This window comes from Gobius niger (assembly GCF_951799975.1).
Source record: "Gobius niger genome assembly, chromosome: 7".
Classification (NCBI taxonomy): Eukaryota; Metazoa; Chordata; class Actinopteri; order Gobiiformes; family Gobiidae; genus Gobius; species Gobius niger.
The window spans coordinates 10,687,915-10,832,093 of record NC_136858.1 but is presented as its reverse complement, the minus strand read 5'-3'; the positions used below and the strand labels follow the sequence as shown (position 1 = coordinate 10,832,093).

Here is a 144,179-nt window from a genome sequence, read left to right as displayed (position 1 = left end):
TGGGGTCCATGTGAAGGTGATCCATGGAGCTGGGGTCCATATGTAGCCAAACCATGGAGCTGGGGTCCGTGTCAAGCTGGCTGGTTTGACTGTGACTGTATGTGCACAGGGAATGTCCATTGAAGGGGTAGGTTTTCGCCATTGTAATTTAGTTGCTTTTCATCCAAGAGTTAGCTTCATTTTCACCTCCTTCCATTTTGTTTGTTTGGAAAGTTTGTTGGCCCATCGCCGCACTGCCAAACCTCTAATATGATGGACTGGATGATTTTTCTGGATTGAACAGAATTTTAAGGCAAATTACCATCATGAATACATACGCCACATTAACCCAGTTCAGTTGAAGATATTTGAACATTTCTAGCAAAAACGTATGTGCAAGTTTACCAAACATATCCGCAGACCCTGATTTTTTTGTCTATGCTGTTCAACTGCAGTACTAGTATTTTTGTGAGGAGATTCTGTAGCAGTGGTGGCTCCCTGGTAAAGTAGTTCCTGTATTTGTGAATGAGAAGGTGAATGCCATCTTCTCCATCAGTGTGCAGGTGTCAGGGTGACCTTTGCAGCGGCGTGTGCTGTGTGAGCTGACCTTTAGTCTGAGCCGTATGTCTGTGTCGGAGCAACTAATAAAATGTGCACCTGACGACGCAATCTCTCCTGACACGGATGGCACCTAATCTTAGTTCATACTTTGTCTTTTATTCTGTCTTTTTATACGGTATTTGTTATATTCCACTTTTCATACGAGCAATCGCTGTAATGACTTCCGCAATTTTTGGCAGATGTTTTGGTGAATGGTCGGCAGCAGCTGATGCATCCAGGCCTCTAGCTCGGTTTTATAAAATGATACGTCTGTTACAGCTCAAGAGAAGCAATGCCCTGTTTATGGACATTGTTTTTGCCGATCATAGTTTTGGTTTTTATCAAATTTTTATCAAATATGAAGATGTAAAATGCCTACCACGGCCAACGGATGTGACGACATCGCGATCGCTCGTATTGGCTTCCACTCAAAATACTGCATTGATTTTAAAATTCTTGTCCTTGCTTTTCATGCCCCCCAGTATTTGCTGACTTGTGTCCTTTGCCGCCTTTGCCCCCAGAGTCTGGAATGATCTTTCCCCCGGTGCGGCCGACTCTATGCTGTTACTTTACGTTATTTCAGTGAAAAGTGCTGTATAAATAAAGCTTGCTCACTTACTTACTTAACAGATGAAGACATTTGGCAAACAATGATTTGGTCATTATTGATGCTTTGATGAGATCTATGTAAAATAGATGGATAAAAGTACCTATGGAATGATATTATGTATGTAGGGCTGAAAGAATAGGGCTGAAACACATTCTTTCGGATGCCTGTGCACTGATGTTTTGTAATTTGAAATAATGTGCAAGGTCATTGTGTAAGGTCATTATTGATTCTAAACTCACATTCAAATCCTAAGCCAAAAAACTAACAAATAAAATAAAATTTACTTTGGGAACTTTTAGACAAATATGGAATAATTTAACTAACTTGAGTCAAACAAGTAAAACAACACTACAGTCAGTGGAGAGAGTTTATAAGCAGTCACTGAACTCTTACCATCATTGCGACATGGGGCGACAGTGGCGCAGATGGTAGAGCGGGTCGTCTCATGATTGGAAGGTCGGGAGTTCGAATCCCACCTCCTGAAAGTGCACACTGTCGTTCTGTCCTTGGGCAAGACACTTCACTCACATTGCCCCCAGTGTCTGCGTACATTGGTGTATGAATGGGTGAGTGGATCCTTGCTGTAAAGCGCTTTGAGGGCCTAATGTAGGTGGAAAAGCGCTATATAAGTTGAGACCATTTACCATTGCCATGTTCTCTCAAAATATAATTTTTTTAGTTGGGAGAATACGATACGGTTTCACGACATTGTACTGGTTTATAGAATACTGCATGGTCTGGCCCCGCCCCCTCTGCAGGAATTCATCCACCTAACAGACAGTGTAGGCACACCATTTCATATCTGTTGTCTTTTGTTCATGTCAACAGCAACCTGCCCTGGGACTACAGACCAGAAAAATTATCCATTGTGGCTAACTCTGGCATATTTACATGTGGACTTTGAGGACTCATGTTAATTAATGTGCACTGTCCCATCTTAAATAAATAAATAAATAAAATAAGAAGCCAGTGGCCCTAAGACAAAGGGGCCAGGGCTGGTGAGGAGTTTGCCTGGAGCTCCACCCGCAGGCTGCAGTGGGAATGACTTTGTCAAAGTTTTTAAAAAGATGGATTTTTTTAGTTTTGTGTGTATAACACAGAATAACCCAGGAAGTGCACATCGGAGGATAGAACCATAGGGCAAGAAATGACCAAAGTTTCACAAGTCTTTTGGCGACGATGTTACAATATGGTTTAATGTTCAAAAAAGTACATTTCATGCACAATATGCCTCTCGTAACATGCGCTGCAGGAAAATGAAAATCACTGGGCCTCACACTCTGGATCACGATAAACTGACTCCAACTGAACGCTATAAAGTGATGAAGAGATTTTACCCAGCTACCTTCCACTGTTTCCACTGTCATGGTTTAAAAACTAAAAGTGGGTCACCAACTGCCCCACAGTCACCGAGAACCACGTTTTTCCCCTTGTCCTGACCTTAACCCCCCGCCTCTCTGTAACTCTCTGTGCCTCTCGGCGCCTCCTGCCCCTGCGATGTGTCATATCGTACAGACCTGCATCAGACTGATGTTAATAGGCCTCATTACGAACACGCTCTAATCAGCAGACACCGTGTTTAGTCTGCCCGCACAGGGATGGAGTTCGGCCCCAGCCACACCGCCCATGTTTCTCATAATCGTTCGGTTCCAGGGCACGGGCGTGGGGGGGTAATTACCGCGCCTATACGGTCGTACAGGGGCCCTCTTTACTCACACACACGCGGGAGTATGAGGTCATCCCAGCGGAGTGGCAGGTCCAGGAAATGAAGCACACCTCGGATTACGGCGAAACAACATTAAGCGGCCTTTAAAAACATAAAACATGTGCCGTGAAAGGGCTCGGCAAAGGGGCTTGATTGAAACCGCCCTGTGCAGTTCGCGCTTGATTGAAATGCGGGCAAAAAAGTGTGAAAGTGGTTATGAAAACACGGTACAATCACAACACGGGGAAGAGTCAACACAGGCTGATTACTTGTTTGATTACTGAACCATAGAGGCTGGAGTTTGCTTCTTTAGCCCACGGGACAACGGCGCTGGTCTGAAACAGCACAAGATCGGAATAGAATAGATTTTTGAAGGATGGAATTTGTGACAGGATTCAGAGACAAGAAGGCATTCCTCGCATAAGTGATGTGTGATTTCTAAAGGTGTTTATCCATTCCATTGCACAGAGGAATGGTGAGATTGTTGGACACAATAGGACACTAATAAACCAAAATATGTGCAGAAGGAAGTACAAAAGATCTGCATAATTCTTTAGCAAAACTTGCTACTCAATGTGTTTGGGCTCATACTGAATTATTTTTGAATTTTCAATCATGCCATATTGATCTTAAACAGCTGAAAGGAAATATCCTGTCCCGCCTCTGGCTCCCGGTTTCAAGAAAGAGATACATACACACATGTAGGACCTTGGGAGGAGCATTTTGGGAGAACATTCAGATCTGTTTTTGATGAGTGAACAACATTGTAACATGGTATACAGTGTCTAAAAAGTCGATTATGGATAAGACCTCCCCTTCAATGACATCTAAGGCCACAGTTTTAAAATACTGAGATATGTTCTTACTTAAGCTTAGACGAGTTGATGCGTAGCTGTCTGGTCTTCACGCGTGCCCTCAGTCACATAAACAGAGCACAGACGGCGTTCGCATTTAGCCTCTCCTCCTCTCCTCTATGGCCCCAAACGGGAGTGAAGTTAGAAGCAACAAAGCTCTTCCACATTTTCCCTATTTAAATATGGTTACATGAGCCTTTATGTGACAGGGTGGTGCAGCTTGGTAGTGGTATTGGCTAAATAAAATAAAAGCCAGACAACGCCACCGGGTGAGCCGCCCGGAAATTGACCATAAACAAAAAAACTACCAGTAAGGTCACACAGGTTGGTTTTGTATTGACACAGACACTTGTTCCATTGTAAATATAAAAGTCTCGGTGTCTTGTTCACGAGTGAGGGGCGGATGGAGCGTGAGATCGACAGACGGATCGGTGCGGCATCAGCAGTGATGCGGTCGCTGTATCGGTCTGTCGTGGTGAAGAGAGCTGAGTCGGGGCAAAGCTCTCGATTTACCGATCGATCTACGTTCCCACTCTCACCTATGGTCATGACCGAAAGGACGAGATCGCGAATACAAGCGGCCAAAATGAGTTTCCTTCGCAGGGTGGCTGGGCGCACCCTTCGAGATCGGGTGAGGAGCTCAGTTACCCGGGAGGAGCTCGGAGTAGAGTCACTGCTCCTCCACGTCGAAAGGAGCCAGCTGAGGTGGCTCGGGCATCTGTTCCAGATGCCTCCTGGTCGCCTCCTGCGGGAGGTGTTCCAGGCATGTCCTAGTGGGACAAGGCCTCGTGGAAGACCCAGGACACGCTGGTGGGACTATGTCTCCGAGCTGGCCTGGTGTCGCCTCGGGATCCCCCCACAACAGCTGGAGGAGGTGTGTGTGGATCGGGAAGTCTGGGCATCTCTGCTGAGGCTGCTGTCCCCACGACCCGGCCCCGGATAAAGCGGAAGAAAATGGATGGATGGATTTGTTCCATTGTAAATATAAAAGTGAATTCATTTTTGCATTTGTTTGGTCTTCGTTGTTGCTTTAGGATACAGCCGCCTTTGTTATAAGATAAGATAGCCTTTATCGATCTCACAATGGAGAAATTTATTATATATGCTGCATACTTTCAGTTTGTTTAGTTCAGTTCAATACAGCATGGCTTTGTACATCAACAAAGATTAGTTCAGAGAATCGTTCAGAGAATCAATAATTCAGAGCAACAGTTGGTACACAGTGTCCCTGGGCTCCGTGTCACGAGTACCTATATGAATGAGAGTAAGTTACTGTTAGTGGCCAAAACATGCTGTTTCTGACTCAGCAGGCCAGAGTGGAGCGCTTTTAGGTTGGCCAGAGGCCTTGACGCCGAGTCCGACCGAGAGAAACTGGACGACAAGCTACAGCAGCCAACCACTCAGGCTTCACATACGGCCGTGAGGGCATGCGAATAGAGGGGAGCCAGCATTAACAGGGGCGCTCTACAGGGGCACTGAGTGTGGAGGAGCGATACGAACAACCAGGAAGTGTTTGAGGTCAGGGGAACAGGAAGTAGGAACTGGCCATATATACACAGGGCACTGCCAGTAGTCAGGAGTGGGACTACTATACTTCCCCTTTTGATCTGCATAGAAAATCAACATGTTCAATTTTGTGTGACTATACTTGGATTGTGTACAGGCTCATGTAACCATAGGGAAAATGTGGAAGAGCTTGCTTCTAACTTCACTCCCATTTGGGGCCATAGAGGACAGGAGGAGAGACTACATGCTAATGCCGTCTGTGCTCTGTTTACGTGACTGAGAGCACGCGTAAAGACCAGACAGGTACGCATCAACTCGTCTAAGCTATGGTAAGAACATATCTCAGTATATAAAAACGGTGGCCTATTCCTACATGAGCACAATTCTGTCAATGATTTCAATGCTTTTCAATGTCCTGCGGAGACTCTTTGAGTGCCTCAGCATGGATTTTTACATTAGACTTTTACTTGAGGGTGATTAACCCTTATTGGACAGGACAGTCCAGGGTGAAAGGGGTGAGCTCGGATAAACATTCATCTAATTGTCACAGCCTCAGGTGTGGATCTAGAGGGGTGGCAGTAGAGGTCTTGCCACCCCAGCTGCCACCCCATTGATGTCATGTAATGTCTCACATCTGCTCTAAAAGCTACTAGGGTGCTTCATAGGCTCACTCTCAGTTAGTACTGTTTTGACAGGACAAAGAATTATTACAACTTTATTGCTAAGTAAGGAGCCAGGTGCCAACTCCTGTGGCTCCCAAGATTATGATTTACTTATTTATTTTTACAAAAGTATATTATGAACAATGCTACTATTTTTATATAATTTTAGGAGGCTCAGGCGGCATCTTAACGGAAAAATTGCCTTGTGATCAAGGAAAATTGCGTACCCCTGCTATTAACACTTAACATTGTAAAATGTGTTGCCACCTCAGAAATTATTTCTGATCCTGCTTGCCACCCCGTGATTTTTTTTCTAGATCCGCCCCTGCACAGCCTTGATGCTGAAGTTGGAATAGCGTTCCATATAAATAGCTTCAGAACTAACCGATCGACCTCTGGCTGCACCAAACTTTACAAATCGAGATCATGTCCAAGAAAAGACAGTAACAAGAGATATTTTATTGAAACTCCCAATAATATCCGGGACACTTGAATGCATGTAAACACACTCAATGCTAGCATGGCGTCAGCTGAAAGTGAAGGCTTGTTTTCGCTGTTTTGCAACATGCCATTTCCACTACTTTCTGCAGAGGCCTGATTCCTGTTGAGCCCAGTTCCTCACTCACTTACATAGAACGTAAAGCAATGCTGAACTAACCCAATCCTCCTGCTCATATACGTAGATCAAAATTCAGCAAAGCAGGGAGGACGACGATGTTTGAATGTCTTTGCCGTGTGATTTGATCCAGCGAAAACAAAATTGACATTTCAGAAAATCCGTAAAACATCTTCATCCTCCTCTTACCCGCACACAGCCGGCACCATCTCCGCGCTGAGTGCCTTTAAGTCGCTCGGCGTTCGTACACACTCTCTTTTTTTCCCCCTCCCCTCACTTTCTTATTGCTCGTACTCAGACGGAGCACGTATCAAGGATGTTTCTGCCTCTCTTCTGTACAAACCATCTGCTGCCGCTCTTGAATCATAAAACCATATTTGCGGCGCCGTAATCCGCTGGCGTAAACACGGGAGTTTTTGGCTGAGTGTGTTTTGTGTCAACACGCGCATCAAGTTTCTGCCTGCGCCCTGTCAATCAGTGGCGCATCACAACGGGAGCTCTGTGCTGCAGCGTACGCGCACATGTTCGGTACACAGAGAGGACTTGTACTTGTACTTTCTCCAGGAGGGAGATGAAAGGTGAGTCGACTCAGAGCGCCGTCTGTGTAGTCTGCGCACCGCTGAGATAACAGAGCGCTATAGGCCTTCAACTGGCAAATACGATGGGAATGTATACGTTTGATATGGAAGTTGCCCAAATGCGAAACAGAGATTGGTACTAGAGGAAAGTGGTTTGAATCTCAATGGACGAAATGGACAGAGTGGAGGCATATCAATGAGGAATTTGCACACACTCACGCAAACAATATAAATATTTGAGGCCAATGCAGCGGACAGTGAGTTGCTCATTGACAGTCAATGGTATCGAGATAAAACTTTAGGTTACTTTAGGTCAGGGGTCCTCAAACTACGGCCCGCGGGTTAATTTAATCCGGCCCCGATTTGTAGAGCACAAATCCCTGAGTATGTCAAAAAAAAAAGTAAGTCTCTAGCCCATTCCTGTGCGGAGTTAGGATGTTTTATAACTAAATAACCAGTTTACTCATTCCAGCCACTAGGGGGCTATTTGAATAAATAAAAAATTATTCCACAGGTGTCCAGCAGAGGGCACTTACATAAGAGATCAGAATATAAACACATTATAACCACGTGGTAAATGAAGCTTACCTCCACAGAGTGTGGAGAGAATGAATAATGACTACAGTACTTTGAGAAACTTGTGACACAGGATTGTAAAGCGCAATACAAGTGTAAGAAGTTATTGCTTTGGTCACATTACATAATGATGTTTTATTTGAAAATAAGAATACATGGAAATTAAAACAAGGTGTGAAGACTTGATTACTATTTTTGCAAACCACTACAGTGAAACAAATATGTGCCTGAATCAAGTGTTGATCTTGTGGATATAGTCGTGGGGACGACTGTGCAGGCGAGTAATCTCTACTTCACTATGAGGCATTTTGGTCTGGGTCATACAATTCTATGTAATAGCCAACCCGGTCCGGCCCCCCATCACAGTCAGGAACAATAATGTGAAGTCTGAGGACCCCTGCTTTAGGTGAGCACTTACCCACAGGAAATGTGTTGGTTGCATAGACTGTGGAAAACAAAACGTGGACCTAGCATATTATTATTAGCCGCCGAGGCCTAGTAGGAAATGGGGGCTGGCTCTGGAAGCTCTAATAGACTTTCCATTGAAATTGGTGACCCATCACGAGAACGGGGACACAACTCGGTTTTGGGGCATTTTGAGCGGGACAGAGCTTGTGAAAGTGTTGACTCCAAAGTTTCCAACAATGTGTAACACATGGAAATCTGATGATATTTGGAGAAGATGTGGCAAGTTGAATTTAGGAACTGGAAATATGTCAAAGAGAGGAATCGGCCTCTAAACCTTTGGGCTGTTCTCACCTCTCTCGGAGTGACAATAGGGCTTATTTACATCTCATTTAGAAAAGCCATCCCGCTGTAAAGCTCCCCCTGTGGTGTCGTGTGTGGGGTTTCAGATTCACTCACTCAAACACAGAAACTGATCCACATTAGGCATATGTATAAAACTGACTTATTTGCGTGGCACTTGTTCACTAAAGGATGTGTCAACAACACAAACCAAAGCAGCGGTGCCTCCTCCCCAAACAAAAGGAAACAGGAGACGAGCGTATTCTAACGTGGAAACAGAGCGAGACATCAGAGATCAACTCAAACAAAGCAAAATCCACCAGAATAAAAAGATACTAAACTTACTGTTTGGTGCTTTTGCGGGAAGTTTTTTCTAACGCTGAAGCTGCTGTGGCCAAAGTGTGGTCCTGTCTGTCCCGCTGTGGCTGCTTTGCTCTCAAGGCTCTTCATGAGGAAGCAGCGCCACATAATCCGTGATGAATAAATCCACTTCCAAACATGTTCGTTGTAACGTCCACGGTTCAGCTCGTCTGATACAATCTTTGTCCATCCAACACAACCGGTGTTTACCCAGGATGTAAATGCAGACAGACAAAGTCACGCCCCGACTGCACGCTCCCAAATAAACACACTGGTTTGATCCTAAAAGTTTACACTGATTTAAGATGTAGAGGCTTCTTCGTGGCTTCAACTGAACGATTCTGCAAAAAAGTGAAAATCACCAGTTTAGTCATTGTTGTGTTTGTGCTAAAATCATCCTATTTTATTTCCCATGGACGGTGCTAAATAAAATACAATATGTGGCGCCATTTTTACTTTTCATATTTGATTTAACTTTAAGACAATAAAACCCACTGTTATGAATATAGGCGTTTCATCCAGTGGTCGTTACATCTGACGTACGCATACAGCCCAAACTTAATGTAAAGCAAGATGTATATCCCAGTCCATGGTTGTGCCGTTCACAGATCTCACTGACAATATGATTTATCAAAAGACTTGCAAAAAAACAATAAGTGCCATTGAAAAAACGCAACGCATGCTTGTTAACTTCTCTTTGCATAGCAGTGTTTTGCATCACCAGACCTGTTTCAGTTCTGTTTTTAATTAAATTCACACATCGGCAGAGTACAGTGACAAATATTGAAAATGATGTGGAAGCAAATTCAAAACGGAGATAAATGCTTTTGCAAATTAACTCAATCCAAATACACAACTTTCTATATCTAGTGGATTGTCATTCAATCTCTAAACCAGGCATGCACTACAAGAAGTGTGATAATGAAAACCTTGCAAAGTAATGTAGTCGTTGCATCTAGGACATAGTTTCATGTTGAATTTGAAAAAGTGCAGGTTGACAGAAAAAGTGTCTACAAACTTACTGATCCCGCACAGCACTGTGGCCTAAGGGCTCAGTCACTTTCGCACACATGGCATATTGTTTGCCTTAGCGTCCTGTGATCGATTCACGGCTAAAAGTCTTTCCCTTTTTTTCCAACCCATTTCACGCTGTACTGTCCAGTCAAATAAAGGCTGTGGGCAAAAAAACAACAATGTCTTGACAAAACTTTCTCAGGCTTAGTCTCTGGTTTGCGAGAGTGAATCATTGTCCTGTGACTAAAGACAAAACCCAGGGTGCACCTATGACCCGCGGCTTCAACGAAAATCCCTATAAATCAAAACCCGCGACCTTAATGCTGAAATACTTTGAAAACTCTAAACGCGCACATATGGGAACCCCCCCTCCCTTCCTCTGCGTGTCAGCCGCTCGCTCTATTTTTCAACTTTTGCCAAAACTTAGCGAGGTCTCGGTTTGCATGTAGGCGTCGGCGAGTTGACTGATTGCTGCGTAAACCCGGGCTCGGATATATACACACATACTGTAAATCGGGTCATGCTGACTCCAGACGCCGCGGCCGCTAAACGCTCGCCGCCTGACCACAGAAACCCGAGATAAATCAGAGCGACTGGAGTGCGTTCCAAACACACACACACACACACACACTCGCTCTGGCGGAGACGTAAATGGATGTGCGGTGGAAAAAGGCCCGAGGCTGTCAAGAAAGGCTGAACATTTGTCTTTTTATCGGGAGTTTGACACACGTTTAGACAGAGGGAGGAGGAAGCTGGCACTCAATTAATTACTGTGGATATCTTGTGTACATATAGGCCAAATGGTTAGTTTCTTTTTTGTGTGTTTTTGCCAATTTCTCTGCAGTTAATTGGCCACAAAACTATAATCTAACTTTTATTTCAGCTCATTAAAATGGATTAGCATCTTGTTTCTGTGTTAGGCACTCTGCACGTTCAGTTTGTCTCTTCAAGAGCCTAAAACACTGTTCAACCTGCTGATGTCATGAGGTGGCGCCTTAATCCAGGAAGTGCTCATGCAAATCGTCTAGTTTTGGGCATCCTAATGTGTCAGCACAGTTAGGAGGGAGTTAAAGGAGCTGTATGGTTCCTTTAACCTCTTAACTCCCGTCTGAACTGAGAGCATTTTCTCCAGTTCAGCTTTACTCAAATCCTGTAGGCCAGTGTAACACCTCATTTGAAAGCTAAGATCTACAAAACTCATCTAAATTGATCTTTTTCCTCATGTCATCAGATATTTTTTCCATCATTTTTTGGGGGGGGTGTTCAACTCATTTTTGTAACTTTTTTGTAATTTTTTTTCTTCATTTTTTTTTCACTTTTTGTCACATTTTTGTCATTTTTTCGTAATTTTTTTGTGACATTTTTGTGACATTTTTGGCACTTTTTCATAATTTTTTGTCATTTGTTGTCATTTTTTCCTCAAATTTTTGTGCATTTTTTGTGACATTTTTGTGACATTTGTCATTTTTTGGTCATATTTTTGTCATTTTTATCTTTTTTGTCACATTTTTGTAATTTTTCGTAAATTTTTTGTCTCTTTTTTGTCAAAGTTTTCTCACTTTTTTGTCACATTTTTATCATTGTTTTCGTCTCAGTTCTGTCGCTATTTTCACACCTTTTTTCCAGAAGCTTTTGGACTGGGGTAAAGCCAAATTGGAGAAAATGTGCTAGGTTCAGGTGGGAGTTAAGGGGTTAAAGGAACAGGCCACAGTTCTTCCATACTGTGATATGTTCTTACCTGAGTTTAGACAAGTTGATACGTACCTGTCTGGTCTTTGTGCCCGTGGAAGAGCGTGGTATCTTCCAAATTCACCCCCCGTTTGGAGCTGTAGGAATACATTGGGAGCGGCCAAATGCTAACAACATCTTTGATCGTTTTGCGTGACTGAGGGCACGCACAAAGACTAGACAGGTACGTATCAACTTGTCTGAGCTCCTTTAATACCATCTATAGCATAGGAGCCTCGGTTTGTTCCTCATCATCCCATAAGGAGCTAAGAGCTGCCTCCTGAAGGTTTCCGAACTCGGCCGATCTCCAAACGAGTGTGAAATGATTGTCGATTTTGCTGGGTGACGTTTCGTGTAATAAAAACATGAGCTTTGTCCTATAGGAGAGTATAAAGCAGGTCATGCAGCGTTAGAGATACTGCAGTATCTGAAAGTTTTAAATCTATGAACTTATGGCAACACTACGCACTTTTGTTTACATTTTGTTAGAACGAAGCTTAACCCCAAATGGCTCATTTGCATAAGAACATACCTCTGTGCCGCTAGCGTAGCAGCTGTCTGAGGTGAACTAAGGGACAGGATGTGGTGGAATATTTGGCCAGAGCATTTTATTTCTGTGACAGAGCTGTAGCATCCGAGTTGAGGATGAAACAGTATTTTCATCATCATCAGTAGTTTCATATCACAGTGGTTCATGTTTGAAACTTCCAGGCAGTGATAAACAGTTATTAAACAATGCTATTTGTAAAGAGTTGTTTATTTAAGGATATGGAGCGTATATTGCAGGCTCCATATCCTCCCCTTTGTGTGGGCTTTGTAGTTTTTATGAATAAGCTGTTGGCGACGTAACTTCCTGGTTGGAGCAGCTGAAGCTCCTGTTCCTAACTACAAAAGGTTCCTCAAGGTCGACCTCAACAGGAGGAAGGAGAAGAGAGACTGAGCCCTCTCATCAGTCAGTCTCTCGCGACTTTACTCAGCAGCCAACATGTTCCAGGTACAGTATTGTCAACCTACCGTGTGGATGCATGGTGCAGGAAGCCCTTCCACTCACAAAGCACGTAACCACAGCCATGCGAGACACTAAACCCAAATGGACTGAATGTACGTGAACATCACAGAGGACTAGCTACTGACAAAGTGTCTTCAAAAATATCAAGGTAACATATTTAAGCGACAAAAAACAAGAGACAAAGCCTGACTCGAAACAACAAATTAAAACACCAGTGTCTGTGAAAAACACTGTGATTAAAGACATCAAAGCGACACAACAAAACTGCAGAACACAAAGACAAGGGGCGGCGTCACCTCACGATCGGCGGGATTGAGTGACAGGACTCTCCGGGCATGCCTGTGTACCGGGAAGGAAGCCCAGGAACGTCCGCTGGGTTTCCACACCGGCCAGACCCCCTGCCTGGAGAAGAACGCTGACAGGACGCACCACAGAGGGACAGGACACGGACTGGAAGCACCTCAACCCACTGTAGTGTTTTTAGCCATAGCTACATTTTTAACTTTTATGATGTTCAATGACCAAATTAAATTGTATTTTAACCTTATTTATCTGTCACTCCACATACACGCGTCACCCTCACACAGTTATTTCTCATTCAGCCTCGCTACATACAAAGTTTTTAAGAATCAAACCTGTGACATACGGAGGCCAGCATAAAGCGATAGCTTTTCAGTGTTACCTCAAAGTGTTCTTGGTAACTCTATATAATAACTACACTTTATTTAGACTTAATCGATTATGTACGAATGCTTAATTAATCATTAACTATTCATTCATTAAATGTGACTTATATTTAATTAATACTTAACTACTCTAGTAATTAATGCTAAACTTATGAACTTTGAAGTTAAGCAAGTCAGTGTTTTTAATTATTAATAAACTATGAAGGAACTATTTATTATTGGTGCTAAAATGCACCATGTTTTAATCATACATTAATTATTAGTTCAGTATATTAGTATAAATGATCATGAATTAATACTACAACGCATTATTAATTCAGGCAGTTATTAACTGTTAAGTCTTTTTGTGAGCTTTTCTTAAAGGGACAATACAGAGTTTAAAAATGTTATAACTAAGTATTTTCCTCCCCCTACATGTTCCAGCCATGTCCTAATGTGTAGAATGAGCTCAGACCTGTTCACCACAACTGCCTCTAAAATCCTGCACTGTCACTCAAAAAGGTGTTACTTTGGGTCTGAAGTGCCGTCATGCACGAGCTTAATATAGAAGCTGCAGGTACGCGTAAGACCAGAGGTGACAGTAGTGAGTATAAAACTTGCATCTAGTATCCTTAAGTGTGGACTAATCATGCTTTGTTACATATTTGTTAATGTATAATAAGGCACAAAACTGATTAAAATCAATGATTAACCTGAGAATCTGAAGAGCGTTTCATTGGAAGGTAAGATTTAATAACTGGAGTAGTTAAGTAGTACTTAAGTATGTGTCACAATGAATGAAGTTCATGATTTATTAAGTGTTAGCACATGATTCATTAAGGCTAAATAAGGTGTAGTTATTATAAAGTGTTACCGAGTTAACCCTAGCATTCATCATGAGGCTGACTATCAAAAACGATTAACCCCGTGACCCTGGGAAAATGGACCTGAAATCCTTTGTGTCCAGTTGAGAACCACTGATTGAAAACGTGCTTCTGTCTTACTAGACGGGCCTGCTACATCAGCTTCTTGTGGCGAACTGGTTCAACCCTGGCCTTTAGCCTTAGCATATCATTAGCAATCACCACAGCGCTAACGTTGCCACCTCTAAAGCGCAAACCTCGCAGCCCCTTCAAGAATTAACCTCTATCTTGCCTCTCGTGCATTTCACCGGGTTTCTCTCTGTTTCTGGCACTGGGTGTGACTTGTCGGCTTGTTCTCCCGTACGTTCTCCACATGGCTCTAATTAAAGGTCAGAGCGGTCATTTCCTGGTCTGCTGCAGCTGTTGCTAAACGTGACGCAGCACACTCACAGCAAGCTAACATGAGCTAACGCAGGCGGCTAATGGATAGGCTAATCAGTGCTAATGACGTGCTACAGGCTGTGGAGATAACGGCGGCGCGGATTATTGCTAATCTACGATAAAGGAACAAGAAGCATATTGATTCAGACTGAGTGGTGATTAGGTGTAGAAAAATAATGGACCGATAGATTGATTTTTGGTCAACAACTTATAAACAACTAGTTGTAGTTTTGTTTTTTGTAAACTAAAATACACAATACTATAGTGCCATATATAATCTTAAAATATAATATATTTTCTACATACAGATGTTTGCATAGACTACGCGAAAAGACATATACATTATTGTTTTCTCACTGTCTGACATTAAACCAGAATTAACTTAACCTGTGTGGCTCATACGTGGGTGTAATTTGAAGATGCCTGAAGGTGCCATGTGCATTGGTTAAAACAATGAAAGAAATGTCCAGTCATCACACAGATCAGAAAGAAGTTCTGTGTACCAGAGATGAACGTGCTGTGTCTGAAATGTGAAGATCAACCCAAGAACAAATGTAAAAGACTTGGTGAAGATGCTGAACTTGGTAAGAGATTGTCATTATCCAGAGTGAAAAATGAAAAATACAATTTTCATACACCATTCACAGCCAAACAATTCATCGATTCATCGTAATAATAATTGGTAGATTAATCGATTACCAAAATAATTGTGAGTTGCTGCCTTAGCTGTAGCCAATGAGAGGTCGACATGGCCTTGGGCTTTGGATCGTTGTCATGTTGGAACGTCCAAGTGCGTCCCATGCGCACCTTCCAGGATGATGAATGACACTCCCTCCAGTGTTCTTTGATAACATGCTACATTCATCCTGAAATATATAAACCAAGTTCCCTGAAGCTCCGTGTTTCACTGGAGGCATGGTGCACCGTTCATCACGGGCCTTGTTGACTCTTCCAAATGTAACGTTTATGGTTAATTTTGGTTTCATCAAATAAATGATGTTGTTTCAGAAATGTTGAGGCTTGTCTCTGTGCTGTTTGGAATATTGTAAGCAGATACTTGGTGGCATTTGTGAAGAAATGGCTTTCTTCTGGCGACTTGGCCATGCAGCCCCATTTTTCATCAAGTGCCTCCTTATTGTGCATCTTGATACTGAAGTTACTGTATTTGTGGGTGTTACTTTGCCAGTTGTTGCTGAAAGTTTTGTTGATTGACTGATTGATACTTTGATACCTTGGATATCTTTTTTCAGTCAGTTTAGTTTGCTTTAAAAATGCATTACTCTCAAAACATTCAGGGCAAAAAAAAAAACTACTGTGATGGAATGCCTTCTGCACAAATTAGCTTTCAGAAACAATATTGAAAATGTATTTTGGGTGAGGCAAAAGGACCGCCTCCCAGTCAGTCGGAATCAATTCACCATCATTTACATCAGCGGCATATATCAAAACAAAACCCTTTCCGCTATGGGAGTATTCCTGATTGGTATCAAAATGGAAAGCGGCTTATTTTGACAGGCACTATCTCTGCACGCATCACAAGACAATTAGAGCCTACATGGGATCATCAAAGAGGTTCTACAGTAATGTGTCGGGGGGGAGAGGATTATCCACACAACGTAATCTCTTTAGTCCAATCCAATCTGCAGCACAAACACTGACACACTTTAAAGATAGAGGTTTTATTCCCCAACTACAGTAAACAGCTATATTTAGAGTTTTCTTTGCTTAATTGAGGCCTAAAACCATTCTTTAGGGCACCTCAGCAAAATGCAACAGTCCGAATGACACGTTATGCAAACTGAAAACAAGCTTTCACTGTCAGCTAGCGGCATGCAAACAGATCTACAGCGTTGTGATGAATGTATTGTGAGAACTAAGCTGGTGAGAACGGGTCCAGGGATGGATTATAGCAGGGTTGTCAAACTCATTTTGGGTCGCGGGCCGAAATTCAGCTCCCACGGTGGGTCGCGGGCCACATATAATACAGTAGCTTCATTAACAACAACGGCTTACACTTGTATTGCACTTTACAAGCCTGTGTCACAAGTTCCTCAAAGTACTACATAGTAGTCATTATTCATTCACTCCACACTCAGTGGTGGTCAGCTGTTATTGAAGACACAGCCGCCCTGGGGCAGACTGTCCATTTACCACGTGGCTATATAACGTGTTGTTCATATCCTGAGCTCTTATTATGTCAGTGCCCTCTGCTGCTCCGTTTTTTTTTATTTAATGCCCCTAGTGGCTAGAATGAGCATTCTGAATATTCTTTAAAAATGCATAACATTTTGTGCTTTTTTCCTGCCCCTGCGAGTGTCTTCTCGAACCGTTAAACTATGGAATTGATTAACTGGTTTGATTAACACGTTTTTCAAGAAGCTTTTATACTTGGGTAAAGCCAAACTAGAGAAAATGGGCTGGGTTCAGGTGGGGGTTAAAGGAACAACTCGTCTAAGCTCAGGTAAGAACATGTCACAGTATTTAAAAACGGTGGCCTGTTCGTTTAAGAAGTTAAGTGACCACTTTCCTCCACTTACAGTCGTCACAATAATCCAGACTGTTTTGTCTATTGGATCCATAAAACATGTGTGATTATTACACAAATAGTCAATTGTCATGAATTCAGTCTGCCTTTGCTGCCTAAATGCAGTTTTACTGGAGTTCATCTAACTTTACCCAGAACATTCTTTGAGTTGAGCTGCCGGGCTGCCATCACAGTTACTTCATACATCGCTGCATACTGTGCGGGTCCACATCACCCCCATATTCCCCCTGGACTCTGTCGCTCTTGCCTCCTATTGTTCCTGCTTATTACATTGAACGGCTTCCCTGACCAATATTGATTGCACATTGTTTGCCTCATTTGTTGTGGTTTGCCTCTTTTATATTCTTTGGCATATTTTTTCTATTTACTTATTCTTTGATCACATTTTGGACAAACTCGCTCCGTCCAGAAGATTGAAAACATGAGCCACAAAGTTGCCAGACAAAATTTCATCTCTCCTCTCTGACGTCAAGCTAAATCCACAAATGTCAGCCGAATCAGGTCATTTGTTTTGACTTAATAAGATTCTACATTTGGAAACAATTGACTGTGATGTTGCTCTGCTCGGTTGTATAAAAAATGTTGCCAGAACATCGGAGTGGGAGCCATAAGTGTGCAGCAGGGCGGGGATTTGAGCATTTAGTGCCAAATAACGACAAGTAAAAACAGAATTAGCTGTGAGTCGTTATATTGCCGTGTAAAAGCGGGTGGCGTAATGTTGTTTAAACACATATGTAGCGTGAGGCTGTCAGCCAAGTGGACACATGACTAAGCGACCTTTGAACTCTGGGAAACATGTTAAGTTGAGAAACACATCTGGTCGGGTATAGTCTCGAGAGATTGGAGGAGCTTGTTATTCCAAAAGATTTGGTTTTGACCTTGAATTAACAGTGTCAGTTTTTAACTATTTGCTGTGACTGTTGTGTGAAGAGACATTTTATTATGACATCAATCATTGAGCTAATGAAAGAACATTTTAAAAACATGGAATGAAATTTGTTTGTTTGTCATGCATTGAGATCTATAAATGATCTTCAATGGGACTAGCGATACCAAAGTGCACACAGGGCATATCATGCATATGGGGTTTTAAAATAGACGTCTAGTGCCCATGACAGCTTTTAATACTTTTGTAAATATGACTTATTTCATGGTTTATGTTATAGGGACAGTGCATGTAAATGAACATTTCTAGCCTTGGGCTTTGCCTCCGTTGTCCCCACTCGACTCTCAAACACACTCTCATTCATCCTGGCCTATTCTATATGTTTTAGTGGTAGGGGGAAACCAGAAGGTAATGGGGATAACATGCAAATTGTACATTTGTCAATGTATTTATTTGTTGGAAAAAGGCCCTTGAGATGCAGCTTCTCGTTTACAAGGGGGTCCTAAACATAAAAATAACAGCAATAAACAACAAATCACAGTTCATTCGTACCGACACTCACACCACAGTTCTCCCTTTGAATCCAACCATCAAACTCTATGTTAAGTAGACTATACACAAATTTAAAGGAATAGGCCACAGTTTTTACACACCGTACCTTAGCTTAGACGAGTTCATTTGTACCTGTCTGGTCTTCACGCGTGCCCTCAGCACAGACGGCGTTAGCATTTAGCCTCTCCTCCTCTCCACTATAGCTCCAAACAAGGTGAAGATAGAAGCTACCAAGCTCTTCCACGTTTTCCCGATTTAAAGAGACTAGATGCAAGTTGGCCATTTTATACTCACTACTGCCACCTCAGGTCATACGTGTATGGTTACTTAAAGTGTTACATGAAGTATAATTACACAAAATGAAATAATGTGGATTTTCTAAGCGGATAAAAAGGGGAACTAGATTGTAAGGCGTAATAATACCAGGAGTAGTTCGACATCCGCACAGTAATATCTTCACTTTACTGTTATTATTTATATGTTGTTATATGTCATCTAAGCTAAGGTAAGAACATATCTCAGAATGGAAAAACCTTTAAAAAGAAAAAATATTAAATGTATAGGTGAGTAACAACAATTTTACAACAATTATATAAAACAGGAACAAGTTGATTTCAGGTGAGTGAAAAAAGAAGCCTTAAAAACGGGGAGGTCGAGACAGAACGGACTGAGCCATGGGTCCATCCAAACATTTTTGTCCGGCACCGTGGTGCTGTGGTTTGCACTTGTGCCTCACAGCAAGAAGGTCTCGGGTTCGATTCCCACCTGGACGGGACCTGTCTGTGTGGAGTTTTCCCAATGGGACTTTCCTGGTGCACTCCGTTAAAGTGGGGGTTAAGAGGTTAAAGGTCCTATATCATGCAAAATCGACTTTTTGGAGATTTTAGCCATGTTGTTATGCTATATCCTTATCAAAAATACCCCCACACCTGTTCTTTATTCTTACCTAACAATAATGTTACGGAGAAAAGCACGTTTGGCTACGAGAGGTGCTGGACTTTTTCAACCTTCCTAAAGAAGAGGACACTCGCCAGAAGTTGGAATTTCTTTCCGGGATTCAGCAACTATCACCAAAATAGTGTTTTTCTGTGACTGTGTCTGATGGATGTTTGGTGAATCATCTCAAAGTGGATTAACTTTTATAACCAACGCGAGTCCCCAATGTGATGAAGAGGCCAGGACAGAGCAGTGGTGAGTCAAAACGCGTGTTAGCTTGTGTGTTAGCCATTTATGAAGCTGTGTTGCAGATGTCAACTCCTTGTAACTGTATTGTGAAGTAACTTCACTTATTGCTGTTATATTTATATTTATTTTACTGATAATAATGCATGGGCAGATCCGCTCGGAGAGAGGGGGCGGAGTTAACTGAATCGAAGCGTCTTGTCTTCCGGGTTTGCAAAATACCCCCAGAAAACACTTGTATTTCTCACAAAAAATAGTACTCCATAGTGGTAGAGGTACAATAAGTCATATAAATGCTTATGCTTTACTTTGGGATGGCTGAAATAGCAGGATACAGATCCTTTAATGTTCTAAATGCCAAAAACACAGACTTACAGGAAAGTTGGAGTTTGGCAAATAAATATAAGTCTGCTTGTTTACACTGCTTCATATCTTATTTACCACTGACACCTACTGTCAAACAAAATTGTTTTTAAAAAAATCTCTCAGCGGAATCATGAAACCTTTTCTTTTTTTTTTATCTCAAGTAAGAGTGACTCCACTATAATAATGTTTGCACTGAAATAAAAGGTACTGTATGATAAAACTACTCCGAGAAGTACAGTTAAAATGAAACGTGAATGTAAAAGTACTACCCGCTTTTTGTACATACCTATACCGTACTTTGAAATAAACTTTTCAATTTCCAGATGACTGAATTTTGTCGTCTGACCTTGATGAGGTACACAAGTTTATTGAAAATGTTCTACTCACACAAACATCTACACCACAGAGAAAACATGTGGTGTATGTACTTTATTGATCAAACAGACTGTAAGTCTATGAAACATTTAGAGGAGCTAATGATGAAGTTCAATCAAAAACATTCACGAACAACAGTCAAATTTTATAATGAGACGCCTAAAGTCATTAGTGAGCAGATGGAAAGATGCGGTGAAGTAGAAGTATGTGTGTTATGTATTTTCGATTTTGCACTTCCATCGATAAAGCGTTTATGTTTAGGAAAGGTGGTGTAGCGGTGTTAGTAAGAGCACAGTTTGTTAGTCGTAGAGGAAGTCATATTAAGGAACATTGTAAAAGACGCTCCATTTATAAGCTGGATAACTACTCCATCTAGTGGTCGAAGGTTATATTACATGCAAAACAGACTAGCAGACTATACAACATGGAAGGCACAGATCACTTACTTTTGGAGGTTTTTACTGTGTGAAATTAACCTGAACTGAGCACCTTTTTTCCAGTTTGGCTTTACCCAAATCTAAAAGCTTATTGGAAAAAAAAGTGTCAAAAACAGCAACAACAAAGACGAGAACGAGGATGAAAATGCGATGAAAAGGTGAGAAAAACGCAACAAAATAGTGATAAAAAAAGTGCAGAAAATGCAACAAAAAAAGCGCAATGAAAAAGAGAAAAAAATGCCACAAAGTCAAAAATGTGTGACGAAAACGCAACAATAAAGCAATGTCAAGAAAGTGACGGCAACAGCGCAAGGAAAGGGATCTGTTTAGATGTGTTTTGTAGGTCTTAGCTTTCAAGTGAGGCGTTACACTGGCCTATAGGCTGTAAGCTCCAGTCCAAAAGCTTTTAGATTTGGGTAAAGCTGAACCGGAGGTAATACTCTTTGTTAAGGCAGGGGTTAAGAGGTTAAAATTGCAATAAAAAGTAACATTTATAGCAATGTGTGCCAATAAAACTAGAAGCCTGAGGGTCTGAGGGTCTGAGGGCCGCACTTGGGCACTCCTGGTATACAGTCTTTACTGATACAGGTCCCTGATACATTCAAGTATTCCATAAGTCCTTCGTGAATAGGAATGTAGAGTTTAAAGTGCATATGACATCCTTTTAATTATGGTTTATGATAGAGGTGAAGTTCCGTAGAATTCAGAGTCCGTCATTTGTCATTGACATAACGTGATTGCAACAGTTTAAAATTGTTTGCCTCCATCTATGTCACTTCCTGTCCAATAGGGCTGTGTCTGGTGTCTGACTTCACTGATTTCCTCTGTGCTAGCATTCCTGTGTCAATTTCAGCTGAATATCCGCCCAAATCACAGATTAATGGTAACAAAGCACTTATGGTTTGTGTCGGAGACATTCAAGATACTTTGATAAATTCCATCACATTTGTGAAACCAAAGCCAGACATCGAGAAATAAGCGGTGGGCTCGTGCTCGTGTTCAGCCCAATTTCTCCCATGAAAATGTGTCGGTGAAGCTGGACCAAGTGTTGAGCATCCGGACCTGCCATCCACGTTTACCCCTGAGCATTGTCTGATTTAGTCCATCCATGTCATTTGTGCAGCTCCACTGACAACAAAATCCAACTCCAACAAACACCAACTCAAACCAACGAGACTCGAATCATCAAAGTCTCTGAAATGATCGGTGCAAATGGGGAAAATGAGGCAGGATTGTTCAGGATTATTCAGGTGTTGATTCGGCTGCAGAAGTAAACGAGTTTGTCACTCACTGTCAGAGGTAGGAGAGTCGAGTCAGACTCCAGTCGCAATTTTCGAGACTTGGCACCAAAGCTCTAAAAAGACTTGACTTGACTTGGGACTTGTTGTTTGTGACTTGAGACTTAACTTGGACTTGAGGCCAATGACTCTCAATGACTTGCTGTGTCTTTATAGTCTTTATTTATTTGAGTGAAAGATCAGGATTCATTGCGTAAAAGCGGCGCATCTATGTTTACATATGGTGATTAGCCTCATGCGTTTTCGGCTTCCTGACGGAGCGTCTAATCAACACAGCGAGAGGAGGAAATGCGTGTGTCCTTCGATGCATTAAAAGTTTTCTACAGTGAGTGAAGAGGTGAAGATTCATAGACATGTACCTGTTGGCTTTTAAAGACAGGAAAATGTTCAAAACAATCACTGAAGCGCAGACAGGAGCCTCCAGAACGACGATGCGCAAGAGCTGGATTAATGACAGAAATCTATGGGGCTTTTCGGTGTTTTAAGGCGTTCTCTCGAAAGTTACAGAATTTAGTGGCTATTTTCCGCAGCCACACAGAGCCCAGTGACAGCGGGACTGAAGGCTACGCTGAATCTACTTTGAGCAGGAGCGAATCCAAGTATACAGGGGCTGGGGCATTACAGGGGAACCACTGACAGAACAACTGCCAGAAACGAACTAAAATAAAAATATTGTTTTATAATTATCTTTCAGACTGCAGGAAAAAAAACAGGTAATGTTAAAAAGACTCTGTTTCCATGTTTTTAAGTGCTTCCTTAAAATGCTGTCCCAGTAATGTTGGACAGAGACTGGAGCATCTAAAATATATACATTTCAAATTTAGTGGTGATTTTAATATTAATTAGACTTGAAATCCAAATCCATTAGATTTTAAAAAGTTTGATTTTAGCCTAAATTATCAAAATCTTGAGAAAGCACTTTATATTTTCAAGTAGATAAAACACATTTTGAAAAGAAGAATTAGGCCTAACTCTGACGTTTGACTTGAGCGCTAAAGAAAGACTTGACTTGACTTGAGAAAAGCTATGACTCAACTTGACTTGACTTGACCCCATGACCAATTGACATGGACTTGACTCGAGACTTGCATTGAGTGACTTACTCCCACCTCTAAACATCACGAAAATGGTCAAACTGATGAAAACTGGGTCATTTAAAAAAAAAAAACAATGGTGTCTTATGCGTCATATGCACTTGAAAGCCACATTCCAGATCACACGCTGTTAAGTGAGTCATCAAACTGGGAATAAAAACAAAAACAATTACACCGAACATGCTCCTAATGCTCCGATAAACACCGACAATGCTATTTTTTGCAGTGGGTTTTCAAAATAAAAGTTTTGGAAAGGGAGTTGATGTTTTCAATCTCAGTTTGTCCATCATGTAGTGACACAGAAAACAGTGACATAGGAAGAGAAAGTCATTGGAAAATGTTTGTTGCGGCTCCAACTCATTTCTAGCTCAAATGTGGTAGAGAGATTCCCTGAGAGATCCCAAGATGTGCCACGTGTTAAGATGTTTTCTTTCCTGCAAGTCCTCTCTGGTGGAAGACTAAAACGAGGCGAGTCGGTCCGCGGCGCAGGAAGCAGACAGCCGGGCGTCTGCGTCTGCGTCCCAGCAACAGCTCAGGAGATCTGCCACTGCTGCGCCCTGGAAGCACACGGAGAAAACAACACATTGTCAAGTGCTCCAGCAACTAAACATACATTATTCAGTGTTTAGTAGAGTGTTATGTTCAAAATGATCTTTTACTAAAAAACATCTTTCAAACAAACTTCTCTTTTAAAGTAATATTTTTTTTAACTTTTTTTAATCTGAGGTCATTCTAAGTGCCACCTGCTCAAGTACCTTTAGGAACACTGATATAAAAAGCAGATGGTTAGGGTTAGGGTCACGATTTTGACCAAAAAAAACAAAACAGATTTTTATTGTGATAATATTGTGATTTAATTTGCGATCTATTTATTTTTACATTTAAAAGCATAAAGTGCCAAAATAATGAGTGAAGGAAGTCATGTTCCTCTTAGAAATTCAAACAGCTTATTCTTGCTCAAACTGCCCCACATTAGAACAATACACAATAATCTACTTTAGGAAATATTTGGTTTCATGTGGACAGCGCCCTCTCCTGGAGGAATTTCCCTGACATTCAGAGTACCTCTGTGGGACAGCCACGTGATTAAAATAAGTCTGGGATGGAATCACAGAGTGTCTATGTAAACACTTTAGAAGCTGCTTTATGGAAACTCAGACACATTTCTGATGCTGAACATACTGTATCACTCAAATGCCAGAGACAGAAGAAAAAAAAACCTCAGCCTCTGGATGCTGTTGTAGGTCTTTTCTGTTTACTTCAAATAGTCCATAATGGTCCTGAAGAAAAGCAGCGTTTTAAAAGTAAACAAACAGCTAGTTTAAGAGCTAAAATCATCTGAGACCTACAGATTTCTTCACCCGAAACACAGAGGCACCAAGAGCCCCCGAACCTGCAGCACAGTGGAGGCGTCACAAGAGGAGCTACAGGAAACAAAATAGGGGCAAACAAGGAGGTATTCGGGCAAGACTCACAGCTAAACCACACATGCCTTGTATGGTTCCGGCTAATGGATGTTCACTGGAGAATAAATCAAATGAACTGCTAAGCTCTTCCCAGAAGATGGTGAAAGACTGTTGTGGAGTGGAGGGAGCTGCGCAGGAGGAAGAGGAAGGAGGAGGTGGAGCTGACCAGTGCAGGACACCATGCTCTGAAACAGGGACAAACCCAGGAGGCGCTGCACCATTTCAGAGGAGACTGAAGGCAGCCAGCAAATGAAGCTCTTACTTTCAGCAGTCAAAACCTCGGTTGCGATTCGATATTGATAAACCTTGCAGCCCTACATCCTATAATAACAAATAAAATGGATTTAACGGATCAGAAACTCACTTTAGTTGCACAGAAGTTGTGGAAAATCCTGGAGGGACTGCTTATTTTAGAATGAAACATTACGTAACCTCTGAAGAGCTGCAACCAATGTTTAATCCAGGTTTAGTCTGGATTTAGCCCGAGTGTTTCGGGAAACTGACCCCAGATAAGACCATGAATTAACCAGGACTACATCAGATATGTTTTTTTTTTTTTTCCATTGATCCAGCTGTTTCATCTCAAAAATTCAAGCGTGGGTGAATGTGAGCTACCTGTGGGTGCTGTTGCCAGACTTCGGGGATGGCTGGTCGCTGTTCTGAGAATAGCACAAGCTGGAGGAGGCCCTCTAAAGTGACACTGGGCCGCAGCTCCTGTTCATAGGGAAGGAGGTGCGGTGGCACGCTCTCGCCTGCAGAGGGAGACATTGTTTACAGAGGCTTGTTGTCAAAGAAGCTTGACCTGATTAATCCACATAGAGCTGTTGTGAAATGATATTCTGTTTTTCTATTGGCTCGTTTTGACTTCAGCCATCCATTATTTTTCCTCACATATTATTCAGGATGGAAGCATCTCCCTCCCCTAATTGCCCTTAAAGAAAAACTCATACCAAACAAATCAAAGCAGCGCATCCAGACCTCCCAGAGGACCAGGCCTAGAGAGTAGACGTCCGCCTGAAGATGCCAGGAATCGTTGAACATCACGGAGCCCTCCAAGATCTCCGGAGACATGTAGAGCAGTGTCCCCTTCCCTCGTGCAGCCTGCAGGTCAGACACTCGGATTCATCTTCACGACTTACTCCATTAAAACTCTTATGTCGTCTGGCCTATAGTGCACACAAGCTTTACCTGTGTTCCTGTGAAGTGCCCGGGCCGCAGGATGGTGGAGCACCCAAAGTCACACAGAGCACAAGTTCCATCCGCCTTCACAAGAACATTGGAGCTGCTCAGGTCTCCGTGGGCAACAGGAGGCTTATGGATGTCTGCGGGAAAACACTTTGGGTCTGATAATGTCCAGGACAAATGTATCACACTCAGGAGCTTCATGCAGGAATGTAAGATTGAAATTAATGGAGGTTAAGAGGTTAAAAAGTCATGTTAGCAATATAGCTTAGCCCTTTATAATATTTTTCACCTATAATTAGCCCTGAGCATGCTGTTATTTCAGTATGCAAACATGATATCCTGAATATTTCATTCTACTCTGATTTGAAATGTTCGACCAAAAAATAATGGATTGGAGCTGATCCAATGACACTGACTGCTGTACCTTGCTTGTGGAGGTGGGAAAGTCCCTGGGACAGAGACTGGCACAGTGTGAGGCAGGACGTCCAGCTGGAGACGTGCTCTGATAAATATGAGTGAAGAGAGCCCTGGAATCAGAGGCAAAGCATGGAAACATTCATAGGTTTCAGCCACATGATGCCATTTTGTGGACCTTGACCATTCAAAGGATAAAACAGTGGTGTTTAGACACTACATTTGGGCCTTTTTTGCGTTGCTACAGTATTTCTTTCACATTTTATAACTTGAAGAGACTATACAGAGTTTAAAAATGTGTGTGTAGAATGAGCTCAGACCTGTTCACCACAACTGCCTCTAAAATCCTGCACTGTCACTCAAAAAGATGTTACTTCGGGTCCAAAGGGCCGTCATGCACGAGCTTTAGTATAGAGACTGCAGTTACACATAAGACCTGGGGTGGCAGTAGTGAGTATAAACAAAAGTTAAAGCTTTGTAAAACTTGAAAAATGATTTGCCAGCAATACCATACAGCGGTAATTTAAACTTTTCACAGCAAGTACCACCGCATAAAATATTTGACCATCAAAGTGGCAGCACACGGCGGCACAGTGGTTAGCACCTGAGTGTCACAGTACAAAGGTTCTGGGTTCAATCCCAGATTGGGTTGGGCCTTTCTGTGTGTGAGTGCATTGGTTTCCCCTTCTATTAAAAATCTGTACAATAGGTTCCCTCTGGGGCCAGAATTCTACTGAAAAAGACATTCTGGAATCTCAGTGGGACTAAATAATACAAATAATATCTAAATAAAAAATAAAAAAAAGCCACCTCATGAAATATTATACCACCAGACTAAAGTGGGTTTTAAAGGGTCTAAAATTGGTGCAGCCAGTAGACTAGAGCAGTGTTTCCCAACCAAAGGCAAGAGGACACCAGGGGGTACTCGAGGACGTAGCAGGAGGGACTTGGAACTACAGTGCCTCTCGAAAGTATTCATACACCTTGAACTTTTGCACATTTTGTCATGTTTACAACCCTAAACATAAAGATTTTATTTGGATTTTTTTTACTGAATGTTCTCACACAAGTAACAGACAATTGTGAAGTGAAAGCAAAATGATACATGATTCTGTTATTTTTCAAAAAATAGAAAAGTGGGACGTGCATAAATATTCATACAGCATTTTTCTGAGTGCATTAAATTGCCTTTATAACATTCCTAATGACTCCAGAATGTTCACACCTTGGCCTAACGGTTAAATAGAGGCCACCTGTGTGTGATCTACTCTCAGTATGATTTCAGCTGTTCGGTGAGGGCCTCAGAGCTATGGTCTGAAAACTTTGTCGTTTTGGGAGAATTATAGGCAAGGCAACTTTATGTATACTGCACATTTCGTACACAAGGCAAAGCAATATAGTTTTATTTTGAAGGCAACATCGTCTTTTTACTTAAATGTTGCTTTTAAGTGATTGCTTTCTAAACAAAATGCAACCCCCAGGAGGTGGGGTTAAACTGGTTGGAAACCAGCGGTCTAGTGGATAATGTAGAGTGCTGTTCGATAGTGTTGTCACTCCCCGCTCTTAAAGGAACAGGCCACAGTTTTTCCATACTGAGATATGTTCTTACCTCAGCTTAGACGAGTTGATGCATACCTGTCTGGTCTTTGTGCGTGCCCTCAGTCACGCAAAATGACCAAAGATGTTGTTAGCATTTAGCCTCTCCTCCTCTCCTCTATGGGGTGAGTGATACGGTTATGTGAGTGTTTACATGATGCAAGTATAGTTACACAAAATTAAACATGTCGATGGAAGAGCTTGGTCGCTTCTAACTTCACCCCGTTTGAGGAGGAGAGGCCAAATTCCAACAACACCTTTGTACATGTGCTCAATCACGCAAAAACCAGACCAAGACCACACAGGTACGCATCAACTCGTCTAAGCTCAGGTAAGAACATAAATAAAAAATAACTACTCCAGGAATGTTTTTGACGAGGAATAAACGTTAATAAAAGCTCCAATAAAGTAGACAGTGCAGGACTGAACTCACATGTGCGGCGTACTCGAGGACGATGGCGAAAGGCCCCGATGACCAACAGGCCCCGATGGAGCCAGCGACCAAGTACTGCACCATATTGGGGTGTGGGTGTCCAGTCTCTAGAAGCTGGTGCACCTCTCTCTCCGCGAGGAACTTGTGTCTCCAGGCTTTAGGGAAGACTTTGACTGCCACCGGTGCCCCTTTGAACCGGCCCTGCCAGACGGCGGCAAAAGTCCCTCTGCGTAACTCCTGCAAAGAGAGGCGGGTTATGGCCCAAGGAGATGTGAGCAGTGGAACCTTCCTCAGTCTGTTTACCTTCAGGAGCTCTACGTCCGTGATGTCCGCGGCTTTGGGTTCACACAGTGGATCGACAGGGGAGCGAAGTTTGGCTTCAACAGATTAAATGAAAAGATTATTGTCAACGACAACGACTGCTAGTGCTGCTACGACAGGTCCTATTTGAAATACAGCATGTTTGTTTCAGGGGGGAAACATTTCAGAAATAAATCATGAACCTTGAAATATATTTGATTGTCATTTCTCTTCGGAACATTGACTATTTTTTTTATATTTTGCTATATTTTCTATCATTGTCTATCATTGGCCCACAGCATTTTCAGCAGTGTTGGGGGTAATGTGGTACTTATTGACGTGTTTGCAGGGAATTAAGTAAAGTATTAGTTTCTTTTTCAAATCAGTACTGCGTTAGTTTGATCCTGATCTCTCCCTCATTCCTTACACGGCTGCTCAAACCGTCTGTGCTCCAAACCTTAACTTCAAGTCAGCAGCATGCCAGAGTTTTCAGCGAGTGTGTTCACATTGTGGAAGTACTTACATTATTTTGAACTTGCTGGAGAAAAAGACAATACAGATGAAGCTGGAGGCGAAGCTAAAGAGAAAAACCACGATGAAGCCCTCGCCTCCCAAACAACAACACTTAGCTTCTGGCAGCATCGGTCCTTTCAATGTTACCAACAAACTCACAGCTGGTTATGCGGTTGAGGAAAGATACACGATTAAGTTGAGTTTGTTAAAAGTTTACTATCACCAATTCAATGCACTTTGTAAAGCGTAAGAGCTCCTTCACAGACGTTCTTTTGGTTGAAAAACTGGCAGTTTCTGACAAAGCCAAACCGTTAACCATAAAGCAAAGAAAGCTAAGCTTTTATAAGTTGAATACAGTTCATACTCTTTATTCTTGCCTTTAGCTGCAACTTGTCCACATACACAATAAAGTAGGTAGGTTTTTGGCGACTCAGTTTGTGGAATGGAGCATTCCTCATCGGAAAAAAAGATCGACAAATGAAGGCTATTACAGATGTTTATTATTGTTACTTTCATTATAAAGGAGCGCAGTAACGCAACAAATTACTTTTCCAGAGGAGAAACAAGCTAACTTAAGCAGTTACTTTAAAAAGTAACGTTACTCAACACTGGTTATCACCTTGAGTCTCCCGCTCTAAAACCCAAAAATCAGATTACAAATCTAGGAGTAATCATGGACTCAGACCTGAACTTAAACACATCAAAGCAATAACATCTGAAAAACATCGCTAAGATCAGAGGAATAATGTCAAAACCAGACTTAGAGAGACTGATTCATCCATTTGTCTCCAGCAGATTAGATACTGTAATGGCGGCTCACTGTTAGAGCTGCAGTACATGCAGTACTGCACTGGCTTCCTGTCACTCAAGTCTTTTCATGGTTTAGCACCAAAGTCCATCTCTGACATGTTGCAGCTGTATGAACCATCTCGGGCCCTGAGAACTTCAGGGAGGGGTCTCCTGGTGGTTCCCAGAGTCAGGACTAAACACAGTGAGGCTAAAGCTAAAATCTGGAACAGTCTCTCTGACCATGTCTAAATCCAGGCTGAAAACAGTTCTTTTGGCTTATGCATATGACACTAAAAGTATTTTATCTGCACTCTTGCCTTTTACTGTAATTTATAAATTTTTATGTTGATGTTTTATGGATTGTTTTTTTTATCTTTTTCACAATTTATGCAATTGTGAAGCACTTTGAATTGTAATAATAACATGCATTTTCTTACGACGTTAGCCCAGAGTGTAAAGCAAGTCGTCTTATGACGTAAGGGTTGTCAGTTCCAATCTATGCTCCCACAAGTGCATGACTGTGTTATTGGGCAAGGCACTTCATCTACATTGCCTTGTGCCTTGCTCAAGGACACAGTGGCACCACTTTACACTCTGGGCTACCGCCGTGGTCAGATGTGTTAATTTTTTAAATAATGTCAGACTGATGTATTTCATTATGTTTTTGACCTGTTGATGCAATATCGGCTTATTACATTTTGAAACTGGCTAAATGTGGCATTATGGGCCATTAATACGAGCCATCAAAACAGTTCCTGGAAATGAGCAAATCTTCAGGGGAGTGCGGGAGGTCTCGAGCACAGATAACAGCAAGGCCACAGCGGAGAATGAAACTGTTTCAAGGTGGACAGGCACAGCGTGAGAACACCACACACTCACGCACGCACACACACACACACACACACGAACACGTGCGCACACGCACACGTACGCACACACACACTTAACACATGAGCGGGAATGTTATATCAGTTTTCAGAGGAAGGAGGGGATCGTGGTCAAGGTAAAACAATGACCACAGCTGCACCCGGGCAGAGTTGGGAAAGAACTCGGGGAAAATACATGAAAATATGATGCACAGCATTTGGTACTTTTAAAGTTTAACGCGAGTCACTGCAGGTGAATAGAGAAAACAAGATGCATTAGAAATATCAATTTCAAGCAACAGATATAAATATGAGGGGTGAAAATGTTTTCTGCCATTTTTATACAAAACTAAGGAACTTTATGCATAAACACAGCTACAATTCTATTGTATTTGAAGATAAGGTGCCTGAAATAAAAATGTCAGGATGTTATCTTTGAAAGTACTGCTGTCGTTGCAGAATGTGCACGGTGTACAGTACACGTTATTTGATGTATTAAGTAATCATTTGACAGAGCAACGTTTTCCTGGAGTCATATTTGACCAGGCATATCTTTACAGTGGCAGGTAAAAGTATGTGAATCCTTTCTCACATTTCTGCCTAAATTGGTCATAAAATGTGATCTGATCCTTATTTAAATCACACAAATGAGTTGAAGTGTTTTGCCTAAACAAATACCACCCAACATGGCCATAACATGTAAACATTCACAGGACAGCGTGGGATAAGTGAGTACACCCCCTGGGATCATCCAAGAGCGAATTAGACAAATTTATCCAGGTGTGAGACAACCTGAAGTCCAATCACTGAGGTGTGGCTTAAAGCTGCCCTCGCCCCTGAAAAACACACACTAGTTTAGAATTGTCTTGTTGAGAAGAAATTCATGGTGGGGCCCTAAGGTCGAGCACTTGGATGCTCCACAGGGGAAGGGAATCTTATTTATATAGAGCTTTTCATATGAAAGGGAGAGGGGGTTCATTCACCATGCTGATGGTGGTAATCTATATATATATATAGCCACAGTTTCCCCTGGGGCAGACTGACAGAAGCGAGGCTGCTCACGTCTGTGCCAACGGTCCCTCCGACCACCACCAACCACTCACACATAGGCATTGCATGAAATGTCTTGCCCAAGGACACAACGACAGTCTGCACCTGCAGGAGCCGGGACTTGAACCCCCAACCTTCCGATCATGAGACGACCCGCTCTACCATCTGCGCCACTGTGGCCCCAGCACTCCTGGCAAAATATTCTGTGGACTGATGAACCAAAAATTGAAAATCTTGAGGCCATTTGTCCAACAGCTGAAGCTCAACAGAGGATGGAGCTGCAACAAGACAATGACCCAAAGCACAACAGTTTTGTAAAGTCCAGGATTCATCCTGATCGCTGTGCTATTGAATCCAAGGGTTCACTTACTTATTCCTCCCTGTCCTGTGAATGTTTACATGTTATGGCCAATAAAAATATGACCAGATGTAAATGTTTGGGTAGTATTAGTTTAAGCAGACTCTTTTTACTCATTCTTGTGATTTTAATGAAGATCAGACCAAATTTTATGACCAATTTAGGGAGAAATGTGAGAAATTCTAAAGGGTTCACATACTTTTACCTCCCACTGTGTTCATGAAATGACATACTCACTTGTTTTCTTACAGATGTACTTCAATGTGAACGCAGCTACACACAACACGAGCAGCGGCGTTAGCAATCCAACCACTAATACAGCGTCTGAAAATAAGCAAAATGCCAGGTTACACACAAGCGGTAGCCATAATATACAGTATATTCAAATGAGTAGAACTGTGTTTTATCTTTTAGTAACTTCAGAAATCCAACAGACAAAATTGGACACAATGAAAAATACAAAAAATCTCAATTTGGGAAATGTAACTAAATATTATATAGAATTAAGAGTACTGTCAATTCAAATACTACTCCTCAAGTACAAGTAAAAAGCAATAAAAGTTCTGTTAGGTACAACTTCTTCAAATAGTTACTTTAACCTCTTATCCCTCCAGTTTGGCATTACCCAAATCTATAAGGAAAAAAAAAAAGCATCAAAATAGCGACAAAATCGAGGATGAAAACGCAACAAATAAGTGACAAAAGAGCTACAAAAGTGCTGGAAAAGCAACAAAAACGCAACAAAAAAAGTTACAATGACTTTTGCAGGTCTTAGATTTCAAATGAGGTGCTACACTGTTACTCTCCAGTTGAGAAGCTTTTAGATTTGTGTAAAGCCGAAGTGGAGAAAATCGCTCAGTTCAGGCGGGGGTCAGTGAGTGTCAGAGTGACAGTGAGAACCATATGTTTACATACACTTTATTTAACTGTTTTTAAAAGACCTGGTGAAGATGCTGAACCTGGTAAGAGTTTGTCATTATCCAGAGTGAAACAAGTCCTGCACCGACATGGGCTGAGAGGGAACTCTGACTTTAAGACTTTCATTTTTGGAGAAAAATCCTGTGGTCTGATGGAAAAAGGTTTTTTGGCCGTAATGACCATCGTCACATTTGGAGGAAAAAGGGTGAATCTTGCAAGCCTGAGAACACCATCCCAACTGAATATGTATAGCCCAAGGGTGATTAATAATGATGACTGAGGGGTTCAGCTTCAGCCGACTCCTTTTGAGCCTTATTGTGATGAAATGTTTAACTACTGTAAAAATATGAATGTAGACAGCTCAATCAATAAATCAATCAATCAATCAATCAATCAATCAATCAATCAACTGTGAAATACGGGGGGGGGGCAGCATCATGCTGTGGGGTTGTTTTGCTGCGGGAGGGACTGGTGCACTGCACAAAATAAATGACATGAAGAAAGAATATGATGTGGAAATATTGGAGCAACATTTCAAGACATCAGCCAGGAAGTTAAAGCTTGGGCACAGATGGGTCTTCCAAGTGGACAATTCCCGAAGCATACGGCCAATACTGGTTACAAAGTGACTTAAGGAGAACAAAGTCAATGTTTTGAAGTGGTCATCACAAAGTCCTGATCTCAATCCAGTAGAAAATGTTTGGGCAGATCTGAAAAGGCATGTGCACCAAGGTGGCTACAAATGTGTCTCAGTTACACCAGTTGAGTTTGGAGGAATGGACCGAAACTCCTGCAACTATTGTGAGAAGCTTGTGGAAAGAAATCCAACATTTTTGAACCAAAATATACAGTTTAAAGGCCATGCTACCAAATATTAATGAATTGTAAAAAGGAACATAAAACTGTGTAGAAAATTCTATCTCTAATTCTTCTGGGATTTAGCAAATAGAAATATTTTTTACAATGTTGATGATACAATATTGTTTCATTTTCAATCTTGATACAGGAGTGTACATTTCAATGCATCACCATCTGTTTCTGTGTCATCTACATATTAATTTAACTATCCATCTATCTACATATTCATCCACGTGTGTGCATCTATCAATAATCTATCTACACCACATGTGTCAAACACAAGGCCCGTGGGCCAGATCCGGCCCGCGAGATGACTTAACCTGGCCACTTGTACAGCATGAATTCCTGAGTATGTCAACAGCAACAAAAAGTAAGCCTCTCGCCTCCATTCCTGTGTGATGTTATGAATCTTTAAAGAAATAACCAGAATGTTCACTCCAGCCACTAGGGGCCAAATTGTAAAAAACTGAAGAATTCTACACGTGTCCAGCAGAGATATTTTATGTAATATGAAGCGGAGGATGAAGCCACTCACCCTAACTGATGCCCCGGCTCTTATTTCATCACGTTAATTAGTATCGATACTCGTTTCTAAGTGTGAAGCATGAGTTGGTACCGTTGGAGTTCTGAAGGGGCACAGGTTTCTTCTCTCCCTCTCGAGTCCACGAGGTGACGTTGTTGCACAAGTCGCCGTTGCAAACACAGTGGAGGAAGTGATTTACTCGTGTGCAGGCATCTTCTGAACAAGTCTTGTATCTCAAATAACATGCTGAAACAAAGAAGAAAAAACCTGAATGATAGGGAACGTTTTTTGTAGTGTAGTGTGTGCTTCGGATGCAAATCTGCTCACCGAGAGTGTCCACCTCCAGCTCGCCGTGGTCAGTGATCAGGTAGAGAGCCAGGCAGCAGTTGGTGTAGAAGCAGTGCTGCTCCGATCCGTTCACGGCACCGACCATGTCATATTGCCGTCTGTGTGGCCGACTCTGGTATCTGCAGCGCCTCATCTGAGGATAGACCTGACCGGAGAGGCCCAGCAGGACAAACTCTGTGGGTGAAGATCATGGAAATAATAGTAAAAAGTAGAGCATATCTAAGAGCACATCTTGCAAACTTTGATGTAAGAGTAAACACTAAACCTTTCTATTATTAGCTGCATGATTGAAGACTATGAAGTTAAAAGTCAGATTCAATCATACTTCGCTTCATAACACTTTTTTGTTCAAGTATATTCGTGTAATTTCTCAAAAAATGCAATGTAAGTAATCCGTACAAGTCTTTTCAAGTTGTCAGTACTAAACCGTCTAGTAATCAGAACATGTGTCTTAAGTGCTGCATACTGTGAAAAACTTCTGAATAATTCAAGCATTATACTAGTGACCATTGCTTGAAAGATAATGCGCATTGGGTTTACAAACTATTCCAAGTAATTGTCACAAATTGGGGTTTACAGTGTACCACACATTGTATACATTTGAATGATGTTACTGATACTAAAATCATACAAATGTCTTTTCTTTTGGGGAAAAAAACGACAATATTACAACATTTCATCAAAGGTAGATTTCAAAAAGAAAAAAGTGTTGAAATGACCGCTGTCAATTTGAAAACTTTCGCTATTGCAACATCTGCACTACATGGGCTAATGACAGTGTTGAGGGGAATACTTTGAAATTTTATTTAGTTACAGAATACTGAATACTTACTTTAAAATGTTTGTTCAGTCAGAGTATTGTATTCTGAATACTTCCAATATTTTCACGTTGATTTGCATTATATTTATTTTGATTGATAAATTTGACGTATAATTAAAAAGAAGCAGAAGAAGAAGAACACGATTTGTCTATATATCACAGACATGGTCACAAAGCGCTTTACATGAGACAATTTGACAAAATGTATTGATATAAAATCATCATCATAAATATATCCCTTTGACTTTAGGAAAGTAACTGCATTTTAAAATACAGTCAAAATAAGTATTCTACATACATGTATTTCGTCACTAACCAACACTGGCTGATGTATTAATGCAGGTGAAAATCAAATGGTCTGTAGTCTGTTTGGTTATGGATGCCTCTGCGTTGCCATTGGATACGGCAGATGTACAGAACCCTCAAAAGTTGGAACACCTTTTATGTTTTGGCTTTTCTTTATTTCCAACACTATTTACATTGTGTGATTCTCTTTGAAGACATTAACCTCTTAACCCCCGACTTAACCAAATTAATTTTCTCCAGCTCAGCTTTACCCAAATCTAAAAGCTTGCAGCCAGAGTAACACACATTTTGCTTTTTCATCGCTTTTTGCCACCTTTTTGTTTTGCTTTAGTCGCTTGTTTATTGTCTTATTGTTTCTTTTACGACACTTTTTTCAAGAAGCTTTTATATTTGGGTAAAGCCAAGCTGGAGGAAATGCCCTCGGTTCCGGTGGGGGTTAAGAGGTTACAACATAATTCCATGTGAGTTCATTCATAAATGAATCTACAATGTGAGATAGTCTTGAAATAGGAGTAAAAACAAACCATAATAAAGTATTTCCAAACTTTTGACGGGTCCTGTACATTGTCTTCTTATTTGTAATGTCATCAGGCCTGTGTATCTATGTGTCTATATGTCTGTAATACAGCTGATTTTGCTCACACTACGCCTTTATCTCTGAACATTTAGGAGGCAGAGGAAAATTGAAGACTTGTGCAGTTCTGTAAAGTCTTTGTGTGCTCGTCCACTAGGGTGACCACCTCAAAAAGTAATAAAAGTGGCCTGTTGTGAGTTATGGAGGGACACTGAGGGACGGCCTTGAGGAAATTAAACCTTATATTCTATAAACACCATCATAGAAACACTTACTTTGCTGTTTGGAGATAGAAACGGATCACAAACTTTACAAAGACATTTTATGCATGTTTGAGTTTTCATGGCATCAAGTAAATCGAACACACGACCCGAGTCACAGCCCAAATATATCAGAGAAAATGAACAATTAACATTCTCAGTGATAATAGGGGTCATCAGTGGTTCCTAAAGATGGCAGGACTCACCCAGCAGCAGGCTCCAGGTTGGCAGCAGCAGGTCCATGGCAGCTGGAGGGCAGTCGCTCAGAGCCAGAGTTTATCAGAGTGAAGAATGTGGAGGAGCTTCCCACGTCACTCCCCCTGCACACCTGCACACCGCTGCTGGGAACCGGCCACACCGACGCCCTGGAGTGTTTCATTAGGACAGAGCTATTGGAATTTCTCTCTAAAAGTTGTTTATGTTTGCATTTTATGTTTGGTTTAATTGTTTTCCAGACGACTGTCCAATCAGAGAGCAGAATGAGCCACACCCTTAGAGTTGCCAGATTCTATGACTAAATTAGTTTTCAAAAACGTGAAGAAAAAGAAAACCTCTCTCACACACAATTACAATCCCAGCTCTGTGGTCACCGCCTGGAAAAGAGTGGCTGCAGGAGTGTCTTATAACCACCAGAGGGCGACAGAGTGCAGCATAAAGCCGAGGCCAGGGGTCTGGAAGAGAACGTTAGAAAAAGAGCTGCAGGAGAACTTGAATGCGTGAACAACAAATCATACACATTTTAAAAGCAAAATATCTGAAATCTTTGATTGTAACAGAAGGAGAAAACAAAAGGGGGAGACTTTTGAACAAATCATTTGTCACTGCTTCACTCTGGCTCAGATGTGGCCACCAGTGTAGTAACAGAATACATTTACAAGACTCATTTAGACAACCTGTATTCCAGTACAGTTACAGTTTATTTGAGAGCATTTAGGACAAAATAAAAGATACTTAATAATTAACTTTCAGCTTCAAATTGCAAAACATCAATAAGAAAGAAAAGAAAAAATGATCAGGGAAACTTTTGTGTTTCACTTTTAATAATCAATATATTTCATCTGTCTCTCCTCCCAAAACACAAATAAAGATTTGCATCATATGAACTGCTTCGCTCCCTGTGCTTTTGTAAATTGTTTTTTAGCCTTCCTTTATGGGTAATGTTCATAACAGCAACAAGCATAGCTACAAGTATTTAATAATACGCTATATTTAAACATACATATCGTGCACATAAATGTGAAAGTATTATACAGTTTAAGAATTCAATGCTGGACAAAGAAAAGCAATGCATTACAAACTACATTTTAAGGCAAAAAACTTAATACATTTTTAAAGTATTCTCCCCAACACCGTAGCCCAATAGCAACTGAGCACTTATATAAATACACTTTATGGGTTTACTTTTCTAACCAAATATCAAAAGCACCAGAGGCTTTAGAGCCGCATTTGGATTTTGAGGCAGTGTTACCTTACCCTGGCCTATAAGCATATAGTGCTTGTAGTAATGTTGCAAAAAGCCATAGATCCATAGTGGATCCATTTTTGTGGCTAATGTTAGCCAAACACAATAGAAAAAGTGAGTGCAGAGCTTTGGAACACCTCCGTCTGCTGCAGAGTCATGAGGAATGCATCTAACACTGTCCTGTTCAAATGCTTTTAATGTGAGCAACAGCTCCAGGACATTTACAGTCTAAAGTCTCCATTGGTTCATTATTGTAACATAATGTGCATACCCTTACCTTTTAAAGTTTTGAAGACAAAATTCCGAGCTCTATTGTGTATCTTACACTGGTCAGAGAACAATGAATGGGCTTTATATTGAGCGACCGACTGAGGGAGGATTTTAGATACAGTCAAGGCCAAAGCAGAGAATTGACTGTTTCACACTGGACACTGTGAGAACACACGCACACGTGCTACAAAGTAACAACGTTATAATAGGAGGGAAGACTTCATACACATTTTAAAATACTTACTAGTAGGATTAATTAAAAAGTAAGCCAATGGGGATGGTCGGTCAGAGGTCAGGGGTTGGTCGTCACTTGGGGCATAAATGGCGGTTTGTCCAACATTAGCTTTTGCAGAGTCCATATTTAGTCAAACCAGGCAAAACACATCAGTCAATGACCGGTGACAATTTGTGATACTCAACTAATAGATGTGGTTTCTCTATCATTAACATATACGGCTATAAGATAATGTTTAGTGGATGTGTATTCGACCGTACAAACATGATTTACCATTTAGCTCAGAGATCACCTTTATACGCCAATACTAAAACAAATCAAAAGTAAAATCTCAAAACATCTGAACATTCATGAATAATTTAAAAACAGGCTATGACCTTACCTAAATGTGGTCAATGGGTTGACGACAGCTGAAAACATCTGGATCGTTCATAATTAGCGATGTTTGATGGCTAAATGCTAACAGCTAAAGGACAAATACATTGGACGTTTCTCAGATCAGTCGACTTGCTATCTGTCCTCCTCATACATTAGGACCGAACGCCGCTGTTCTTTTTTTATTCCTGAGTTTTGACAGCCATGTTACACCATATTGCTCCATGTTGCTCAAAATAAAAACAAATGTCAAACTTTAAAGGAAACAGGTATAAACCGCTCAAACACAGCAGGCCTAACTTCCTATTTCATATCTGCTAAAAGGGGCAGAGACAGCTTAAAACATGACAATGGTGATATTTAGCCTAAAATGCTAACGAGTGATTAGCATCTGTGACTACGGGTCTGTCTGTATGATCCAAATATGATATGATAAAATAATAGCTTCCTCTGCCTCTCCAAACTGAAGTCTGCCTCTTTAAAATCAAGGTATGCCGTACACTAATGTTACACTAATGTAAATAATGTAAACAATGTAAATATAATAATGTAAACAATGTAAATATAATAACAAAAATAAATCAAATCAATCAATATTCAGCCAAGCGATTTTGAACTTGATAAGTCTGGGAAAAGCCATCTATTTCAAAATGTCGCCGCGAACTGCTCTGCATTTAGCATGGCTGTTACAAAGGTTAGCATAGAGCTAAGCAATACACTTTAGATTTATTTCTGTTTGTAATCTAAGGTAAGTGACTAGTCCATTTTATTTCTGGCTACTAATTGCCAAAGTCCCACAGTTACCAAAACATCCATAACTCTTTTCCGCCACAGCACATGCCTCCCCATATGTTCTCCAGCGGCAGCCCCATTAGCGGTGACCGTGTGACCGGGGGGTGCAGGGGTCACCACGCGGTCCAGGCGGTGTATGGACAGGACTTGACCGGACGTTTGCTCTGTTTACGTCTGCCTGTCTGACTGAGAGAGAGAAGGCACAGAGTAATGACCGGGCGAGCACCCACTGACCACAGCCCGCCATCGGTCAGGGGGTTCATACCGGAAAGCAGCCCAGCACGACGGTGACCCACACAGACACAGGGCACAGAGGGGGCAGGAGGTGCACTGTTTACAGAGATCAATGGACATTTCGAAGCTTTGAACAGTCCTAATCATCTTAGTTTTACTGTGACAATATATTTAGGGCTATAGGTAAAGCTTTGGGCTCTCTCAAGGTGCACTCCTCGAATTCAAACACGAGTTTCCATCAGAAACGATAAAACAGTGCCATGTGTGCCAGTCAAGAAAGCAATACATTTACATAATTAAAATAAAAGCTGATCTAGAATGCTCCAAAACATAGGAAAAAAAAATATTTGTCCACATTTTCTTGGGGGAGGACACCCAGACCCCCTCTCTTCATGTTTCCAATAAGACAAAATGTTCATCCATACACGTGTATTTAAGCCTGAATCTCTTCAGACCAAAATGACTCTGTAGACTTCGTTAGATCCTGCAGCAAATATTTACGTTTCATTATATGAAAACATCATTGAAATGGCGCCTCTATCGCTGAAAAGTGCATTGGAGGGTCACGGCGGAGAGCAGCCCCCATGTCATGACTTTATAATGACCCACGCAAACAAAGGGCAGAGAGAGGGCAGACGGGTGAGGAGGCGCACCATGAGCTTCTCTGAATGACCTCAGGCGTAGAGGCAGGAAGGTGTGTCAGCTGACCGAGTGCATGACCCTAATGATCTGGGGTTCACTGAAAACTCGTTTTTTCCCCCACGTGTGGTCCATGTTTAAAGCAAGGTAAAGCACGGATACTCTGGTGGACCGTAGACATTACTAGATTACAAGAATTGTACAATCCCACTCTGCAGGACATCATTTAGTCAGTTTCAAACGTTCTCTTTTAGTCTGAGGGCTTGGCTGAAAACAAACCAAAAATGTGCCCATTCGTTGAAGTCTTTTTGAGGGTGTACTTTACGAGTCACGTTTGTGTTGAGAACTTATTCATTTCCACTCCACTACATTTCTACAAAGGCTTAAAAAAAACCTAAATACATCCATGTGTTTGGTTCCTTTTGACAGTCTACAAATGCACACTCCATAACAGTAGGAGGCGCTGTGTAGATGTACTGTCAAATGCCACTGACACACAACAAGGAAGAATTGTTGCCCCCGTCGTGTTGCCGTTCAGAGAGTGAATTCAGGCACCGTTTTTGAAACTGCAAAGTTGTAGTTTAACACTTATTTAACAGATTTGTACTTTCTACTTCTTGAGTAAGTAAATCAAGTACTTTGAACCCACTGCCCATTTTTAACACGAAACAAACCCTTGTGTGCGATCGGAAAAGTGTCATAGGAATTTTGTGATACTGTATTTTTTTTATTCTATATTGTAAATTGTTGTTGGAACGTAAGCACTAGCTACACACACTTCAAGCATCACATTTGCTTGAAATTATGTAACTATCTTCCCTGATAAACACACAAACATTTTTGGAACGAAGCATGTATGGCAGGGATGGATTTTCTGTTTGCACTTTGCGTCCTACTGTTAAATAAAGAGAAAAGTCCTGAGTCTTCCAGAGACAGTTTAATGCAGGCACTTCCCATTCACACCAGGCAGACACTTTGAAACATCCAATGACAATCACATCTCATTATGTTCACGGCTGCATTCACAGACACAGGATAGGTAGAGCTTTGGCCACATTTTCACAACAGGCCACTTTCCAAACGCTTGAACTCTATCATAAAAACAGAAGAATGGAGTGGAAACATTTGTTAAATATTCTTGAGAGTGTTTTCCCAACCTCTCGCAACCCTTTCGTTTTCTCCTAAAGCAAAGAAAAATACTTCATGTACTCATTAAGATCATTTAAAAGAAAGATATTAAAGGGTGTGCGGATGTGGTGGGACTGTGGAGGAACAGGGGGGGGAATGATACATTTATGTTTACGCAGGTGAGACAGAGCGGTCTTGAGGAAGTCTTCAGGAAGACTCGAAGTACGTCTGTTCGATGCGGCGGCAGAAGGACAGGAGGTTGCTGTAGCTCTTGACCCGCTCGGCCAGCTCCGTGGAGGTCAGTCTGGTGGTCAGGATGGTGAACAGGTGCCCGAACACTAAGGCGTCCAGTTCTGTGGGTCTGCGAGACACAATCGGAACGAAGAGAGTGATGACAATGTGATTCCATTAGCCATATGTGTTGTAGTAGGGAAGGGCAATGAATGAATCTCTACTTTGGTCAATCTCGATTATCTTCATAGGACCTTAGAAATCGGCAGGTTAACAGCCATTTCTTCAGAAACAGCTCCTAGTTTAGGAGTTTGGACGAGTCATGGGAAGATTCTTGTGTGTTAATGCCAATTTTACTGCCCATATACTGCATTCTAATGACACAAAGGCATAAAAAAATGTATTTCTTAAGATTTGCAAGCATTGCAAACAACAGAATTGGACAAAACGGCCACTTTTCTTTCCAAAACTACAACTGAATGTTTTAGAGCAGTGATTCCCGAAATGTGGGTCGCGGGACATTGACATTTTAAGCCAAATACAGTAGCCAAACTAACCATGAAACTAGATTCAACATTTTTGCCCTTTACATGATTATAAATGCTAAAAACATTTTACAGAAGGGGGTCTGGAGTTGTTTGTTGAGTGATTTTGGGGGTCACAGGCTGAAAGGTTTGGTATTTTCGATAATCTTATACAGTCAAAATTGTTGAGCGATGTCATAATTTTCCAGTAGATTTAGATTTAGTTTGAATCCAATGTAATGCTTTTTAATAATATTTGAGGCCTAAAATCGGCCTCCAACACACAATAATGCCATTGTGACTGAAACACATGAACACCACAACTTTATTCTACATGATCTATATATTTGTAATATAATCATTTCATCCCACTTCTATTATTTTTATTTCATACCAGTAGATGGTGCTATTGAGACTCCCAGCTAATAGATTTGTAAATAGGGTTGAACACGAAGAAGACAACAGAATAGAGTACTTACTGTTTGTTGAAGAAGTACGGCTGCGTCCCGAGCCTCTGAGACAAAGCCTGGCAGCACTGGCTCACGTCTTCATAAACCTGACAGAGACATTTACTTTAGTTACAGACCATAGTAACTGGGGTGTAACGCTCACTAAAATGACATTCAGTTAAGTTCAAATACTTGGAGGGCACGGTTCGGTATTTTTTCGGTACCAAAAAAAAAATAGACTTGCAAAATGTTTAAAAACATACAGAGTATTAAAAATAATTTAAAGATGTCCCATTTATGTCTCTTTAGAAATTGTTTACAATGGAACTTTATCCATAATAAAGAGTGTCTGTGTGAAACGCATAAAACATTGGTTCCGCTGCACTAAAACTAAAAAAAATGTACTGAAATGGTTCACAAGTGGACCAAACCGAGCCGGTTCAATACCTTACATGTACCGTCACACCCCCACAGTAACACATATGGAGCGTCTAACTGACCTGCTCCAAGGACTTGCCGCCCCAGCCGATGGCGTTCATCTTCCTGCGCACCTCCCACTGCTTCTGATAGGCCAGGATCTGACACAGGGGCCACGAGTACGGGCTGCTGTACCTGGGACGCGTGATCTAAGCCACAAATGCAACAAAAACAGGTAAGAAACTGTAGGAACCGAACATATGGTGATAAATAATGTCCGTCTCCCAAACCTCAGTGGCTGTGGCGTCATCGCACCACTGGATATACAACTGCAACACAATGAAAGCAGACTGTGTTACTGAGGAGCAGGAGCAGGTGTAATCTCTCAATAACCAGTCGCTCCAGGATTGGGCGATCTTTTTCCAAAACCCCGCAACTACTTCTGCAACTATTCCAATAATCCAGGATTTCCTTCGCAACTATTCCTGAACTCTGCAACTTCTGCACAACCAAAGTGAGTTTCTGATCAGTGAAATCCATTTTACTTGTTATATTTGTGTAGGAAGCTGCTGTTTCTGCTCCGCCTCCTCTCACTCGCCTGGGCCTGCGCCGCTGTGTGCCTCTAATGCACTCTGTACGACTTTCCTTTCTCTGCTATTGGATGGTTATTTGGTGATATGGGCTAAACCTGACAGACAAACGTGTGTGTGCATTCAGACGCTTCGTCCTCTGTGGTGGTGTTTGAGTGAGGGGCTGGTGCTTTTACTACACAAACTTAAGGAGTTACCGCTCGGAGCTGAAGCTCAACGTTGGTGTTTGAAATAAACACATTCGTCCTTTCGTGTGTTCTCCTCTGATTCTCATTCATGGCACTTTTTCATGAGATTTGTGTGGAGCTGGAGCCTGGCGCTCACAGCGACAGACAGGTGCCTGTTTGCTCCGCCCACTATCCACAGCTGAGCGGAGGGCGGGGGTGAGGAGCACACATGGTTCTGTTTTTATTAGATGATAAAACTATTTAAAATAACGTCTATTACGTAAATTTTACTTTTGGAAAAATGGCCAACAAAATCAGGCATTTTAGCAATAGTCACAAAAAAGGCCAGCGAGCCTGGAGCGACTGAATAACCGTAGTGTTAAAAGTCTGTCTGTCTGTCCGTCCGTCCGTCTGTCTGTCTCCGTCTGTCTGTACCTCCGCCGTCAGCAGCATGTTATTGACCAGCTCCATATACGCCTTCATCTCAGCCCTCTGCACGTCATCCAGCCCATCACTGAGGGAGTGGCCCTGGGGCGAGAAGGGAATCACACACACACAGTTTTCAATAATCCGCCGTTACAGACATGATCATTTAGGAAATCCACCTTTGCCTTGGTGAACTGCACTATTGGTCCCAGCTCCGACACCACCTGGTTCCCCACGTGGATGAAGGGGATCTTACCTAAAACAGTGTCATCGTCGTGAGAATGTTCGCTTTGCGTTAGTGAATAAGTATGAGAGAAATGAACCACTGCTTACCAGACGGAGACATGAACTCAGCGTTGACTTTGCACATTATTTGTACAGGGAGCCCACACATGCGGAGGTAAGCCTGCAGGTCAACACAACATGGCTATTCACTTTCAGAGCGTTAACAAGTTTCAAGTCAGTTCAGTTCAATTAAAAAGCAACTATTTTCTAATTCCTACAAGGCTGGCATTGATGTTTGGGAGAATTACAGACCCGTACAGATCCAGGAGACCCAATAATAATAGTTTTTACTTTTTTTTAATTGTTGCTTTTGAGTTACCTTTTTGTCATATAAAGATCACTTCGGACTCTATTTAATCTGACTATCTTGGGGGTGTGCTGGAGAAGGCTTTGCACTGTGGTCTGACTTCCATCATCCATACAAGATCTTAGAAACTAATGTAACGATGGCAAATAGAAAGCTTTGCCATAATCAAACGCTGGCAGCTTATTGACTTGGCCAAAGGTATATTTCATGTGTATTTCATTACAGCCTTTGGAAGCTTTACCTGAACGGCAAGTGATGATGCACAATCTGACAACAGAATCTGATCTTCTGTAAAGAGAGCAGAAGTTGATTTGCTTGTTAATCGTGATATTTCTGTCATTTGTTCGCCGTCTTACCCTTGAGAGGTTGGTACAGTGTTGCATTCTCAGGCCAGGGCTCTGCAGCTGCTCATGCCAAGAACACGCAATACACACATGTCAGGTTAAACATAGAAACATATGACATCAGTCTGTCTGCACATCTTAATATATATCTGTATCACAAGAAGCCACAATATATCACTAAAGCTTTCATCAGACTGAGATCGACGTGGTTTTTGTGTTTGCAAACTCAGCAAAAAACTAACAATGAACAGAACTTAAAAATGCTCATTTATTTTTACCCTTGTTTTGATCCTGATTTTGTGTTTATTTTGAAGTCTGCTCCCTAAAAAAACTTGCAACTTGTGTTTCACCTCTTACACCCCCGCCTTAATTGAGAAGATTTTCTCCAGTTGTTCAGCTTTACCCAAATCTAAAATCTTCTTAAAGCCTATAGGCCAGTGTCTCATTTGAAAGCTAAGACCCGCAAAACAGATTTTGTTTTGTGGCTGTTTTTTTTTGCGTTTGCCACATTTTTGTCAATTTTTGTCATTATTTTTTTGTCATTTTGATGATTTTATCAAGAAGTTTTTTATTTGGGTAATGCCAAAGAAAATGTGCTTGGTTAAGGTTAAGGTTAAGAGGTTGAATACAACGGTTAGGTAAAATATCACAATATCGTTGTCGCAATATTGCAAGTTACTTCAATATCGTACAGTCCTACTTCATATTGTACAGATTTTCAGTTTTGAACAGGAGTCCCCTGATTTAGTTCCATTTTAGCTACTAGCAAGTACAAATTGGAGACTTTTAAAGCAGTACTAAGTAACTCTTCCCCCTAGAGGCCACAAGCGCAACTGCAGCAAGTTAGCAAGTTACGATTTTTTAACTTATTAATTGTCTTGGAGAGTAAATACTACGCTGACAGGAAAGGCGAAGGGAGAGAGGGTTACTGTGCATCCAATTATAAAATGGAAAAAAAAAATTCACTCAAACTTGGCTGTAAATACTGTTTAAAGTGACGTTAGCCCGCAGATAGCTTTGCCCGTTAGCATGTTAGCTTCTTCTTCGTGATTCTATTAGTGTGTATTGGTTGCTCCGGCCCGGTGGCAGTCAAGTTGCAAACATGGTTTTCTGGCCAGAGACACCAGGGGGAGATGAAAGACCCTCCAATCATCCCATAAACACTTGTATTACCCCCACAGGTACTGCGGAAAGGATTTATTAAGGTAAACACGTTACTTAGTACTGCTTTAAGTCATCATGTAGAAGTCTTCATCTCTTCGTATTGCGTGCCCTAATAATGCGCTATGATATTCTTCACTAAATATTGTCCAGCCTGAATATTGATTATTGAATGGAACTCAACAATCTGACGTATTTACTTAATTATTCATTCACTTCAATGTATTTAATTTTAATTTTTGCTCAGATCCCTGGGTAAAAGTTTGTTCGTCTTCATGTCGTGCAGCTCTGGCAACTAGCTGAAAAAACACAATGAAAAGTTCTTCAAAAGTGGGAGAGAAAAATGTAAAATGATCAGTACTCTAGAATAATATATTCTTAATCTCTTCCCCCCCACATGAACCAAGTACATTTTCTCCAGTTTGGCTTAACCCAAGATCTAAGAGCAAGAAAGTGGCAAAAGAGCGACAAAAACATGCCACAAATGCAACAAAAAACACAATGAAAAAAGTGATGAAAAGTCTTAGTCTTAAGTCTCTATGGTCTTAGCTTTCAAATGAGGCGTCACACTGGCCTATAGGCTGTGAACTCCAATCGAGATGCGTTTAGATTTGGGTAAAGGCGAACTGGAGATCATGTTCTCCTGTTTGGCTTTACCCAAATCTAAAAGCTTCTTGAAAAAAAAGCATCATCATAGCGGCAAGAAAAGGAAAACAGGGATGAAAAGGCAAAGAAAAGTGGCAAAAATGTGACAAAAACTTAATAAAAAAAGACACACAAAAAAGTCAACAAAACGGAAGGAAAAGGATCTGTTTAGATCAGTTTTGTCGGTCTTAGCTTTCAAATTATGACTCACAATGGCCGGTAAACTCCAGCTGAGAAGCTTTTTTAGATTTGGGTAAAGCCGAACTGAAAAAAAATGCGCTCGGTTAAGGTTAAGTAAGAGGTTAAACTCTGTACTTTTATAAAACTGCGGTGGTCGTTCAGTATTTCATATCCACCAGAGGGCGCACACACCTACAAACGCTAATGCACAGTGGGCGAAGAAGACCGCCGCCATTTTGGCTCAAACAGGGCTGGCTGGTTGCGGAATGTCAATAGAACAAACCCGAACCAAATGTGCTTTAATTACATAAAGAGCGCGTTCTGTCACGAGCAGTAAATACAAGTAATATATTATCTGTTGAGGCTCATATTTAAGATGGAAAGACACGAAAAATAAATAAAGATTTCACTTTTGTACTTTTGCAAAGGCATACTGCACCGCGGGGTTAAATGCTTGTAATACTAAAAGCCTCACAGACGATAATTGTGTTGTCAGGTAAAGCTGATGCCGAATATGGGCACACGAAGTGGTTCTTTGCATTGACAACCCCGAAATGTTAAGAGGTAAACAAAAGGTTACAGACTTCTGTTTATGGGGAGCTTGTCCTACCTGCCATCTGCGACACGAAAGCCTCTGCGGCCAGAGACATGCTGCTGGTCGATGTTTACTCCAAACACAAGCGATTTTAGGGTCAAAACAACGCAGGACACGCAAGTTTAAGTGCAAGGACTTGATCTACAGGCAGGAGACTCCGGCTGGTCCGGCTCGGATTGCCGTCCCCATGTGTACGGAGAACCAGACGCGAAGGTTCCGCTTAACCTCTTATCCTCCACCTGAACCGACCACTTTTTCTCCGGCTTGGCTTTACCTAATCTGAAATGCTTCTTGAGGGGAAAAAAAAAAGTCAAAATCGTGACCAAAACGAGGATGAAAACGCAACAAAAAATGCGTCAACAAGTGACCACAAAAAAGCAACACAAGTGTGGAAAAAGCGATGGAAGTGCAGCAAAAAAAGTGACGGAAATGCAATACAAAAGCCACAAAAAAAAGCCACGAAAGAGCAACAATGTGGCGAAAACGCGACAAAAATGTGACGAAAACGAGATGGAAAAAGAACGTGGAAAAAGTGATGGCAACAACGCAAGAAAAAACTCACTTTTGTAGGTCTTAGCTTTCAAATGGGGCGTTGCACTGTTGCTCTCCAGCCAGAGAAGCTTTTGGATTTGGGTAAATCTGAACGGGTAAAAAAATTAATTAAATAGGCTATTAATGTAGTCGATCAACTATTTGTCCCAAACAAACAAACAAACAAACAAACACAGTGGATCATTGTTCCATTTTTAACTGTACATACAGATTTTCCAGACTCCTAACTGCAGTGTCGCGTGTTTCCACGAGATGGCGTGCCTGTTTCACGTGTCACTGATGCTGACTCTGCAGTAGCATAAACTACGTATATGTGATTTTCACCTTAGAATGTAGGTATTTATTTACTTTAGCTCGAGTGCTGCTGTTTTGTTTTTTGTTTTTTCTTCACATGTTTTATTTCGTTATTAACTCTACATTTTTTTCTATTTCCCCGAAACAGATCAATCCTCCTCCGCCGTGTCAAACTGCGGTGACTGCAGTGTTTGCCCGTGCATTACTTTAAGCACATATGCTTGTTGTGGAGAGAGAGAGGGGGGGGGTGAAGATACGTCTCTGTCAGCGCTACTCCGCTCTTAACCGCGACTCCCACGGAAGACACCAATTACTGGCTCTCAGCGCTCATTTCCCTCGACATCCACGGCGCGCACCATCATGCCCCCCCTCACACTCCCGCGCGGCGAACCAAAGCAGAAGTGTGTGTGTGGGGGGGGATAGTTTTCGTCGTTTGGAAAAGGCGAAACAAGCTGTGCGTAAAATGCGCGCAAGTTATGAAATTAGGACGCGTCGTTTGGGAATCAGGGGGTGGGTAGAGTCGACAGAATTTGGACTTGAGGAGGAGTGACGTCACCTTGAAAATAATTTGACCCAAGCAGAGGTAAAACAGTCGCCAGTTCAAGGAATTACCAAAAGTATACCTACTACTTCTGAGTAACTGTGCGTAAAAGTCTGATTTATCTTTACGATGCATTTTTCGACGGACAACATACAAAATTATGTAGAAATCCTGATATTTTTGAAAGAAATAAGAAGAAGAAAAAAATTATACTACTTAAGTAGAAGTGAAAGTCCTGAGTGATAAAACGACTCTTGAATGTATAATTCCTCTTGAGTATAATTTCTTTAGCAGCATGTTGAGTGATTATATCCAGACTTTTGTGTTTTGTTTGTTTTATTTATTTTTTTCCTAGGCTATATATTAAAATGCAATACGTAAAGGTCTACTCCGACACCTAAAGCCCCAGGTCCGTTTAATCAAACTCTGCGCTGTATCGCTGCCATTTATTCCGCTCATGCGTAAAGTTCCCCCACGAGAGGACGCCCGCCGTGGCCTTAATGGAAAGCCTGGAGATATAACGCGGTATATTGGTGTTGCCTTCCTTCCTCTTCCCATCGACCTGAGAGGCCCGAGTGAATTACAGCCGGGACAGAGATCTATTATGGCGCAGATGCTCACTCTTGGCTAAAGGCTACAATGGATTTTTCTCGCTCGCACCGAATCAATAGCCTACAAGAAAATCCAGCTATATTAAAACAAAACAAAAACAACAACAACAAACTGCTCTTAAAACCACACTGCGGAACATTCCCGGTTATATGTTTGCCTTGTCCTGAGAGCAAGACAATTACTGTAAAAGTCAAAACATAAACAAACGTGACAGCGACTCGCGAATGTGCTCAGGTGATGAAACGGTCTGATACTTGGGGTGTGTTATCGAATAATAAAGCATTCGGACCAATACTTGTGTGTGTATGAACCTCATGTTTGGGCGCATGTTGTCAAAGCGAAAAGCAGCGACATCACCATGGAGACGAGCTGGCGATGTGCCGCTCCCAGCAGAGTTACGAGTCAGGTTTGCGGAGAGGCTACACAACTCATAGTAAAGACGCATATTTGTTTTCTTACATTTAAAAGAAAATCCGTAATTAAAGCCAAACCGTGCAACATTTCATCAAATAAGTGAAATTCACGCATGTATTTGTTGTTTTTTTCCATTGAAAAATTGCTAAAATATGACCAAACAACAGTGTGTGTTTGCCATGAGCGGCTCACCTTTGGGAGCGGGACATTTCCAGCCCGTCTCCATGGAGACGTTGTCTAAAGGCAGCCGAATGAGATTGAAATAGGTGTGGTTCTCGTTGAAACTCATTCTTGGATGAGCTACTGACAAAATAGCATTTCCAGTGTCGAGCTGGTCATTAGGAGCATGTTTTGAATGGGCAACAGTAGAATCCAAAATGTTACGCAGTGTGCCTTTAAGTATTCATCAAATATACTTAAAGGAACACTTAAAGGCCAATAATAAAGATAAGGCTTTGGCAAAAAAAAAAAAGTGTTTAATGTGTCATATGCACCAAAATTCACATTTGGGTAGAGATATAGTAAAAGCATAAAGACAAGACAAGCTGGTGATGTCCCTCGTTCAGGTTTAAGGAGAGACAAGATGCTGTGAAGGTATTTTTCACTGATAAACAATCCGTAATGAAATAAATGTGGTAACACTTTATTTTAGACACATTGTACCTGCCACAGTAAGTACAATGTAATGTGCTCTGTAACAATGTGTAACAACTTGTGTCTATGCAGTACCTACACAATGGATGTGTATTAGTACTTTGGTGGTACACCGAGTCAAACATAAGACCCAAACCCTAACCCTAACCTTAAGCCCTAACCCTAAGGGTCTTGTCATGTCATGTCTTATTACATTATCTCCAAAGTACTAATACACATTATTCCATTGTGTATGTACTATATAGGTACAGGTTAGTTAACACTTTTTTACACTTCCCTTGATACATTGTACGTAACAAAATTTAGTACAACGTAATGTGCTCTGTAACAATCTGTAATAACTTGTTCCTATAGGTTCGATACACAATGAAGTAATATGTATTTGTAGTTGGTAGGTACATAATGTAGTAAGACATAATTGAAACTCTGACCCTAACCTTAACCCTTAGGCTCTCGTGTCCTATTACATTATGAACTTTCAAAGTACATAGCACATTACATTGTACTAAATTTAGTCAGGTACAATGTATCAAGCTGTTGTGAAATAAAGTGTGACCATAAATGCTTATATTTGATTTGATTTTTTGATTGAAATATTGCACAGTGTAGCTTTAATTGTGTGGGGGAAAAAACAACAATACGTCCCTTTAGCACAAATTGTGTTATTTTTATTATCATTATTGTTTCATCTAGTATCAAAAAACATTTTCCACATATAAAAAATTGCACAAATAAACACAACGATGACGCGCACTAACGAATAAAATATGCGTCTAGTAATACGTACACATAAAATAAGTACTGGCGTATAGACTAAATAAAACAATAGCATATCGATCTGGGAACACAAAGCAAAAATGGTGCCATTTTGTTTTTGTTTTTTTTGACAGAAGTTTAAAGCTCCCATTGCTCCTTAAACAGCTGGACACAAATATAAAAACGTGCGTAAACCCTGAGAACGGAATGGATGAAAAGGGGGGGAAAACAAGCGCGCCAAATCCGGCCACTTAAATAACTTATTTGTCTTTGCATCTCGTGCGAAACAAAAAACAAAACAAAAACAAGACTGAGGACTGGGCGTTTGTTGGGAAGTATGGCAAAGTGAGCGCTCGTCCCCGCTTCTCCGTGTGTAACATAAATAGTCTTTGTACAGTGCGGGGCCGCAGCATTTGGCGCAGCCGTCTCGGGTCGTTTGGTCGTGTTTTTCTTAGCGCCAGTTTGTGGGAGCGACATTCTGTGCGTGTTCATAAATTACTCAGGTCTAGGTAGCTCGTAGAAAAACCCTGTACTGTGTGTTTTTTATTTAATTTTCTTTTTTTTTTACCCTGTAAGAAATCAAACCCTGTTATATCCACAAGTTCACCCTCATTCTCCGCATTTTCAGATGGGAGTTTGGCGAGACTGCGACACTATATAGCTAGTATAATATGCGTTTTGGCCTTTGAATCGGCAAAAATAATAATAATATAGGATGACCATATTTCCAAAGCCTCATTTGATATCATCTGCTTTCGCGTTTGTGCCACTTCGGCTTTTGTTTGGAAGGATATGGTCAGCCCGTTTTACTTTCCAAGCCCTGTCGTGTCACGTGACCTGCAGCGCTGTATGAAAGACATTCATCGTGAAATCAAATATAAAAATAATCTGATGCAACTTCAAGGCTAAATATAGTCATGACGCGTACATGTAAAAAAAAAAAAATAAGAAAGAGTTATCATTTCGTCAGCTGCCAATGGGGTAATTGCCAAAGTCATTTTTTTTTTGTATGTTTTTGTTTCATTTTCCCCATTTTACGCAAGGAGTATGAATAGTCTTTATGCAAATTAGGGCTGCTCGATATAAGGGGGGAGGGGCGTATATTGCAATAACGATATTTTGTTTTGTTGATTTTAAATAAGAGAGAGAGAGAATAGTGTCAAAATATGACTTCGAAAAAGTACGACATCGGTGCCAGAGCGAGGCTAAAATTGACCGTAATTTGGAAAACTCAATTTTTGGTGCATTCCTTAAGTTACCATATACGTTTTTTGGCTTAGGCTGTGGAAGCAAAAGATGTCCACATCTATAAAGTAGGACCTTATTGATTTTGCGATATATCGTGGCTTTTTGCGATATGGATACATCACCTAAAATTGCCATAACGACAATTTGGTGATATAATGTAGGCTTCAGTCCATCTGCATTATGTTTCTCACTTGACAACATTGAACAAGCGGCATATTGTTTAAAAACTGATGCCATGAATGCAAGTGGAGAAATAGCTGGAGATCTTAAAACATGACTTTGGCAATTACCCGAGGAAGCTAACCATTTTCAAAAGCCTATAGTCTGCGTCTTCCTCTGCAGCATTTCAGTTCCAAACTCTGCTCCCGTGCCCAGCCTTATTCAGACCGTGATGGCGGCCTTGTCCCTCTCCGAAGCCCCGCTGTTCTCCATCGCCGCCGCCGCGGCCGCAGCCGCCGCCTTCTTCTTGCGTCCTTTGGTGTTGGGCAGCTTGTTGTCCTTCTTCCAGCGCATCCGTCGGTTCTGGAACCAAACCTTGACCTGGCGCTCGGACAGGCAGAGGGTGTGGGCCACCTCCACCCGCCTGCGACGCGTGAGGTAGCGGCTGAAGTGGAACTCCTTCTCCAGCTCCAGGACCTGCTGGCGCGTGTAGGCCGTGCGTAAACGCTTGGGCTCGGGGCCTACGTGGTTTGGGTTCACTGCGGCAGAGATGGAGATAAAGCAATGAATCAATTAGAATTAAAAGCGCTGCACATGCATGTTTTTGTTTTTTGTTTTTTCCCCCTCGTAGTGCATTAGCCTTGTTTTGAGAAGACGTGTACATCTAATCATAAACCATTTGAATAATCGTGACCTCGCTGCTTGTTGTTTACATTATCGTGACAGTAGAGCTCCCTGAAAGCTGTGAAACGTGCACATAACCCCATCCCTGTGAAGAGATGAGGTGTTGAAATCCTTTAAGAACGTTAGGAATGCGTTTGGAGCGCAACAAAGTAAAAAAAAAAAAAAAAACAGAACCGTACTCCTCCTTTCACTGTTTGTAAACAAAAGTAGGATCTCTCATCGGTTTCCTACAAATATTTTGCTGTGTTGATCCTCTTTGATCCTATTGCACAACCACCCCCCCCCCCCTCCCCCCGCCCCTCCCCATCCCCACGCGCACGCGCACTCAACGTGCACTTCTATTGTTGTCTTTAGTGTATTCTGTCTTACTGATGTGACTTTGTGTTATTATATATATTGCACAAACAGGAGTCCTGTCTTGTGTGTCTTTGTGTGTTTTTGCCGCACTGTCAAATCTCTTGCATCGCTAAACGAATAAAAAAGTTGTCTCGACATTAATTTGCTGGACATCATCATTAGCTATTCATTAAGAGTGAATGCATTTTTTGTGTGTGTCCGTTAAAATGGAGGGTAATCATGGCCCTGAGCTCCTCTCGCTGCGCGTTCAGAGACTTGGTATGAAGTTGCGCGCAGTCCCATGTCCAGCGAACCATTTGAACTTTTCGAGCCGCAGCAGTGTTTCCCCATCAAAAGAAAAGCGACTGTGGTGGCCTCCCATTAGTCTAATTTTCCCCCCAAACAAGCTGAAGAGTATAGTGATGTCACAGACTGTGCGTTTTGCTTCCTGTATTCCCCGTATGTGTTGATAAGACAACAGTTCAACAGGCAGTAGAGGCAAAACGAGACACTTCTTATGAAAAACAATGCGTAAAATCAACGTATTCAAATGGAAATCACCTGCGCCACTGAAGTCTCATCTCGAAAATCTGTGGGAAACACCGCTGCAGCATCACAACACCTCCAAACTTTTACGCACGCACTCTCACACTCTCCCACACACACACACGCGCGCGCGCGATTTGCCCAGAGCTGTAAAACTTTTATGAGCTCGTAATTCTCACCCGACTTTCAGCGAGATCGTAAATAACTCCGCAAGCTCGAATAGAAATGCAAATGAGAGAGATATAGCGCGGTTGAAAGGGGCCAGAATGGAAGAGATGGAGGTGGAAGGGGGGGGGGGGGGGGGGGACTGCTCTTACCGTGCGCCACATGCACCTTCTTCATCCATGGGTACACCACGATGGGCGGCTTGTCTTTCATCTGGCAGCCCGCCTTCCTCTGCACCTGAACGGGCTTCGCGCACGTCATCCAGGCCTGACACTGCAGGTAGTCATCCTTGGCCACTTGTTCCTGGTCCGTGAATCCCGGGAAGTGGCCGCCGCTCATGGGATGCTGCTGCTGCTGCTGCGGCTGTTGCTCCTTGGTGACGCCACGGTCCTCCCGTAGCGGGCCCTGCGCAGAGTGGACATAGGCGGCTTGTTGTTGTGGTGTGTACGGAGGCGGAGGGGGGTGCGGGCCGGACTGATAGCCCGCTCCATAACCACCACTGTCCTGGGGGCTGTTGTAATACCCCCCTTGGTCACTAAAATTACTGTAATCTTCTTCACAAGGCGGGAACTGCGGCTCAGCGTATTTACAGCTCACCACGTACGACTCCATGATTGATTTATAGCGAGGCTAGCACGAGAATACTAATTTTTCTTTCTCTCCCCTCTCTCTGTCTCTTTTTTCCCCCCTCTGGCATCAAGCCATCCTGCGGCTGTCAAATAGACGGACGGCCACGCGGGGCACGTGACCCCGGGGCTGGCCAATCAGCGGCGGCAACTTCGCCTTGTTTATGTCACATGTAATGGGATAATTTGAGGGAAAAAATGTTCATTACGGGGCGCTAATGAAGATGTGCTGCTGCGGGGAAGGGCGCATCTGATCCGCGCGCTCGCAAAACAACAGTAATGGACTTTTAAAGGGACACCAGTGGGATTTATACGAGTCCAAAACATAAATACTGCTAATGCAGGCCTTAGTTCTCAGCAGAAAAGTGATTGGCACGACCAACTACCATATTCCCATTGTGTTTTTGGCTTCAAATTAGTAGTTTTCATTAACCGTTCCATATAGAATAATCATCTTTTTTATCATTATCATAATAGTCTTTTGGTAGCCTATACATTTCGATCATGGAAAGCTACAATTTTGACCCTTATTTTGGCATTAAGAGTCTAAGTAATGCCTTGAATTATTGCGCAATGCACAATAACATTGCTTTAATTTATCCAAGGCGTTCAAGCGCGCTTTTACGCACACAGAGAATACCTATATGTCTCTCAAAGGGAGGCTTTTTGTGATTTCATGGCCCAGGTTGTGATTTTAAAGCATATTTTTTAAATACTAATGGGTTCCTGCTGCCAGGAGCGCTTTTACGCACGCGAACTAACGCGTATAACTCAATCCAAATCGCATATTCGCTTGTAAGTCTACGTTAAACCGGGCTTCCCCCCCCCCCCCCTCCTCCGTGACATACAGCCCGCACCTTTTAACGCCACGGCGTCTATTTATTGACCAATGTCTTCATGACTGCCCCCGACGCGCTCAAAACCAAACGAATGGACTGAAATCTGCCCATTGTTTACCTAAGACATAACTCAAGCCCCTCTATAAATCTGTCTATCCGCGCATCCCCCCACTCCCAGAGAGCACCTATTGAAGAAGCGCGCGGAGGACTGTAATTTATGACTTTTTGCGGCCTGAGTTGAACCCCCCACACACGCAGATGGCCCCGACCTGAAAAATTAAATCCGGCCCATATTGAGAGACCATATTTTTTTGGCCTTGTGGCCCCGGTCAAAGGACGCGCAACAAAACAAAACCAAAAAACACAACAAAAAGTGTCAGCGCAGTTAGAATAAAGGGCATAAAGAGTCCCAGACAGTGACTAGTAGATGGCTTTGTTTGGGCAGGGGTCAGGCCGAGGTGTCCCGCTCAACACCGATAACCCCCCCTCCTTCTTCGTACGGTTTGCGTAAAAAATGACGCCAGAGCTTAAGAAAGACGTGCCACGACGTTGGAGAAATGGTGAGAAATAATGCGATAGAAGCGTAATCAATAGGGTTGCGCGCTAAATCGGGGGCCCCCCACACACACGAACTGAATGCGTATACTATGAGGATTCCCCCTTTTTACGCATTTGGCACAACGCAGCTCCCCTCTCTCCGCTCAAAGATAAATGACTGAAGATGAGTATAATCTGCACAGCCAGCGAAGAGTCATAAATCCCAAGGCAGCGAGCTTCAGGGATTTCACGAGGATGTCTTTTTTTTTTTTTTTTTGGCAGCAGCTGTGCGCAAAGATGCTAAAGGTCTAAAGGCTCGGGCCAAACCAGTTCACTCTTGTAATATTAGCTTTGTCAGAAGAGACGACTTACTTAAAGGTCTTGGCACGGCTTACTGGACTAAATGGACCGAGTGTAGCCGGTTTGATGTCTGAGGTAATGGGGTTGATCAAAACGCTGATATTGCTATTCTCTCTTTGAAATACCAAAGCACCATGCTTCCAAGATTTTTCCATGTTTCGTCTATCACAAGCGATTATTGGGTGGAAATTATAATCACAATAACAGGTCACATTGCTGCTTCAAACATATTCGTATTGATTTTGGCATGTGACAGTAATGTACAATGTTGTGACCAGCCGCATAGTCACATAAAGTTGCGTAAAGTGAAAGCAATTACGCATCAAAGCACGCATTTTGTTCTCAGATGTATCCAACGTATAATATTTATTTAGCCCAATTATTCACTAATCATTATGAACTTGGTTAAGATCACAAACAGCAGAAAAGTGAACTTGGCCTGTTTACACTGACAAATGTGACCAAATCGAATCAAAGTCATATTTGAGACAAGTGTGAATGCAGCCACATTCTGCAGACGAATTTGCGTTTCCTCGTTAAAGCCTCTATACCCGATTTTTTTTTTTTATTATTATTATTATTTTTTTTACTACAGGAGTAACATCTTCTCTTTGTTTTCCACCATTGGTATATTGTAAAATCATACACTCGTTGGGGGAAAAAGGCCACTGTGGATTGTAAAGCATTTTTATCGTTTGTGAAATAGCGGGCAAGTTTTTCATTAGCATTACCGTGGGTGTTAGAAAAGCGTTATAGGAAGGTTAGAAATGAGTTTGGACCACACCTGACAGCACAATATATCGCCAAATGGTCATCCCTGCAACATTAGGTTATATAACAATCCACATTATTGGCTATAACAAAATCAATGAGCTCATCCATCTGACTGATATTTTTCTTTTTGTCAACACAGCCTAAAACAAAAACACAAGGCAACCTAAAAATGTTTAAAAAAAATGAGCTTTAGTCATGATTTTCCTGATTTATTAGCATTTCAGCCTTGTTTTAGCCCTGATTTTGTATTTTGGTCACAATTATCTTTAAATTACAACACACCATATTAAAAGAGCTCCTTCCGTAAAAAATATGGCAACAGCCAATCTTGATATTTTTTCCTCATATTGTGCAGTCCTTGCTTAAACTCCACCCACTCCCTATTTAGTTGTGTGTTAACAAAAACAAATCAGGTACAGCGGCTTTAACCAGAGGTGGTCAATAATGAAGTACATTTTACATATAAGCACTGTACTGTACTGAAGAAGCTGTTACTCCACTTCATTTTTTGAGAGATATAATACTTTCTACACCAATACATTTGTAAATACAGCAAAGTGATAAGTAGATTTTCCACAAGGATGAAGGTTTGTCCCCACCAAGTTTAAAGTACAAACATTGGACTTCTACCTTTATTGGAGTAGGCTAATATTTGACCAGTTGTATCTGCACTTTTACTCACAAAATCAAGTATTTTGACCACCACACGAAAGCTCAAATCACTTTTGACCATTTTTACAGCCTTGCGAGCATGTTCCTCCTTTATTTCATGAGTGGTCGTTGTTCGGACGGTCAGCCATGGCCCATAGACGCCCCTAGAACCCAATCTGTGATGAGGGTAGTTCCACACACATTCGGTTCTACAGGGTATATATAGACCATGCTTAATTTCCATGGCTCCTTCTTCTTCTTCTTTTTTTTCATATTTGTAGGACATGGCGCACTAACAACGCCATTTGCTGTACAATAATGAGCGTATTTAAAACACCATTCAGCCCATAGGTCGTCATTTTTCACTCGTGGGGCTGCTCAACGTATGAGATGCATCAGTGTCAGGGAGAAATTTATCGAGGCCATTATTGTAGCGGGAGCATTTTTGATATGGGTCTCTCGTTAAAAAGTCCACAGCGTTAATTTTGATGAATCGGTGTAATTACAGCGAGCTCGCGCGGTTTTCTTTAAAGACGAGATAAGGCCTGATGGGAGGAAGCGGCGGGGAGCCCGTGCAGTAACGCAGAGCACCGGTCGTAGAAAAGGAATCCCGGGATGGAGTAATTAAACAGGCATAAATGAAACATGCTGACTCTGCAAGCAATGCGGTAATGAATGGGCGCACTATACGGCGCTCCAATTCCAGCGCTGTATAGGAATCGTTCTAGCTCATTTATTTGACATTATATGATCATTGTGTGCAGAGGACTCAAACGGAAGAAGACCAACTTTCTCTTCGGGCCAATTCAATGAATATTTGACCTTCTGAGTCCCACTTTTTTTAAATATTTGGTCTCCTCAGTAGCCTACAGCCAGGCCTAGATAAATAAACCAGGTGTAATTTGACTAATGTGGGTGTAAACAATGCCGAGATCAGAATAAACGTCACTTAAATGCATCACAATTGGGTGAAAATATCTCGTTTCATGTCTAAAATTGCAGGTGACCCTGTTTTAGCATTGAGAGAGATACAGACCTCATAATGATCAGCATACATTAGACATTACAGGGCCAAAAGTCTATTAACTTCCATTGTATAGCCCATATGGAACAATATCATGGATCAATATGTATTTATTATCAGACAATTGCCCTCAAGGTTTTGGCATATTCCAATAATTCTGTGTTGTATGTGTAACAGCAGGGCCGTCACAATGGGGGAGGCAAACGAGGCAATTGCTCAGGGCCCCAAGCTGAAGGGGGGGGGCCCTTTTTAAAGCTGCTATAACTTACAGCTCACAATGTTCCGTGTTTAGCATAAAGTATAACGCTTATGTTAATGCTTGGTTTGGAACAGTCGCTCTTTCCTGCTACGTTTTGAACTGGGATTTTTGGACATTTGTTTTTCTTTTTAGTTTTGATGACTTACAGCTATATTTGAACACTTGTCGGTCAGCCTTAGCTCCTAATTGGAATGCTATACCTTAGTCATAATGTAAAGAAGATATACTGATTTTCATTTTGGGACCCCTATTTTGAATAACATCCAATCAATGCTTCCATTATCTTTCAACAAATAAATGTCCAAACGAATGTCCAAAGTTTGAAACTATTGCCTGTTGATCCACACCTCGTCTCCAGTTTCTCCGTCTTGTGCGAGCCGAAAAAGGACTACATAACCTTCAGTGCACACAGAGGAAGTTTTTGTTCCAATTTGGATCCAAATTTGATCAATATTTCGACCTGGACATTGGAGTCATTATCCGCTCCGCCGTGATTTATTCCTATTCGCTCCACTCCCATGCTCTGCTGAGTGTCTTTCAGCGCTGGGAAAGTCTCATTAAGAGCAGTGCTGGCATGTCTCTGGCCCTGGTGATTACTGTATACTCTGCGCAAGATGGCTGGAGGTTTTTTTCTCTCTCTCTCTCTCTCTCTCTCTCTTTCTGGCGCTGTGGCAGGCTTTAGCCTCAGGGCCTTTTCCAGAGCGGTGCAAACTTCCCATGGATGGCCACTCGGGCTGGTGGAAAGTCTGAAGTAAACAGTGCGCAGCAAAGCGTCCAAAGATGATCAACTGAACATTAGCGAAATCTGCCGACTCCGCACAAAAGAGTACGCGTAAACATCAATCCCAATGTTTCAGTTGGATTTGAGAAATGACGCCGCTGCTTTCAGGGCACCTTTTTTTCTTTTCTTTTTTTTTTAAAGAGCTACATACAAATGGCGCGATCTATTGAGCTAAAGTAATTAATCCATGCCCGGAGTCAAAAGGGACTTTGACCTAATACTTTCATTATTCACGCGTATTCCAGGGTGCAGCGTAAGGTGAAGTCACTCCTGAATGGGGGCTCCCAGCTCTCAACTCTTTTGGGTCCCCCCCACCCACCCCCCCTTTAAAGAAGCGCAACAAGAGCGCGAGAGACGATGCGCTTCTCCTGAAAAGAGCATTCTTGTGGGAGAATGTAGCCTAGTAGCCGCGCGGGTCGCCAGAGGGTCAACCAGGAGCGTTGACCGCTGGTTCACCGTTCCATTAGTCCTCGCGCTTGGACAGGGCAACGCAGGGGCTCGCACTGGGACCATCCAGAGTTCACGAGCCCATTGTGTTCCCCAACAGTGCGTCGATGCTCCTGCCCTGCCCCTCTGTATAGTGGTGTTGTTATTGTGCCAAGACAAATGCGCAAAGGTTAGAAAAGCGTATGGGGAAAAAAGAAAAGAAAAAGATACCGCGGTACCTGGACGCGCGTTATCCAGAGATTTCGCTTTGCGCAGTCTCTGTTCGCTTCTACCTCTTTGCAGCAACGTTGTAATGAAGCCTGAACGATTTCCAATAGGTGCAGTGATCATTTATTCGGAGCTGATGCCGTTTGGCTGAAGTCTAATCAGCGGGATTGCTCCGAACGCGCGCTGTTCGATAACGGAGCTGACCTGTGCGTCATGCTTACCGAGGCGTTCGCTGATATTCCCCCTCTGAAACGCTCTTATTTCAGAGAGCGCGTGAGGGCGGCTGCGGATTGCATTTTCGAGGGAGTTTGAGATAAACTATTGAATAAATTGTCCCGCATGTGGAGCTTGAGCTATAAAGCCATTGAGCGGTGTCTTTTCTTTGAGGGGTCGTTTCACTTTTTCATCTTAGACAGGCTGACCGCCGGATCACCCCTCCGCCCCCGGCCTTCTGCCGGGTCAAAGCCGGCCAGCGCAGCAGCCTTAACCCGGGTTAGACATTAAGTGACCTCCAGCCATGCGCTCGAACACTGGCCGGACTCGTATACGCATGTGCCACTGTCCACCGTCCATATAAACGAAACACCGTAAATACCGTAAATGCAAATAAATCAGAAAGTGTATAAGGTGAAAGGACTTGACTGCACATGCGGCTGAGTGAGACACACACACACACACACACACACACACACACACACACACACACACACACACACACACGGAGTCCTGTTGGCTGGAGTGTGTTTCTCACGCGCGGACTGTACTCCACATGTTCTGTCATATCACCGCTGGGCCGTATTTACGTTCCCCTCGTTTACAGCCGCAGAGTGGGCGCGCCAGGACTCTAAAGCTCACTATGTGTTTGTACAGTCTTCATAACACACGCGCGCATGTACGAGCTGACAAACGCAGAGCTGTGTCCGCCCAAAACACACACACACACAGATATATACACACAAACCCTGAACAAGGACTGTAAATAACATGTCAAAGCTGCGAAATATATTTGAGCAATTTGTTAAAACCTTTTTGGACAAAACAAAAAAACGGAGTGTTCGTTTCCAGTATAGTTTCACTAAAGGAGTTGTTTTGCACATGTTAAAGTATAGGCTCATGTTTATAATCTAAATCTAGTTTCTCATTTCTGCAACTGTATTTGGAGAGTTTAGCTCAAAAAGACTGACCCAGATTTACAGGTAAAATAGAATATTCGCATTGTTATTGTATTTGTTTCTGCAAATAAAAACAAGTTGTATTTTTCATGTTTAAAAAAAATCAAATGTAAAAGGAATAAGTCTGTTTGAATTCTTCATAAACGGACCTAAAATGCCAGCAGAGCTTCTCCTGGCCCTGCCCGTATAAAGGCTGCTAAAAGTACAGTGGTGAAATAGAGTCCCAGTGTAATTGAATTAAATCCGAGACTACAGGTGGATATTTCCGCCTCGCTCGTGCTGCAGGGATTTCATTTCATCACAGACCCCCCACCCTCCCCCTGCGCCCCCTGCTCCTACAGTCATAACTTCATATCGCAGCCAAATATGAAAAGCACGACTTACATGCGGCGCAGTGCTGGAGCGCTATAGGAGCGGCCGCTTGGCTCGGGGTAAATCCGTGTTGGAGCGCGCGCAGGCCGGTGTCCGGTCCGTGGCACTGCGGCTCCTCTCCAGGACACAAAGAGCATTCTGTTGATTACGGACAAATATCAGCTCCAATCCCATCTGGCCGCCTGTCGGCTATTCTCTCTGAGTTATATTTTGGGGCTTGTCAAACCAGCGGCAATAAAACAGACTTTATTACCGTCACGTGCTCCGTTTTTTTCCCCTGCTCCCACGCGGGTTCATAAATTATTAGGCCCTGCACCAAGAGCCACTTTATTCCATTATGGCGCCAAACGAAAGAGCCCTTTAATCTCAAGGGTTTGTGCCGCAAATGAAGTTGTTTTGCTTCGGGTTTTTTTTTTTTTTTCATTCCTTTTTTACATTTTCTCCTTCTAAACATTTCCACTTGTTTTTTTTTTACAAATCTGTATTTCACAAGGAATTAAAAGAGAGACATTACCAATGAGCTAGATTCAATGCACCCACATTTAAAAACGAAATCATTATTTTTACATTGGCCTAAAATCACGTGCGTAAAAATGTAAATTCGTGCGTAAAAACGCTCTTTACGAGTGTCTGCAGTGTGGTGTTGTTATTGTTGTTGTGCGCCACAGTCCTTTCCTTCCACACAGGGAGACTCCACACACTGTTTGGCATTTTCCCGGATGTTTCTGGAATGCTGTTTGGAGCATTTGTTTCCTGCTTTGATTTCCGTAAATGGGGAGCAATAAAGCCATAAAGCGCGCTCTGTGAAAACACGCGGCAGACTGTGTGTCAAAGTGGACACCGCTTTGCTTGCTTTAGCGGCTCCTGTGACTGAGCCCCGCGCCAAGTACCTAAACAGACCACCAGCACCATAATAATAATAATAATAATAATAATAATAATAATAATAATAATAATAATAATAATAATAATAATAATAATAATAATAATAATAATAATAATAATAATAATAATAATAACAATAATCATAATAATCATAATCATAATAATAACAAAAATAATGATAGTAGTAGTAGTAGTAGTAGTAGCAGTAGTAGTAGTAGTAGTAGTAGCAGTAGCAGTAGTAGTAGTAGTAGTAGTAGTAGTAGTAGTAGCCTATCCATAGTCTTCCCCTCTTTCGTAACGGTTTTTCAAGTCAAACCTGTGATTTACAACTGCTTATTGACTTGTGCAGTGACGCCCCCTAGCTGCCATATAAAGTACGCCCGAATAGAACAAAAACATCTGGGAGGAAAATAATGTAGCAAAGAAGCCTCTTTGTTGGGGGTGCATTCAAGGTAACTGGGAGAGGGGAATTCTCACGGTCCGGATGAACCTCGAGGGAGGTTAAAACTAAAAAAAAAAGAGTGCCCCGTTACCCGCGCATGAGCAGAGATTATGAAACCAGCCGCACACGTAGAGCCGTTTGTGGCACAAAACATGTCTGAATATTTGGCGCCATCTAGTGTACAGTAAACCGTGTAACACTGTGTGCATATGAAGGAAGGGTTCTGACCAAATGTGAACAAATAGAACATTAGCCTGCAGTATAACTGTAGGGCCAAACACATGTTTCCGAAATTATGCAAAGCTTTAAAGGACAATGCAAAGCAAAGTGGGCGTCAAGGGCTTGAAATCATGTTTTGCATAACGTGAGGCTTAAACTTAACATATAGACTGAAACATATTAAAGCAGAAGGCCATAGGTTAGTGGAGAATGGTTAGATTGGGTAGATTTGATGTGACTATCTCACCCACAGTTAGGGAGAGGGCTTTCAACTTGGGCAAGTTCAGCAGGAGGCCTGATGGCCAACAAAAATCAGTCCAAGTACCACATTTGGCCCATGGGCCATAGCTTGGATTAGCCTGGCTCACGCCAGACTGCTGTGTGCGCTCGAATCATTTTGAACTGCACAGCAGTCTGGGGACCATGGCCAAAATTTTCGCATGGATTTGGGAACCAATCACAGAACGAGGAGGGACAGCTAGACGATTATGCGCTCTTCGACATACGGAAGCTTGTAGCTTGTTTAGGGATTAAAAAAAAATAAACGTTTATTTACGGATCCAACATGACAGCAGCTATCTTTTGATCAAGCTTTAGACCATGTTCTAAATTGTTTAGCCCACAAGTGGCTACGTCGTCATCATCGGATATGATGATACGATTGGCTGTGGCTACATGCAGACATATGATAGACATTCCTATCGCCCAATAAACGGCTATGGACGATCGTAAACCACACCTCTCCTACGAGAAAATGTGGTCCCCAGACTAAATATAACTTGTGATTTTAGTCTGGCGTTAGCCAGGCTAACCTTGGACACACATGATACAGATTCTGTCAAAAACAAACATTGTTAACCAAAAAGACATTTGTGATCATCATCTTTTCAGATGATATAATTCCATGTGAATGAGTGATTTCACCTGTCTTACCTTAGCTATCCACAGGCTCCACAGTGAGATCATTTTAAAGTTTCATTCATGACTTTACACGTGCAGCATAAGAAAAGATATTGATACAGTAACGGCTTCTGGTGAATGTCTTGTTGAAGCATTAGCACAGAACCAAAGCATTTCTATCATGGTGTACCTATATTGTCCTGGATCAACCAAGCCCAAAGGTCTGGAGCCCAGAGCATCTTTTGTTTCCACAGGAGTGCACATGGTGCTGCTGTGATTGACTGCCTTTGTGCTGTCTCCACCTGGTGGACTGTGATAACAACCACACTGATCACCGGACAAAAGGTGCATGAACAATTTTCAGTCCTCCAAATTAAATGGGAAAAGGAGAACCATGAAAAGACATTGTAATGTATTGCTAGACCTCAAAAGAGCAGCTCTCTCAGACGATATGAATAATTAAAGCATTCGCTCAATACATTTTCATGAATTACCTGGATGATTGAGTGATGTGTAAACCTCAAGCGAGTTCACTTGATGGATCCACTGCTCTTCCATGCTGCACAGAAATGAGACAAACCATTCTTTACTTCCTACGGGGATGTGCTCTTTTAGATACTTTGTAGATATTTAAGATAATGAAGATGTTTGACATTAGACTTACACGACACAGTGCCCAGTCAGGCCTCAGCACACCAACCTGTAGAGGCAAACACAGCAACGTTTGTTTAGCCACATTTTGTTATAACAGCTCAACAATAATAATAACACTTCACTTCATTATGTCATAAAACCACACTTTGTGACAAGATCTCGCAAATGCATTATGCATGTTTGTAAAAAAAACAAATCATCACACATTTCTTAACTCCCCGTTGACACTCATTCGTTACCGTGCAGTGACATCATCTGCATACCCTCTATAATATGCGTTAAGTTGCCACAAATGCATTATGGCAAAAATGGAAAAATGTTATACTATTTTGAACCAAACACCACTCTAGAATGTTCATCACAATTCAGGTGCTTATAAATGATTAACTAATGATAGGGAATGGTTTATAAACAATGAAATATGTGGTAACAAACTTGTAAGAACCGCTTAGCGTGCAGTTATCGTATAGTTTTGCTGCAAGTTTCACCGTGTTACGTAGGGCTAACGCGCAATTGCAAAATGAGGAAATTATTACAAAATGCGGTATGTGATGAAAATGGTATAACCTTTTGAATTGACATGACGTAATGCAGCTCTACATGGGTTAGATAAGAGCTTTGAAAATAAAGATTTTTTTTTTTTTTTTCGCGTCTGAAGCTGTCAATCCAAGATGGCCATTTAACACCGCTGTCGTCTCCTTTTGTTTCTTTGTTTCTCCGGGTCTCTCTCTCACACACCGGTCCCTCCAATGTGCCGCATTGCAGTAGGTTGTAAATATTGGGTGCCAGCTGAGCTCCACTGAGCAGCAGCAGCAGCAGCAGCAGTGAAATAGTGCCTTTGTTTCCGTGTATCTCTCACACCCCGCCTGGCCTGGCAGTGAAAGGGACCGAATGTAAAAAATTCAGAATCGTGGGGGGAGCGAGAAAAATACTGTCTTTGGGCCCCTTTGTGCGCGCTGACACCAAGGCTCGCCCTCGTAAAGACTGAGGCCAAACAAAAACGTAAAAGAACAGTCGAGGGTGCATCTGCATCGTCTCGTGGTCGAAACAGAAACAACAAAAAAGAAACGGCCAATTTCAACGGTGACGAAAGATCTCATCGTAAATAAAATGTGTGTAGACAAGATATTGGCTTCTCTCATTGCAGCCCATTGACTTACAAAACGATCTGGGGAAATGATCTAGCTGCGATCTTTTCGTCTTCGGACAAATATCGAGATTGCGATGACGTTTGCGTTCAAAAGCAAGATTCAGGACCGAAATAATGAGATATTCCGGAGAAATGATCCATTATAACACTAGGATAGTATACATTTCAGATAATTACAAGGCTAGCCGGGTTTCAGCGCATCATAGAGGGTATGCAGATGATGTCACAGCAGTCTGGAACATGGAGGGGTTCTTCTCCTTTTGAGTGCATACCCTTAAAGGCCCAAAAGAGATATCGCATTTTGTTTGTTAAAGGATTTATTTCTTCTTACGCTATTTGTGATTTTGTTAAGGTGTCGTCCCATGATATTCACTTACATCATCTTCCTTCACAGCCCTCGATGTTCAGGAATAAAAACAAAATAAGCGCCAAAGGTTAATGTACAGGGGTGTGCACTGAGCCTTCTTATATTTTCATTGTCAACGGAATCATCAACAGTTCCGACCGAGTGTCAAAAACAAGACATAAAAGAATGAAATATCTCAACCTCGACACTCATTTGGCTTCCGTTGCCGTGCTGTGACGTCATCTTCTTACCGTCTATAATTCGTGATCAAAGATTGTTATAAATGAAGCGCAAACATCGTCTATACCAGCTAAAAGTTTATTATATATATATTAAATAAAAAACGCAGAGTGACCGAAAGCTTTTATCTGGAACGTAAACGCCCGTGGGTGTTTTTTTTACATGTTTAAGTCTCCATTGGTTTATTATTATGGAATGCGTCAGGAATCCCAGAAATCTTAGCGGCTTTGAACGACACAATCCCTCATGAGCTCTATTGCAAGTTCAAAAGTCACATCTGTATTCTCTTACCTGACGAAAGCAGCCACCTTCACCTCCCTGTTTTCTTCTCAGCATCCTAAGAACGAGCGAGGACAATGTTACGGGTCAAAAATCATCAACATCAAACCAGCTCCTTCTTGATAAACATACGATTAATAGGCTATGCTAACTTTTAGTAATAGCGAGTAGCCTATTAAACGCGTTTCCGGATGCTATAGGGGAAGTCTTGAGCATGCTAACCCAATGACGCACAATTTTGAGGTCAGTGCCAAATTCTTTCGCCATAAATTATGCCATAAAGCTTGCAGCTACCCTACGCAAAAACATTCAACACATTCTCTATTATTAGTAAATCGATATATTAGGTCTGTGATAGCTATAGGGAGATATCGCTAATGTGAGATGGGGGGGGAAAAGTGACAAAAAATTGATGATTACCGTTCTTTGGAGGCGCGCGGGCGTCAAGGAGCAGCTCTGGGCGCGCGGAGGAGAGGCTGCTCGTGAGCCTATGCCCCGCACGCGCACACATGACCGTTAGCGGCCAATGGCGGCCATTTTCAGCTCGTAAAGTCGGTTTATAGCCCCGGTCGGTGGGTGTGTGAGTGTGTGAGAGAGAAAGTGAGCGTGGAGCAGCTGCAGCTCCAGAGAAAGCTCTATCTCACGTCAGCAAACACTCACTTAGAGCCCCGGGATTTATCCGAACGCGCCATATTGGAGCAGGCCCCAATCGGTTCGATCTGCCGTGATTTGATTCGGTGATGGGTGTTGTTCAGATGGTGCAGACATGTTGAAGGCGCTTTTTTTGCAGCTAGAGCGCCCATAATTGTTACAAAGGAGATGGAAGTGTTCTTAGGATGGCCTATCACACAATGTAGCCCAAATGCAAGGCCATAACACAATGAGAGCTACATAATTTTCCAATGAACTGCATTTAACAATAGGCCCTACTACTGTTTCATTGCATAGGAATGGGAAAAAAACAGAGAAGGATTGGGAATGGGCCTGTTTCAATTCAATTATATTTTTAAGGCTATCATTTATAAAGGTTTTAAATCCTGCTATAATGTGAAGTGGTCTCTGAGAGCGAAAAACAATCAGGTTGCAAAATTTGTGGCGAATATCTTGATTGTTTATGCGCAAAATGTGCAATTCTGCGCCAGAGTAATGTCTATATGCCACAATGTTCGTGCGTAAAAGGACTTTCCTAAAATAAAAGTCCTACCCCTGCATATAAAATAAAGGAATGTGTTATATTCTGAATTATTCTGGGTCTTTTTTTCTCTCCAGGTTGTGACACGAGCGCGCATCCGCAATGCGCAATAGTAAGGCCTAACGCATTCGTAACAATGCAATACAATAGGCCTAGAAATGGCTGTATCAGATCAGTTTGTCGGAGTATGGGTTTGCTTATTCTGAATTGTATACGGAAACAGCACCGCTCGTTTGTGTCGACAGCTTAAGGCCTAAAATGTCGATTTCTTTTAACACATACGCAGGGAAAAAAAATGTTTTTCTTGTTGTTCGCTCCCACTGTATCCTAAAACGTAACGATGGGCCTTTTTACGCACGCCTTACGGTATTTGAAACACACACACACACGCGCGCATGCCATATGGCTAATAGGTTACTTGTTTCATTACTGTTTATGTTTTCCTCTCATATTATTTCACCATACCCTCAATGACAGTTAGTTTGTCGTAAAGATTTGTGCGCGCGCATGATACCAAATGCGCAAAACAACTTGTAAAATCGTGAAGTGGCAACAATTTAATATTAGGCTATAATACCATCCAATTGTGCATTCTAAGAGTAAAAATAATGGTTTGCTTTTATGGCTTCTAAGTTCAGTTGTCTTGCTGTCCAGTGTAAACAATCATATACAATTTAGCATAACAGATCTGGACTTACATTGCCCAAAATATAGTTTTTGGAATGCGTAAAACCCCCAGAGCCAGCTACAAATCCAGAACATCTTTGCCAAGTTCCTGGCTGAGAGGCAAAGACTTTGTAGCAGCATGTAGCCTTTGGGTGGTGCGCCATGGCATCTTTTCACTCAAAAAAAAAAAAAAACCTGCAGTAAACACTCTAAACATTACGCGGCACGACTCTGCCATCAAGCGGACGCATTGCGTACCTGCACCTCCCGAGACGACAGCACTGTTTGTTGTTGTTGTTGTTTTGGGGTTTTTTTGGCTAATAACTGTCCAATATTGGAGGCCCCACGTGAGCCTCTTAAGGACAAAAACTCGAACATTACAGAGTTTGGACAATAGCGAAGTTTGCCCAGACTTGTTTGTCCCCGTTGTCCTAATTGTTATAAGACGGTATAGCGCTTTTTACGACGAGCCCTTGAGGACAATACGGAACTATTTATTTCCTCAAACAGCGCACTAAATACAAATGGCTACACCCTGCCCTCTTGCTTTAAGTAGTGCGCCTTGATTGTTACTAGGCTGCTGTGGATTTGATTTTTACTGCAGAAGTTGAAGAGGGAACGACGTTTAATATGAGCGGCCATTACGCACGACGCCTATTTAATTATACGAGCCAAAATCAGGGCCGAGGCCATTTGTTTAGGCTAGTTAAGGGTTTGGGTAAATGATATAAAATATTTGATTTAAATACACTCCATAATAAGTTGGGGGGGAAATTCTGAATTCTGTGTTTTTCCGCATTTCCTCCCATAATTTCACGGCTCGGCAAAACTGTCATTTTTTCATTGTAGGGTTTAGCCAACTTTGGTGTTAACATGTAAACGTTCACCTTGAAATAAATGTATTGCCCAATCTTCACAATAAGGTGTTTAATTATTGCACCGATTCAACGTTTCTCCGTAGATTTAGATGGGAAATTGGAACTTCAAGCGCCATTATCTCAAAACGCATATTCCTCACGTTGTTGTGTCGATTGCATAGGTTAAGAGAGTGGCACCTACAGACACTAGATTCCCCAGCTTTGTACTTACAATATTTGGGAGAATTCTGCAGTTTTCAGTTTAGAATATCTATCCGGATAGCTTGATTTATTGAGCTTTTAACGCCAAAAACAAGGCGCAATTTGGAATTTTACATATTTTTCCCCGGTGAAGATTTATTTAAAGATCCCCTCAAAAAAAAAAAAAAAAAAAAAGAAATCTGTGCATCAAATGCAATACTAAGTTAATCAAATAAATCCACTCATTTTTAATTGTTCCGATTTCGTCACCATTATAGGTATACGCCTAATTTTAGCATACGCATAACGTGACTGCAAGTTAAAGGATGCGTATCTCTAAATGTAACGCTTTTCCCTGTTCGCCTAAGCTTCGTCTCGCTTTAAGAACAGTTTCTTAATGTTTGGCTTTATCAAACACCTTTTCTGGATTTCTATCATTCGTTTTTCTTGTTCAATATTAGAATATTGAGTATGTAAGGTAAACAGTTTCCCAGTAAAAGCCCGTTACGGTCTGTGCGTAAATGCGCGGAGTGTGTGCGGAGGAGTGTGTGTGTGCGTATTCGCCACAATAATGAATATGGTGAGCTACCTGTCCCTCGTTTAGTTGCACTGCACAGCTATTTAGGCCCCTATGTCAACAATTTAGATGGTATTGCCCATTTTTGTTGACGTCATTTAATTGGTATCTCGTTCGTGTGAAATATACATTTTTTTAGGCTTCTGAAATGTTTTGAAACTGTGTCGCGTTTGTTGTTATCTCTCTGTCAACATTACGATTTAAAACTTTGTTTTTAGTGTTACAGCAAGGCGTTGGCAGGCCCTATACACTTGTATCTGTTCCTCCACGTCTGACCAATTGTACAACTAATCCCTCTTTGTTTTCCACAAATGAACGTGATCACCTTTATTTCGAATGCGTCAAATTAGATGGCGTTTTCTATTCTGTTTCCCCCTGGATTACTTCTATAATTACAAACTACACAATCCAGCCTCCAGTTCTAGCATCTTCTGACTTCCCCCCCATTCCAGGGCAGATTTCGGAAATTGCTCCAGACTGAACGCCTTTTTAGTCCTGCGCGCTTTTGTCTAATTCGTTGTATACGGCTGTTTCCTGTGTGTGTGTTTTTTGTCGTGGCGTACAAAAGTGATTGGGGCTGTCTGGTCTCATCCGCAGACAATGACTTTAACACTCGGAAGGACAGTTTTGGCTCCGAGGCAGTAAAAAAAAAAAGGAAAAAAGGCTGCACAATAAAACCATATAGTCACGATGAGCGTCTGGGCTAAATGACTTTATGGCCCTGCGTGTCTCTGCGCGTCTCTGTGTCTTCTTGAGTGTGTGGGGGGGTGGAAAGTCACGTTTATTCTCCAAATGCATGCTGTTGCTTTATGACCCTGCAGTAGGATGCGCTCTGAACACTTTATATGGCCCTCAATAAACGAGGGAAGGTTTTCTGTGCGAGCATCTGCACTGACTTTGACAAATATTCACAGACAATACATGTCAATCTGAGGGAGAGCGCGCAGTCCCGACACCTGACGCGCGGGCCGATTAAAGTCACGTATACGGCGGAGACGACTTTGAGACTAGTCTGCGTCCGTGGGAAGGGGCAGGTACAGGCCCGCAGCTTATGGGCCGTGCAGGGATGCAGCCCTCCAGAGAAAAGCGTCCTCCTAAAACTAGTCAGTGGGTTTGTTTTCTACACCAACCCATTTCAAACATTTATAAGCCACGACAATAATATTTAAACAAAAGACTATTTTATTTATGATTAGTCTTTTAAATGTTCAAATTATTGAATAGAGAGACAATATACTGACGTCACAATAACATCAGGCTACACACAGCCTACATCTTTTGTCTTCAGGTTATAATCGCATATGTAGACGGGTGCGTAATGACTCATGGTTGTGGCAATTATGCAAACATACAGTGTTGCACAGTGTTGTACATACGTCCTGATTCTATGGAGCAATTTGAGTAAAGTAAATTTCATCGATGAATCACAGATTAGAATATTGCTTCCCAGACCTTCAGTGTCTTTGTGCCAGCATAGAAGCCAAAATATTGCACATTTTCATTGAACGCTGAAAATATGGAAGCAAGAATGGGAATAAATGCAATTTATTTCTAGGGTGGTCTGCCCTGCTTCACTGCTGCTTTACGCGCTCAAAACATGAATAGAATTAATTTGCAAGAACAATTGCGATGTGTAGGAGGGATTGTTAGAGCTGGAAACGAGTTATGGCTGTTCAAAAACAGGAAAATTCAGTTACCCCAGCCTTAAAGGCGCTCTACCTGACTTTTGGTTTACAAGCTATATAGGAGGGAGTGCGTAAAGTGAAGTGTTTATGGTGCAATCACTCCCAACTTTAAATTTCGACCCCAACATCTCAGTTCTTCACAGGACTGAGTTCAGAATCACGTTTAACGGTTTAACAACTTTCAGTTCTGTGCTGATTATGTAAACAACAACTCGCTGCTTGTTATATATAAAGGTCTTTTCTTTTTACAAATGTGTGCTATTACAATATACTACATGATGGACAAAAGACATTTTACTGCACAACTAGAAAAAAGAATCAGGTATAGGACCTTTAATACCAAACCAGAAACAAAGAAGTCATATTTTGCCGACCAACATCGTAAGCCATGTTTTATTTCATACAAAAATGTACACGAGCAGCATATAGTGTTGACAATGAGAACATGAAGGCCTTGGGTGTACCAATACCGACTCCCCAGGACACGGCACACAGGCCTGTAGGCTAACATAGCCTGCCATTTTGTTTTTCCCCAAAGAGAACGCTTGCTATGTGACTCAACGGAACGACAATGACCACTATAGAGTTTGTACAATCATTAATGTCCATACAAGTGTGTGTGTGTGTGTATGTGTGTGTGTTTTTAATACAAACATATGTCTCTTGTGCAATAGTCTGTGTTTTTACATCGACTGCGGCGCTAAATGAGAGGTAAACGTTGGAAAATTAACCGTCGGACTGCTGTCACACTGTAGCTTAGCCATGACTGGTTCAACACTGTACATTATTAGCAACACTGACTACAACAAGAACGACGATGAAAACCGACACATGCACATTTATATAAAAACAAAAATAATAACAATAATATAGAAAGCCTACTTTGATGGAGGAGGATATGTCCATAACTTTTGTCATTATTTTTCGCTGATAGGGAGGAGACCGGGGGGAGGCTCGCAAGAACCAAGGCGCCCCAAGGCAACAGCGTCATAAACCAAATGATATACAATAGGCCCCATGTTATCTCGTCACGTGGAGGTGCTTTTTTGCCTGTGGTGGGATTGACAAGACAGGAAGGCAGCAATGCTCGGTCTTTTGTCATATGGTACAACGGCGTAATCTGCGTGGAAATCCTTGTAAATTTGAGCGCGGTGTTTATGGAGTGGGTTGTGTCCTTTGAGGTGGACATTTTTCATGAGTAAAAAAATGTCGATATTAAAAACTATCTTGAATACTGCGGTAACGACATGGTTACAATATTTAACTGAACCATCTCGATACAGTCAACCATGAGAGGTTTTCTCTTTGTTTCCTCTTCTTATTGCATTGAAACAAGACTTAAAAGGAGAAAAGTAAAATGTGAAGTAGGAAAATCATATCTATGACTGAACTTCTGTGTAAATATAAGTCAAATGGAAGACCTTTAGTGATTTTTTTCATATATTGCGGATTCTCACGCTATGAATATCGCATCAGCAAATATTGTGACAACAATCATTTGGAGATATATCGTCCAGCCCAATTCACCTGCTTTGGAAATAATGTAGTTCTGTCCGAGCCTTTGCAAAATTATACAATATCGAGCAATGAAATGAGGTCTGTGATTGTTATGTATGGTCTGAACACTTGTCATGAAACATTTACTATGCTAATTTTTCTATTTTTTTTAAATGGTCACAAAATACTTCTTTTAATGTATTAATTATAATAATTTGTGTAGAATTTTTGCCATTTGATTAGAAGTTTTTTATGATTTTAGTCTTTCTTAATACAAAATAGAAACTACCATGACAAAATAACCACTGGCAAACTCCTTGAGGCGGTTATTTAACAAGATTAATAGAAGACTTTACTCACTACATTTCTGTAAAGGCTCCAAAGTCAAAAGTGTGAAACTGGCAGATATCGTGTCCCATTACAAAGCCTTATGCCGCACACTCCAGAACAGTAGGCGGCGCTGCGCAGATGTACCGACAAGGAAGAAGGTTTGTCCCCGCAAATCTAATCCCAATTGCCAATTCGTCTACTGTAAATTCAATTCAATGCTGAGCCTCTCGATATTTTTAGCATTCGCCCAATCATAAAAAAGTGATTCATGTCTTGGCAGAAAGCACAGACAGTTTATGAGAAGTCAAGTATGTGTCAAGTCATTTCACTGAGGACATAGAGCCATATCCAAAACAGATGGGATTGGATTGTACATCTGTAATCTTGTGCTTCCTGTCCTTGTATCAGATCTTTTTGAAATCATTTGAAAGCGCTTTGACCACGTATTAGTCACGTATTTTCAATGAATTTGATGTTGTTGTTGTATTTACGGTATGTATTTTGTATAGGATGCCTGCATGCATTTAAATTATGAAAAAAAGGAAAGAAAAACTGAATACACTTTTTGCTAGAAGTGGAATAGAATTAGTTTAGTCTACCAGTATTTTGTAAAAGCACATTTGTGAGGGGGAATAAAAATACTTTTGTGCTCTGTGCATCAAATTCTAAACATTTTTATTGATGGTGAACTAGTAGCTAGTCATTGTTTTGTCAGGATTGACCCCTGAAAGTTGTGAAAGGTGCTTATAAACTGATCCCTGTGGAGAATTGGGATGTTGAACGTGTAATAAAGTTAGGACCACGACCTTTTTGTATGTCCTTTGCACCCTTTGAAACAATAAATTAGTTATAAGGCCTTTAACTATTAATCTTTGTTGGTACATTTTCTGACTTAAAAAAACGTTTTGAAGGATTGTTTTGGACATAAATCACTGTTAATATAGTCATATGGATGGTCTAGTGAATTAACTGTGACACAAAGCTTTGTGGTCACTTTCCCATTCTCTTTCATTGCAAACAGAAGCATCAAAGTTCACATTTCTTTTGGCCTCTTTGGCCTGCTATTCCGTGACATCATCTGCATGCCCCTTTAAGACTCCGCTTTAGTTAGCCTACATACCATTCCCTTTTTGTAGGTCAAGTCAATTCATGTCAAGTATGCGGACTTACTCGAAACAGATGTTTGTTTTGAAAGGTATTTTTGTGAATTTTTGCCATCAATTTCACAGGTTTGTATTTACAAGTTGCCTCAGATGGTTCTGTCGGAGGTGCCGCGAGCCCGCCCCGGTCTCCCCTGCAGAGTTCATATCGCTCGCTCTACCTCGGCGGCCATTTTGAACCGCTGACCACGCCAGGTAAATGCAAACAATGGTGCACATTTGCGGGCACTTCAGTTTCTTTTTGTTCTTAATTCTTCTCCAACGTTCCCATCTCCTTCCATTATTCGTTCACACTCCTCCTTTCACGGATCATGAGTTTCTTCATCTTCATGCGCCTGTTCTGGAACCAGATCTTGACCTGCCGCTCGGTGAGGTTCAAAAGTCCCGCCACCTCCAAGCGCCGGTCCCGGGTCAGGTACATGTTGTACAGGAACTCCTTCTCCAGCTCCAGGGTTTGGTGCTTGGTGTAAGGGCAGCGCTTCTTCCGGGTCGACTTGGCGTGGATCCAGCTGGCCGACGGGTTCTCTACTGGGGAGGGGACAGGAGATTTCTTTGAGTGTCAAGCACAAATCGCAAACAAATCAAAATCAAGAAATGACACAATATCCATATCACGAGAAGCTACAATGTGTAGTGCAAAATCACGCAGGCCTTCCAGCTGACTGAGATTTAGGGCTGAACGATATGGACAAAATTTCATATCTCGATATTCATGCCAGATATCTCGATATCGATACGATATAACTATGGGTTAGGTGAAAACTCAGCATTTTTCAGAAAAATAAAATCATAATGCCAAAGAGTGCAGTTCATTGATGGAAATATCGTGTATATCTTGCTTCTTTGATTTTAATATTTTAAATGTTCATATCAATACGAAAACTATATATTTTTGTTTTGCGATATTGATATCTTGAATGTTCATATCTCGATATCGATACGATGTCGAGATATCTTTCAGCCCTACTGAGATTGACATATTTTTTGCAAACACAGCCAAAAATATGTGATAACTTTGAAGGAGGGATGCAAAGATGTGGTCTGTGGGCCACATCCGGCCCGACAGAGCTTTTATCTGGCCCTCGAGGCCATTCTCAAATTAATATTTTCTGACCAATATAGTGCACCAACCGCAAGAAGTCAGAGTGCCATCACCCCTTGCATCGGCCCCTCTGTCCCTGTGTCTGCTACAAACTCACAGTCACAAAAAACTGTCATGAGGATATAAGAATAAGAATAATAAAAACCCAATTTTCAGCACATGTCGCAGCATTTACAATAAACACTTCTGCATTATACAGACCATTAGTTTTGGAATAATTATATTGGCGTATAAATAACTCAAATACAAATCAATAATAGAGAAATCTCAAATTCCTTGATTTGACACAGTGTCCTTATATTAATCATATCTCATACTAGCAAAATAATCGACCCGTGACGCATATTGACCGCAGAATTTCGTGCCATGACCCAAAACGAGTTTGGCACCCCAGCTTTAAAGGGCCCATACCAGATGTTTTGGTTTTTAAATCTTTCTGTCTTTCGAATTGTCACTTCTAACTTTCCAACCGCTTTTCTAACAACCCAATTCTTTCCAGAGTTCGTGATGAGTATGGAGAAACCTTTTGATGCAACAACCACATTGGGTTATTTGAACTGTCCCGACGCGGTTTGGGCATTTCTAAATAGACCAATTTTGAAATACAATGTTATCGCCTAAACACATAAAAAAGTAACACAATATCCTCAGCACATTCTATATGTCAGTGTAAACATTGGTGTTGTTCGCCCTAATTCATGTGGTGCTTGGTTTTGCGGCCCGGATTAAAGGGCTACTTTTGCCACATTTGGTTCCCGGGCCTTAGCTTCTAGCTGCTAGCTCACCATTGAAAAAAAAAAGACTTAGACTTGGTTTGGCAGCGCACAAAGGTCGTTTTTTTTCACAAATGTTTATTTTTACAATATACTGAAGGACAAAACTAAGAAGCAGAAAAATCAGGTATACAGCCTTTAAAAATTGTACACATTGTTCGGTTTTGGTCTTGTTTAAGTCTTGTTTTGATGGAAAACAACTTGCTATTGATTTTCATTCTCAGTATTGCAGAAAGCAACTGCACAGCCCTAGCCTACATTCCAAATGTTTCAAGTTTGTATCGATCTATACTCCAGTCTTCTCTCAATGGCTAATTATTGTAAGAAAAAACGCAATATTCTCCAGAACTGTGCGCAGTCCTTTACTTTGACTTTACTCTCTCCGCATTTCTAGTGTGTCGTCCGCATGTGTTTGCGTGCTGCACAAACTTCAAACACTTAAAACGCAAGGAATGGCCTCAGGAAGGAAACTTTATGAGCCTGCAACTTTAGGCTCATTAGGAAACAAAACCATACTCTAAAACACAGCTCTATAAATTAGGATAGTGCTCTGGCTTCTTCCACGCGAGAGAGTTATAGCCTCTTTGCTTGTTGATGCCCTTCCCCCCCATTTTCATAATTTAACATAATGAGGGATCGTGTAAAGTTATGCTCGTGGATGCTAACTCTGTACATCTTTGAAAGAAAAAAAAATTGGAAAAAAAAAGGTGGGTCGTAAATAACAAAGGAAACCCAACTACGAGGAGGACTTGCAAAAGAGCCAAGCTGCAGCTCATTTGTGGAATGATATGCTGTCGATATGGCGAGCTTCACAGGCCACTGACATAGCGCAGGAGCCACAGAGTGTTTGGAAATTAGAGACACGCGAGGGAGCAACAAGTCTCAAAGAGTGGGGCTTCTTCAGGGCCATTTGGAACATGATGCCATTCGATTTCAATAAGACACAGCTTCGTTTTCGCTTTGGTTTGGGCTCGTCTTGGTTCGCTTGTCATAATTTAGTCTATTCCATTTTGAGACCTTTTTGTACAGCTTTAGTCTGGTCATATTGGCACATACAGGACTGGTTTATGAGGTGGTACTTGGTGTGAAATGTTTGAGAAAGGCCTTTATCAAATGTTGCTGTTTCATTAAGCATAATATTGCTAAATAATTCAAGAATAGTACAGATTTTAAAAACGACAATGTTGCATGTTAAGGTGTCACACAATTTTGAGAAATGAATAAATGATCTACAGCTGAAACTGTAACGCAATTTAGTAAAAAAATAAATTAAAAAAAAAACATATCCAGGCGTATTATGTGTTACATGTGTCAAATGTAGTTCCTGTGTAAACACTTGCTGACGATAATATATCACAGCGGGGCATGTTTTGTTGAAAGGGTCACGACTATAAAGCTTGCACTTAAAAACATTTTACAGAAAGAAAATAAAGCTTTCTCTGCATTGCCAAATAACCCCATGCTCGAAATGTAGCACGAGTCTCAACCTGCGCACTTTCTATCGTGACAAATTGCTAAATAACAATTTAATTATTTGAATGGACAATAAAGTTTTATATTTTGTCGTTTACTAGACATTTATAGGGCAATAAAAGTCACACACACACTTCCTTCCTTCCTTCACAGGCCGCACTCCGCTCCTGCGCCTCTCGCACACACACCTGAATTAGCACTTCTAAAAGTCTAATAAACATTCCTGCCTGTGTGAACTTATAAAGGCTATGTCCTTACCGGGCTCAGACTGCTGCGGCGGCGGCGGCTGGGGCTTCCTCTCTTCGCTCTCCTTCTTGGGCTCGGCCTTTCTGCCCAGCTCCTCAGCGGTACCGAGCCGCTCGAGGACCACCTCACTCGGACTGGCGAAGCTGGGCTCCTCGGGGCTGGAGTTGGCAGGCGGGGAGCTCTCTGGTTTCACCGCCTCAAAGGGCGTCGCGGTGGGACTGGAGAGCTCGTTTTGCGGTGGGAGACACGCGGGGAAAGCCTGTGTGAGCGCGGGCTCCTGTGTGGGAGTAGCTCCCTCCCAGCAGCGGACAAACCTGCTCTCGGACGCTGCGGACGGGGCGAGGTGCTCGGGGTGCGACTGGGGGCCATAGTACGCGTGTTGCGGAGGGTGGTGGTGGTGGCTCAGGAGGGGGTGTGGGTGAAACAGCCCCGGGATAGTGGACTGCAGCTGTGGAGAAGACGACGAAGAAGACGTGGACGTGTTGGCCCAGGGAGAGAAGCCGTTAAGACCCGTCTGTTTGTTTGAGAAATGAGAGAAATCCGGTATGTGAGCGCCCGGGCTGTCCTCCTCCTCTCCGCCGCGGACTGGCTTGGAGCAGCTGGCCGTCGCGCCCTGCACACCTCCCTGGATGAAGTGTGCTCCGTACGGGTCGTCGCTCTGGAGCCCCATCATAGAATAATAATTCGTTAGCGACATGTTTATTTTATTATTTCAATAAAAAGTCACTTAAGTGCGACTGTAAAACCGTAGATGGGCTGCTATAGTGGCTTACATCCTCCCCTAAAATGGTAGTAATTTTTTTCCTGCCCTTACCCTCTCCTCGGCCGCCCATTGGCTGCGAGCTGGATCACATGGTTGGACTGTATTTACCCAGTATAGGGGATAAATCAAACGCTTCTTTTGTGCGCAGAAATGTGACAGTAGGCCTACTGTCTGCTGCCAGACGGGGCTGGATGTAGGCGAAATAATTTGAATACCCCGCTCGTCAGGCAGGGTTTTTTACAAGCGGGATAAAAAAGCAGCACGGGGATGTTTACGAGCGTGGGTTAAGTGCGCGCGCGCGCCTGGATACTCGTGTGTGTGTTGTTGGGGACATTCTTCGGCCGAGCATAACCTATAACCCAAGCCTACTTTGTTTTATTACGCACAACACATCTTTACTTTGGCTTGACGCAGCGCAGAGTTACTGTCAGATGGATGTGTTCACAACGGGCACATGCCTATTATCCCCGACACTTCAAGCCTATAACCTTGGGATGACCGTGAGGAAATTAATAAAACACGCTTATCATTAGCCTGCTGCTAAAACGCGCAATTACGCACAGATTACGCACGGGTCTTTATGCGCTTATGTTGAATTCAATGCTAAATAAACATTTGAAATCCACAAAAACACTCATTTTATTCTTCAATCACCTTTTTATGTAACTGTACCCACTCTATAATGCACATTTTCACAAGCACACAAAAGTCAAAGTAATGTTTCGACCTTGACAGAGAAGCGTATACAGGACTAAACTCTTGGATCGCGTTTCCCTACGTGAAAATAACGCAAAATACACAAAACAAAATCTTTTTTTATTTTTATTTTTATCTCAAGGCTTCACCATGAGTCGTACTTGGGAGCATATAGACAAAAATTAAGAGAGTTTAATTGGGTAAAGTAAGGTCGTAACGAGTATTTATGCAAAATAAAGATCTACTTAACTTCCCGATACAGGGCGACCACGTCAAATTAAAACGTGAACCCAGATGTAGGCTGCAATTTGTTGTGACATTGAGGAGTTTATAGAGAAACAAAAAAGTTTAAAGAAAAAGTCTAAAAACATCCCTTTGCCGCATTCGCATTCAAAAATCGTAACGTAAGAAAAGTCTATCGATAAGCCCAAACCAAAAGTTATATATTTTGAACAACGTGGCATTGCTTGTTTTTTTACGCACTTTTACACTAACTATCGGCGACTGTTTGACAAAGTACAACATATTTATTTACTCTAGAGCCTAATCGTATACCTTTTAGAATGAAAAAGCGAAGCACTGAAACTTTGGGTGACCACCTTTCCCTCTTTTGGTCGCACTGCACAGACATTTACACATCTGATCCCCGTCCCAGCTATGCAGATAATTTGTCACTTTTTCAATAAAGTTGGATTCACTTGGAGAATAACAAATGATCTGCTAGTGTTTCCCAGTTTTCGAAGTCATTTAAGGAACTGTGCAAAAATGAAGACCTTCAATGTCACTGAAAAGCACTGGGCTAAAGTTGACGCATTCAATGAAAGTTTCTTGATCTTATATGCTATAAATTCATTCTTCAGCACATTCAGTATTTTATACTTTTCTTTTTTTTTTACTTTGTCCGTTTTACACAATTATGTTTGCCCAATTTGTCCAAAATCCAAATGTGACTCAGTCAATGTTTCCATTTAAAAAAAAAAAAAAAAAAATGAAAGATGTGTTACATTTAAGGAATAGTAGCCTACCCGTCATTTTGCGTAACATGTACAATATCGTGTCCTAACTTTCCGGAATCGATGGAATATGTTATTGCCTGCTTCTAACAGATGTGATTTTGGGTCAACGAAGCAAAGGAAACGGTCTGATGTTGAAGTTTGAATTTCTCACGTTTGTCCCTCCATGTCCCGCTGCATCACACACTGTCCCACTCTCACGACCATTTGAGGTGGTCATCCAAACTGAATCCAAACTGAACCTCGTTTTGGGGCTTAGCTTTACGCATTTTTGGCGGCTTAGGCTAAAGATAATGATAGATAATGCATCATATTACTTAGTCTACTTTTACTTGCTTTTCGAAAATAACATTGCAATTTGACAATGCGTAATGCGTGGAGGTGTGTGCAGTTTTTAATGGGAACACACACACACACACACACACACACACACGCACGCACGCACGCACGCACGCACGCACGCACGCACGCGGACGTGGACAATGGACCTGTATCAAAACTTAAACGTAGGATATGTCTGTTGCCTCTTGTGTACATTTAGCGCCTCCTGCTGGCGTGGGAAGTTCGTCTTTAATCATAAAAAGCCTATGAGGGGAAAGTGTAATATCCAGATTTCCAGCTGGGGCGGGGGTTTGGGGACTTTTGACAGTTATTCTTTAAACACAAATTGACATTGATTTCAAGGGAAATCAAGGCATCTCTTAGACAATTAGCAAGTTTCTAATAACACTGTGAATAAGCATTAAAAACTGACTAATAAGCGAGTGTGCAATGACACCCAAATCAAGCTGGGCAAGTCAGGATATTGAGTAGTCTGAAGGAGGTTGGTTAAGTTGGCATGTTACTTAAAAAGTGTAGTAAAAACAGTGAATATTAAGTGTTCATAAAGTCTGACTTTGGCATTAACCTTCAGTGAAGTCTGACTATGATTTTAGCAGCGGCCATTATCACCTGAAATGAGAAACACCTGCCCTCAGACGGTTTCTTCTTCTTCTTCTTCTGGTAACGGAGTGATTAGTGCTGAGCCTTATGATGCTCTTTATGAAGGTGTATGATTACAAAGCATTTATAGCCACGGCTAATGCCCCATAATGCAGTGGTATCGCTCTAATCCTCCGTCTGTGCTGTGTTACTGTCAGTATTTCCAAACGGTCATCCAGACGTCACTAATCCAGCACCAAATGCAGCTGCTGTAGATTATTTTACAGGCCTCGGCTACAGATGAGGAGCACAACGTTCATTTACACAAGGCACATGTCTGGGAAAAAAAGACAAATGAAGATTTTACACATTGACTATGAACATAAATCCATCCAACACGGCATCAAATGATATGACGAGTTGAGAATATATGACTTTATTTTTAGCCATTTTGATGGAATAAGACAAATAGAATAAGACAAAAAAGACATTGCTATCTCATTTTTAAAGGTACATTTCGCAACATTTTGGATTCTATTATTGCCAATAAAAAACATGTTCGACACAGAAAAGTCAATTTCTGTGCTTGGTAATCGAAGTGGATTTAGTTGAGGACCTAATCTGGTAAAGTTGCTGTCAGGTCTGAGCAAACACACACAGGTTTGTTATGTGTAATAAAATAAATGCTTGGATTTGATTATTGTCATTGGGTGAAGTAAGATATAAGTCTAATGTTAGGTGCGAAAAAGATAGTTCTGCCCTACGATGACTCCCACCCGTGCCCGGTCAACTTGGCTATTTCAGATTTGAAATGACACTATTTTGGCTCCAGACTAACATTATTAGATGGGTCGCACCAGCGTATCTATAATTAACTGCACCAGATTATAATTCAGGCCCACCACTTTAAACAGCAAGACATTTAAACAAAAACAGGGTTCAATGCCAGTACTTCAACAAAACATTGACCATCTGTTGTTTGCCGTTTCAATTTGTTTCATAAACAGACATTTTACATCACGCGACAATGAACTTCATAAAATAAGAATATAGGCAGCAGTATTAAACATAACATAAATGCCGTAAAACACCTTGACTCAACAGAATCGGGTTTGGACTGGCGATAGACTATAGAGACGCACATTCTGCTCAATTCCTTTAAAGACCCTATACCTGAATTTTTAAAATTACAAACAATGAAAGAGGAAGTCACAAAATGAAAATATTATCTTTGTTCAAACTCATCCCTTACTTCCCGAACATATTTGTATCATCCCAATTCTTCACAGGGACGATTTCTCAACTTGCAGGGTCATTTTTCAGGGTCACTCTCACAGAAATGTTAGAAAACTCTCCTGTAAATTTGTGACATCAATACAAATGCTTTAAGATTAGATGCACAGTGTTTCGAGGCAATGTCACCTTTGATTCTTAACAGTTATTCTTTTTAATCCTTTTAAAGCTCTTGTCTTGATCTTTCTTGACGTTTTTATATTGTTTCCGAGAATGTTCAATCTATTTTCAGTTTATCAATTGTAAATACACTCAATCTTGGAGTCAACGCTGCAAAAATGTATCTAGGAATAAGTGCTTTTTTTTGTAACGCAAGGAAATTTCTCCTTGGTTTGACTCAATTCATGAAACCTGTCCACATGGAGAAAAACGATCTCATCGCACTGGAAATTAGATTTTAAAAAGCTGGTTTGATTTAAGTGTAAAATAAATTCATGGACAAATTGACTTATTTCTTTCCAATTTTACTCAATTCTAGATTATTTTGCCGTGTCCACAAAAAAGGTGGTGTAGTAAACTTATTTTAGTCTTCCATGTGTTTCTATTGTGCCAAATACCTTGAGGGAAACAGCCACATTTCTCCGTCTTATCTGTCTGTGAGTGTGTGACAGTGTGTAATCCCGCTTTATTGTAGGTCATTTAGGTAAGAGCCTTCTAGACAGTCCCCCTGCTTTCATGTGCCCTGTATCCTCTCTTTTACGTCACACCCAAACGCACGGTCCCACGGTGTCTGAGTGACGGGACAAAGACGCCGGAGCAGCAGACTGTCTGTATTGCCCCGCCGTAAAAGGCATTAGGAGGCAGAGGAAATGGCACTTGTGACGCTGCGCTGTTGTGGAAGCGCCGCGGTTCAAGGTTCGTTTACAGCCTTGGACTCACTCAGCTGCAGACCGGCCTTTGGGCCGGGGTTGTTCAAAGTCTGGGTCGGGACGCTCCAATAGGGAGGACTTTTGGGGTGGGGAAAAATGCTGAATTGAGAGAGAAACTGGGATTAGATTTGGGAAATTATGTTTTTTTTTTTTAAATGAAGGAACCTTTCTAAGAGGATATTTTAAATAAGTTCAGGGGAATGAAGGCTTGAGAGGACACTGGAAATGAGCTGCTAAACTAGTTTTGTACATGATAAATTCAAATGGAGACAGATTATTTGTTTTTTTTCCGGGAAAATTATAATTGCAGCAAAAACGATATGCAGCCGCCAAACTTGCAGTTTCAATTCGATTGCAACTCAAATGGGTCAAAAGTCAGAAATGTCATTAATCTGAAAATAACACTTTGTATTTCGCACCACAATAAAATAAAATAAAAATCAGTAAAACAAATGTTGTGTAAAAACCTGCTTTCTCTTATGTCACAAACCCATTTGAGGATTTCTACCATTGAAATAACAAGTTATGAACTGTTAATTTGATATAAATATCAGTTATAATCAGGTTTGTATCGAATGTGCATGTTACCCTGTACAATCCAAAAAAATACCTATAAAAAGGTGAGGGTTTCCCTTTTTTTATTATAATGGGTTTTGATAAATAAAAGACAAATGTAAATAATTTCACACCACCAGATAAAAAGGCAAGAGTCACAAAACCATGTTGTCATGTGTATAATTGCTCTTACACTGTTATACAAAGTAATAGAAAGCTCATCAATGCAAATACATGAGGTTTCAACATGATTGTCTGTGCTTGACTTAAGTGCTTCAATAGACACATATGTAAACGTTTAGAGATTCAAAAAACTCAAAGCAGACCTAAAATCACATGTGTATTTACACACAGTTTGGATATTCACAAAGAGGTAATAGCAAGGTTTATTCTCACAAAGTGGACTGAAACACACCTTGAATCTCTTAATTTTGAAAACATATCAGATCATTTATAGCACTTTGTTGTAATGCCTTCATGTTGTAAAAGACATTAGAAATCTCTATCAATAGTTCCCAGTAGAAAAAAGGTACAGAAAGAATTGAACTTAATATTTTCAATAGAATTTTGTCAAGAAAACACTTGACAAAATCATTACAAATTGATATTTAAAATATCACATTGACAATTGGATTGTCTCTAGCATGGCAAAAGTACGCTTGCTGTGTTCAACACAAAATTTACAAATTTTAACGTTTTAAAAAGGTTCAAACGTTCCTGTGTATCAATAACAATGGCTGCTTAGCCTCCTGTGCTCTTTCGAAGGAATAGTGCTGCTATCAAACGCTGGTCACAAACCTCTAGAATACCATCTAGAAATGGCAGGATGAATTTATAAGTATCCTCAGTCTCCTGTAGCTATGTCTTGGCTAAATCGTATCAAGGTCGACATGCACACAAACATCTGACCTTGTTCTGATTTCTGTAGTTGATAATTGAAGTAAACTGCACAGTCTGATCTGATTTCTATCACATCAGCGCAAAAACATACGGCAAAAAGGCAAAGATGACAAAAAAAACAGAAGAATGACTGTAGTATTTTAAAATAGAAATGATCCATTAACCTAAATCAGTGCCGAAATTGATTTCTACCTTTTCATGATCAGAACTATGAGCGCTTTATCCACTACGCTATTGAGCACAGGAGGAGAGCGATCACACTCTGCACTTTACTCGCATGATGAAAAAGTTTTGGCTTTCAAGCATCGCCTGCACACATTCAAAACAATACCAATGCTTCGAAAGCTGAGCCGGGTTTTTCCAATTAAAAAAGAGCTTCTTGGTGAAATACAAACTCACACAAAGCTCTGTCTTTCCCCTCGTCAAAACAGGTGGTATCCCGTGTAGTACTGCAGCCGCTCCCGCTTCAACTTCTTCTCTTTCATGCGGCGATTCTGAAACCAGATCTTGACCTGTCTGCAACACAACACACAGATCACACCTTAGAAATGGACCATTTTTTATTTTGCGATATCACGCAGCCCTAGTACTATATGAGTTAACAGACTAACATGGCGTTCATAGTGTTTGCTGTAAAAAAGTATGACCCTTACATTTTACAAGCTAGATTTTGTGTACATTTTAAGGCCCCTCTTAAATTCTTTTGACATCAAAGTCCCTACTTGACCTTGGCGTCACCTCTAAAAGGGTCTTATCTGTCGGTCTGTCCAGGTGTAGCAGTTTATATGCATCAAGCGCAGGACGTTTATTTCTGTTTTTTACAGCAGCTCTGAGCCCCGTGTTCGGTTTCTTTCACAGTATGTTACACGTGATGGATGGTAAAGCGTACCGGTCCGTCAGGCGAAGGCGCTGGGAGAGCTGCACGCGCCGGTCTTTGTTAATGTAGACACTGCAAAGGAACTCGCGCTCCAGCTCGCGGATCTGCTGCTTGGAGTAGGGGCAGCGCTTCTTCCTCATGCAGGGCTTCGCTGCAAGTGCAAGAAACGAGTCAGATGTGGAAAACACAAAAGGTCTTGAGCTTTACAATTTAACTAGTGCCACACAATAAATAGTAAAGCATTTTAGGCCAAAAGATCTGAGAGAGCTGCCAAATGAATCATATGTGTGTAAGACCTCATCAAAGTCCTTCAAAGGATGCTAACCCAATAGAAGAGGCTTTAGGATCCTGGGATTGTTCTTCAAAGTTGAAAGCAAGATTTGTAGTTTTTGGTGCATTTTTTTTTTAGGATTTTACGAGAAAACATATCATCCATTTCTATGTGGTTCTATAAGTGGTCAAAACTAAAATCCCAGATCTACTCAGAACCTTATAATTCGACGATATTATGAACTTCATATGAGGTCAACTGCAAATAAAACTAACGGTTCAGAAGAAAAAAAATATATATATAACTATCAGAGTCCGACATCTGGCATTTTTATTTTGGAATTTTGGGAGGCTTTTATATCGCTCGTAGCCCAAAGTGAACATTTTGGCTTTACCTGCTCCACCAGAATGAAAAATGTATCTGAATTCTAATTTGGATGGTTGCAAGAATCGAATCTCAAAAGAATGCGATTAGACGTGAAAAAATCCCTTTCAAACTACAAAATATACTGAACCGCGTCTTCTTAAGCAAGAAAAAAAATCACAATTTTTGTCCCAAAATTCTTATGGAATTTAGTGTCTCAAGTTCAACATAGTCTATATATTGCTGTACACAAAGCTACATTCTTAGCACATCGTTTAATTACGATTACATTTATTTTGCTTTGTTGACTTGTATGCTGATATAAGAAATAAGTTAGAAATAAGTACAGTTTATCAATGGCCTGCAAAAGCGTCCATTTAATATAGCTAGACACAGGTATTCCTCAGAATGGGCCAAACTTTAGCCTGACTTTATGTTACAAAGGCCTTTAAGGAAAGATGCCAAAGTCGTGAAAAACGAAATAAGAACTTTATCCCATGTAGCACTGTGATGGGTTATAGTAGCTACTCACCAGACTCGCCTGAGTGTTTCTCCTCTTCCTCCTTGTTGAGACCGCCTGGAGCCTCCTTCTCCTCCGCGCTCTCGCTGCTCTGACAGCTCGCCCAGTCGCTACTACACTGACCGGTGTCCTTCTCCGTTTGGCTTTGACTTGTTTGCGTTTTGTGCGCGACGGCCTCCACCGCGGCGTAGTCAAAAAACTGGTCAAAGGCGGACGGCAGGACCCTGTTCTTGCTCGCAGCCCCGAGGTAGAGCGGTGAGTCCTGGCCCTGCGCGCCGCCGCCACCGCTGCTGCTGGAGCTCCAAGCGTGTGTGTGGAAGGCCGGGGTCGCGTACAGCTGCTCCCGGTGATACACTGCCTCGGCTGCGGGGGAGTTGAAGCAATGTTGCTGCGGGTGCTGCGCCTGGTACACGCTCCATTTGCCCGCGTGAGAGGCGTGTGGCCAGTAGCCCTTGTACTCTGAAAGTCTCCTGCCTGGGATGTTATGGTCCAGCAAAGTCGATGCGTGCGCTATTGTGCCAAAGTCAGGCTTTGACGGGATGTTGTAACAGCTCGGTAAATACATTAGGGACAAAAGTTTACAAGAAAATCAATCAATCTGTGTTGGCACTTGCCTGTATCCAACATGTGCGCGTTAGCTGTACGTAAAACGTGAAGGACGTTTGCACCGAGAAAAAAAATGTAACCACGTAAAAATAAGTCCTGCAAATTAAATGTAGAAAAGGCGAGTGTCTTCAAAAGTATTGTAAGTACAGTGTCAGCCTTCAAGCGGGGCTGCATGTTTTTAAAAATCCACGCCAGGCCTGCCCATGAATGACACACACACACACACACGCAAACACACACACACACACACTTATATCCCACACACCCATACATCAAAGTTAAGTCCTTTTGCAGATTTACGCATCTATGACACGCAGCAATAACACATAAAGAGCGCCATTTATTGGGAAACCCTAACGAGATAAATGGCGTCGCGGTACATATATGTTTAAAGTCGGGATTTTTTTTTCTTTCTTTTACGTGGAAAAAGACAATTAAGCCTTTCTCCGGGGCGGTATGTGTGTCACAAGACGGAAGGAGAATTCGTTACATTGAGAGAGAAACGCAGGCTTATATCTCTATGTTACAGGCTCACGGTCAAAGGCGAGGGGGATTTTCCTTTTTACCGTGGTCAAATGTACTCATAAATAAAGTTGTTTTCATTCCTCCATAGTCATGCGTATTTATGCTCGTCACCTAGCTGTCACTTTGAGGGGTTGACGGGTTTGAAAGGAGAGTTGGACGATATTCAGGCCTTTACGCATGGCTTTATCTTTTCATTCTATTCTATTTTCTTCATTTATTTCTGTGATTTTTGTCCCTGATCTGCTTAGGTTTGTCATAGTCTCAGACAAAAGTCCTTTAACCGTCATCTGTACTTGGTAGTTGATGTGTTGCTTCTTGCGTGAGAGGCGAAACGTCCGCAACGCTTAAACTAAGTACAGATGGCGGCTTAAAAACCGTGGTGTAGATGGCAGCCAAATATCAAAACATTAATAAACCAGATATTGAATGTTGTGTGCACCTGAATTCATTAGAGGGCCTAGGGTCCCAAGTTGTTGGTGATCTGGTGATTTTGAGGGTTATGGTCCGAAAGGTTTGGGTTTTTTACTCCATCGTAAACTTTTTTTCCCCCAGCTAAATGACAATTTCATATGCGTGTGCTGAATTTGAAAAGGACTATTGATGGACTACTCATGTGGAATAAGTGAGTCAGAGTTCTATGCAACTTTCCCTCTTCCTGTCACATTCTAAAACATAATCGAAATGCTTAAGATAACTAAGTCATCATTTGAAGAACAAAACAAAAAAAATCAACACAGTCATGAAGTTTTTTTTTTTTTTTTTTCATCCTAAACGACATCTTGTACAGTCAGGGGTTTTCCTTCCAGCCGCTCGGTTACAAGGCCCGTTCTTTTCGTGCGCATTCACGCTATCGTCGGCCCGGGGACACGCATTAAACATAGAAGTCACTGTGTGCTAAGTTTTCTCTTATGCCTTATCTGCGTGGCGTATCCAGCTGTAAATCGCCACACGGACTTCCACTGAGCTGCAGTGAAGATCAGAGTGTTTTTTCTACAAAGATACATGTGTGCTAAGATCGCTGCAGGCGTAATTGCGTAAAATTCTGTTGACAAATGCACAATAAATGCACGTAACAAGACGAACCAAATGTCTATCCAGGGCTTTTATGTTTTCTTTCTGCACTTTGCTTAGCAGCTCACCGTTTGGCCACTGCAGTGTGTACGTGCAGGTGCCGCTATAAGGGGCATGTGCTGCGCATTAAGGGCCACAGTGTGTGCGCTCCAAATGATCGAGTCTCGACAGGGCAAACAGGCCGTAATTGGCCATGGCCCCAGCTGCTCGTTCACATACTATCTGACCCACTAAAAGCACCGAGCCTTCTTACAAAAACGCACGTCCAAATGGCTTTGACCCAGACGCCCGTTTTACGGACTGACTGGATGAGCCAATTCGAGAGGGATCGTTACGGAGAAATAGGTTTGTTTTAGTGTAAAATCATCCGTGTTGCCATTAAAAGTCCTGGATTATATGGTCATTGGGATGCTCTTTTGTAAGTAGGATAAAGCAAATTCGGGCTGCATGATATGTAGAAATAAAGCAGTATTTGATAGCGGTCTTGAAATATTGTGAAAACGATATTATTGCGATATTTGCGGTACTCATCAAGTTCATCACGGTACGTCCTACTAAAATTAAACAAAAATGGTAAAGCGTTTTCATCTAATTGGATCAAAACGAGACTTGTTGAAACACTGAACTAAACGTTGCACATTTTTAGGTACCCTGTTTTTGCTTTAGGCTGTGTTGGCAAAAAATGTGACAATCTCAACCAAAACCTCTGTTATTTTGTATTAATAAATTGTGGCTTTCGTGATATGGATATTGTGTGCAGCGCTATGAGACAACACTACTTTACTCTTGATATACTTTTCTATGCAGGAGGCTAAGCTGTTTAGTCACTGATGGGAAATGATTGGACCAATTTACAGACTATTTTGCTTTTCATACAGAGCCTGAACACTTGGTTTGTAAGATATTTTTTTTCAAATGAAAAAAGCTAAAGTTAAATTAAAGTTAAACGCCTACCTCTATCCTTAACAGCCAAAGACTAAGCGAATCATCTTTAGGAACAAGACATCAAGTTGCAATCAGCTGTATTTTTTAATGCTGAACTAACAATTAATGATTTGAGGGAAATGAAACAATTTCCACTTTGTTTGAGAGAAAGCGGAGAAAGAGTGGTTTCTTTTTCTGATCTCATTTTGAAATTACATTTAGTTTTTCAGTTGCAACTTTTGAGCATGTCAAAGTTATGTATTCAATTACATTTACAGTTTGCTTTACTTTATTTACAAAAACATATTAATGCTAAGGCTGCCCAATGAATCGCAATCAAAACCTCAATTTGAAAGGCTGCAATAAAAAAAAATATATTAGTGTAATTTCCATTAGTTCATGTTGATTTGATAATAAAAGAGTGTAATGCAGGCTATAAACATGGTAAACCTGTAGTTTAGTCCTACTTTAATCATCACATCCACAGCAAACTTTTTTTTTAAAAATGTGTCATGGATTTTGTATTATGGGAAAGAACGGTGTGAATCCGCATCTGGTTGCCCTAACTGTGGGTGGAAGACAGACACAGCGGCATTGCTGAGACTTATTGTACATAATGTATTCTGTTTCAATGAAAGAGGCCCATACATTTCAAATTCAATGCTCATGGAACAAGCCTAGTCCTATGTGGGAGAATGTGATTATTTTTACTTTGACTTATCTGTCATTCAACTAAGTGTGTCAAGAAACCCCTGACACCATGATATGCCGTTTTTTATTTAGTTTTTGTCCCAACAGCTGAGACTGGACTGAGATGTGTGGAAGTGTCTTATCAAGGACACAATAAAACCCAGTTGAGGCATGAGTAACGTTTTGTTTGGGCATGTAAATATAGCAAATCCTCGCTACTGAAATCTGAAAGAACTCTTCTTTCATTGGTTTGCAATTAGGAGATACCATTTGCCGTTGAATACCAGTCCGCATAGGTTCAAGTTGATAGAATCCAATGTGCTGCTTGAGTAAATAAGTGGATAGAAAAGGGCCAGGTGGGGATGAAAATTAAAGGCGTTAATGGCCTATGTGTAAAAAGTGGATGAATAAGGTCTATTTTAGACCTAATTCATGAGATGTATCAAGCCCAGATCATGCGTGTGGCAGCCCAGTGGAAAAGATGTCCTATGTGTGTATGCGATCCCACATAGTTATGTCTAAAGACAGTGACTTTATGGATGAGTTAATGCTCCGAGAGAGAGAGAGAGCCTGTCTAAATTGCACGCCGGTATAAAAAAAACAGTGAATACTTTGCAGTTCAGTACCAATGAAATAGTTTTATATATGTCAGACTTATGCTGTTACTGCCAGGATAGGATGGAGACCTCTGCACCAGGACATCATTTACATTCAGGCTCAGGCACACTGCTTCAGAAATACCTCAATTCATCTTCTACTACCATACATTTTACATAACATTTCATTAAATCTAACAAATGAATAGGTTTAGAAGATCTGCTTTATAGGATATGACTGTTTTTGGAGTGACTGACAAAGGGTAACAGCTGCAGAAACCCTCCAGTTCGTGGTTATTATTTGTAGTTTTTGCAGACTTATTGCTGGCCATTCCTTTCATGTTTTGATGCATTCATGGGAGCCTGTTTCTGGACTTGGGGGGCCCGGCCTAAGTGCAGCACGTTTGGGGGGAGGGGAGCCACAGCACTGTTGTGGTTATAGTTAGTTAAGTGTGTTTAGATCCTGACTTGATTTAAAAAAAAAAAAAAAAAACTTCAAGTTTATTTAAATGAAGTATGAATCTTATGTCTAAATACAACTTTGACAGAGGGTTTTACATTCACATTTTCAAATAGTGTGTCACTGTGAGAACAACTCCATTTTCAACTGGAGTTTTGCGGTCAGCTGTTCCATTATGTAGACTTGTTTAAGTCTCTGTGTCCATTCTGTCATTGTTGGAGGAGAAGATTTCCTCCAATTAACAGTGATCATCTTCCGCGCGATCAGCAAGAGGATGCGGAGTATGTACTGTTGGTCTTTATCATGGATATTTTCAGGTATAATTCCAAGAAGAAAGAACATTGGGTCCTTTGGGATCTTGACAGTCAAGATATTTTCTATCTCCTGTTGAATGTCCTGCCAATACTTAAAAAGCACCGGGCAGTCCCACAGTATATGTGTGTGATCAGCCACTTTGCCACAGTTTCTCCAACATAACGGTGACATGTTTTTATAAAATTTAGAGATTATTAGAGGGGTTCTGAAATATCTAATTTTAATTTTCCAGTCAAATTCTTTCCATAAATTGCTATTGATACCTTTATGGCTGATCCCACACATATCCTTCCATGCTCCATCATCAATAATAATATTCAATTCCAGCTCCCATTTGTCTCTAACATCAAATGTGTTGTCTCCCAGGTTTCCCATCAGCATTTTGTATATGTGGGACACATGATTCTGGTCTGCAGGTGTTTTTCTCTTACGGTGATGAAGTATTGCTCTATACCTGTGGGCTTTGCTTTTAATTTGTCCCAGTCGGTTTTGTAGTTGAGAAAAAGCCTTTTAGTGATTACCTTCAAATAATTCATTAATTTTACGCGGACCACTGGACTTGATTTAAATTTGATTGATATTTTAATGGCACTTATGAAGGATGAAGAGTTAAATTGTTTATGCAAATTAAGTGTTCATTCGTTGGCTAAGTCAGTGGTCCTCAACAGGTGTTAGGCACTAAGATTACGCTTAAGGTAATGCAGTGATGTCACTCACTACAATTGTAAAACTGGTCTTATTATTCAGGGCAATGAGATGTAAGCCGCAAAAACAAATACAGCAGGAAGCGGAGGAAGAAAAGTCAGTGTTCTACGGTTGAAAATACTGACATGATTTTGAGTTTGTCTCGTCCGAAGCAAATAATATTGTTCGAGAGGAATAGCCACTAGAGAAGACCGAAAGATTACACAAAGATGTGCCAGCAAAACATGACCCATGTCTGTTTCTGATGAGAGAACACAATTGTAAAAAGCACTAAAATGTTGATTTTGTGTTTGTAGCCGCGTAAACTGGAGGACTTTTCCCAACACATACCTGGGGCAGATCTAAACATAAGCTTGATCCTTTTTCAAAACTAAAGTATCCAGTAATCTAGTAACTTTAGATAACATTTGAAACAAAGTAATCTAATAAATTGCCAGATTACTTTTAAGAAGGTGTTATTAGTAGCCAGTGTTGGGCAAGTTACTTTAAATTTCGTATATATTCTATGATATATGTAGTTAGCTTTCCCCCGTCCTCTTGTTTTTTGTTCTGACGACATTAGATTATTGTCATGCAATTAATAGATCTTATACACCAACGTTGAGCTTCATTTGGTGCAGCATTTTATTTGGGGGGAGTTTGGCATTTTTTCATTCACACATTTAAATGCTCTTGTAACACGAGTTACTTGAATTGTAATGACTAATATATTCCCATATTTTGTGTAAGTAATAGGCTATATTCCTTAGTTACTGAAAAAAGAAATATATTTTAGTAACTCGTTACTTTTGTAAAACGCTACCCCCAACACTGTTAGCAACCAGGAGCTGGGTCACTTTTATGGAGTAACCTGCCCAACCTCGGGGTCGGAATTCTTATGAGGGTCGTCAGATCACATGGGAGGCATGTCGTCTGAATAGGAAATGTGCCCCGTGGAGGTCGCAAACCCCGGCAGTTGTTATACTGGGGGACGTGGCTAAGAAAGTTTAAGATCCACTGCTAAATGTTTTTGCCATATAGAGCAAACTCTTAATGTGCACTGGGAGACAGTCACCCCAACTGTGAGTGGAAGAAGGCAACTGCAGAGAGAGACACCGCAAAGCCTTACTGTAATCCTCCAGCAGGTGTTTTTCCCCTTCACTGCCAAGTACAGTAGTCTCTCTCGCAGTTCTCCAATGTCCTTCAAACGTGCAGGCAGGAAGACAAACGGCAGACGCCTCGCGCAGTGGGTGGCATCCCCGCCGCTCTTCCGCCGACCCTCCACCTGGAAATAAAATCATTTCAGCGCGTTCGGTTACTGCATTGGAGAAATACATTTTTGTTACTCAACGCGCAAATCTGAAGCCTGTAGCAGTAAATATTGCCAAGAGGTGGAAAAGTCCCCACTGTTCACTTTATTCAGCGCCTAATTTACGGCGGGTTAATGAAACGGAAATAACATCAGCATCAGGACTGGTCATCACATTTAATACAGCCTACATTAACTTAACTGTGTGAGTGAGAGGGGGGAACAGACAGACTCGCACGTACTTTTATGGCACCCATAACTCTTTAGAGCCCAGAAGAAGCTGTAAGTATTAAACCGAAGCTGGAGGCCAAATCTCGCCGCACAACGGACCCATTTTAAACACTTTAGCTGGGAATTGATATGCTCTTGAGTTATTTGAAAGTTCTTCTTTCACCCCCCCTTTCCTTCCCCGTTGGAGCTCTGTAAATCAAAGTTTGATACCATTATCGCGGGTGGTAAAGCCAAAGCACTTCGCGTTTGGCATTTCCTATCGTCATTTTATTAAAGGTAGGCTCGTATAAAACGGTTTTGGGGATATGTTGTGCTGTGAGATCCTCATTGCAGGTGGCCTACCGTTCTGGAGCGGGCAGACTTGCGTTGGCTGCGGGCTGACCCTTTTCGAGTGGAGGTTTCTAGCGCCCTCTTGTGTATTCTGCGCGCATTGGCACAAAGACGAGCTTCTGTGGATATGAAAACGTAACACAATAATACATTTAAAAGAAATAGCGTGTTTTCAATGTTTAAGCTCAGAGCTCATCAGTTAATACATAATACCTGAATGTTTATGCCAAATGCCTCGAATGATAGCCTTGTTTCCATCCCGCCTCACAAGAAATGGATTGGAATAGTTGTTACAGCTCAAAAGGCAAAAGCATTTACAAGAGTTAAATACTATACATACTGTATTTGTTTGTTATTTATCTAAAATTAAAAAAAATAACGAGTTCAAACGATTGACTGAAGCGGAGGCCATCTTTAGAAGATTTTAGGCGACTGTTTAATTAGCTCTCAGTCGCATCCTGTTCGTCTTATCCTAAAGCATGGCTACACTGTCTAGCTTTGTTGCAACTAATTCGCTATTTATTAAGCTGTATGCATTTATAAGTCAGTTCAGAAGCCGAAGTTTTAATACAATTCAGGAAACACACAACACTTACCTGAAAGCTGAACAGCTGTGCAGCTCGACGTTACACGGGCTACACGTCATGGTTTCTTAATGTAAAGAAGTTTCAAATTGTGACGCAGTTTTTTTTATTTCAATGTGGCGCGCGCGTGACGTCATCCAATTACAGCTAGATGGCTGTAGCCTTATAACCATTATTTCCGGCCCACTATAGCCAAACACTAGTTTTATTTTAGCGGGAAGTCTTAGCGTTTTACATGGGAGGCCTACATCTATTCTTGGTCACGTTAAAGCCTACCTACCATGTTTCTATTGTTTAGTTTAATTTATATTTAAAAAAATATTAAAGGTCCTGATTTTTTTAGCTGTGGCCAAACTTATTCCTAACCTTGCTCATTTCAAACATCCCAATACTTGATGAATGTATAAGCACATTCCATAGCTTTTACAAGGAGCAACACTGTCATGGTAATGTAAACGACAACTAGGCCTACCCTGTTGGTTCACAATTGATAAAGGCTTGATGATTCTATGCACAAAGATCTGCTTTTACTGTAGGGAAAAAGAAGACATACACGTGTTCAGAATTTGCTCAATGTGTCTTTGCTACAACTTTATTGAAAAAAATATTCTCCTTTCATGTAGTTTGCACAGCATAGAAACACTAAACACAGGAGAAGAAATGATTTCAATAACTCAGCAGGAAAACATGGTAAAGCGCTAAATCTGTTAGTATGGAAAATGAACATATGGATTTTTCATTTTAACAACTCTTGTGTCAATCTTTTGTCTTTGGTTTAACTTTTACACAGGCGAACAAAAAATATGTCCAAGTTATACAAATAAAACTTTGCCGAATGTTTACACAAAAGACTGCAAAAGAGCAGCTGTGGCGACAGGAGCGTGTCCAGATGTTTCACTGGGATGACACTGTGGCGGCGTAATGGTGTGTCCCAATTTATGGTCATTTCCCCATGTGTGCTTAGTTTAGTTATACAAAAAGTAAAATGTAACTGAACCGGCCCTCTGTACCACAGCCCTTCTGAGGGCGGCCAGTCAGATTCAAAGGGAGGCCTGTGCTACCTCTGGCCACCCCTAAGACACGGCCCTGGGGGCAATTGGGATTACTTTCAATTAAAATCAGAAAGCATTTTCATCAATCTAATGTTAGTGGAAATATAAAAATAGCGTACAAACGTTCCAAAATCAAAAATAAGTAACTCTAATGAAGCAAAATAATTTTGACATGATCGAGTGAAAAAATAATCTCTCCACGTGAGAATTATTAACATGTTTACAATGAAACTCAAGTCTGCCACAGTAAACCAAAACTAAGAGATTGTCATGTTCTTTTGGCTACAGATAAATGAGGTCCAACTGTATTCTTTTTATTTTTATTTTTAAAAAGTCACGCATTGTGATGTCATTGTTTGAGCATCAGGTCTACTCTGCAGACTTGAGTTTGAATCAGTTTCAATCACAGAGAGCACTCCCTTAACAATGGGAGATGCTTAGTAACTAGCAACAAGCCAAAAGCAAATCTATCTGCAACACTTCTAAAGTGCACTAAAACAGAATGAACAAACAACAGTTTAGTGGCTGCACTAAAAGGATCTGCATATATATACTGCTTACAGTACATTACATTAACAAGGCTAAATAACATGCTAAATATTAGCTGTTCAAATCAAACTTTAAGTCAGTATCTCGAAAAAGAAATGGCAGCACGCTATGTACATCAAATAAGAGAGTAGGTAGATAATAGATAGAATACACTCAGGTTAGATGCTTAACCTATGCACGGTCATGTGACGACGCTACAAAAATAAACTAGTCCATTATTATTGGTCTTCCAAATGCTTTAACAGTGTAAATATCAACAGACACGCAGTCTTCATATAAAGATTATATCATGGATGAGTATATGTATAAGGCCAATGTGACTCACCATGGGACAAAAGCGTAAGGCACACTATTGCTTTACATTCAGACTTTCATCTAAGATTAAATCAAAATCTATGACGTACAATCATCATCAATGGAGCTAGATATACTGTAAGTACTTCTTTTATGTCGTGGCATATGGCGCGTGTTGAGAGTATTTAATATTCAGGTTACTTGAAACATTCACTGATATTTTCAAATGAAATAGTTTTGCTACTCAACATTCTTACATCGAATACACAACGTCCCTTTGACTGTATACCGAGTGTGCTTTGACGAGTTCAGTTTCAGGTAGGTTTCAGAGATATCCAAATAACACAGAGGAAAAATAGAGTTCTTGTATTTTATAAGTCTTGTGTGTTGGCACATTATCCAAAGTAAACAAATCTAGTGCTTGGCAGGTGCGGGACAGGTGTGATCAGCTGTTGTGGCGGAACCGGGTCACGTAAGCCCCGCAGCCGGGGCAGTACGGTCGCATGGGCTCCGCGGGCACATGGCGGCACAGTGAGCAGAGCTGGGGGGTCCTGCTGTGCGCTCGAGGGTCCGTCTGTCTGTGGAGGGGCTGATGCTGCAGACGCGGGGGAGGAACGTAGCGGGCGTCATGCCGCCAGTCGCTGTCAGGTGGGATGTCCAGGCGGCGCGGTTGCGGGGGGCCCTCTCCTGAAGCCCTGGGGTGTTGGGAGTAGTGAGGGGCCGTCCCGTTCACTTTACCGCCAAGTGAGGCTTGTCTGGAGTGAGAGTTGCTGGCGCGGGGCGGGTGGGACAGGGTGGCATACAGAGACGGGGGTACGGCGCCGGGGCTGGAGCCCGCCCTGGACCTGGGGAGGGACATGGTAGTGGGGGATGGGGGAGGTCTCCGTGGGGCACGGGGCAGAGTGCCGTAATTCATCGCGACGCTGTGAAGGCTTTCACCTGGGACAGTCGGATACCGGTCAGGCAAAGCCAAAAACTGCTGCTGGAAGGCTGGGCCAGCTCCTACACAAGGACAGAGCATTTAACATCATCAGAGCAGAGTTAAGACATGGATGGAAGCAAACAGTGCATGTTCTCCCACTCTGAGCGGTCTCTGCTAGAACCAAATAAAACAGTTACTATATTTTTACCATATCTCTGATCACTAATGTAACAAATCATTTTCACTACTGAAATATAAGTGAGCAATATATATATATATATATATTTTTTTACATCTATATATATATTTAAAAGTTTTGCCTCTTCATCAGCACCTTTTATGTGTGTGATACTCCTGCTTTGTTTTACAGCTCCTACTTTAACGTTTATGCAAAAATCTATTTTTATTATTCTGAAAAATAATGAGTCACTCAACAAGATCAACATTTGCGAACTGGATGAGGGTTCAGAGGTCCTACCCCTTGAAAATTTCAACTTCACATGGGTGAAAAAAAAGAGTTCATTCTGTCAACTTTACATTTATATATACTATATAATGACATTTAAGGTTCACAGCTCCACAGTGCTTCCCTTACATGGACAAGGGACTAGACTTGTTCCTTAGGCATTGAAATTAAATGATATGAGGCTCTTACTGTGACACTGAAAGTTTTGACTGGTTCAAACAAAAAAGCAAGAAAGGAGAAACTTAGCTTGATAAGTTAAAATTATAGAATATTTGGCCACCCATTTTTACAATCTAAGTAAAAATCTGCAAGTTGAATTAATTTATATGTGCTTAAATTAGGAAATGTTTATTTTGGACTTCATTATCAAATTTAAAGTGGACTTTCTTGAGGTTTAAACCATAACGTTGTTCCCTGGTCACAGACAGACCTGTAGTAGTATTTCACAACAGCTTTTTCTTCTTCTTCTACAGTGTCAGCGCCTCGTTCTGTACTTTCTGATTACATTTGTGTCATTGTTCAAACCCAAAAACTGTCCTCCACATTTTCAAAGCCCAGAATCCAACATTATCGACGCCGTATCCAACCTGGAAGTTATTTTTGAAGAAAATATTTCCTACAACTGCCAGCAGGAGGAGCCCCAGTCAAGATTTTCACCTCCTTTTCACCTGCTTTTCATTGTTATTATTTAGCCTCATAACCCCCACCTGAACAGACCACATTTTACAAAGTTTGGCATTACCCAAATCTAAAAGCTTCTGGGAGAACAGTGTCCAAGCGATAAAAACGAGACAAAAATGAGGATGAAAACGCACCAACAAAACACAATAAAAAAGAGCAACAAAAACGGTGAAAAAAAAACAATGTGAGGAGATCCGTTTAGATCAATTTTGAAGCTTTCAAATGAGGCATTGAACTGGCTCATATAGGCTGCAAAATCTCCAGTCAAGAAGCTTTTAGATTTGGGTAAAACTGAACTGGAGAAAATGCGCTCGGTGGCAAGAGGTTAATTCTTACAATTCTTATCAAAGCTGAGGCTCCCAGAATAAGGTTTTTATGTCTATTTTTAGGCTCCGTAAGCATGACGCCCCCTACCTTCTCAAATCAAATTGTACTTATTTCTCGATAAACAGATTTATAGCACGTTTTGCGAGTGTGGTTTGTGAATTCAAAGCTTAAGAGTTCTAACAAGCACGTGTTCAGCTGTTCACCTTGGGACGGTCCCATACACCGATTACGTCCCAAATCACAACGCTACAATAAACCAAAAAGCACTCCCGTCTACAGCTTCCACACGCTGAAGTGTGGGTGACTTTGGGGTGTGGAGATGGTACCTGAGCCGGGGGTCCGTGATGATGTCTGCGTGGGGGGGTGCGGTGGAGGAGGTGCAGGTGTGGAGGGGCCGTACTGCTGCTGTCTGGGCTGATGCTGGCGGTGGTGATGGTGGAGGTGGTGGAGGGGTGGTGGGTGGAGGAGGAGGTGGGGTGAGGGGTCTGCGGTGAACGGGGTGGGGGGAGGTGCCGGGGCGTAGTGCACAGAGGAGGCGCTGGGGCGTCGGGGCAGGGTGGAGGCGGACATGACCTGCCTGAGAGGGGGTCTGGACACTGGGGGGTCCTTCAGTGTGGACAAACGTGAGGTAAAACAAAAAGAAAGGATGAGTGATGAGAGTTGAGTCGAGGGGGAAATGACAAAACGTAAAAATGGCACAGAAATGGTTACTGAAATCAAAGGAATGGGCAACTGAGTTTTGTGCAAATGCTCGGTGTAGATCCATGTAGATCCATGTAGCATGTAGCATGTAGCGATGTATTATTGTAGGCTGTGTAGATATCTATTTTCTAAGGTTTTAGTAAGCCACCACCAAATAAAATTGAAATAGAGCTTCTACAGGTAGCAGCAAGTCAAATGTAATGCTTTTACTGTATAATGCCATTTAATGCTTAAATAAATACTATATTTTTAATACCACAAATGTAAAAAAAATGTTGGCATTTAAGATTTGTAAAACATTCAATCAAACATGGGAATAAGGACTAAATAAATTCGACACAACGTGCAACTTTTGAGCAAAAGATAAACGATAATGATAAATGGACTATGTCTCCGAGCTGGCCCGGTGTCGCCTCGGGGTCCCCCCAGAGCAGCTGGAGGAGGTGTGCGTGGATCGGGAAGTCTGGGCATCTCTGCTGAGACTGCTGCCCCCGCGACCCGGCCCCGGATAAAGCGGAAGAAAATGGACGGATGGATAAATGGACTCAACTTATATAGCGCTTTTCTACCTTCATCAGGCCCAAAGCGCTTTACAGCACGGAACGACTCACCCATTCACTCTCATTCATACACCAGTGTACGCAGACACTTTATTTCATTTATTTACAGGAGCATTAATCAGGATATGAAAAGATGCTTTGTAAAGACTTCAGCTCTTGGAGCTAATTTCCATCTGCAGTCCCCAAGGCAGACAATTACACCGGAGGCAAGGTGGGTGAAGTGTCTTGCCCAAGGATTGCCCAAAATTTTGATTTAATGACTTTTTTCTGTCATTTTGTGTTTTCATAGAAAAATAAAGGCATTCTAAAAAGTATGAATTTTTGGTTTTAGAAACCTCAATCCAAACAGTTCTGGAAAGCTTTGGCCAACAGAAAATGCAACCCGATATAGCGCATTCTGAGGAGCATGTTTGGTTTCATCAGCTTTTATCATTTAGCAACAGTTTTGCAGCTCTTGTGATATGACGTGTAGCCTGGAAAGTTCTGCAATGTGGCTTTTATCTTGAAGTGTTGAAAACAGCAGCAGATCAAATAACGTGATGACACCAAACCTAAATCAAAGTCCGTAGATCAAATGAATGTGTTCCAAAGCCACTCCCATGAGATGTCTAGTTTCTTTACTGAGTTCCTAACCGCCTCCGACAGCAGGTTAAAGTCTGCTCTGTTTCCCCTCAAACATTTATGACTCGTAATGTTTCGGCAGCTGAAAAATATCGACCGGCTGCACTGTGAGCCAGCGGTGGCTCCGCGGGGCTGAATTTTCTCCACACCGATATCTGAAGCCTTCTGTCAGTTGCGATTCAGGCAGTCGGCGCCAGGGTTAAAAGCCTAATGGAGGAACTAAATCACTTATCAATGTTTAATGTGCCGGCCCCAGGCGTATCCTGAGGGCTGAATACATGATGGCGGCTGCAGAGAGGAGAGATATCTGCACTGTGCTGCTGCTGCTGCTGTACAACTGACTGTATCATGCTCAGAGATTTTACTACCGGACTCAGTGGAAGTCAACTGATATGGGTTTGTTTATCACTGATACTGATTTTTGTTTTAAGTTCTAGTCTTAGTTCTAGTCTTAGTCTTTCTACTCCAAAGCTTTAGCACCGTCTATCACATATCATGGCCAAAGCTGTTAGTGCTTTGCTGCAATATATTTTGTGTATTCTTTATATTTTTGTTCTGTAGACCTTTTGTAAAGCACTTTGGTCAACAACAGTTGTTGTTGTGCTATATAATAATAATGTGCAATATAAATGTTATTTAGCTCAACATTTGCTAAAATACTTAGGTTTTACTTTTAGTTAGAGCTGCGGTGTTGCATGATGTGATAAAACTATAACATTCAAAACTTTCTTGAATATTGAGACAAAATCAGGGCCGTATTTTCTATACTGTAAGAGGGCACTGCATACGATTGTTGTTGTTGTTTTTTCACGAAAGTGCAAACATCTTGCCTCAGCTCAAATCAGGAGCAAATGTACTCATTTGAAGAAGATTTAACTTTTTCCTAGACTACCTTTTGCAGTGTACACTGTTTGTTCAAATACAGTTTGTTTTTGTCAATTTGTTTGGGGTTAAAAACAAGACGTTTTTGGCTGTATTGGCCAAAAATGTCTAAATCCCAGTCAGACAGAAGAGGTCAGTGATTTTGCTAAACATTGTGGCGTCTTACAATGTGAATATTGCATCAACCAATATTGCGATTACAATATTTTGGCAAGGTTTGCTTTTATTTGACAGGGACAGTGCACAACAATACATTGACCAAGACAAAGTCAGTTAACACCTGTAGTGCATTGCCCTTGACAATAGTTTTCGTGTGTGAAATGTTCCAGTAAAATCGACTAAATCTATAATATCATTAGCCAACTCCATATTTATAGTATTTTATTCACAATCAAATATGCTGGATCATGTTGCTCTGCTTCATGGAGCTTCTCCCGCATGTCCACAGGCCTAGACGTGTGGAGTTTTAACAAAATATTTTAGTTGAAAGAGCTAACACGGCTCTGTAGAGACTTTAGGCCTGATTTGATCCATTTTCATTAAATTGTCAGCTACGGTATGTTATGTTTCGGACTTTCAATACACTGCCTTCCATAACAACAGGGGGAAATAATATCTTCAGAGGTGAATTTTAGGGATTGGCAGCAGCTGTGAATTGCTGTGAAACTAACGCTGCCGTCTTGGATTGAAGTGTTCGAACAAAGCTTTCTGTGGAGATTAATGCTATAGTCTAGAGTTCCGACATATGCTGAGCAGAAAGGAAACAAAACCTACTACAGCGTTTACACCAAGTTGTGAAGAGCAAATAAATGACATGGGATACTGCAGTTTGGACACTAAACACAAGGTGGCAGTGTAGTGCTAAATTTGTGAGTACTAGTCACCAGTTAAGATGGATCTGATCAAACATTGAATTTATGTGTTTTTTTCAACGGCTTTGTATGAATCAAAAGTGTGACTAGGTTTGAATAAGTGCCTTGAAAAATGAAACTTACGGAGCTGTGAGATGAGCCCGGGTTTTGTGAGCGAGTGCCAATGACGGTCCCACTCAGACTGCGGGCAAGTCGCCTCAGGTTTTCCGCGCTGTAGCTCGCGTCGTCACCCGGCACCTACAAACAGGAACGGTTTGTTTCATCCTGAGCTTCAGTGCAAGTTTTAATCTCACTTAATCTCGGGAGTTCACGACCTTGGAGAAATATCTCATTTCGAATCAATTTGCCAGTTAAAGTTTTGAACAGTTTCGATTCCATTGAGATTATTAGCACAACCTTAGTACCTCATAAAAGGAGCACATTGGGGAGACCGGTGCCCATTTGTCACACTTTTTTACTCTAGAGTTCACTGCTCATCAACAGAAAAAACGTATAAGAGTCAGACCTGCAATAAAGCTTTAACCCTTGACTTTAAATAAACCTTGCTTCCTTTTCTCTGTCGTATTGAGATAAATAGTTATTAACCGTCAAACACAACAAAATCGACTGTGATAATGTGCCCCATGTGCTGGGCTTGGGGTTGGTTGTCACTATTGGTAAATGGTAAATGGTCTCAACTTATATGGACTTTTTGATGTTAACATGAAATTTGATAAACCTTTGTGACTTTTTGCTTAATGAGATAGAAGGACAAAAGAAGTTTTAAAAATGTCACAATGCAATGCCAGATGTGTAATTTGAACAAACTGTTTTTTTTGCAAAATGATCTATAATGAATCTCCACTATTTATGCCCCATGGGACAAATAACTCCTCGGTCCGTGTGACGACTAACCCACGAGTGTCCACTTAATCAACAATGTAAGCTAGCTAACAAATGGCTGAAACCAAAGCTAACTTCTATGTCTTTTGTTTATGGCACTAACAAAAGGAAAGCTCTCACTACAAAAAGTGCTCAGTACTAGTGTGGCTATAGAAAGCAATGTGACATTTAACCCCATGTGATAAATAGCCCCCGTCTCGATAAGATGATATTTTGGCAATACTTTTCAGCTGTACCTTATGCACAGGTGAAACAGGAGCTCTGTAAGCATATCTCTCGATCTCTGCAGTGGGAGTTTTGGAGCGTCCAGATCCTGACGGCACTCTTCTCACACCTGCAAAAGCAAACAGAGTAGATGTGACAGAGGCAGGTAACACTTTGTCACATTTAGGTTTTTAATGTTTGTTGGTACATTATTAATTAATTAAAAAGAAAACGTTCAATGATAAATTACTTTTTACATAAACTTGAGAAATATTATTTCAAAGCATCAACAGAGAAAGTTGCTCTAACCACTGTGACAAAGTTTGTTGTTGAGACAAAAGGGATTCTACAGCAGCGTTGAGTCAAATGTAGAGCTTTGTAATGCCACTTTAATGCCCAAATGCAACATGTTTAATGTCACAAACAAGTTATTTCATTTAAGATTTGCAAACATTGCACCAAACTTTTTCCACAAACTTAAGCCGTAAAAATAGTTGAGTAATGAAAAAGGTTAAAAAAAATAAAATAAAATTAAGGCATTACATTTAATTAAAACCTAATTAAATGTGATGCCTTCATTTCGTAAACATATCACACATGATTTGAGACTTTTTCATGCCCTGTGGAAACCCTGGACAAAAGCATAATGTTGCCATGACAACATATTAAAGAGGGAGTATAATGCAGGTATTTGGCAATCATCGCAAACACTTAGATTTGGCTAGAAATGCAATATTAATCTGAAACAAAATATCCAGTCGTGTCACTTCCAGATATTCACATAAGCCCCTCCCACACCCTCCCCTTGTTCCCCTTTGCTGGGCAGCTGTTTCAATCAAGAGTAAAAAAGAAAGTCTTAAGCTTAAAGCAAGAGAATTTACTAGTAACCTGGAATTTAGGTTACTCAAAGATGTGCGAGCTGCACGAAACACAGCTCCAGGCTTGGTTTTTGATGAGGGAATAACAAAATTTGTAACATGGTAAAAAGCTCTAAAAAGTTGATTTTGCACAACTTATTACTTTACCTGGCCGGTGATTGACTTGTGGCGAGGCGAAGCCGCTTTTGTCCGTGCTGGGCGCCCGCAGGCTGGCCTGGTACAGACGATCCAGCTCCGACATTTCCTCCGCCGTCTCTCCCGTCTCGTTTGTGGCGCCGTAATACCTGTTGACGTTCTCGGCCCAGCGCTCCACGGGTAAGGGGGCGGGTCTCTGGTCCTGGCGGCCGGGCTGGGTGATGGTGTGAGGTGTTTCGGGCTGTAGGCACGACCAGTTCCGCGTGGGATTGCCGGGCAGGACTACAGTTGATGACGGTGCTCTGGCGGGGATGTTGTTTGACGCAGGAGCAGGAGGAGGGGGAGGTGGAGGGGACGCCCTGGCCCACTGCGGAACAGCGCCGTCCTCCTCGTCCTCCTCCGGTCGCACACAGTCATCTGCGCACAGGGCAGGCAGCGAGCGGCTGTTGGCGAGAGGTTTGCCGAAGCGGGATAACGGGGCTCGGTGTGTGATCTCCTCCCGTGGCGAGGGAGGAGACGGAGGCCTGGCGATGGGGAGGTCTGCGGACCTGGCAAGGTGGAGGGGCTTAGCAAGATGTGGAGGAGAGGGAGGTGGGTGTGGCTCTTCCTCACTGATGACTTGGTTGTCGCTCTGTCCTTCTGTCAGAAGTACTTGGAGCGGGACAAGCTTTTCACTGCAAAGAACAAAAGGAGAGGAACTTTACAACTTCTTACCAGCGAAGGGAGTTTATTTATCCATTAATTAAACAGCTCATTACTTGGTAATCGCTGATGGTTTCAAACATATCTTCATCAATTCTGCTATATTGATCTAAAACTGCTTATTCAAAGTTTCCCTTTTCTTTATTTCCATTATTCCATTCCATTCCATTCCATTATTTCCTGCTCTGTGAAAGTCAAATGCTACATTAAAATACGACTACACTGGGGGGCTGAGTGAGGAGGAAAGCGTCTCATAAGAAACGTGTCACTCCCTGACAGAGCTCTGCACCAGATTTGGACTTTGTAAACTCTACAGTGGCTGGGCCCGGTCACGGTAAACTTAAAAAGGAGACTTAAACTCAGGCAAGGACCGAACACGGCAAGGGGAGGCTGCAGAGACGGGAACAGTACTTACAGTACTCTCTTAAAGGGACTATACGAGTTAAAAAATGTTAAAATTCTGTATTTTCCTCCCCCTACATGTTCCAGCAATGTCCTAATTTGTAGAATGAGCCCAGACCTGTTCACCACAACTGCCTCTAAAATCCTGCACTGTCACTCAAAAAGATGTTGCTTCGGGTCCGAAGTGCCGTCATGCACAAGCTTAATATAGAAGGTGCACTTACACATATGACCTGAGGTGGCAGTAGTGAGTATAAAACAGCGAACTTGCATCTAGCCCCTTTAAGCTTCATCAATACCAAAGTACATTTTGCTCAGGCGGCCACAAACTAGTCATCTCATGATGCAAAGTAGGCCATGCATTATCTCATTTAGAACAAATCAACTATCAATCTATTTTACAGACTGCAAGGATGTAACATCAAGAAGAGAAGCCCCAGAGATGCAAAAGCAACACAATATTTTTAACCTTGTTTTCATGCTTCTATTTGCTTATTTCACTTCGACTTGACCAAAACCTTATACTGCAACTTGCTTGATTAGCAATTTCGCAATTAATCACAATTACTGGGATTAACTAGATCCTTCCCGTCCGCCCTGATCTCTGCATTTGACCCATCCTTAATGCCGCTGGGTCAGATCTCCAGATGTGAAGCCAGACTAATGGTCTCCAACCACCTGGCCGGAGGATGAACCTATTTAGTTTTTAGCTTTAGTGGTAGGAGAAACCGGAGCACCCGGAGGAAACCGGAGCAGACACAAGGTGAACATGTAAACCCGAACCTTCTAGCTGTGTTACCGTGCCACAGCGGAACGGCAAATGTGATGTAAGCAATATTGCAAAAAAAATAATAAAGTGTTCCCATAATTCCTAAAACATGGTGTCTCCTCTGTTGACGTGGCCAGTAGCACCTGAATCAAAGGTTCAGGGGCTACAGTATGTGTTGTGTTTGGGACAGATGGTGCCATCAAATGTGAGTTCTGAGATCATTTCCCGGGGAGATGACACTTTCTCCACATGCTTCACACCTACAATGAGTCAACAGCTCACTTACGTGACCGACCTGCAAGCATCCGCTCTGAGCTCCGCGCCCCATGAATAAGGTGCAAATGACTCATCACACAAGCAAAACAAGCTCAGAAATGTTCACACACTTTTTAAATTAAGTTTAGATTTAGATCGTCCTCAACCAATCAGATGGCTTGCTATGATTTTTTTTCTAAAACACCTGTTTTGGAAGGGAAAGACTATTTTCTTATATTTTAGATTCAAGCCACCTTTTTTTGCTAAAGGCATGTCAACAAAACGATGGCACCAAAATCAATGTCGTTTGAGCGCTGAACATGGTTCAGTGTGGGCTTATGAGCTTATGAGCTTCAGAGAAATTAGTGAAATTTACATTTTTTAAACTACGTCATAACGTCTTTCCTAAATTTTCCAATTTTTTAAGGCTCATAATCCAACACTGCATCAGATTTTAGCAGTTCTGCGCTCAAGAGTATTCATCACGCCGCCATGGATTTGCTCGACACTCTTTTGGCTGAAACTCCAAGCTTGTTTTTACTCTGTCATTCCAGCAGCTGCCTGCCTCACCAGCCCCGGTCCCTGTGTTTTAGAGTGCTCTTAGATAAACATTATTTGATGATAAAACGTAAATTACGCATGTGTCCACTTTTTTGTGTTCAATCTATTACACAACATAAACCAGGAAATACATGCTGGAGCTCTTCGGCAGTTGAAGAAGAAGCAAATTCATCAGGATATCTTGAAACTGTGTAAATTTAAAAAATAGTTCATGTTTTTCACAAGAGAACAAGCTCCAAAAACGTAACTTTATGTCGGTAAAATGGTTTGAGTTAATTCTTAAAAGTCTATAACTCCTCCTCAAGCGCTGCAAAGTGTCCGGATTCAGGACTGAAGTACATTGGTTATCTCTGGAAGCTCTACTCGGACTACTGCAATACCTGGGTTCCTCCTGCTGTTGCTCTGGGCTGCTGCTGTTGCTGCTGCCTGCCTCTAAGTGGCGCTGCTGCAGTTGCATGCGTTGCTGCAGGCCGCGGGCTCTCCTTATGCAGCGCTGGAGCCGGTTGTGACTACTGGCTCCAGACTGGGCTGCGGCTGATCGCAGTTTGGCTGCGGCCGAGCCACCACGCATCCACATGAAGGAAAAAAAAAAGGAAAACCAAACGACCAAAGGAAAGAAAGGAATATGAGGAAAATAAATCATGATGAGTACATGCAAAACTACAACGTAAAACAAGCCAACTTAAATGATTATGTGTTGTTTACTGAAGTGGTTCTCAACGGGTGGGACCCAAAAGTGGGGCGTGGGAGTATTTTAGTGGATCGCAAACTTTTCCCAAAAATGAAAAAGCAAATATGTTGTTTTGATAGTTTTCAATGGCTAGATATACAGGCTCTGTGCAAGGAATGTTGCTTTTTAACACGATGCTAACTTCCAAGGGAAACAACAGTTTCCTGTCAGTGTTTCTGTCCTACTTCATCTGTCTTGCTGAACCTCTCTGAGCACCTTTTCTCCAGTTCAACTTTTCTTCTTGAAAAAGGCGTCAAAATAGTGACAACAACACAACGACACCGCTAGGACAATGCGAGGACAAATCAGTTTGGTAGGTCTTAGCTTTCAAATGAGGCGTTACTCTGGCCTATAGGCTGTAAGCTCCAGTCGAGAAGTACTTAGGCAAACTGGAGAAAATGTGCTTGGTTAAGAGGGGAGTTAAGTGGTTAAGAGGTTTTCAAAGAGTATGTGGCAGAAAACATGCAGCTGTGGGATAATTATTTGTGTTAAAAACTTTACACAGAATGTAAACTCTTGAGCGATGGAGGCGTCAGTAGCCGTTTTAGCCTTGAAGCTAAAGGCGAGCGTTAATTTGACACTAACAAATGTTTAAAAACATATTTTCACTTTTTTTTTTACACTAACAGGAAGTTGGCGAAAATGTTGTGATATCATACACATACCCTTTGCATTGTTGTTTAGCCTCAAAATTAATTCGAAATAATTAGAAATACTTCAAGCTGTTGTTAAAAGTTTACCGATATTAAATTTTAAATGATTTTGATGTGAACAATGAATACAATTTTAAAAAGATGGCAAAAACATTCCGTGCATAGAGCCAAATTGATTCATTCTAAAAAAAAATACAATTTGATATTACACATATTACTTTGTCCCAGAAGTGCAAAATTACATACTATAAACTAATTCTTAGATGAAGTATGAGACTCACTGTAGTACGTGTGTGTTTTGATATTTTTCCATTCAGTTTAAATGGTTGTCAGTGAAATGGTTAAATCAAATCCATGCACAACAATGTTACAAAGAACACACTTTGACCAATTCACATCCACGTTTGTTCAAATTAATCCCATGCAGAAAATATCAAAACGAGGAAAAACATAATCTAGCAGAAAATATCGTTGCTGCCTGATGGAGTGGGGCTGTCTACAGGTTAACACTATAGGGATTTCTTGTGGACTCTCGTGTGTTTTATTCGTATTTGACCCCGTAAAGAGGGGGCAGATGGGAGAATACTTACACACAGCTTCGTTGACTGCGGTCAGAGCGGCTGCGACCTCTCCCGCCTGCTCCAGACACACGGACTGGTCCAACAGGAGCTCGGCCTCAGACACACATCTTTCAAAGCGGTCGCCTTTACCTGACCATTAACAAACAGCAATGATGTCAAAGTTACACTGCGGAACAAGTCACAAGGTCAACGTAACCTCTTACCTCCCCCCACCTGAAACGAGTGCACTTTACCCAAATCTAAAAGCCTTTTTGACTGGAGCTTACAGCCTATAGGCCAGAGTAATGCCTCATTTGAAAGCTAAGACCTGCAAAACTGATCTTGACTTTCTTATCGCGTTGTTGCTGCGTTTTTTTGTGTGTGACATTTTTGTTGTGTTTTCATCCTCATTTTTGTTGCTACTTCGAGGCCTTTTTCAAGAAGCTTTTAGATCTGGGTAATACTGAAGTTGAGAAAATGTGCTCAGTTCAGGTGGGGGTTAAGCATTTCAAAACTCTATATTGACTCATTCTGTATTCAAAAGTAATTTCCAAAATGCCAGACTGGCTGTGGCACGTGTTTTCACTCCTGCAGGGTCAGACTCTCCCTTTGTGTGTGGGCCTTTCAGCTGTTCAATGCGGAACATTCCGGTTGTTCTGCAGCTCGGGTGTTAGTCCGTACCCTGTATCTGCAGCTGGTCCAGGTCCAGGTACTTGCTGGGCCTGGGGTTGAAGCCCAGAGCTGCCTCTTGCTCCTTCTCCTGACGCCTCTGCTGCTCCTCCTCCCGGGCTCTCCTCAACACCTCCTCCTGCAGCTCATCCAGCTCACTGCGGCTCGGAGGAGGCGCTACACAAAATAACCACAACAACACAGATACAGGTATTTCAGCACTCTCCTTAATTATCCAAGCATCAATGTTGTCATACCTGGGCTAATGGCAGAGTTGACGTCCTGCAGGAGGGCCCCGCTACTCTTTGACCGGACATTGTTCCACGAGGGTCCAGAGGAAGAGGAGGAGGAAGGCTTCTTCATGCTACTTTCCCTACAAAGATAACATTTTAATCAGGGTTGTTTCAATACAGACATCGATATCAAATCTCACGGCGGGCGAGTGCTTAAACCAAATCCCCAATCCGATATTAGACAATACTTTTCTCATTAAATACACACAGATGCTAGACAATGTTGTTTACTGAGTGCGGCTAATGCTAATGCTAACCTGCTAACCTAATCTGCTTTTTGCAGATGTTTGGTAATTATCTCAAACCCATCTTTATCACCATCTTATACCCTGTTGGTAAGAAACAAAAAAGAAGGAAAAAAAAGAGAAGCAGCTATGGCGAGTGTTTTTACTTCATGATGAAAGGAATAAGCTTAGTAAGAGATGGAGAGGTGAGGAAAGCATTTCCTGGATACATCGGACATCAGGAGGAGCTTTTTGGGAGCTGCCGCGCAACACTAAGAGCAGCCTCAGGGAAAGATTTAATTTGAAAGACATGATAAAAAGCTCTAACTCTTTACACTCCCACTTAAAATCCTGGCTGTAGAGCTTCTGCCAACATAAAAAACGCAATCACAGACGGGACTAATTTGATCTCTTTGATGCCTTCATTAAGTCTTCAGAGTGGAGGCAAAACAAGTGGAGAGTTACCTGTCCCCCGGGTTGAGGTCCAGGCTCACGGGGCTGTTACTGTTCCTCTCGCTGCTCTCGTACCCGCTCTCCATCCTCTGTATCAGCCTGGGAGGCGGCGGTGGAGGGGGCAGGTCCGCGCTCCCTCCTCGGTGGCTCAAGCTCGGTAGGGTCCTGGAAGAGCCGGGCCTACTTAGCGAGTTTTCTTCTTGCGCTGCGTGAAAAAAAGAAAAAAAAAAAAGAGTAGGCAATATTGAGAAAAATGCATTAAATTATGTCTAAATTTTTGTGACTTTGATAAAACAGTATTTCTGCAAACCATAAGAAATTCTTAAAATCTTGTTGTAGTTTGTAAATGCTAACTAAAAACGATTGCCAACAAAGAAAAGTAATCGGTAAACCATCTTGTGAAATGGCACCTATACATTTTTAGGGGGCTTTAGTTTTGGGTATAGCCTAAGTAGAGGAAATGTGGTTGGTTAAGGCGGGGGTTAAGAGGTGAATTCGCTCCACTAAAAGAGCCATGTTGAAATAGACATTACTCACCTCTGATTGGGAACCCTGCTTGCGCCTCCTCAGTCGTCGCTGCTCCGTCAGACGCTCCGAGCGGGCTGTATCCTGCCTGTCGCCTCCTGGTGAAAATACTATCTATGTTCAGGGCCTCTCTCTTGGGCTTCCACGCTGGCCGGTACCTCCCCGCGCCCGATCCGCTGGACTTTGACTCGCTGCTCGTGCTGTCCGCCTCCCAGTCTTTGCTGGCGGAGGAGGAGGTGGGGGCGGCGGTGGCTTTGCCCGCAGGGAGGTGGTGGCTGTTGGGGGTGGTTTCGGAGGTTAATGCAGGGGCGGCGGGTAAAGAAGAGGACGACGATGCGGAGAGGGAGCGGCTGTGGATGATGTTGCTCATGGTCTCTTTGAACTCGCGCAGGCGGCTGGTGGATGAGGAGAATGAGGAGGAAGGCTTGGGCCGGTGGCGGGGGGCCTGCTGCTCCTTGAGAGTCTCTCCTAAGCATCATGAGGGGCAGAAGAGCGATGAGTGCGTGTTGGTGATTATTTTCACCTCACACACTACAAACAAGCTGAGCAATAAATTGATGGCATGAATTATATGTTTTGTTTCATGTACAGTCACAAGTTTAACTGCTGTTCAGTGAAGGAGCTGCTTAAGAACAGTTTGCGGACACAATGCCAATGCTAGCTAATGCTAACAAGGCAACCACCGCAGGGTCACTTCTTGTAATTATCAATGAGGAACAAGCTTGGCAAAATCTTCGTCGTACTAGGTCGTCTTAAGCAGGGCTGTCAAACTCATTTTGGGTCGTGGGCCGAAATTCAGCAGAACAGGCAAATACTATAGAGAACAATTTTTTCCAATAAATGAATAATAATAATGAGCTGTGATTTGGTCAAAGCCAACTTGACTGTAGCCTAATCAATAACAGCTTACACTTGTATTGCACTTTACAAGCCTGTGTCACAAGTTTCTCAAAGCAGTAAATAAGTAGTAACTGTCCATTTACCACTGGCTATAATGTGTTCCTCATATCCTGATCTCTCATTATGTCAGTGCCCTCTGCTGGACATGTGTGAAAATCTTTCCTTTTTTTAAATTTAAGCTGCCCCCTAGCGGCTGAAATGAGCATTCTGGTTATTCTTTAAAAATTCATGACTCCGCACAGTAATGGGCTCGAGACTTCCTTTTTTTTTACATACTCTGGAATTTACGGTCTACAGGGCAGGAGTCGGATTCAATCATCTCGCGGCCCAGATCCGGCCCACGGGCTGCATGTTTGCTATAAAAGTGATTGTGCTCGAGCGAAAATTAAACGCGAGCCTTCAACATTTTTGATATCCAACTTTTGGATTGGATGAATGCAACTTGCAATGCTTCGCAATGTGGCTTTAATAATGCTCTTAAATAAAATGATTGAAATAAGGACCCATACTCTCAGGGGCAATCTGTGGGAAACACAAAGATGAGGGCAATCTGACACCAAGATGGAGTCTAAGTAAAACAAAACACGTGCATAATGAGGGAAAATGGGGAAATAAGACACAAATGAATGAACCAAATACAGAGACACATGACTTGGGCAGATCTTCACTTGCACCTGTTATTTCGCATTGTCCAGCAGCTTTTGATAATGCTATTGCTGACTGAGACTGTCCTCATTACGCAGATCATTTGGTGTAAATCCTTATTGATGGATCAAAGACACGCACATCCCAAATATTTTAGGTGGCGTGCTGGTTCAGAAAAAGTAGAATAAGGGCACGCACAGCCAAGTAGCTGTCCTAGGAGCCTTATTTTACTTTGTGATAAATCCTTATTGATAAATATTTAATGGATTTTTACACTCTACATTTTAGTCTACACCCCGTCCCTCTGAGTGACCCCAGTACTGCGTACCCTCACTGTGGTAACCGGCCAAAGAAGCTTCGTGGTCAGGTTTAGATCGCCATGGGCGACTAGAGCTCCGCCTCTTTTCCCCGGCCCCGCCTCCCTTCCTCAGAGAGTGCTGTTGCTGCTGCTGCTGCTGCTCACCGTCCGTCACGTGGCCTTAGCGACAACAAGTAATGGAACACGTTTACAGAGGCATGCAGCACAATGAGACACTGGTGAGACTAATGACATGAAATGGCACAGTGTGATCTGGGAGAGAAACGGCAACACCCTCACATTTGGGCAGAGCAAAAACTATCCAATTATGATACAATTCATATTATACATTTCTGGGATGAGTGGTAAGCATGACGCCTTTACTTTCCCATCACAGAGGCCTCTATAATGCTGGTAGGTAATGGTAGGCTTTCACGACCAGAAACCAAAACTGATCCTGGAGCATTATAGAGGCCTCTGTGATGGAAAATAAAGGTGCCATGCTAAGCACCCACACAGCCGTGGGTCACGTAAAACTCAAATACGCAACAAAATCAAGTTTTTCTTTCACATAAAAAGTTTCACAACGCACCTTTAAACCTCCGGTCGAACCATATTTGGATCCTATTCTAACTTAATGAACTGCACACTTTGAGCCGTACCTAAGGTATCCAGACTGCCGAAGGAGGAGCGCAGAGCTGCGTCCGTGCGCTCGCTGCAGATGACTGTTCCCTGGGAGTCTGAGGAGTAGTGACTGGCCAGGGACTCATGGTGCGAGTGGGAGGGCTGTCGATAAGTGTAGCTGTCGGTGGATGAATCCGTGCGAGTGTCACTGGAGATGGAGGGTTCGCGCCCTAGTCAGAGGGGGAGGTTTGGGACAACAAGATAACAGCTATTTGAACACTGAATCATAGACTTTCATGATCACTAAGTCACTACTTTTGCATTAAAAGTTATGTTTACTTTAAACACATTACTAATGCACGAGACTGTTAGTAAATCTTGTACTTCATCAAATTGTAAAGTATTCTTTAGAACATGCAGTATTAGTCCAACAATGCAACTCTACGGAGCCCCTAAAGTACCCAAAAACATAAAAATCATGTGTGCACAAGATAATTGACAAAATAAATCCTCCTTTGTAACTGACTCCTGAGAGGAAAAATACATCCTTCAAGCTTCAGCCAAAAAATACGGAATACTTTTTTCATTGTTATCTATAGCTTTTTAACTGCCTTAAGCGCAGTTTAAAAGCAAGAAAATATGATCCTATACTTGCTTCTTTTTTTTTTAGATGTGGTGCTTCTTTTTTTTTAGATGTGGTATTTCCAATTTAGAGAATGTAGTCATGTAATGTAATCAGAGCAAAGAAGCAGAATAATTGTCAACATTAAGTCACAAAATGTTTTTGTTTTTTTGTTTTTTTGTCAATTGTGCTGCGCGCACATTTTATCTTTTTTTTTTTTGACACTTTAGGGGCTCCGTATTCTACTTCACTACAACCGAGTAAATGTACACAATATATCAAATATTTATAAGCAAGAAGTATGCATGTCTTCTTGCATATAACCACACAGATTGACACATGTAGGACACTTTATTTATGTGTATCTGAATATTTCCATGTCCCCATGATGTAATCTACTGTACGTTGCACATTTGCGAACAACATTCATGTCGCATGCTGGCACGACAACAGCCACAACTACAGCCACTACTACAACTAGCTGTCACTACGTGAAGCCAGGCGCTTGCCAAGTCCTAGCAACTTGCACTTCGCCTAAAGCTAGCAACCGGGTCCAGTTTTAGTTGTAGTTACCTGAGCGCGGGCTGTTGTGCTACTACTACGACTCCTAGCTGTGTTGTAGTTACCCGAGTCTTCACTGTCGTAGCAGGACTTGTTGAGGAGGTGCAGGTCTTGGCGCGGGGGGACGTCCTGGGCGGACACAGGGGTGCCCCGGGGGTCGGCGTACAGCAGGAGGAGAGGCTGGTAGTGGCCCTTGATGCAACGCGAAACCACGTCCTTCCACTTGGGACCGATCTGTTCCACAAAATACACGTGCGCAATCAATACAAGTACAAGACCTGGTTACTCCAAGGAAAAAGGAGCTTAAACTAGGGGGTAAAAAAGAACTGTTTCTACACTGTGACCTTGGTGTCCAGGACGTTTAGTGGGAATTTTTTCCCTGCAAAGTTCACAGACTCACTTGTTGTGTATATTTCTTTTTTTGCATTGAACATTTCAAAAAGGGGGGTGTAACGCAAAATTGCCTCTTTAGACTTTTAAAATCATTTTCAATTGCTCCAATGTTGTTCTCTCATCAAAACATGCCTGAAGTTGTGTTTCGACCCACTCGCACATCTTTGAGTAAACTTTGAATCTTCTCCATACACTATAATTAACCCTGAAAGCTCCTCCTCGGGTCAATCCTCACCTCTCCATCTCTTGCTAAGCTCAATTCTTTCATCGCAAAGTTTAAACACCATAGTTTCATATCAGCCACACGGACAATTTTTTCTTTTCAATTTCTCTCTTTATTGAAACAGCTGCCAAGCAAAGGGGAGCAAGAGGAGGGGTGGATGGTAAGGGCTTACGGTGAGATCGCTTGAAATCCAGGAAGTGAAACTACAGGATATTTTTAGCTGTGTCAGATCAATATTGCATTCTCTAACCGACAAATGGATAGTGATAGACGTGTTGTGACAATATCATCAAATACCTGCAAAAAGTATAAGATGCAAATGTATGGATTATTTTACTGCAAAGTACTAATACACATTATTCCTTGTGTATGTACTAAGTAAGTAGACACAAGTTATTACAGATTGATACAAAGCAGATTGCAATGTACTAAATTTAGTTTAGTACAATGTATCAAGGTAGTGTAAAATAAAGTGTGACCCAAACGTGCAATGTCATTATTAATTATTATATATTTATAATTATTACACATAATTATCAATTTTCTATTTGATACTATTTGGAATCAAATGTAATTTTTTTTTTTCTTAAAATTTAGACGTGATGCCCGGAAGAAAGCCCTGATATTAGGTGTTTGGAAAGTTTTCAGTGTCGTTTTATAATTATTCTATACATTTTCATAGCGATGTTGCCCATGATACCGAAAGGTCCACTGTGCACTGCAGGCATAGCGTACAATTATTAGATAATTAACATTATCGCTACATGATTTCAACATAAAAACAAAGGAATCAATTGGAAGCTATATATATATATATATATTTCCTAAACCCACAGTAAAAACAGACCAAACCTGGTTAGTGAAAACTGCAAGAAACTGCCATAAACCATAAAAATGATAATAATAAAAAAGCATCTACAGTTTTACCCGCCTCACCTCCACGCCGCCAAAAGCAGTTATTCCAACCCTTCCTCCAACTATTCCAATTTTAAGCAACAGGGAGTGCTCCCAAAGTCCACAACAGTAGCCGCCCCAGTGTCTGTGCTCTTTGTTTTAAACGCCGTGTGTCAAAAGAGGACAGAATGAGTGTGCAGCGTGGGCAAAAGTGTTCGGAGGCCACGCCCGCCTTTCCAGCTGGACGCGCATAACAATGGAGGGATATCCTTGTTTTTGCAGCGGGCCAGACCCACCGCCGCAGAATAGATACCTCGCCGGAGCGCTGCTATGGGTCGACAGCAATGACAGGGAACATTTTATGTAACTAAATGAGGAGTGGACAGGAAGGACAAAGAGAGAGAGAGCGGTTTGTGGGCAACATGAGCTAATTTCCGTTATAGGCACTTCACTGGTGAGAAAGGAATGCTTATTTCATCTTTATTGGATAACTTATGAACACACATTTCAAAGTTAGTAGGACTTTCGTATGATAGCTGAGCACTTAATAACTTCACAGCAATGGTCCTTGTTTAATTAAAAATCTAGAGCGGTTTTATCTTTTCCAATTTAAATAACATAGGCTCGAGTAAAAATAAAAACGCATTGCTCTGATGTAACGCTTTTCCAGACGCTCAATGCCACTGAATGTCATACTGTTTATTGTTATACAAGGCCCATTAATATCCGCTAGTCTAGCTGAGGTCCTTCAATTCAAATTCATAGTCCTGCATTATTCATTCATTCTCCACCAGGGCTGCAGTATAAGAGAGAAAATTTGGATATTTGATAAGTCAGTGGTTCTCAAATTTTACTAAGTACTAAGGCTTCTTCAGGCAGCACTCAGGGTCATCTGCAAGTTTAGACTTGGGTGTTTTCTGGATTACACCAAATTTAAATTTGATTTATGTCAGGTGGTACTTTTTGAAGTAGTACTTGGAAGGACACATTTTGAGGTGGTTCTTGTAAGGACACATACTTCAGCGGGTGGCTTTTGGACGGACAGAAATTTTAAGGTGGTACTTGGAATTGCATATATTTTAAGACACATATTTTAACACATTGAGTGTCAAAAACAGAAAAAAAAGTAGTTACTCTAATCAACTTGTATGTTATTTTGGGAGCTCTGTGATGAACAGAACTGAAATAAATGAGATCGACAACTTGTGAAAAGTCACGATCTGGACATTTAATTTGGGCATTTAATCACATCGCGGCAGAAAGGAACATTCAGCTCCATGTTCTCTTAAAACAACATGAAACTCACACCCAGACATTCTCAATAGTTGATGTTCTTTTCTGAAGCCCCTGTTTTCAGTCACAGCTCAGTGAAGACAGTTGTGTTTCATAAAACATGCGATATCTCAGTTTCTAGAAAAAAAAAAACTGTGATTTTGATCAAAACTAGCCTCTGTTTGGCTTACATGTCTCAGGAACCGAGGCACGTAGAATTAAACGATTTTCACCTACGGAGAGATTAGAGTCTCCCCTTTCAGACCAGCCATCGCATGTGTGCACAGCTAAAACATAGAATACACTGTGGAGCTACAAATATCATGAAAAATGGTCTGGATTGTTGGCACTCTACAGCTAAATCCCAAAAACAGCGCGGCACTCAATGTGTTAAGACGCGTTTCTTGTGGATATTGCGACAAATAAAACTGCCCTAACAATCATTTGCAGACATATTGTGCCCTATTCTCCATATCTCCTGGTGGACACTACTATACTAGATCAAACTCTAACCAATGGATTTCCGGTCTGGAGGGCGAGGCGAACACAACGTAGAGAGAGAGCTCCCGACTACAAATCTTAAAAAGTTCCCAAAATAACTCGAAATTAAAAAAAATCTGTTCAACTGAGTAAAGGGATTTAACGGGTGATCAAATGCCCCCTCCAAGACGAAGAAACCCTAAGAAACCCAGCCGTAAACCCGAGGAGCAACTCCAGGGAGACGAGGAAGTTCTGTCGCAAGCTAGCAGCAACATGGAGGACGAGCACGATGCTAACGCTGAGGACTACGATTCCAAATTTGACCAAATACTTAAGGAGCTACGGGATTTTAGGAAAGACAACAGGGAACAAATGGATGCAATGAGAGAGGACATGAATGGTATCGGTGGAAGAATGGACGAAGCAGAAGAAAGGATCGAGGCGGTGGAGACACGTCTTCTGTCATCGGAGGAGTTGCTAATTGAGCTAGCAAATCTCCAAACCCAAACGCACTCCAAGTTAATGGCCTTGGAAGGGCACTCGCGCCGTAACAATGTCAGAATATATGGAGTAAAAGAGGGAGCCGAAGAGGGATCGCCATCTGTGGTCAAATTCGTTGAGACTTTACTCGAAAAAGGCCTAGGCCTCCCTTCGCCTCCAACATTAGCTATCGAGAGAGCGCATCGGGCGCTGGCTACAAAGCCCCCAGCCGATGCGTCACCAAGATCATTCGTGGTCAAGTTTGCAAGTTACCGGACAAAGGAGGATATTCTCAAGAAGGCTTGGGAGGCAAAGGGTTTTGACTTTCAAGGAAAGAGAATATATATGGACAACGATTATGCTCCAGAGGTGCAACGGAGACGAAAGGAATACGCCGCAGCGAAAGCAGCACTCCGGGGGAAAAACATCCGTTTTCAAACGCCATTCCCATTTAAGCTGAGAGTGTTCTACAGTGATGGCACCGTGACGTACAACTCGGCTCATGAAGCGACAGAAGATATGGTGCAAAGGGGAATAGCAGTCGCTGTTGTTAAGAAACCTGGGTCACTCCTTGAAGAAATCCAGCAGCTATCGTGGCAACCCAGTGGAAAAAAGGGGAAAAGAAGCGACTCGGCTGTGAAGCAAGGTTATAGGGAGCGACTCCAGGCATATCGACACCGAGATGACACAGGATAAATACTGCTTACGAAACTTTATTACTAAGGTAAAACGACAACGGTAAAACAAGACTTGGCAATACGAATAGTTTTATTTCTATTATTATTTTTATTTTTATTTTTCTCCTGTGGCAAAAACTGCCCCGAGTTATTTCGAGGCTGCATTCTGTTTCTAAGGGGCGGGCTTGAAATATTTGGGTAGTCGGGTAACTTGTTACTACATGGACCCATGGACCATACAGACTCACGTGGTACTGGCCTGCAGGCCGAAGAGGGCGCTCCACCACAAGACGGACCAGCCCTTCCCCTATCCTCGGCCAATTTCCTGGCCTTTTTTTTGGAAAACCATTTTATTTTGTGTATTTTTTATTATTATTTGTTCTTAAGTTCATTGTTTGTTTCTGTTTTTGTTCACAGAGGTGTACTTGTTACTATACTGTGTTTGCAAGGTTTGATACAGTTCACAAGCTATGCAGGGTGTCACGCCAATTAAAATTGTAACCTATAATGTGAATGGTTTGGGGAATCCCATCAAAAGGACCAAAATTATGTCAAAATTAAAAAAAGAAAAAATAGATATAGCCTTACTCCAGGAAACACATCTGCCACAGGCAGAGCATGACAAACTCAAGAAATGGAAATACAAACAGTTTTCTTCTTCCTGTCCACAAAGCTCAAAAAGAGGTGTAGTAATACTGTTTTCAAACAGACTGAATTTTGAATGTGCCCAGGAAAAGAAGGATAAGGAGGGGAGATTTGTATTGGTTAAAGGTTATCTGCAGGGTGCTTTGATGACATTTATAAATGTATATGCTCCCCCAGGATCAGAATGGAAATTCTACAAACATATTTTTGAACTAATTACAGTGGAAGCTGAAGGCATTCTAGTTTTGGGGGGTGATTTGAATATCCGTCTTAACCCGTCAGTAGATACATCCAATCCACAGATTGTAGGTCTAAACAAAACAACAAAGAATGTCAAAGCAATAATGGAAGAGATGGGGCTCCTTGATATATGGAGAGAATTGAATCCAACAGAAAGAGATTATAGTTTCTTCTCCCATCCTCATAATTATTACTCTAGACTAGATTATTTCTTTATGTACCTAAACGATCGACATAAAGTGGTCAGCTGCAAAATAGGAGTCATGGATTTATCAGATCATGCTCCGGTGTATTTGGAGGCAATTCTTAGTGAAGAAAAAAGAGACACCTCTTGGAGGCTAAATACAAATATCTTACACCCAATGAGGGATCAAATCAAAGACGATATTAAGAATTACTTATCTGACAATGATAATGAGGAAGTTTCTCCTATAATTCTATGGGATGCACTAAAGGCGGTCATTCGAGGAAAGATTATAGGTTACAGTTCTAATTTAAAAAAGAAACGGAATGAACAATTGAAGGGGCTCCAAGCACAATTAAAGATTTTGGAAAATGCCCACAAAACTAATACAAGCAAAATCTTGAAAATAGAAGTAAACAAAAAAAAGAATGAAATAAATGAAATTCTTTCAAGTGAAATAAAGAGAAAAATGACCTTTTTACAGCAAAGATATTATGAGGCAGGGGGAAAATCAGCCAGGCTATTGGCTTATAAGTTAAAAAAACAACAGTTAGAAAATACAATTCATAGAATAAGAAACCCCCAAACAAACACTATAGTATGTAAACTGGACAATATTCAAGAAACATTTCTGTCTTACTATAGGCAATTATACGCTCAACCTGAAGTTAATGAAACTCTTATGACTGAATTCTTGGATACAATTAATTTACCAATAGTAACTGAAGATCCAAATAGAGGTCTAATTTCTGAAATAACTGAACTTGAAATTAAAAGAGCAATTTCCAACTCCAAAACCAATAAAGCACCGGGGCCAGATGGCTTCCCCTCAGAGTGGTATAAAGAAATGAAAGACCTTGTGGTCCCAGTGTTGACAGTAGTATTTAATTTTGTTTTAAAACATGGAATAATGCCGCCATCTTGGAATGAGGCATCAATTTCATTGATAGCCAAGGAGGGAAAGGATAGGCTCGAATGTGGTAGCTATCGCCCTATAAGCGTGCTTAATCAGGACTATAAAATATTTACCCATATAATTTCAAGAAGATTATAGAATATACTAACTGAAATTATTAGTTTGGACCAGACTGGCTTTATTAAAAAGAGGCAGACACAGGATAATATTCGCCGAACCTTACATATCATTGATCATACTGTTACCAATCATAATAAAATGGTACTTATTAGTCTCGACGCCGAAAAGGCATTTGATCGTGTCAATTGGAAATTTCTGTATAAAGTTTTAGGAAAATTTGGATTTAATCAATCATTTATAAAAGTAATTCAAGCATTATATAAATCGCCAAAAGCAAAAATTAAGGTTAATGGAGCCCTTTCAAAATCATTTAATTTAGAGAGAGGAAGTAGACAAGGGTGTCCGAGTAGTCCATTATTATTTGCTATCTTTATTGAAGCATTGAGTCAGGGTGTTATTCAGAATGCTAATATTACAGGAGTAAAATTGTTTGGACAGGAACACAAGATCTCACTTTTTGCAGACGATGTCTTAATCTACTTGTCAAATCCAGATTTGTCCCTCCCCCATCTCTTTTCTTATTTGGAGACATTTGGTTCAGTATCAGGCTATAAACTTAATATTACTAAAACACAATTACTGAGTTTTAACTACAAACTTAACCAGACACTAACTTCCAAGACTCACTTAAATTGGGACTTGGATTCCATAAAATACCTTGGTGTTAATATTTCAAAAGATTTGTCTAAATTGTATGATATAAATTTAAAGCCTTTATGCCAGCAAATTAAAAACGATATCAAAAGATGGGATTTAATACCTATATTGAATTTTGAGTCACGTATAGAAACGGTTAAAATGAATATTTTGCCGAGGTTATTGTACTTATTTCAAACACTTCCAATCGCTATAACAGATATTCAATTTAAAAAGTGGGACAAATTGATCTCCAGATTTATTTGGCAGGGGAAAAGGCCGAGAATTCGTTTGAAAACTCTTCAGTTAGCAAAGGAGAAGGGTGGTCTTGCCTTACCCTGCCTGAAAGATTACTACATGTCAGCCCAATTTAGAACTCTAGTGTGTTGGTGTAACCCAGAGTATCTAGCGAGATGGAAAGAAATAGAAATCAGTATTTCAGGAGATTGTCCGATACAGGCCAGACTTGGAGACAAACGGCTTATAAAGGAGCAGATGCAACAAGGCAACCAGTGGATCAACCTATCATTAAAACTCTGGTTAAAATATGTAAACAAAAATAAACTGCAGGAGGAGATTAAAGTATTGCGTTGGGCTCCTTATGATCATGATTTTGCACCAAGTAAAATAGATGTGACATTCAAAAATTGGCTAGACCAAGGCCTATCTTCATATTGCACTTATTTTCATAATGGGACCATGAGAAATTTTGAATCAGTAAAGAGACGATACCAACTACAAAATAGTGATTTTTTCAGATTTCTACAAATCCGTCACCATATAAATAGTTTTATACCAAAGGACAAAAATGTTCTAGATTTGCCTATTTTGAAGATCTTTACTAAAGCATATGGGGCGGACTCAGGTCTTAAATTGATTTCTAGACTATATAAGGACTTTCAAGAGAGTAAAATGATAAACACTGACTATATAAAACAAAAATGGGAAAGAGAATCAAATCATTTGATACTGGATCATATTTGGCTAAAACATTGCGTTTTTCAGTGGAAAATCACTAGTTCAAACTTATGGAGATGTTTTGGATGGAAGAGCCTTTGTAGATTTTTTATTACTCCAGCTCAGAGTTCACATTATTCAAGCATTTCCAGTTGTTGGAGAAATTGTGGTGCCCGGGGGGTGTCACAGTACCACCTATTTTGGTCTTGCCCATTATTACAACACTTTTGGAATTCTGTTAAAATTGAATTGAAAATCATGTTAAAGCTACAAACAACTTTAAACTGGGACGAATTACTATTTGGCTCATTATATTCTATTGACACAGATAAAGAGACGCAACTATTGTTTGGTATGTTGAGTTTAGTAGCACGGAAATCGATTACAAAAAGATGGTTGAGTACAATATCCCCGAACGTGGAAGATTGGTATAATCTTACATATGCCATATTTGTTATGGAACGAATTACATTTCATAAAAGACTCCAAATGGACAAGTTCGACAAAATATGGGCAAAGTGGAGAACTTATATCTTGCCCAGGAGACCTGACTTTGTATGATTCTCTATATCACATGTATAAATAGCACAGTCATATAATTGTTGTATGTACACCTCTTGTTTCTTGTTTTTCTGTATGGAAAAATTCTGAAAAAAATAAAATTATATTTAAAAAAAAATAAAAATAAAAAATAAATAAAAAATAAATAAAAAAATAAAGCAAACTCTAACCAATGAGTCAGAGCAGTTGCCGAATACCAGCAAATAAAGTGAATACAGGCAAATACCTCTTTGACATGTGCGTCGTCAAAGTACATCCATCTTCGAATCTTTGTCTGGAAGAAGAATGTGGAGTAGTGCTTCCCGTAGTAACAGACCATTCCCACCAGGTACAGCTCTGACTGTCGAGCCTTCTCCTCCGTCACTCTGTAGAACAACTGGAGAGCAAAAGGAGCGTCTTATTCACTTATCGCACTAATTCAACTCAACTCATTCAGACAGATTTAATCAAATGGATCTGTTTCATGGTCTTTCTCCCATACAAACAAAGCACAAACTTTAGTAAAAGCTTTAGTCTGTAATCACATACACCAATTCAACATTTCAGACTTTTTGTTCCTGCATTCTTACATCTCCCAGGCGTAAACAGGTCCCCAGAGTGTGAATGACGTCCTCGGCCAGGTCTGAGTGGTCCGAGTCCCACACCAGGCCGATGGTGATGATCTCTGGACTGTTGAGGAGGACCCGGGCCATGCGCAGCTGCTGTCCACACTGGCTCTAGTGCGGAGAAAAAAAAAGCAAGGTTAAAGCGTAGACCGACACGTGAGAACAAATAAAAGAGACGGCAGAAAGGTGAATCTTACGGGGCAGTTGCGGAGGTCCCCCATGCTGGCGTTCCGCAGCAGCTCTCCGAACATACTGGGAGTAGCTTTCTCTCTGGACTCCAGCATCTTCACTGCCTGGTTACTGAGAGGAGAGGAGAGGAAGAACAAGGTTATAGGTTTGCGGGGAAACAAGTGTTGCAAACTGAAGGCATTCGCTATGGCCTTGTCCGATTGTTACACACAAGCGCTTACACTTTCTGCCTTCCTGGAACAGAGTATTATATGTAACTAAACCATTTTTACTTTTGTCCCAAATCAATACAGAGAAACCGGCTGCTGCCTCAAAAGACCAAAAAAAATAAAAAAGTTTTACAAATTGAGTAGTATTAGCATTTGAAATAAAGAGAAGGCTCACTTTTTGTTGCCGTCTGATGCTGTAATAAAATGATTCACCTGTGTCACTGAGTGCATTAGACGTGTTGCCCTGGGTTACATGTAACTAAGCAACGTCAAAGTCGGATGATGGAGGAGGGGGCGTGTCCTGGAGTCACCTCAGAAGGAGAGAGGAGCGCTCAGACACTTACCAGAGTGATGTGGTGGAGATGTAGTGGACCATCTGGATGAAGGGGAGAGGGTCTGAGGAGGCGCCGCAACTGCTGCACACACACTGGACACACAAAAACACACAAACACACACACCGGAGGAATCAGTAACAAGTCCCAAAGCATCTGAACTGCAGCTGCTAAGTATTATTCATAGTTCTACACAAGCGAAGTGAGGAAAATGTTCTAAATGCCCTTAACCGTATCTCAAATAAAGCTGTTCAATAAACATGGAGCACAAGATAATTCACTTTAGAAACAAAATGAAGTATTACAAATAAAAAATAAAAGGGGGGAAAATGCAACAGTTTTGGTCACCTGTTCGAAGAGCGTCATGGCAAACTTCTGGTGGGGAATGCAGTGTCTGGCCGTGCAGATGTCTTCCTTGCTCTCGTCCGCGATGTGGAAGTGAATTCTCATCAAAATGTTCTCCTAAAGTGCACAGCAAAACAGCACTTCAAAACAAATGACACTAAAGGGTCAACTGCGAGCAGCCTCACCAACACGTGCAGTTTCTAAATGTTTAAAGTTTGAGGAACATTCTCTCGAAGGAAGACAAATTTAAAGCCGCACTGCAGAAGATTGCACATTATAAACTTGTGTGCCGGGTATATGGCTTTAAATGACACTAGCTTCATATCAGAGCTGGAGGGCAGAACTTCAATGGATGTCAATGAAACGTATAAATTAGAAGTGTTTTGAAAACTGCATTCTTAAGTGTTTTGAGAGAAATCCACATTTTGTCAAGTTTCAATTTTCACAGGCTTTAAGGTGCAATGTGTAACTTTTAAAGCAAAAAAAAAACTTTGCACTTATGCGTAATTGATCTTTTTGTGACCCAGTGGCTGTATGGTGAGCATGGTGCCTTTACTTTCCATCACAGTGGCCTCTGCAACTCTGTTTTGTAGGCTTTCTGGTGAGAGGCTCCGTCAGCAGCGAAAACCTACCAGAAACTCTAAAACAATTGATCCTGGAGCATCATAGAGGCCACTGTGATGGAAAGTAAAGGTGGCGTGCTGACCACTGGGTCACTAAAAGGTGAAAAACGCACAGAATTATTTTTTTTTTTCACATAAAAAGTTCCATAATGCACCTTCACGTAAAATGGTCTCAACTTATAAAGCGCTTTTCTGCCTTCATCAGGCCCAAAGCGCTTTACAGCAAGGAACCAGTCAGTGAATGATTAGTGCCAGATTCCTTTGAATGCAAAATGCCAAGTTTAAATGCATGCTTTTATTTTATTTGCTACAAATATCTATTCAGAGAGGATTTTGGACCTTGTTAAGTTTTTGAATAAATGCGGCTCGTTTTAAAAGAAGCCTGATCCCCTGAGCCATCCCATTTCTTAGCAACAGGCCCTGCTGAGTGTAGCCCATCTACTGTAGGCTTCCCCCTCGGGACAATAAAGTCTAATGTCTAAGCAGTATAAAAGTGGAAAAAAATCTGTAAAAATTCAAATTTCACACTGTTTTTGAGGTTCAAAGCTCAATGGATCAGGTGAAGAATTAGAGATGAAAAAAAATAAAATAAAAAAAATCCTCTGAAAAAAAACTTCTAAATCTTGCTAAATCCAAGACTGGATAGTTTGGAGTCTGTAGGAGCTGCTAAAGTGGAGATGATTTTGCAAGAGTGGAATGAAAACCTGATTTTGAGAAAATGGCCCTAAAGTTTTGACCTGTGCGTTTAAATTTCTCCCGTCTTCAGCCGTGGCCGTCTCCCAGAAAGGAAAAGGCCATATTTGGATCACAGCATCATTATCACAGCAAACTTATCAATATCTTAGAATGAATATGCATGAGAAAGTCTTACTCTGACAATGTTAAGGGAAAAAACTAGCTAAAAATCTCAACATTGACCACCATTGTGTGAAAAATCTGTTTTCACCTGCCGTGTCTTGCCTCAAACTAATACAATTATGGTGATTTCTAATATTATGTAATAAAACAACGTCACTCCTCGCATCTGTGCGTCTTACAAAGCACTCGGCAGCGTCGTCCATGATGCCGAGCTGAAACCTCTGCTCGTCCTGGAAGGTTTTGGCGAGAGCACTTCGGAGGGCATCGGAAGGCAACACCTTCTCACTGCTGTACTGAAACTGGGCAAAGATGCTCTGCAGAGAAAGGAGGAGAAAGAAAGGACAGTCAAACTCAGCAGCAGCAAGTACAATATGCAGTAGTGCCATGACAAACTTTAAAGATGAACATTTACCTTCAGGGCACAGAAGATGCAGGAGTCCTCCATACACTTATGGGTAGACAACTGACGAAAACTGCGGCGGAAAATGTCCAGGTGCCACAGGACCTGGGAAAAAAGAAAATGGTGTTTTTTTGCGGTTGTTATTTCAAACTCAAAAGCATTTTATCCACTCGAAATTTGAGATATTGGTTTTGGTTTAGGCCGACCATCAATGACTGACAGCGAAACCAACCGATCGGAAGTGAGCTTCTGTTAGTGTAGGTACAAGTCTGAGCCTGTGGACAGTTTCTTCAGTCCAGTGACAGCAGACAGTGTCAGAGTGCGTGTGACAGACAGGTGAACACTGAGCTCAACATCACGGTCGTCTGCAACGTGTAATCACTGAAAACAACATGTGTCATCACTGTGCTGCATGGTTTTATTGACTACTCCTGTGACCCAGAGCCCATTCCTTTACATTCGACACAACAATACACTGGAGAGGAAAAACTGTTGGTCAATAGGGGAAAAACTGTATTTAGTGATATCAGTTTGAAACTTCTGAAAGAAAAAAAAATCTAATTTTGATTTTGTTTCTTTGTGTTCAAAGCTCAATAAATCAGGCTAGAAATTAGATATGAAGTAAATCCCTCTGAAAAAACCTCCAAAAATATCGAGACCATAGGAGCTGCTAAAGTGTTGAGGTCCAATGAACACCTAACTTTGAGAAAAGCGGCCCTGTACTTTTGTAACGTGTGTGCATGTGCAAGAACATTTCTCCAGTATTTTGTACTGTAAGAATGTCTGCCAGAAAGGAAATGACCATATTTGGATTATAGCGCCATATCAGGGACCCTTGCATGACGTGTCTAAACATCATAAATAAACATTGTACAGGGTAAATTTTGTCTTTTATACACATACATAAAAACTAAGATGTTCTCGAAAAAACTAGCTAAAAGAAGGTAACACAGACGACGGACGTGTTTCGCCCAAGATTCTTTTAAAAGTTTCAAATAATAAAACGTATTACAAAATTTGCCAATTAAGGCTGTACATTGATATTCTACATTTTATCAATTGAAATAATGCCTATATATGGGTTCAGTAGTCGCTTTAAAACACTGTGGCTGGTGAGGAGTTTTCCTGGAGCTCCCCCAGCAGGGAGCAGTGGGAATAACCAGTCTTAAGAGATTTTATTAATTTTTTTTTAAAGGGGGATGTTATGTAAAAATCACTTTATAAAGCTTTTTATCATGTCAGTGTGTGATTCCCTCCTGAAAAACATGCCTCCAGTGTTGTTCAGATTGATTCATGTATTTTTGAGGAATCTTTGAATCTCCTGCCAGCAGCCATTTTCCTGCTGTTTTGCTGGAGGGGACGAGGCTCCTTCCATGTTCTCTTCCTCAGTTCAGCCCACAGCACCCGCCCCTCTAGATTTAGCTTTTAATTTATCTATTTTAAATACTTTTGTAAGAAACCCCGGGCTTATGTCATCTGTACTCATTTATATACACATGCAAAACGAAGAAATGTGTGTCAGACGGGCACGCAGTTTTTTTTTTAAAGAGACAGAGGTGAAATCGCAGCGTCAGGGACAGTGTTGCTATGAGGGAAAATTCTTTTAAGTTGTTTTTGATATATTCTGCATTTTCCAAACAATTATGGGTAGCATAGTTATTGGAGTGCCTGAAAAAAACACAATACTCCATCTTTAAAAGACTTTTTGCATCTGTGCGTCTCCGTCTTGCCCTTCCTGCTTCATTTCTCTTTGGAAAAAAACCCTGACCCCAGATCAGTTATCACTTTCACTCACTGGTCAACAGTCGTATACTTCTGTGCAGTTTGGTGCAGTCTGTGTGAGGCTCGCCGTGGTCTTGGATTCATTGTTTACGTCGCTGTTTTTCTTTAGATACCAAGTCTTGATGCCTTTTGGTTCCAGGGACAGCACTAAAGAAAGTTATTGGAATTGTAAACAAATGATGTGTCTCCTTTATTGGTTTAACCTCTTACCACCCGCCTAAACCGAATGGATGATGTTCTCTTTGGCTATAGGCCTGTGTAGCACCTCATTTGAAAGCTAAGACCCGCAAAACTGATCTTTTTCCTCGCGTTGTTGCTGTGTTGTGTCACCTTTATATGTTTTTTTGTTGTTGTTTTTTAATTTTTGTCACATTTTTGTTGAGTTTGTCATTTTTTGGTTGAGTTTTTCTCACATTTTCGTTGAGTTTGTGTCACTTTTTGGTTGAGTTTTTCTCACATTTTTAAAAAATTTCAGTCACTTGTTGGTTGACTTTTTGTCACATCTTTGCTGAATTTTTTTCACATCTTTGTTGAGTTTCTGTCATTTTTGCGTTTACATCCTTGTTTTCTTCTCATTTCTTTGTGGCTGTTTTGGTGCTTTTTGATTAGGGTAACGCCAAACTGGAGAAAATATGATCCGTTCAGGTGGGAGTTAAGAGGTTAATTATCAAAAAGTCCTGTCCACAAAGGGCTTCATTATGTTCAAAACATGACGACCCTGCAGTTCTGAAATGTGCCGGATTCTCGTATCAGATCAGCAGATCCAGTTTCAGGCCCCTCTCAGATGTTATTGCTTCTGGAGCAATCGCAATCACAAAAACCTGCCAGAGAAATCAAACAAACACCTCCGAAATCCGGGTTCGGCGGAAAGCAAAAACCGCACATTTGCAAATCCGTTTGTGCAGCTTTGGAAGTCGGCGCTGTGTGGCGGGATGCGTTTGCGCCAATGCATCGTCCATAAACCTCGCCTTTATCCCCGTCTCGACTCCCGCGGCGCGACAATCCAGACGCGCGGGATGGAATGTTTTCATCTGCGCAGTTATGACGAGCATTGTCCAGACTTCACAGGGATTTACCGGATGGTTTTGAGCACCCCCCCCCCACCCCCCCTCCCTTCCCCCTCCCTCGCTCGCTCTGTGGAGTGAATCTGCTACTTCTTCTGCCTGCGTGAAGCGTACTGTCCCGTCAGCAATTTTGGGCCTGTTTGTTCTCTCCATCCTGTCCCTCCCACCGGCTCCAATATGGCACGAGCGCAGAGGGCAGGTCGGACAGGTGAGCCGGCTATTTTCAACATCACTATTACGTAATGTCAAAATGTGCTAGAGCAATACATTGGGGAAAAAATGAGTCTCGTCTACTGGTTGTGTAATGCTTTAGCAGTGGCAGCGCCATTTTCTTCTATACCGATTATTGATGCCTGGCAGGTCTTCAATATGTCAACAGTAAGTTACGTATTAACTGTGGTTCTATGAATTGTGAAGGCATCAAAGAGCTTTCAGGTTTCCTGATATCAATTTCATTTTGTTCTAGATCACTATTTCCCAACCAGGGGTATGGGTTACTTGAGCACTTAGCAGGAAAGTCAGTTTTAATCATGTTTTTCAGTTAAAGGTTTGATCTTGAGAGTATTTTAGATTCATTTTGAACACTGCATACTATTAAACACTGAATAATCTTAGTTTGGTTGGTAACTATGTAATTACATACAATTATGAAAATAAATGAATGACTCAAGGGGTATGTGAGACAAAAAAGGTTGGGAACACTGTTCTAGATCATGGTTCTCAACTTTTTGGACCCGCGACCCAGGTTCATAACCCCTGCCCGCGGTGCCCGGGTCACAGCATAAGAAATAGCAACAGTCTGTATATTTCGCACTCGGGTAAAACAATAAAATATTATAATATATGCCAATCAGTGCTCAATTTGCTTAATTTTGCAAATATTTTATCTGATATAATGGTGTTTAATGTGAGTGTTCAGGCAAATGTTTTGACCTGTTCCCTGAATCCATCACATCAGACCAAAAGTGTTCCTGAAACTACTCATTTACAAATGAAAAAGAAAGAAATGTCTACAAGATCTGCCGACCCCCAGGTTGAGAACCACTGTTCTAGATAATGGACTTTATCGCAAGTCATTTAGTGTTTGAGACCTTTTAGGAGCAAACAATGGTCCGAATAGTACATTTTTGGTGACAAATCTGAACAGGTTTAAAAGATGCATTATACAACTTTTAAGATGGAGAAAAAAAGTTTATATTTATGTACATTTGACCTTATCAAAGTGATTAGTCAGCACGACGCCTTTACTTTCCATCACAGTGGTCTCCAGGATGCTCTCGGATCAATTGTTTGGAAGTTCTTCACTGCTCACCAGAAAACCTACAAAACAACTCATCCTGGAGCTTTATAGAGACCACTGTGATCGAGAGAAAAGGCACAACCGCCGGCTCACTGTAAGGTCAAAAACACGCAGATATCAACTTTTATGTCCTTGCATTGAATGTTGCATAATGCACCTTTAAATGTATGTGTTTATTTTATGGACATACGTATACTATGTAGATTATTTTTCAAATGGGAATCTGGATATCTTAAACAGTTGTTTATTTCAGCTTCAAAACTCAATAAATCAGGCAGAACACTTCCTTACAAACTTACAGTAGAAATGATGTCTTCAAATTATAAAACCATTACGGCCGCTAATTGCTTCCTTTGACAATCAGCTCCACAACTTTGTATCGACATTTTCCAACCTCGTAAAAAGAATCTGCGCTCAGTGTTTTCTTCCGCGCAGCCTGAACAATCCCACTTTGATAAAACATTGTAGTAAAAAAAAACAAAAAAAACACAGGAAGTCCAGGTACGGAGTTTTCTGAATACCTGCGAGAGCCCCTGAAAAACACCGGGATCTGCAACAAAAGCAGAAGCAGCCCCTCGAAAAACGCTGGCCCTAAAATAAGCCAGATGTGGGCTTTCTTTGAGAAGAATGGGTTTTTTGTAGACAGGGGAAGGAGGAGGAAGTGAGAGGGCGATGAAGGCCTCAGCTGCTCGTTACTGAAATGATCTTCCTCTTCTCTTTCTCCCCGTCGCGTCGGAGGGCAGAGCCGCTGGAAGTGCGTGATTACTGGAGTCAGCCGAGTCCAGCCCTGTATGCGTCTCCGTCAATCACGGTTTGTCAGATTAACTCAAGTGTAAATGGCTTTTACAACTGTTCTTCACGCCACGAAACTAAGACTGTCAGAAATGATTTTACGGTAAATAATAAAATGAGTTGTTTTTGACATTGCGGTCTTAAAGTGCTGATAATGTGACCAGAGCTGAACAACTTTGTCATCACAAATGCCAGATTGGTACGACAGATTGTCCCAGTCCATTTGGTCCATCCTTTTCAAATAAGTCGTGAAATAAAGTTGGTTTTGGAAGAAAATTATTCATGCTCCATTTATTCCTATGTAGCCATGTTGTATGTGGTAATCATGGTGATAGTAAAATACTTCAATTATTATTAAAAAACCTAGGGTCAAGGGTCACTTGTGACTAATGCTTGTGTGCTTTATGAAAGACAAAAAAGGGAGGATTTCAAAGGAACTGATGATATTATCCTATGTTTGGAGTACATTAACAAGTATTTGATCTCAATTGTGCGTATTATATTTCGCAAAATCATCTGTGGGGGCAGAACATAAATGGCTTAAGGACCAGATTCTGCCCCCTCCTGTTGTATGGGGTCTTGGATGTTGTTTAAATAAGAGTAGGGTATGTGTGGATGTTAATTATTGCTAACATAAAACAATAAATCATATACTGCATCAGACTCACATTATTTATCAAGGCTGGGACAAAATATCGTTTTGCAATACGTGTATCGGAAACCATGTATCGTAATACTTTTGATCCTCAACTCAGTTATAGAAAAAATATTGCTTTGATTCAGAGATACAGTAGTTTTGTTAAGACCAGATTTGTTGGTTGGCTTAAACTTTTTTTTTAATGCGTATACATATTGGAGCTCAACAAAAGTATATCATCCCAGCCCTATTATTTATTTATTATTATTTATTCATTATTATTTATTTTTATTAACCATATTTATTATAATTTAGTTAAATATTTATTAGAATTTAGTTAAAAAAAGAATTAAAAATGGTAAAACGTTGTGCTCTGAGAACATTCGGTTTTTGAAAATCGCTGGAACTGAAATTCTCCGACTTGGCTAAATCTAAAACTTCCATAATCATACTGAACATTAAGCAGTAATAGTTTTTGTGACAGAGAGGCAGGGTTATTATCCAAGAGGGGAACTCAAATTGAACACAAAAAAGACGAGTCCGTGTCTCTCCGCTCATGGGCTTGATTTGTGGAACAAGTTGACGAGATGAAATGGAAATATTAGTTTTTTTTTTAAAAAGGTTGTTTCCTACAGGTGTGACGAAGAGGAGCAGTCTGAGTAAAACATCTTTTGGGAAACATTATGAAGTGTTGATACTAGTGTTATCCGTCTAGTCAAGCAACTCCTTTTGGACATGATGAAATGTGCGGGTAACGTGTGTCCGTGGTTGGGAGCGTCAGTGCCAGCGTTGAGCCTTTAATGGGTGTTTGGCTCTTCAACCCCGCTCTGTCATCGGAGCCCCTCCCACCCACGCTCTTTAAACCAGTCGGTCGCCCTTAATGACTGCTCCCGCCTCCGTCCCGGCAGCGCGCCCGTGTTGTTAGACGTTAACACCAGGCTCTTTAAAAAGCTTAACGCCGGAGTGATTACAGGCCGTGGTGGCGCAGCGCAGAGTGTAATGAGTCGAGGTGGAGTCGTCTGGCTGGCACTGTGGCCGACGTGGATGGTTAGAAAGAGGCTGACGGGGTTGACAAACACAGCTTTCAGGATCAACAGGTCGCATGGGTAATGCGATGATTCATGAAAAATACTTTGTGAAATTGAACAACAGGGACGGCCTCGCGGTGTTGCAAAGTCTGAGAGCCGTAAGCGCAGTATCAAACTGTTTCATTTGGTCGTTTTCAGTAAACCTGGATGTTCAACGGGACGAAGCACGTTACTTCACAAGTCAAGACAACAGGGGTGGGCAAGTTTTCTTGGCGGAGGGACGACTTTCTTTATTGTAAATACACCGAGGGCCGACGCCGCTGATTATTAGCCCAAAGTAAAGCACAACACTGGAAAAATGACCATCTTAAATGAGATAAATGACTAAAAATTGCTTGAAAAAAAGTTCTTCTATGTTGAACTAGAACATAGCAGGTTTGAACTAATCCAAGATACAAATCCGCCAATGGAACAAGAATAAAACCCATGTGAAATCAGACAAAATTATCTGAATCAAGAGAATAACTACTACTAATGTTTAATCTCGTCTAAGACCACACCAAATATACTCAAATCTATGATTTAATCTGTTAATTCAAGTAAATTTGTCATTTCTTCCTTAAAACGATTATTCTTTTCCCAGTGTACCTCCTTCAAATGCCAGTGTTGTACATAATATATAACAGGGATAGGCAAGTTCACTTAACGGAGGGCCAGTTTTTTTCATTGTAAAAACACAGAGGGCCGAAGCTGCCAATTTTAGGCCAAAGTAAAGCACTACACTGGAAAAATTACCATCTTGAATGAGATAAATGACTTAAAATTGATTGAATAAAGGATCTTTATGTTCAATTTGAGTCTGGACTAATCTAGGATTAAGATGCAAATGCTAATGCCAGTGGAACAAGCATTAAACCCACTTTGAAATCAGACAAATTAACTTTTATTTTTTTTAAACATTTGTTTTTCACTTGAAATGATACAATATAATCTGAGTTAAGAGAATAAGGACTTGTTCCATTGGTGATAAGATGTTTTATCTGATCTAAGACCAGACCAAATCTACTCATACTTTAGACTGAATCTCTTAATTCAAGTAGGTTTCTGTCATTTCTTCTATAATTTTGTATTTATTTTTTTCCAGTGCACTTTCTACAAATGCCCGAGTTGTACATGATATGACCTAATTGGGTGTATTAACAGTATTTCTCCCATTTAACCCTAAAAATGTTAAAGTACGTTCTGATTTGTGTCATGTTTCTCAAAATCATCTTGAGGGCCAGAGGTTCTGTGCTGGAGGGCCGGATTTGGCCCCCGGGCCTGACGTTGCCTACCCCTGCAATACAAGATACATTTAACAGTAGACGAGGTTTGCAGGAAGAAAGACTCAAGTGTGAAGGAAGTTGCTTTAGAAATAGCTTTAAAAGTAACTGTGCAGGTGGTTTTCAAACTTTTTCAGATAAGACAGAAATATGAAGTTCTAAACTAATCTATTTTCAGTACATTCAATATTTGTATGTAGACATCATGGATTTATTTTCAATGGAGGGAATTCACGCCTTACTTCAAAAGGTGCCCCCTGGTAATACTTGCAGACATTTGCACGCTGGATTCTTAAACCATGTTTTCTAATACTGATACTTGGGACTCAGGGAGGCGGTCGATGCCGACACCAGTTTGATGCAATGTGGTGTGAATACATCAAAGGCTTTCTTTGTGATTGTGTCTCCACAGCCAGTATTTCAGATAAATTAGCCAGGATGTAGTCAAGAGCGGCGCGACAGTATAGCTTTGATGGATTCTCATTTAAAAAAAATACACACATTGATGGATTCAGTTTGGGTGTGACAGTTGGGGAATTTAAGAACTTCATGTCATGATTTTCTTTGGCCTTGATCACAATTTTGATTTCATCACAATTAATGTGCCTTTTACTGACAACTAAAGCATCTGCTGTATTTGAGTTGTGTTAAACAGGACAAAACCCTGAATCACAACATGAGGATCTCTCCAAAAGAGCAGATTGTCAAAGGTTTCAGATCACGATTTCTTTGTTCTTTGTGTCATATCACCCGTTCTTAGCTCAGTGAGAGTTTACAAACTCACGACGCCTGGAAGATCTGACACAAGTCACGGCGGCACGGTAGCGCAGCCGCTTCACAGCTAGAAGGTCCCGGGTTCGATTCCAGGACGGGGCCTTTCTGTGTGGAGTTTGCATGTTCTCCCCGTGTCTGCGTAGGTTTCCTCCGGGTACTCCAGTTTCCCCTACCACTAAAAACATGTGCAATAGGTGAATCCACCAGCCAGGTGATTCTGACCATCAGCCTGGCTCCACATCATGGAGATGCTGTCGACCACTGCTCCTTACGAGTTGCCCCAGCGGCATCGAAGGATGGGTTAAATGCAGAGGACAAATTTCCCTATGGGGACAATAAAGTATACAAACAAATACAAACAAAGTCAAGTAAAGGTTAGGAGGGCAACAACCTGAAAGGAAAACTACACAGACAACGGGGAGAAAAGCAAATTCTGCACATATGGCACGGCACGTATCGATACTTTATTAAAGTATCAATAACTTTTGATTCATTGGTTTATTCTCTAGGGCAGGGGTAGGCAACATCAGGCCCGGGGACCAAATCCGGCCCTCAAGATGATTTTGAGAATTAGAATAATTAATATTAGTTTACAAATCAAAGCTACTTTAATCGTTTTGAAGTTTAACCTTAGCCATGCACATTTTCTCCATCTCAGCTTTACCCAAATCTAAGAGCTTCTCAACTGGAGCTTACAGCCTAAAACTGATGATGATTTTTGATTCACTTTTCTGTCATTTTTTTGCTGTGTGTTTGTTGCTTTTTTGTTATTTTTTGTTGTCTTGTTGTTGCTTTTTAATCACTTTTTTTGTCGGATTTAGTTTTTTTTAGTCACTCTTGATTCTTTTTTTAAAGAAGCTTAAAGGGGGGGTATTATGCAAAATCGACTTTTTCAAGCTTTACATCATGTTATTAAGTCATTCCCTCATTAAAAACATGCCTGAAGTGTTGCCTTAGCACATTCACGTATTTTCGAGTAATCTGTAAAAACTCCGATGGCAGCCATTTTAGGGATAAAACGCGTGATTCCTTCAGGAAACGCCTCCGACCTCCAGGATACGCCTCCAACCTTTCGTCACCAGCGGAGTAACCAACCACTGCTCCTCAGTAGAACCCCCTCCCCGCAGTGTCTAGCCCTAAGATGTAAACAGAGTCATCATGGAGGATTAGCTTCATGTGTTGTGAACCGGAGCCACAGCAGACTTTTACAAAGACACACATCAGTGTTTCTGTTACCGAAACACCCAGGATTAAAACCGGTGACAAGAACGCTTATTTCAGTGTCTGGTTCTGCGCTGGGCCTTGATGATGCACAGAGCCTCCGGAGAAAGCTAATGCTAAGCTAAACCTCGAGTCATCACGTGAAAACGAGAAATATGCACAAATAAAGTCAATAAAACCACCACACACATAAAGAACCGTTTAACAATGATCACACACGGAGCCAGGCTTGTTGATTTGGAAGTTTATTGCTCACATTTCATCTACAATGGGTCATAGCCGAGTGGCTTTCTCCCGGAGCTAACAAGCTAGCCGCGACAAGCTAACGGGAAAATTCACTGAATACAAGCAGCATATTATGCATTGAAAACGTCACTAAAACAGGCAACTGCTTGAAGCAGCCTTTATGATGATCACACACGGAGCCTGGCTTGTTGATTTTGTAGTTTACGGCTCACATTTCATCTACAGTGAGTCGTAGCCGAGTGGTTTTCTCAAGCTAAGGCACTATTAGACACGACAAGCTAACAACCTTCACCTTCACAACATTCATTGAAAACACGCAGCATATAATGCACAAATAACGTCAATAAAGCAGCAACTACTTGAAGCAGCCTTTACGATGATCACACAATGAGCCTGGCTTTACACATTTGTGGTTTATTGCAGACTTTTCATCAACAATGAGCTGTAGTCGATTATAACAAGCTAACGGGTAACCTCGAAAAACCACTGTCCACCTGCACAGATAATGTCCGTCTTTGAATCGTATGGGCTCCTGCAGATCCTGGTGTCGTCCATGGGGGTATAGTTAGAGATCCATAGGGCATGGCAGATGCAAAGAGAGAGCCTCCAAACAGCAGTTATTTTTCAGGCAAGAGCCCCTTCCAAGCGTCCGGTGTGGAAGGTTTGTCTCCAAATAATATCCTGTGTGGCCATTGTTCACAAAGTGATAAACAGTAATTCCTTTCCAACAATAAAAATTAAAATGCACCGATCGTAGTTTCAATACTGTTGAGACAAGAGCGCAGTGTTGTTGTGATGCCACAGACAGCGTGTGGAGGGGGCGTGTCGTAAAGGGTCAGAGGTTCTTAAAGAGACAGAGGCCTATTTCAAGTCTTTCGCTACCGCCATTTTGAAAGAGCAATTTTATACAAGGCAGTTATTCTAATTTACTGCATTTACAGACCAACAGAAGGTTTCGTCATCATTGTAGTGTGCCATAGACTGGTGCTATGTGGCTGAAAAAAGCATAATACCCCCTCTTTAAGATTTTGGGAAGGTCGAATCGGAGAAAATGTGTTCAGTTAAGGCAGGGGGTCAAGTACTGAAAAAATGTGACAAATACTGTCAATTACTTAAAAATGTCCAAACAGAACACCAAATTAGGTCATATATTATGCACAGCACTGACACTGGTAGAAAGTGGTGCTTTAATTTTGGCTAAAATTGTCAGATTTGGCCCTTAGACTATTTACAATAAAGAAAATGTCCTAGTGGGACAAGGCGTCGTGGAAGGCCCAGGGCACGCTGGTGGGACTATGTCTCCGAGCTGGCCTGGTGTCGCCTCGGGGTCCCCCCAGAACAGGAGGTGTGCGTGGATCGGGAAGTTTGGGCATCTCTGCTCAGACTGCTGCCCCCGCGACCCGGCCCCGGATAAAGCGGAAGAAAATGGATGAATGGAAAATCGGCCCTCCACCAAGCAAACTTGCCTTCCCCTGCTCTAGGGTTTGTATTTGCAATAGTCCTCGTTTCATGGGCTGCTAAGTGTTGGAAGACATTTTTAATCTTGCTCTCTAGTTTCCACAACACTTCATATTAAACCTACAGGTGGATTCCTTTAGCACGAAACCGTAAATCTCTGCAGCAACATCACAACGTGAACAACCAGTCCATGGACTAAACTGCAGATCGATTACGACGGATTATCAGACAATAAGAAAACATCATCCTTTAATTGAACCCTTAGTGAGGTAACGCCCGGGCTGGTCATGTGACTCACCTGCAGGGCGCTGTTGAGGAAGCAGCTGTTCTGGCCCGGTTCGTTGCTCAGCCCTTTGCTGGGAGCGATGGACGACATTGTCCGCGGGGTTAAAATCTCCTGCATCCCGCCGCCTCCGATGCCACTGCTTGCCGCTAACCCGCTCCCCGACGCAAAATAGTTCCTCTTCCACGACATCTTGTGTTTGGGATCAACTCAGTATAGTCCGGAGAGGGTGTGAAGAAAGCGGGGCCATGTCCTCCCGGCGAAAACAGAGAGTGACAATAAAACAAGCCAAATCCACTAGAGTCAACGCTATAATCCCAATAGTCTTTGTGCGATAAACGTGAGATGATCTTTGACCTCCTTTGACGATCAAGGACTTGGTCTTCAGCGTGAGATCCAGAAGTTGGTTCAGACGTCAGGCAGCCAGGTCTGTGAAGGACAAGAAAGACACATCGGATTGAGTTTGGGAATAAGGTAGATGGGTAATGGAAATGATAAAAGTCACATCTGATACTTTTTACTGACATTTTAATGCTTAGATACAATATTTCGCAGAAGGTTTAAAAATAACGGACAACTTGTGAACAAAAACAGCTCAAAGTTACAGTAACTGGAAAATGACAAAATAAGGAATGTAAGTTCTTTGTAGCGGGCCGACTCCCTTCCGTGTCAAAAGACGAGCAGCCAAACCTCCCGCTCATCGTGACCCAAAAGGAAGTCCCACTTTCTCCAAATCCCTCACAGCATATATGACCGAACAGGGGGGTTCGGGGGCGTCCCCCTGGATTTTTTTTTAAGGAATTCACAATATTTTCAGCATTTTCAGCTTCTACAAACTTATGCAAAAGCTGGATCATGAATTTTAACAAAAAGGTTTATAATAACTTTTCGAATAGAATGCACATGGGGACAAAGAGGCGTGAAGGGGTTAGAGGGAGGGAGACGTTCAGCCAACTGTCATCGCTGAGGAGGTGAACATATGACACTCACACCGAGGCTGACAAAGGGCTCAGCTTAAGTGTCTCAGCTTGCCGCCTTAACCGCTAGAAGCAGCAGCTTGTTGATTACATTTGAAGGATAAAGTGTTTCAGGATTCATGTGGAATCTTATCGTTTGTTTGAACTTTGCCCGTGACAGTGATTCATCTTTGGGCACGTTGCCAATTTTACAACGCCAATTTCACCTGACATCCGCAACCGAGTATTTGATGAAACCCTTAACAGCCAAAACGCCCAAACCGCTATATGCCGCTAGGGTAAAAGCGGAGGGAAGTGACAGTGAGGCGCTTCACCTGAGACAGACAAGGGAAAGGCTCGTGTGTGTGTTTGTGTGTGAGTTTGCCGTCTGAGTGTGAGGTAAAGTGTGGGTCAGAGGAGCTGAGGAGGATTAGCCTGATCACACTCTGTCTGTCTGCGTGGATTAGACCTGCCGCGATGTGGACGTCTGAGCGGAGACACGTCCTCATTCATGTGCTTCGAATGTTTGAGAGACGGAAAATGAAATCGCGTTCAAAACAGGGAAGAGCTTCAGGACGTCCAAAACGCTCCGCGATAACCCGGAGAGTCGCGATATTCGATAACGGTCTTGAATGTTGCGATGAAGAGAGAATCTTATTGTTGTTGCGTTCAAGAATAATGACAATCTCTTCTCAGAAACCAGTGAATACAAGGAACAGTTTTAGCTAAATCTTACATAAATGTGTTTTGATGAAAGACACTCCTATTATTATTATTCCCTAAAGCCAAAGGAGAGGAGAATGTTATTTGTATCCCCCAAAGCGCTTCACAATTCAGCGTTTGCTCCAAACTCGGCGGTGGTTAAGCCGATATGGCCTTGGAACCGCTTTAATAAAAGCCCTAACTGTGCTGCGGCAGAAAACAACAATCACCGCTCCGTGTAGCGGGCTATTTCAGAGGAGACACTCAGTTTTAAATGCAAGGGTTGATAGAGTGTAATTACAGAATGCCTCCCAAACAGGACTAACGACTGTCCCGCGACTGTCAGGTCTGTCAGGAAGTGTGGGAACGC

The 144,179-nt window shown here is 41.5% G+C and overlaps 6 protein-coding genes across 8 annotated transcripts; all 6 read right to left on the bottom strand.

Annotated features, from left to right (window-relative positions):
* Positions 1-23,706: 23,706 nt before the first annotated feature.
* Positions 23,707-37,068, bottom strand: LOC306965129 (bone morphogenetic protein receptor type-2-like; the record flags this gene model as incomplete). Its single annotated transcript, XM_079559371.1, has 10 exons — positions 23,707-23,805; positions 25,330-25,466; positions 25,665-25,815; positions 25,894-26,036; positions 26,324-26,426; positions 28,343-28,579; positions 28,646-28,719; positions 34,611-34,763; positions 34,845-35,039; positions 37,032-37,068. The coding sequence occupies 10 exons, from the start codon at positions 37,066-37,068 to the stop codon at positions 23,707-23,709; spliced, it is 1,329 nt and encodes a 442-aa protein (XP_079415497.1).
* A 4,627-nt stretch (positions 37,069-41,695) lies between these two features.
* Positions 41,696-48,457, bottom strand: mtx2 (metaxin 2). The gene is made up of 10 exons (XM_079560034.1): positions 48,297-48,457; positions 45,713-45,760; positions 45,598-45,644; positions 45,098-45,170; positions 44,944-45,020; positions 44,774-44,866; positions 43,872-43,910; positions 43,665-43,790; positions 43,195-43,271; positions 41,696-42,321 (listed from the first exon to the last, which is right to left on the bottom strand). The coding sequence occupies exons 1-10, from the start codon at positions 48,334-48,336 to the stop codon at positions 42,168-42,170; spliced, it is 774 nt and encodes a 257-aa protein (XP_079416160.1). The 5' UTR covers positions 48,337-48,457; the 3' UTR covers positions 41,696-42,167.
* Positions 48,458-53,585: 5,128 nt separating this feature from the next.
* On the bottom strand, positions 53,586-55,890 carry LOC306965562 (homeobox protein Hox-D4b-like). Its single transcript, XM_079560043.1, has 2 exons — positions 55,395-55,890; positions 53,586-54,050 (listed from the first exon to the last, which is right to left on the bottom strand). The coding sequence occupies exons 1-2, from the start codon at positions 55,852-55,854 to the stop codon at positions 53,734-53,736; spliced, it is 777 nt and encodes a 258-aa protein (XP_079416169.1). The 5' UTR covers positions 55,855-55,890; the 3' UTR covers positions 53,586-53,733.
* A 20,961-nt stretch (positions 55,891-76,851) lies between these two features.
* LOC306965775 (homeobox protein Hox-D9b-like) lies at positions 76,852-80,862 on the bottom strand (the record flags this gene model as incomplete). Its single annotated transcript, XM_079560326.1, has 2 exons — positions 76,852-77,099; positions 80,178-80,862. 2 exons carry the CDS (start codon positions 80,860-80,862, stop codon positions 76,852-76,854), a joined length of 933 nt encoding a protein of 310 aa, XP_079416452.1.
* Positions 80,863-87,597: 6,735 nt separating this feature from the next.
* On the bottom strand, positions 87,598-89,771 carry LOC306965128 (homeobox protein Hox-A11b-like; the record flags this gene model as incomplete). Its single annotated transcript, XM_079559370.1, has 3 exons — positions 87,598-87,691; positions 88,065-88,203; positions 89,219-89,771. 3 exons carry the CDS (start codon positions 89,769-89,771, stop codon positions 87,598-87,600), a joined length of 786 nt encoding a protein of 261 aa, XP_079415496.1.
* A 9,153-nt stretch (positions 89,772-98,924) lies between these two features.
* usp54a (ubiquitin specific peptidase 54a) lies at positions 98,925-142,383 on the bottom strand. Of its 3 annotated transcripts, XM_079559856.1 has the most exons (22): positions 142,167-142,383; positions 130,257-130,349; positions 130,024-130,158; positions 128,367-128,480; positions 128,030-128,112; positions 127,485-127,587; positions 127,252-127,398; positions 126,909-127,058; positions 118,070-118,238; positions 116,860-117,051; positions 116,228-116,377; positions 114,367-114,822; positions 113,842-114,034; positions 113,117-113,232; positions 112,872-113,036; positions 112,221-112,340; positions 110,628-110,796; positions 107,571-108,232; positions 106,578-106,675; positions 105,583-105,696; positions 102,149-102,428; positions 98,925-100,428 (listed from the first exon to the last, which is right to left on the bottom strand). In XM_079559856.1, the coding sequence occupies exons 1-22, from the start codon at positions 142,341-142,343 to the stop codon at positions 99,872-99,874; spliced, it is 4,443 nt and encodes a 1,480-aa protein (XP_079415982.1). In that variant the 5' UTR covers positions 142,344-142,383; the 3' UTR covers positions 98,925-99,871. The 3 variants fall into 3 exon arrangements, with proteins under 3 accessions (XP_079415982.1, XP_079415983.1, XP_079415984.1); XM_079559857.1 differs by lacking the exon at positions 116,228-116,377; XM_079559858.1 differs by lacking the exon at positions 102,149-102,428 and having other exon boundaries at positions 100,194-100,428.
* Between the last annotated feature and the right edge of the window lie 1,796 nt (positions 142,384-144,179).

Bases quoted from the DNA above. Each gene is read 5' to 3' on its own strand.
- mtx2 (XM_079560034.1), bottom strand. From the start codon at position 48,336: ATGTCTCTGGCCGCAGAGGCTTTCGTGTCGCAGATGGCAG. The intron at 45,645-45,712 runs GTAAGACGGCGA...CTCTCTTTACAG, and splicing joins ACTGTACCAACCTCTCAAGG to AAGATCAGATTCTGTTGTCA. The intron at 43,272-43,664 runs GTCAGTTAGACG...TGTCTCTGTCAG, and splicing joins GCGGCAAGTCCTTGGAGCAG to GTTTATGAAGACGTGAGCCA.
- LOC306965562 (XM_079560043.1), bottom strand. From the start codon at position 55,854: ATGGAGTCGTACGTGGTGAGCTGTAAATACGCTGAGCCGCAGTTCCCG. The intron at 54,051-55,394 runs GTAAGAGCAGTC...TCTCTGCCGCAG, and splicing joins GAAGGTGCATGTGGCGCACG to TGAACCCAAACCACGTAGGC.
- usp54a (XM_079559856.1), bottom strand. From the start codon at position 142,343: ATGTCGTGGAAGAGGAACTATTTTGCGTCGGGGAGCGGGTTAGCGGCA. The intron at 127,588-128,029 runs GTAAGTGTCTGA...CTCTCCTCTCAG, and splicing joins ATCTCCACCACATCACTCTG to TAACCAGGCAGTGAAGATGC. The intron at 127,399-127,484 runs GTAAGATTCACC...TCTCCGCACTAG, and splicing joins GGGACCTCCGCAACTGCCCC to AGCCAGTGTGGACAGCAGCT.